This window comes from Meriones unguiculatus, chromosome 19 (assembly GCF_030254825.1).
Source record: "Meriones unguiculatus strain TT.TT164.6M chromosome 19, Bangor_MerUng_6.1, whole genome shotgun sequence".
In the NCBI taxonomy this organism is placed as follows: Eukaryota; Metazoa; Chordata; class Mammalia; order Rodentia; family Muridae; genus Meriones; species Meriones unguiculatus.
In genome coordinates, this window is record NC_083366.1 from 36640856 (window position 1) to 36785034 (window position 144179).

The 144179-nt window shown below is 40.7% G+C and overlaps 2 protein-coding genes, 1 long non-coding RNA gene and 1 pseudogene across 4 annotated transcripts; 3 read left to right on the forward strand and 1 right to left on the reverse strand.

The window, feature by feature from the left end:
* The first annotated feature begins 14702 nt into the window (after nucleotides 1-14702).
* LOC110553994 (uncharacterized) lies at nucleotides 14703-45336 on the forward strand. Its single transcript, XM_060372515.1, has 10 exons — nucleotides 14703-15463; nucleotides 17900-18191; nucleotides 18296-18603; nucleotides 24629-24641; nucleotides 26493-26735; nucleotides 31144-31470; nucleotides 34649-34672; nucleotides 41935-41988; nucleotides 43232-43276; nucleotides 44770-45336. The coding sequence occupies exons 2-10, from the start codon at nucleotides 18149-18151 to the stop codon at nucleotides 44913-44915; spliced, it is 1203 nt and encodes a 400-aa protein (XP_060228498.1). The 5' UTR covers nucleotides 14703-15463; nucleotides 17900-18148; the 3' UTR covers nucleotides 44916-45336.
* A 7208-nt stretch (nucleotides 45337-52544) lies between these two features.
* On the reverse strand, nucleotides 52545-88995 carry Stard3nl (STARD3 N-terminal like). Of its 2 annotated transcripts, XM_060372964.1 has the most exons (10): nucleotides 88841-88955; nucleotides 73713-73972; nucleotides 71712-71994; nucleotides 68712-68789; nucleotides 68094-68171; nucleotides 65956-66009; nucleotides 65730-65847; nucleotides 62737-62832; nucleotides 53909-53982; nucleotides 52545-53015 (listed from the first exon to the last, which is right to left on the reverse strand). In XM_060372964.1, the coding sequence occupies exons 3-9, from the start codon at nucleotides 71934-71936 to the stop codon at nucleotides 53924-53926; spliced, it is 708 nt and encodes a 235-aa protein (XP_060228947.1). In that variant the 5' UTR covers nucleotides 71937-71994; nucleotides 73713-73972; nucleotides 88841-88955; the 3' UTR covers nucleotides 52545-53015; nucleotides 53909-53923. The 2 variants fall into 2 exon arrangements, with proteins under 2 accessions (XP_060228947.1, XP_021501989.1); XM_021646314.2 differs by lacking the exon at nucleotides 73713-73972 and having other exon boundaries at nucleotides 88841-88995.
* LOC132649310 (uncharacterized) lies at nucleotides 57813-62017 on the forward strand. The gene is made up of 3 exons (XR_009587742.1): nucleotides 57813-57989; nucleotides 60185-60434; nucleotides 61855-62017. It is a non-coding gene; the product is annotated as an uncharacterized LOC132649310 (long non-coding RNA).
* LOC132649309 (cofilin-1-like) lies at nucleotides 88995-96709 on the forward strand (annotated as a pseudogene).
* The last annotated feature ends 47470 nt before the right edge of the window (nucleotides 96710-144179 follow it).

The following is a 144179-nucleotide window of genomic DNA, read 5'->3' on the forward strand; positions in this document are numbered from 1 at the left end:
AAGCGGCAAAGAGCTGGTGCTGCTCCTGGAGAGGACTGGAACTGGGCTGCTCGCCCCAACACAGGGCAGCTTAAGACTGCCTGGAACTTCAGCTCCAGGGGATCCTGAGCCTCTTCTGCCCTCTGCAGGCTCCTGCAAGCACAAGTGCATGTGCCCACCCAGGGAAACAAAAATGTACACCTGACTGAAAAATAAGATGCTTCATTTAAAAAGAAGAAATGAAAATAAAATGAGTAAGAGTGAGGCTTCTTGTGCAGGAGTTCTGCCTCTGTCTTCAGTGTCCCGGCTCTGTGATCCCTTAGCAAAATGTAGTGTAGGATGTTCTCTAAGGACAACTGCCCACATCACACCTGTTAGGAAAGCAGTAAAAGTCAAAACATAATGACTCCTGGTGGGGATTAGATGAAAAGAAGAATTCTGCGCTCTTGGTAGTCATACAGATTGGTGTGGTCTTCATAGAAAGCATAATGGAGAGTACTCATACAGTCAGGAGGAAAACTGCCAAAAGACAGAGCTGTCACATTCCCAAGTGGAAAAATCAAACAACATTAAATCACTTTTGCTTTTGCAAAGGCATTCCTGCACTTGATGTTCACTGAACATTTACCCCACTGGTGTGAAAAATCTTATAATTCTGTTTTTGGGTGAATGAAAAAAGGTAGCGCAGCATACACACACCGTGACTACACCCCAGAAGAAAATGACTCTCCGCTTTCAGCAGACATGATTTTTCAAGAGCTCCTCAGCAAGGAGTGTGGCTCATCTGCTCTTGGGAATAATATCACCCTTTGCAACACAGCTAGAATTCTCATTCAACAGATCATCAGTGTGGCGTCTTTCTTCTTATAATCTTAGTGTAGAGGTGGAGTTAGGTGATTCCCTGACTCTCCCTAGCCATCTCACCTGGATAATTGAACACGTTCTAGGACTTGTCTCAATAGCAAGATGGAGACTCTAAAGGCTAGTAGTCAAGATTGTTCTCTGACTTCCAGTGGTAACATGCACACACACATGCACAAACATGTGGATCTAGCCACACACGAACATACACATTAAACAAATAAGCAAACAAGTAAAAATAACAGAAAGGCAGTGTGCATTCCCAACCTCCCTGCACCACTTCGAAAACCCTGCTGGTGTTCTCTGTGCACAATATACATGCAGCACCAGGTAATTCATATAGAGCACAACGACAAACTCTTTGATATGGAAGTTGCATGTCAGTGCCTTTTCAATCGCAGAGTCAACATTTATCTGTGACCTCATTACAAAGTCAATAAAATAAGAAAAAATAACTCATGAAAAATAAATATTGATACCTCTGAAGGAAAGTAATCCTCAGGTTCTCTCTCTCTCTCTCTCTCTCTCTCCTTTGTACTTAAAATTTGTACAGAACACATGTTCCAGACTGTGTTTTACTGCGTCTCTCCTTCACGGTTACATCTCTCAACTCAAAAACACCTTTGTATGAGGATGGTCCCAGATTATTTCCTTCCCTTCACTGCTTACTTGGAGAGGAAGCCTCCTGTTGTGTGTCTCTACTTGGGGAAATCCTACAACAAGCTTGGCCGGTGGCTTCTGCTACTGACCTGCATGGTTCCCTGGAGGCACCATGACATCTTGGGTCAGAAGTCACCATCTTGGTCTCATTGTGTGTAGGGCATTGTCCCTAACACTTATCTTGGGCTTGATTATTGACTGTCATAGACACCCAGCGTGTGTGTGTGTGTGAATTGTGTGAGTGTCTTTTTATGTGTATGTGTTGCTGGGCAGGGTGTTCCTGATTTTATTATCATCAGATAGGGGAGGAAACAGATGCCAGGAATGTTCAAAAGACACAGACATTGCAGACAGGTAGAATCACTCTCAGGGCTGTCCATTAAGAGATGTTAAAGACAGATCTACTTTTAAACTTCGTCTGTGGGACTTACATTCATGGAGTCCCATAATGTAGCGGGTGAAGACTTTGTCCTTGTTCTTACTTGACTAAGTTTTTCAAAAATTACACCTTATGTAGTTATCTTTCACGGGCATCAGAATAAATACAAATACATCCATTTCCACTAGTTTACTCGTTCCTTCTCTTTTTCATCTACTTCATGAACAAATAAAGGAAAAGTAGCCATACTCTTGCTGGATAGGGCGCCACTATCCAGCAATTGGACGCTGCTTCCTCTGACTTACAAAGAAAGAGGGGCCATAGAGATCGGCTGAGACTGCAGAGGAGGTGGAGTTAGTAGGAAGACTGGCTTACCACAGCATTCACCTAGGAAAAACTGCCAGACAACTCCTGCACTCAAAACATGGGATTCTGGGTAGGGAGCAGCTGAAAATGGGAAGTCCAGGAAGAGAGGCAGCACTATAGAGTGCCGGGGTTCTGGAAACTTGACTTCACGCTCACAAAGAGGGCAGAACAAGAAAAGAATTCTAAGCCCGGAAGTGGGCAGATGAGGAGGTCCGTCACAGTTGATGAGCCAGTTAGTAGAAGACCAAGGTTGGAGTCATGGCTTACAGACAGGAGGCAGTGGAAACGCCTAGGGCAGGATCTCCAGGAGCTGAAGTGTGAAGTAGTGGAAGGGAGAATAAGCTGCTACTATATCCCTGCAGGGGGCAAGGTGGACAGCAGTGACAGGCCTTGGATTTGTTGGAGGAGAACTCCCACTGCGGTGTGCACATTTACCTAAGGCCCTGTGTTAAGCAAACTTGCAGTGGTCTGTGGGCAGCTGCTTATGTCCACAGGGAGAGCGAGGGAGGACTCAGGATCTCTCCTCGTTTCCCTCAAAGATAATTAAAGCCAGACAGTAAATGGCTGTTCAGGGTCAGGGACGTCATAACCATGGACAACACTTTAGGGGATATTTTGAAGAGCAGTTTATGAAAACACCCTATTTATACGGATCAAATGTTCTGGGTTACAAAGAAAAACATACAAAAACTAGTGATCTAGAAATCATGGCTAGCTTTGAAGGGACATCTCTGGGATGTCTGAGAAATAGTTTAGGTATTTGGGAAAAGACACAGACCTTAAATATGAACAAAGATGGAGTACCTGGACTCATAATGTAAATACGGCCGAGGCAAGCCCATGTATCAAGTACAAGGGGAGTCAGTGGCTGATGAATTATGGTTTCCAGCAGGGTGAAGGCTAGCTGTATGTGTGCCAACTGATGTTCAGCATAGCTCTGAGTCTCCCCAGAAAGCTCACTGCATTCTTGAGCAGTCATTCTGTAACAGGTAGTGAGAGAAGAAAGCAAACATAGATATCATGGCTTCAAGTCATGCCCCTAGGGACATGTTCCTAAGGGACAAGTGGTCTATCTGCATGCTTCCCAAAGATCCGTGTCCTCTGCATTGTGCATGGTAGAGTTTTAGGCTACAAGGCTAAGCAGTAGTCTGCTCTTAGAGGTTTTGGAGGGAGAGGGAAGGCCCCATGCAATGTTGTTGATGACTAAGTCACTGCATGCTTGATTTCAGGTTGCCTAGGGCAGCAGAGGTAAGGAGAATGGTTTGTCCTTTTCATTAAGCAGTGTCCATCTAACAGGACAAGCCTCCTGCAGCCCTTAGTTGACGAGGGCTCTTGACAAACTTCTCTTGGAAAAGTGAGGATTACAAACACAGTGGCACTCACGCAATGGTCTCTGCCATTTCTCTTAGAGCAGATGTGAGGGTGTAGAGAAAAAGAGATGTTGCAGAGGAGCTAAGCTGAGTATCCCTACCCCAAACTCAATGACCCCATATCCTTATCTTCTCATGAAGAAAACAAGGATTCTGTGGTTAGTGTAGTGGCTGTTGTGTCCTCTGTGATTTAGCCTTGGTATCTGGCATTTTGTAAATGTACAGAACATTTTAGAATATATACTAGACCATATGTAAGACGAAGCTATTTATCTATCTACTAGTCTTCTGTTTTGTTCTGTTTTTCTGTTGCTGTGACAAAATATCATGACCAAAAGCATATGAGGGGGAAAGAGTTGATTAGGTTACTACTTCCTCACAGCCCATCACCTGAAGAAACCAGAGCAGGAACCCGCGGCAGGAAGCTGGAGGTAGAAACTAAAGCAGTGGCTCTGGAGGAATGCTGCTTGTTGGTTTCCTCCCCATAGTTCACCCAGCCTTCTTCCTTAGAGTCCCTGGACCACCAGCCCACCAGCTCTGGACCACCACTGCCCATGGTGAACTGTGCCCTCCCACATCAACCATTAGACAAGAAAACTCTCCACAAACTTGACTGTAGGCCAATCTCATGGAGACATTTTTCTCAACTGAGAGTCTCTCTTCTCAAATAACTCTAGCTTGTGTTATGTTAACATAAAACCTACCAATACCTGTCTATTTGCAATAAACATGATTTTTGATCTTCCATTTTTCTTTACACACACACACAGACACAGAGAGAGAGACAGAGAGAGAGGTTTGTTTACTGAGAACCTACCATCGTATCTCTGCTACTGATGCTATTACAGCTTGTGGAACGAACATTTGCATATGAAGAAACTCTAATAACAGATCATTTTATATTTAATTTTAGTTTCAATTATCAATCATGATCCTATTTGAACAGTATCACCTTTGTTACGGCCATGTCCACCTTTCATCTTGTTAGGGACTAACATTATTTAAGGTTGATAGAAGGGATCGGTTAGGGCTAGGTGTTGCTGCAGCCTTGCCAGTTGGCTGTGTTCTGCACTGCTTCCTGTGTGGTTGCCTGGAGCAGACAGAGCATGGGCTAAGGAGGTGTCCTAGCTAGGAGGTGCACAATGGCCCCAGTACCCCTTGAGGTTCACTGAGGTCTCAGCATCCAGAGTTACTAGCAGCAGAGAAGGACTTCAGTTAACTGTGACCTTCATTTAAATTCAATCATCTTCCGTCACTGACCCAGAAGAAATCTAGAACAAAGGGCAAGAGACAAAAGAGGCAGAGGTTACTATATATGCTTGTAAAGAGGCCCAAAAGATATTTCTACAAATATGCCCAATATAAAGGCTTGAAATAGAAAATCCTAACTTAGTTGATGAAACAAAATCAAGCAGTCAGTTTGAATACTTAAGCAAATAATAGTTAGAATATCACTCTGCTGCTCAAAGGCAATAAACTTGCATATTTCTTTGATTTCATGATGATGTAAATCTCCTCAGAATGCAGCTCCAATTAAAATGTTCTTAAGTTAAATGTACTCCAACTCAATACCTGAGACCAAATGAAAGTACTCTCCTAAAGGGTAGCTCTTTGTGGGAGACAGAACTATCTACTTAATTGTTCTAGCCCAAGCTGGAAACATGTGGGTTAGCCTCAGTGCCTTAATTTTTCTACCAATTGCCCCAAAGTCCGGGTCTTTTTTTTTCCCTATTATGTATCTTAGAATCTATTTACTCCATCCCTCCTATAGAAGGTATTACTGTTGGCACACTATCTCTTGCTCATGTTAATGCAGGCCTCTGAAGGTCCATTACTACCTCTACTTCATGCCTTCGTAAGCCTCGACACACTGTCTTCTACCTGATACACTGTCTTCTAGGCTGGGCCTCGCCTTTATGCATTCTGCTTCAGGTGACAAATCCTGCTGTCCCAATCACATAAACAGCCATTTAGACGCTGAGATAAAAAATATTCACGTTGTGATCCTACAATCTGGTTACACGATTGGTTTAGGTTTGGACGATGAACCTAACTTAATCATACTAGAACAAGACTCTCTGCAGTTAGAGCAAGTTAACTAAGGATATAGCCCTGCAGAAAATTCCACAGGAACTTCAGAAAGACCGGGAGTTGCCCTGGTTGTTTGCCTTCTCCAAAGACTTGATATTCAGCCCTTTCTTCAGTTCTGGGAGTCATGCCACTATTTTCCTACTGGACAAGATCCTAGGCAGAACTCTGCATAACTGACTATACATACAACTAAATATTTTGATGCTTTTGCTTGTTCAGTTAAAAGAAGAGGAAATGTGTGGAGTCGGAGAAATCCATTACCCCTCAGAGTCTGCATTTTGATTCTGTCAATGTCTGAATATAGTTATATAATAGATATTTTTGGTGCTTTATAGCTTTTTTAGGCCGAGACACATAAAAGAAACAAGACTGCAGATAGGAATGGGGTTTTCCAGTGACAATAAATGGTGACATCTGTCACCGATGGCTTTGTTGCTGTGCTAATGAATTCCTTCATGTTGATACTTCATGGATGGTCACCTTACCTCCACTCATTGTCAGTCCCTACCTATGGAACACAGGTCATGCCATGGTCTTTTTTTCTGTTTGGTGAAACTCAGTCTGACCACATAATGAGTAACTGATAATCTTGTATTTCCCTGGACTGAGAAGATTTGTTAAGGTATTGAGGTAACAATTTCATGGTAATTGAACTGCCCCTTTAAAGAATCAAATTTTTGGTTGTGAGCCTCAAATTTATTTTACATTTTAAAATCCTCTTTTACCCTAATATTTTAAAATTGATGACCATGCACTTTGTATAGTTTTATGGCACCACAAATTCAGCATAACAATTTATTGGCTCTGTTTCTCTTGGTATGATTTATTTGGCCCAAAGTATTAGAAATATGAAAAGGGATTAAAGAGGGATTGAGAAGAATATAAATTGTTACCCTCTTCTATTGTTTTGAATATAAAATCAGGTCTTTCTGTGATGGGCTCTGCTGTTCTTTAAGTCCTCTTTTTTGGAAAACAGGAGTGTCGGGAAAACGTTGCTATCAGTTTTCTGCATATTTAGCTAGTTTGAAGAAAAAGGAACTGATTTATATTCTGAACTACTTTTCCAAATGTGAATATTCAGCTTCTGCTTCCCAGAGAAGCAGACTGTGAGTCTCCTCGTCATTGGCTGTGTTGTTCTAGGAGAGTTAACTGCACACAGCAGCGGTGCTGCAGGTTTGGGTGGAAACAGTTTCTACGCAGCTTCTATCATGCATCTGTGCTGTTCTGAGAAGTATGTTCACCTCTGCAGTGCCACGGGAGGCTGGCTGAGAGGCTGGGGTGCAACCAAGGAAGGTTACGCATAGTAAGAAATAATGAACTCTCATTAAGATTTGTTCTTGGGATAGGACATCAGAACTAGCTAGGGATGACTCTGACAATTTCCTTTCTCAGTAATAGAACTGCATGTACTCCAAGCCCACAGCAAGGATTAAGCAAGACCTCATCTTACCAGTTTCAACTGAGATGAATGCTTGCTCTCTGGACTGCAGGACAGAGCCAATAGATGAAGAGAGTCCTCTTAGGAGGCGTCCTGCTCACTATAGAAGTTGGCTCTGATTACAGACAAGATTATCACAGTATCTAATTCAAATGTGCCATGACGTCAGACTGTTAAAGCTATACTCAAATGTTCCATTAATACTTATGCTTTCCCTGGGACTGGACAAATGAGGCCAAGTGCTGCCCACTCCGCACTCAGCTTGTGCAACAAAGGTTGGAGATTTGTTGGAGATATTTTCTCTCTGTATTCATATTTCTGAGCATTCATTTTCTGATTCTAACCTATCACCCGATACTATGTTAATATCTTCAACTAAGCCTTTCTCAAAGGACTCTGATGGTGTTTTCCTCCCGGGGTGGAATACTATTCGGTAGATGGCGTTTAGCACAGCTGGACTTGAGACTTACGTTTCTGTGACCTCCTGTAGCATGTCATTCTTGCCCACATCTTCATTTTCCTAAGCTGCTTGGCTCAGGACACAACCTTGCTTCTATTTTATCCAATGAGAAAGTGAAGCAAAAAGCTGCTTGTGCACTTAAATCAAACACTGGAGGAGAGATTCTTGACCGAATGTCAAAATGATCTTTGGGTTACCTCCCTCCTTCCCTGTTCCTTCCTTGTTTCCAGTGTCTTCACAGTTCTGGCAACAAGATTCTGGTCCCCGCAGCTGAGCACTTGGGAGCATCAATCACAGCACAACAAGCCCAGCCTCCATCAGCCCAGAAGCTGCTTCAGGAGCTGGCGGTTTTTTCTCTTATAGCCGTGGTTTTTCGAAAGTGAGCAGAGCAGACTGTGGTTTAACAGCTCCTATGTTGTCTTTTAGCATCTTAGCCACACTTTGTACTGCCCCAAACAGAGGAGGTTTGACTTTAACCATTTTCCAGGAAGCAAACAAATAGACGGTGCAGGTAAACTAAAGAAGCTTGAGAAAGTAAAACCACTTTCAGCCACAGCAGATTCGCACCCAGCACTCTCCCTACACTGCTCAGGGCTGCCCCGATGGACTCCAGCAAGAGGGTGCTAAGAGGTTTGACACCGCAAGAGACATGTCCAGTGATATCAGCCCCACAAGGCTCTTGCTGATGGTCAGTTTCCAGTGGTGGCATCTGTTTCCTAGGGCAGCCATAGCCATGGCTCAACTGGGCCTGCAGAGGTCTAGTCAGTTCAGAAACATTGGGGACTAGATCTAAATAAAATTTCATCTTCCTAAGCCTGGCTGTTCTTGTGGCTTTTCTGTGGGAAACCCTCGGTTTCACAGAAGCTGGAGTTACTTGTTCAAAACCCCACTCCTTTTCATTTTAAGTTAAAAAATTTGAGCTCTAACTTAAGGGCATGTATGTGAGTCTAATAGCGAAAGGAGATTTTTTTAATTTCTATTTTTTATTATTATCATTTATTACTATTTATTCAATTTGTATCCCACTGTGGCCCCCTCCCTCTTCCCCTCCCAAGCCCATCCTCCCTACCTCTTCTCCACCTATGCCCCTCCCCTAGTCCACTGATCAGGAAGGTCTTGCTCCCCTTCTATTTGACCCTATCCTATCAGCTCTCATCAGGACTGGTTGCATTGTCTTCCTCTGTGACATGGCAAGGATGCACAACCACCACCCCCTTTCCAGAGGTAAGTGATCAGAGAGCCTGTCACTAAGTTCATGCGATAGAAAGCCCCTGCTCCCTTACTAGGGACCCCACTTGGATACTGAGTCTGTGGGCTTATAGGTCCTCTCCATGTGTTGTCTTTGGTTGGGTATTACTCTCTGCAGGGACCGCAGGGCCCAGTTTTGTTTTGTTGGCCCTATTGGAGCTCCTGTCTCCTCCAGGCCTTTCTATCTTCCCCTTCTTTCATAAGATTCCCTGTACTCTTCCCAAAGTTTGGGTATGGTCTCAGCCTGTGCTTCAATATCTCAATAAATAGAGTCTTTCAGAAGCTATCTAAGGTAGGTGCCTGTCCTGTTCCCTGTCTTCTCCTGCTTCCAATGTCTATCACTTTTGTCCTTTTGAGTAAAGATTGAGAATCTTCCCTAGGGTCTTCCTGGTTGTTTAGCTTCTTTAGGAATATAGATTTTAATATGTTTATCCTATACTATAAGGCTAATATCCACTTATAAGTGAGTATACACCATGTGTGTCTTTCTGCTTCTGCATTATCTGACTCAAGATGATCTATTCTAGTTCTAGTTCCCACCATTTGCCTGCAAATTTAATGATTTCCTTGTTTTTAATAGCTGAGGAATATTCCATTGTGTAAATGTACCACAATTTCTGTATCCACCATTGAGGGACATCTAGGTTGCTTCCAGCTTCTGGTTATTATGAATAGAGCTCCTATGAACATGGTTGAACAAATCCTTGTTGTGTACTTGAGCATCATTTGGATACATGCCTAGGAGTAGGATAACTGTATCTTGAGGTAGCACTATTGTCTGAGAAAATGCCAGATTGATTTCCAAAGTGGTTGTACAAGTTTACATTCTCACTAGCAATGGAGGAGGGTTCCCCTTTCTCCACATCCTCTCCAGCATGTGATGTCACTGAGTTTTTTATTGTAGCCATTCTGATGTGTATAAAGTGAACTCTCAAGTTGTTTTGATTTGCATCTCACTTTGCATCTCACGTGACATTGAGGGCAGCCTGGGCATCTTAGTGAGACACTAGTTCAGAGGGGATGGGGAGAAGGAGAGGAAGACAGAAATTGAAAGGCAGAGAGAGACACAGAGACAGAGAGAGACACAGAGACAGGCCAGGATCAGTCAAAACAGAAGTTTTTAAAGTATTGCTGATACTGTTAGTACTACTCAAAGAGGTAACATAACATGGGTCTAGCCATAGTTTAGGTAAATTTTCATCTATAGTTTTATTTAAGGTGTTTCATGTCTTTTCCCTGGAATTCTCCTCATTCTTCTATCCTTAATTTGTAGATAGATCCTTTCACCATGTCCCAAAGGACTCACATGTTGCATTCATGTGTTTCTCAATATATATTATGTTCCTTGACAAAATTATCCAACTTCTCTTCCTTGTCTTCAAGCCCTGATATCCTACTGTCCACATGATTATTCTGTTGATGAGACATTGCACTTAGCTTTGTATTTGACTTAGCCAAATTGTTTACTTCAAGCATTATTCTAGCTTGAATGTTCTTCCTTATCTCTATCACATATTCTGAATTGTCTTTATTGTTTTATTTGTTGGTTCTCTCTTGGAATTTATCCAGGAGTTAATTCTTATTCTCTTTGGATTCATCTACGAGTTAATACCTTTGAAAATATTTATTTTTCTTAGAAAAATATTTGTAATTTTACAATTTATTCTTCTGGAGTTTTATCTAAATTACTCTCACTAGGGACTGCATGTTTGGTAATTTTGGAGGAGACCATACTCTTGGCTTTTCTTGTTGCTGATAATTTAGGATTGAACTTGCACCCCTGAAAGAGATTTGCTGGTTCAGTTTTTGGTGTGAGTCTCTGGCCTCCCTTCACTGAGTGCGTGTTTGGATCCTTGGCTTAGTTGGTTTTATACCAGCTGGATGATGTTTGAAGTTCAGGCCTCCATACTGACTTATGGGGGGGAACACGGCACTGATGCCAGCACAGTTGGGAGGGGTACGATCTCTGATCTCACTAGTAGGTGTTCTGATTGAGCTGGCATGGAAGGAAGGGGGTGCTGCAGCTGTCAGGGATGTTGTCTCTAGGACAGAGGAAGCATACAGGGTCTTGTGGCAGTGGGGTTGGGGGTAACAGAGGTTTGTGGTGTGGTCTCCTATCAGACAAGTCAGCAGGGATTCTGGAGGGTCCTGTACATGACATTGGAGTTTGGGATGCCAGAGTTAGCTAAGGTATGTGCAGTTTATTCTTGTATCTTTCCCTATTTCTCAATATTTACTAAATGAATCTTTGTTACATATACATTCTCTGTATGGCTTTGGTTAAATTACATATCTTTGATTCATTTTCCTAATTTGCAATGGATGATATGATAATATTAACCTTAATGAACTATTATAAGGTATCACCAGATAATACACATAAAGTGCTTGTCATGTCTGTACTCATCTATCATTCAGTAATTGAGGTATTGGACTGATGTATCGCTGGGGGAGCACATGCACTTCTGCTTGCAGGAGCCTGCAGAGGGCAGAAGAGGCTCAGGATCCCCTGGAGCTGAAGTTCCAGGCAGTCTTAAGCTGCCCTGTATTGGGGCGAGCAACCCAGTTCCAGTCCTCTCCAGGAGCAGCACCAGCTCTTTGCCACTTTCATGTCACTCACTTTAAAGAAGAGAAAGTCATTCCGAGTGCAGTGTCCCCCTCACAGGAGCAGAGGGAGAAGGAAGCAGAGCCAGAACACCCACTGGAACAGGTGCTTGTGTGCCCACATACAGGACTTGTGTGCCCTCCACATATGGGACTTGTCATGTCCAACTCAGCTGGCATCTGTGGAACACCTGTGCCTGTCCCCCACAAGGCCAGGCCTTCAACACAGGCTCAGTTCATCTAGTGTTTGGAAATAATGTAGCTCCACAGGACAGCTACAATTCTCATTTAACAGACAAGCAACTTCCTGCTCTACACCTGAGATTCCTTATCAAACAAACAAACCGAACAAACAAAAGCTCAGCCACATAGGCATGGTTGTCCAGGTTTTAGCCCATACTTCTTAGAGTATTGAAGGTGGAGGAGGTATCCGGAGCATGGAATACAAAACCAGACTACCCAGGCCTCAGAATGAGACAGTGTCAGAACCCAGATAAAGGAAAGTGAGTGAAAAGTCAAACAGGGCTCTGACTGATGAGGTCTGGAACTTGTCCTCTTAAGGAATATGCAGAGCTTCCGTCAGAGTCTATTGAGCACACAGCAGTTAGCAACTCTGAAAATGAAACACAAGTGCCCTCACTATAGAGATACTTTGAGGAAGAGAAGAAGACCCTGAATGTGGTCACGCATAGGGATTTACCTGTGGTTAAAAAGGATAATGAATAATTCAATGTAGAGTGTAAGGCTGGTGTTAAACTCCCCATCTGTGGTTATTTGTCCACAGGGGCTTGTAGAAGGCAGCACTCTGGGAAAAATAAGAGAGCAATGCATCACTCTGCATTTTAAACATAAATTTTAAATGCTTCATTTTCTATTTTTTTTAATTTTTTATTTAACTTTTATTAATTACACTTTATTCATTTTGTATTCCCCCATAAGACCCTCCCTTCACCCCTCCCAGTCCCGCCCTTCCCTCCCCCCTTTCTGCATGCATGCCCCTCCCCAAGTCCTCTGATAGGGGAGGTCCTCCTCTCCTTCTTTCTGATCTTAGTCTATCAGTTCTCATCAGAAGTGGCTGCAATGCTAAACAGAGAACTCTCTGTAGAGGAATATCGAATGGCAGAGAAGCACTTAAAGAAATGCTCAACCACTTTAGCCATTAGGGAAATGCAAATCAAAACAATCTTGAGATTTCACCTTACACCCATCAGAATGGCCAAGATGAAAAACTCAAGTGACAACACATGCTGGAGAGGCTGTGGAGAAAGGGGAACCCTTCTCTACTGCTGGTGGGGAAGTAAACTGGTACAACCACTCAGGAAATCAATCTGGCGCTTTCTCAGACACCTAGGAATAGCGCTTCTTCAAGATCCAGCCATACCACTCCTAGGTATATATCCAAAAGAGGCTCAAGTACACAAAAAAGGACATTTGTTCATTTTCTATTATTGATTATAAAAGCAATGTTAGGACTTGATGACATCACTGAAGATTCCTGATTTGTGACAATGTCATGTCATAGCCTGGTGTCATTCAATGATGTCAGCCTCTTTATGCTGCTATCAATTCAACTGCAGACAAAGTACACATGCTGAATTCAAAGCTTAAAATATTGCTCAATAATATATAAGGTAAAGAAATAGTGATTGTTTTTCTCTTGGTCTTCATTCATTAAGTTTTCACATCTGTGATTTAAAAGTCTATGCTGCTTCTCACAGTGAGTCAACCAGTGGTAGGGAACAAGAAGCCATATGTGCAGATACTACTAACACGTGTTCAGTGTGCCCGTGTGTGTGCAAAATAACAAAAGATCTCATTCCTTCTTTTTCACCACCTCCATTTTCACAAGGAAAAAAATAAAAACACTTGATTTTAAGAAGTTTTCAAAAATATGTGATTTCACTTTAATTTCCACTTGTCTTCATTTGTAATGGAGAAGAACACAGCACCCACTTCATTGGGCCACCGACAGCATTAAAGCAAGTTTTTTAATAGTGCTTGTCAAATGTCTGAGCAAACTCCATGGGCTCTGAAACACTGATGCTAACCTTGAAGCTATCAGTGAATGTTAATCATGGCTGTCTTAAGCTGTCTCTACCTTATGGACATTCCTGACTCTGAGCACCATGAGAAGATGACACTTTGAATGGATTATCTTGGTCTTTACCTGTCAAGAATTTCAATTTCTTTTTTGTTTGTTTGTTTTTGTTTTGAAGTTCCCATATTAGAAATGAAATGTAAGTATTCAAGTCACAATCTACTGTGTGGTTTTGCAGTTGGTAAAAAGTTGGTAGAAACAATTAATATCATTTGCTTGTGCACAGAGAGTCAGCCAAATATGATATCTAAGGTTTCTTTCTTCTATTGCAAAACATCAGTCAGCCTTTGTATATGGGTCCTAAATCAATAGCCAATCACAAAAAATCCACACAGAATATAGCAAATGTTTTATTTTAGAGTCTCAAAGAAGCATAACTACAATAGAGGGAAGGACTGACGGGGTCCATTCTCCCCACTCTGTACCCAGATGAGGAAATGCAGACAAAGGCTGCCTCTCCAGACCTTTAACCCACATACACATCTGCCCCACTGCTGTGGGACAGGAAGCCCCAGAGCTGCTGAGAACTGGAACAAACCATGACCAACCCCTTGTGGATCCACTGACCCTGCATTTTCTTTCCTGAGACACTAGACCAGCCCCACCTCCCAGCTGGCAACCTGAGACTCCAGCTCACAGACCACTTCCTCCTCCTGGTGAAGCAGCCTGACCTTTGGGATGCTGCTCCTGAGAGGATTCGCCTTCTCCTGCCTCTGGGTTTGTAAGTAGACATGTTCTTCTGCAGGAGGCTTGGAGGTCATCCTCATTTCCACTTCTTTAAATGAGGTTCTGTTTGTTCATGAGACTTTTTCTCTTTGCTTGCAGTTGGACTCGGGCAGCTGGAACAAACTGAAATGTCAGTCACTGGACTAACAGATAAGAGTGCGCAAATACCCTGTAAAGTTTCTCTTCCAGATTTTGGCAATGCATATATACATTGGTACCGTCAGAAAACCAACCAAGAGCTTGAGTATCTACTATATGTCAAGAACAATTACCATCAACTCTCTTTGGAAGGAAAAAAAAAGAAAATTGAGGCCGGTAAAGACTTTGTAACTTCTACTTCAACCTTGAAAGTAAATTTCTTGAAGAAGGAGGATGAAGCCACCTACTACTGTGCAGCCTGGATATTAGCACAACATTAGAGCTTCTAGAGCAGCCTGCATAAAAACCACCCCCACCTGTGACCCCACCGCCATCCTTCTTGGCAACCTCAGACACCTGCTGCTCAGCTGAGGGGCTACCTAAGCCTCCTTTCCCCATAGGGATTTTGGGGTTTCCAGGCATCATCTTGGGTTTTATTCCCCCAGTGAGGTCCTAGGTCCTGTGGATTGCCTACTGAAGGCAGGAGAGCCCCACACTATTTCCTATGTAGTTGGGTATCTGAAAGCTATTCAAATACAGAATGGGGAGTGCTCAGCATGATCAGGTGTTTATTAATTCTATGCACAGATCTTTTTTTTCTTTCTTTACACAATATATATTACTTTTTAAATTTTATTTATTTTTTATATTAATTACAATTTATTCCCTTTCTATCCCCGATGTAGTACCATCCCTCATTCCCTCCCAATCTCTCCCTCATCTCCTCCCATACCTCCTCCCCAGGACACTGATAGAGGAAGTCCTTCTCCCTTCCATCTGACCCTAGCCTATTAGGTCTCATCAGGACTGGCTGCATTGTCTTCCTCTGTGACCTGGTTAGGCTGCTCCCCCCTCAGGTGGAGGTGATCAAAGAGCCAGCCACTGAGTTCATGTCAGAGACAGCCCCTGTTCCACTTACTAGGAACAACACTTGGATAATTCTTAGAGGACTGAAGGTGAAAGATGTATCCTGAGCATGGAATACAAGACCAGACTGCCCAGGCATCAGACTGAGACAGTCTCAGGACAGAGATAAGTCAAACAGGTATATGACTGATGAGGTCTGGAACTTGTCCTCTTAGGAATATGCAGAGCTTCCATCAGAGTCTGTCCAGCACGCAGCAGTAAGCAACTCTGAGAATGAAACACAAGTGCACCATAGAGATACTTTGAGGATTTAGTTTGAGGAACAGAAGAAGACCCTGAATGGGGCCATGCATAGGGGTTTGTGGTTTAAAAGGAGAGTGAATAATTCAATGTAGAGTGTAAGGCTGGAGTTAAACTCCCCATCTGTGGTTATTGGTCCACAGGGGGTTGTAGAAGGCAGCACTCTTGGAAAACTAAGAGAGCAATGCATCACTCTGTGTTTTAAACATAAATTTTAAATGGTTCATTTTCTCTTATTGATTATAAAAGCAATGTTAGGACTTGATGACATCACTGAAGATTCCTGATTTGTGACAATGTCATGTCATAGCCTGGTGTCATTCAATGATGTCAGCCTCTTAATGCTCCTAACAATTCAACTGCAGACAAAGTACACATGCTGAATTCAAAGCTTAAAATATTGCTCAGTAATCTATAGGGTAAAGAAATAGTGATGGTTTTTCTCTTGGTCATCATTCATTAAGTTTTCACATCTGTTATTTAAAACTCTATGCTGCTTCTCACAGTGAGTCAACCAATGGAAGGGAACAAGAAGCCATATGTGCAGATACTACTAACACGTAGTAGTTATTCAGTGTGCCTGTGTGTGTGCAAAATAACAAAAGATCTCATTCCTTCTTTTTTCACCACCTCCATTTTCGCAAAGAAAAAATTAAAAACTCTTGGTTTTAAGAAGTTTTCAGAATTATTAACATGTGTTACAAAAATCTATATGTATTTTTGATAAACACATAGTAGTTGTGTATAGTAAAATTCATAGGGTAAAGTGGGACATATATTTTATTTTATTTTGAGACAGTCTTTTTGAACCTAGCTGACCTGGAAGTTGATATTTATCCAAGAATGCCATGACCAATTCTCAAGTTCTGGGATTACATGCTTGCTACCACTTACTTACATGGTGCTGGGGATCAAACCCAGAGCTAAGCAAGCAAATCACCACCTGAGCTACAGCTGAGCCAGAAGTCAGATGCTTTAGCTGATTCAGGAAAGTGGAGTAGCTGTCTGCAGTCATTCTACTCTGCTTCACAATGGTGAACATTTGCCCCTGCTAACTGTACCCTGTTCCTTCATCCACACTATCCCCACCCCTCTCTCCTCAGTACTCTAGGCTTGATCAATTGATATTTTATTCTCTACAACTCTGACACCAAGTTTCTACTGTCCACAAAGAAGTGGGATATGAGTGCCCTCTTATAGCAGCAGTGAAGATGAGTGACTTACATGTCTGTCTTCACCTCAGTTATTTCCTGCAACACAATGATTTTTCTATCTTATTGCTACACATGATATTATTTGTTCCTTTTTGATCGTTGAATAATATTCCATTGCATGCATATGTGTGTGCATGTACACACACACACACACACACACACAACTCAGATTTTCTTTATCTACTCATCCATGATGAGAAAATAAAGTTAACAAATATCTTGGCTCATATCAATAGTATTGCCAAAACCATGAAGAATCAAATACCACTTTGACAAGATGGTTTCCATTCCTGGGGGAACATGCACTGTGTGGAGAAGGGAGTGAAATTCTATTTCTAGTCATAAATATGTAGAGGAAATTTTGAAGAAAATATGTAGAATAGCTGGTGTCTTCATGGCTTTTTCCGCTTACTAATAAGAGGTTTTTGCTTATCTGAATCCTCATACCTAAGAATTCTGTGTTAGCTGATGTGTCATTTCACTTCCCTTTCCCAATGTTTCCATTTGTAATGGAGAAAAACACAGCACCCCTTCATAGGGCTGCAGACAGCATTAAATCAAGTCTTCTAATAAAGCTTTTCAAGTATCTGAACAATCTCCAAGGCTCTGAAACACTGATGTTAACCTTAAAGCTATCAGTGAATGTTAATCATGGCTGTCTTAAGCTGTCTCTACCTTATATACACTCGTGACTCCAAGCTCCACGAGAAGATGATGCTTTGAATGGATTACCTTGGTCATTACCTCTCAACAATTTCAATTTTCTTTGGTTGGTTTGTTTGTTATGACGTTCTTGTATTAGAAAGGAAATGTGTGCATTCAAGTCACAATCTACTGTGTGTTTTTGAGGTTGGTAAAAAGTTGGTAAAAGCAATTAGTATCATTTGCTTGTTCACAGAGAGTCAGCCAAATGTGACATCTAAGGTTTCTTTTTTCTATGGCAAAACGTCACAGCCAGCGTTTGTATCTGTGTCCTAAATCAATAACCAATCACAAAAACACACAGAATATAGCAAATTTTTTATTTTAGAGTCTCAAAGAAACATAACTACAATAGAATGAAGGACTGACGGGGTCCATTCTCCCCACTCTGTACCCAGATGAGGAAATGCAGACAAAGGCTGCCTCTCCAGACCTTTAACCCACATACACATCTGCCCCACTGCTGTGGGACAGGAAGCCCCAGAGCTGCTGAGAACTGGAACAAACCATGACCAACCCCTTGTGGATCCACTGACCCTGCATTTTCTTTCCTGAGACACCAGACCAGCCCCACCTCCCAGCTGGCAACCTGAGACTCCAGCTCACAGACCACTTCCTCCTCCTGGTGAAGCAGCCTGACCTTTGGGATGCTGCTCCTGAGGGGATTCGCCTTCTCCTGCCTCTGGGTTTGTAAGTAGACATGCTCTTCTGCAGGAGGCTTGGAGGTCATCCTCATTTCCACTTCTTCAAATGAGGTTCTGTTTGTTCATGAGACTTTTTCTCTTTGCTTGCAGTTGGACTCAGGCAGCTGGAACAAACTGAAATGTCAGTCACTGGACTAACAGATAAGAGTGGGCAAATACCCTGTAAAGTTTCTCTTCCAGATTTTGGCAATGCATATATACATTGGTACCGTCAGAAAACCAACCAAGAGCTTGAGTATCTACTGTATTTCAAGACAAGTTACCATCAACTCTTCTTGGATGGGAAGAACAAGAAAATTGAGGCTGGTAAAGACTTTCTAACTTCTACTTCAACCTTGAAAGTAAATTTCTTGAAGAAGGAGGATGAAGCCACCTACTACTGTGCAGCCTGGATATTAGCACAACATTAGAGCTTCTAGAGCAGCCTGCATAAAAACCACCCCAAGCTGTGACCCCACCTTCATCCTTCTTGGCAACCTCAGACACCTTCTACTCAGCTGAGGGACCACCGTAGCCTCTTTTTCCCACAGGTTTTTGAGGTTTCCAGGCATCATCTTGGGTTTTATTCCCCCAGTGAGGTATTAGGTCCTGTGGATTACCTACTGAAGGCAGGAGAGCCCCACACTATTTCCTTTGTAGTTAGGGTGTCTGAGAGCTATTCAAATTCAGAATGGGGAGTGCTCAGCACGATTAGGTCTTTTAATTCTCTGCACAAAGATAAATGTGAGGAGAAATGTGCATCTCACAGAGATATATCCTGCTACAGTTTCACAGTTCCCTCATAAACACTGAAGTTTTTAGGGGTTGCAATATCTGTCTTTAGTTACAATTTATAGTTTATAGTGAAGAAAGCTAGTGAACATCACAGCTGTAAGTAAGTGATCAGCTCGCTGGGGGATCTGACCAAAGTACAGCTCCTGGGAGGTGGGTCAATGTGCCAGAGCTTGGTCTACACGCTGGGCTCATGGCTGGGACAAAGCAAACCCTGCTCCTGTACATCAATGATCTTTAAAAAAACATAATATACCTAGAGCAAGAGCATCAGTAGATGCAGTGGATCACAGAGCAAAAGAAAAGAACAAAACAAAAGGACATGCTATAGTTGGTGGACTGAGGACAAGGAGATTTGAGATGAAGTGAATGAGAGAGTGGAGTAGAATGTGCATTGACAATGTGTTATATCAGAACAAAACAACGTCCTACAGACTGGAAATGGATCATCACCAACCCCATATCTGACAGAGGGCTAATATCCAGAATATATAAAAAATTCAAGAAGTCAAAAAAACAACAAATCAAGTAATCCAATTAAAAAATGGGGTACAGAGAAAAAGAGAATATTTTCTGTAGAGGAATATAGAATGGCAGAGAAACACTTAAAGAAATGCCCAACATCCTTAGTCATCAGGGAAATGCAAATCAAAACAACCCTGATGTTTCATCTTACACCCATCAAAATGGCTAAGATCAAAAACTCAAGTGACAACACATTCTGGAGAGGATGTGGAGAAAGGGGAACCCTCCTCCATTGCAGGTGGGAATGTAAACTTGTACAACCACTTTGGATATCAATAGGGTGCTTTCTCAGACAATTAGGAATAGTGCTTCCTCAAGATCCAGCTATACCACTCCTACGCATATACCCAAAACATGCTCAAGTACATAACAAGGACATTTGCTCAACCATGTTCATAGCAGTGTTATTTCAGAATAGCCAGAACCTGTAAACAACACAGATACAGAAATTGTGGTACATTTACACAAGGGAATACTATTCAGCAATTAAAAACAAGGAAATCATGAAATTCGCAGGCAAATGGTAGGATCTAGAAAAGATCATTCGGAGAGAGGTACCCAGAAGCAGAAAGACACTCATGTTGTTTAGACATATAATATAGCATAAACATACTAAAATCTGTACAGCTTAAGAAGCTAAGCAAGAAGGAAGACCCTGAGTAAAATGATCAATCCACACTCAGAAAGGCAAACAGGACAGACATTGGAAGAAGGAGAAAGCAGGGAACAAGACAGGAGACTACCACAGAGGGCCTCTGAAAGACTCTACCCAGCAGTGTATCAAAGCAGATGCTGAGGCTCATAACCAAACTTTGGGCAGAGTGCAGGGAATCTTATGAAAGAAGGGGGAGATATAAAAACCTGGAGGGGACATGAGGAAAGCAACAGAACCAAAATATTTATGCACATGGGTCTTTTCTGAGACTGATACTCCAACCAAGGACCATTCATGGAGATAACCTAGAACCTCTGTTCAGATGTAGCCCATGGCAGCTCAGTCTACAAGTGAGTTTCCTAGGAACAGGGACTGTCTCTGACATGACCTCAGGTGCTGGTTCTTTGATCAACTCCCCCTAAGGGGGGAGGAGCCTAACCAGAAAATGCAGCCAGTCCTGAGGAGATCTGATAAGCTAGGGTCAGATTGAAGGAGAGGAGGACCTCCCTTAGTGGACTTGAAGAGGGGCATGGAAGGAGAGGAGGAAGAGAGGGTGGAATTTGGAGGGAATGTGGGAGGGGGCTACAGCTGGGGTACAGTTGAATAAACTGCAATTAATATAAAAAATAAAAAATAAAATTAAAAATAGAAATCCTCAAACAATAAAATAACAAAAGAGGAAGAAATATCCCTATAGCTCATAAAGCAACAATATAAGAAAAAAGTTTGGACAATATGTTTATTCTGAGTTTAGTAGTGGGGTGATTGAGTAGGTTCAAAATGCTAAAGGTAAAAGAGTACAAATTTCTTTCCCACGTTCTTCAAATCTACTTTCTGTGGAAATCTACTTTGCCAGAAAGAGCATTCTGCCTAGAACTTCCATAATGGTGAAAAACTCAAATGTTGTCGTCTTGAAGGCAAAGTATCTTGAACTATCTTTAACCACTTAACAATGTTTAATTGTTCTTGTATTTAACAAGCATCTTTCTAACTAGCAGACAAATCTCTTTGGAATATGTTAACAGACCACTGGCTTCCACCAGCCCAAAGGCTGAGCATGCGATGAGATATTATCTAATGCCTCTGCTACAGATTTCCCCACTTTGCTATAATACACCTACTTGATATTTTCATTAAAGTATTTGAATAGTACCTTGATTCATGGTTTCTATTTATTTCATTATTACTAAACCTTATCAAATTCTTCCCTTGTTGGAGCAATAGCATTTGTAATAAACTCAATCCATGTTCCTGGGAAATGACCACTTATAGTTCCATCTGAAATCCAACTCTCTTATTCTCAATAAAGTGAAAACTATGTTTTGCAATGAGCCTCTAAGTAATTAATGGGGAAAAAAGTTCTGACTTCAGAAAGTATATTTAGGTGGATGTTGTGCTAATCACATTTGGGAGGCCGAAGTAAGAAAAATGTGACACTGAGGGCAGCCTGGGCATCTTAGTGAGACACTAGTTCACAGGGGGTGGGGAGAAGAGAGGAGGACAGAAATTGAAAGGCAGAGAGACAGACAGAGAGAGACACAGAGACAGAGAGAGACACACAGAGAGGCCAGGATCAGTCAAAACAGAAGTTTTTAAAATATTGCTGATACTGTTAGTATTTATCACAGAGGTAACATAACATGGGTCTAGCCATAGTTTAGGTAAATTTTCATCTATGGTTTTATTTAAGGTGTTTCATGTCCTTTCCCTGGAATTCTCCTCATTCTGTTATCCTTAATTTGTAGATTGATCCTTTCACCATGTCCCAAAGGACTCACATGTTGCATTCTTGTGCTTCTTAAAATTTATCATTTTCCGTGACAAAATTATCCAATTTCTCTACCTTGTCTTCAAGCACTGATATCCTACTGTCCACATGATTATTCTGTTGATGAGACATTGCACTTAGCTTTGTATTTGACTTAGCCAAATTGTTTACTTCAAGCATTATTCTAGCTTAAATTTTCTTCCTTATCTCTATCACATATTCTGAGTTGTCTTTATTATTTTATTTGTTGGTTCTCTCTTGGAATTTATCCAGGAGTTAATTCTTATTCTCTTTGGACTCATTTAGGAGTTAATTCCTGTTCTCTGTGAAAATATTTATTTTTCTTAGAAAAATATCTATAATTTTACAATTTATTCTTCTGGAGTTTTGTCTAAATTACGCTCACTAGGGACTGCATGTTTGGTAATTTTGGAGGAGACCATACTCTTGGCTTTTCTTGTTGCTGATGATTTAGGATTGAACTTGCACCCCTGAAGGTGATTTGCTGCTTCAGTTTTTGGTGTGAGTCTCTGGCCTCCCTTCACTGAGTACGTGTTTGGATCCTTGGTTTAGTTGGTTTTATACCAGCTGGATGATGTTTGAAGTTCAGGCCTGGAGACCCTCCATACTGTCTTATGAGGGGGAACATGGCACTGATGCCAGCACAGTTGGGAGGGGTACGAACTCTGATCTCACTAGTAGGTGTTCTGCTTGAGCTGGCATGGAAGGAAGGGGGTGCTGCAGTTGTCAGGGGTGTTGTCTCTAAGACTGAGGAAGCATACAGGGTCTTGTGGCAGTGGGGTTGGGGGTAGCAGAGTTTGGTGGTATGGTCTCCTATCAGACAAGTCAGCAGGGATTGTGGAGGGTCCTGTACATAACACTGGAGTTTGGGATGCCAGAGTTAGCTAAGGTATGTGCAATTTACTTTTATATTTCCCTATTTCTCAATACTTACTAAATGAATCCTTGTTACATATACATTCTCTGTATGGCTTTGGTTAAATTACATAACTTTGATTCATTTTCCTAATTTGCAATGGATGATGTAATAATATTAACCTTAATGAACTATTGCAAGGTATCACCAGATAATACACATAAAGAGCTTGTAAGGCCTGTAATCATCCTATCATTCAGTAATTGCGGTATTGGACTGATGATCTGGATGTCAGCACATATTAGTGTATGTAATTATTTAGAAAACTAAATATAGGAGGCTGTCTAAAACACACAGGTTTGTTTTTAATGTGTATTAGCATGGTACAAGGATGTGTCATCTTTAATTTGGCGAGTTAATGGCAACACTTAACAACAAAACTAAGTCTAAAGCAGGTTTCCTTGGCTGGGGGGTTAGAAGTCTAACCTGGGATGGTTATAAGTTCTATCTGTGGCTTCTCTCCAAATACTCCAGTGAAGTGTAGAGTAAGCAGCAGTGCTAAGAGAGAAGTCTGCCCAAGAGAAATTTAAAATGTAGATTTCAGGGACTGTATATTTTCTATCTATCTCTTAACTGTCCTTTAGCTGACTAACCAGTAGCTATCATTTATATACTTACATATTTATCTGTCATGTATTATCTACTATTTACTTATCATCAATCTTATCTATCAATCATCTATCTACTACTCATAATCTATCATCCATTATCTATTAGCTAGCATTTACCTATAAGTATTTATTATCTAGTATATATTTAGTACTGTTTCAGTTGCCTCCGTTCTTTCTCTTCTTTCTCTTTATCACTACCTCTCCCCTTTCTTTATTCCCTTCCTCCTTTCTAGCTCTGTCACTCCCTTAAATTCAAGCACACAATAACTTTACTTTTTAAACAACTTTTTATGTTATGCCTTCAAAGAGAAACATTAGTTTTTCAAAAAATTAAAAATTGATTAATAAAATAATTTCTATAGCACACCTTGATAAATATGAGATTTCCCTTTTGCTCCTCTGCAGGTTTTTAGATGAAAGTGAATAATTATGAGCAGGATAAGAGCAGAAGGTATTCATTCACAGCAGTGAGTGAACCGCACCCATTTGCTTATTAGCATCATGGGAATAAAGCATAAGACTCTGGGGAAATGCTGCATCTAAGGGCATTTGTTATTTATAAGGCTCTCAAATTCTCTTTTATGATTGCAGAATTCTCATCTCAGTCTATACTGTGTATAACAATGAAACCCATCCTGTATGATTACTATAATCACATACTGTTAGAGATCTCTTATGTAATATGGAAAATATAAACATCAGTTTCTTAAGATGATTTCAAGGAGAGTTGTCTTTGAAACACATAATAGGCGAGAGGAGGTGGGGGGACACTTGCCACTATAAAGGGGAAGATGACTCTGTTATAACATAGGTGTGATAATGAAGCCTCTGCTATTTAGTAGTTCCTTTGCACCAGGGACATGATCAAGTGACCCTGTGACATAGCTCTGAACCATGATTTACCCTCTTTTTCTGACCCTTCTTCACAGAGCTAGAGCCTTACCTTAATCTACTGCTGTGAGGTCCTATTTGCTGTCTCTGGTGTCCATTGCCACTAGCACTGCCAAATGCCAGTCCCCTGAGTTTTTCCTTCTATCACTAGGTTGAGTTTGTAAGCTGATTTTGCTCTCTTCTTCCCTTCCAAAATTTGTATATTTGGAGACAACTGGGAATAATAATGATTTGAAATTTTCTATTTCCTCTCCTTGTTTTTCAGATGGCGACTCCAAGTGAGGGTATCTGAGGATCAGCTGTCCTTTACCAAAAATCATACAAGGTGGCACACATAAAGTGCAAGCTCTCTGGGTCTCCCACTCAGAACACAGTTGTGCACTGGTGCCAGCTGAAAGCAGGGTAGGCCCTTGAAACAAATTCTCTATGGTTTAGTCAAGACTGACAAGCCAGACAAACCCCACTCCCTCTTGGAAAGAGGTGAGAATAATGGTACCTTTAGCCCATTAATCAACAGTGTTATCACATCAGATGAAGCTATGTACTATTGTGCCTGCTGGGATCTCAGTGTCTCAGCATCTGAAGGAACACGTAAGAAAACCTTACTATCCCTGTTCTTCAGTTGCACTCATAGTTCTGAAACCATCAAGGACTCAGTGCTCTCTCAACAGTAGGTTCACAGGTCATTGGACTGTGTGGGTCCTTAGGACTCACTTAGCTCAAAGCTGTCACTGCAAATGGGGAAGCTGGAGCCCAGATAGACACAAAGGTGGCTGCACCTCAGTGCCTCTTCCTGCCTCTTTTATGATCAGTGCTGAGCCAAGCTTCTTTTAGAAAATATTTTGAATAGTTTTAATTCTCAATGTGGCACATGTCAGAACCATCTGGAAAGAGAGTATGAATGAAGAATGGCATTGGATTGTGATGTCACTTGTAAAATTACACTGATGTCAGTGGGTGAAAGTGTATGACTTTTCTCTCTTGCATGTGTCGATAGTATAAGTATAAAATTCTATAATGCTAACACACACACACACACACATATATATATATATACATATATATATGAATCAATTTATATTGCTTAAGAAAACAGCCTGCTTGTCATTCTCATAGAAGTCTCCAACCAGTTAGGAACCAGAAATCATTAAAAACAGCAACATTTCTGCAAATGAACGATGTGAACTCAATGCACAAACTATTGTTTTGTCTCAAAATGCTACTTGGGGGCTGAAGTGGTGGCTTAGCAATCGAGAGCATTCTGTTTTCACAGAATTACCTGATTTGGTTCTCAGCATGCACACAACTACTGGTTAACTCCAGTTGATTGGATTTTTGTCCTTTTTTTGGCTTCTGTGGGTACTGAGCATGCACATGCTATAGTATCAGCATGCAGCTGAAATATTCACATTTGTAGAACTAAATTTTAGCATTTACATTTAAAACCATATTCAGTACATAATTTTCTTCTGCAGTCTTTTCTTGTCATCTGATTGGTGGTTGTGAGTGGGCTGTTGATGGTCAGTTTTTCTGATTACCAGCAGTCCTCGATCCTCAGTGTAATTCAGGCCTGGACTTTTGGGTGTAGAAAGGACATGGCAGTGAACCAGATCTGGTGGGTCTTCACCTGGGCTCCAGGGCATTTCTGGCCATTCCTTTCCTCCTGTTGAGTTGAGTGTGTGGAGTTCCCTTAACCACCCTCAAGAGACTTGTTCCCCTGGATTTTCACAACACTGGAATTTAGTTCTCACATTGTAGTTAAATAAGGAATTTATAATTCCATGGGAGATAGAATTTTATAATTTTATTTTCTTAGGTGAGAGAAAATAGGAAGTTTAGTTTTCCAGCCTTAAACTTTGTCTGTTGGGTACATTTCAATTGCCATTGCTAAGAAGCTTTGTCCCTTAAAAGACCTTCAAATTTCTGAAAGAGTGGCTTTGGTATTTCTGAGAACAAGCATATTTGTTGAATTATCTTAGCAAGGTCAACAAATTAAACATCTGGGAATTAAAAAAAAAGAGAGACTAATTCTCAGAATCTGTTTCCTGTTAACTTAGAAAAGTAGTTGGTTTGAGGCTTTTTTTTTCTTTCTTTCTTTTTCCTTCCCACTGTCTGTTGATACTTTCCAGTCATTGCTACCTTAGAAAAGAGAAGAGTTTGTGAAATCAGTTTAGAAGGAAACTTACAAACTCTAGGTCGACACAAAACTTTCCAATGGAATCCAAGTCAGCTTTCTAAGAGAGTCCCTAAATGGTTCAGCACAACGAAACTCAAGAGGGCTCATGTTTTTGTAGAAGCTCTAAGCAGTGTGAAAAAGTCATCATGGATCATGGTATTTGGAAGTGGGACAAAGCTCAGAGTAATTCCCTCAGGTAAGAAAGCTGTTGAATTGTTATCTTACAAGTGTATAATCGGTGAGATTTTTTTTTATTATTTTTAGAAAGAAAAAAATTATGATCAACTATGCCTGAAAACAACTTCACAGTTATGAGTTACTTAATAAAGCAATTTCTTCCTTTCTTGTCAGTCAACAAACTGAAATCCTGCATTTAAAATGCACAGACGAGGTAACAGCTAAAATTCTATGAAGACTAAGTGTTTGATAATGCTGTTCACTGATGTCATTATTACATCAGGTTACTTATTGTAGACGGTCTTTTAAGTTGGACTCCTTAACGGGGAATTTTATTAATTTCTACTCTATATAGTTGGGAAATTCCATTATGTTCCTTTCTTCAGAAAACTGCAAAATTTCTAGTCATGGTTATGACTACATGCCTAAGTACAGTGAAAGCTAATGCTAATATTCTTACAGTAGAGTCTAAGGATGTCGACTCATCCTTCCCATTTACCTGACAGCTTCACATAGTGTGAGAACAGACAGAATTCATGACACTGAGACACTTGAGTGCTGTCTGAAGAAGGCCCAATTTAATGGAAAGTGCCTGTTCCAAAAGACATTTGAATCCCAAGACCATGAAGAGACTCTTCATGGCTCTGCATCTGCATTTGATCATCCAAGCTCTTAGCTGGCAAGCAGTTCCTGCCAGAATGGGAGTGAGGGTAGAAAAGACACAGACTCCACACTAAAGGGATTCTTGTCCTGAGGGTTCATGTCCTAGATGTTGTGATTAGGCCCCACAAGACCTTGGACTGTGGATTTCAGAAAGATGGGAGCCTCTGGCTTCCAGGAATCCTTTTCTTCTTAATTTGTGTAGTAGCTATTGCTTTTAAAATCCAAAGTAGCATGAGCACTTCACATGCAAAACATATAAGAACTGAAATGCTTGTAGGTGCAAGTATTTTGGATGAGTGATACTTGAAACGTGGGCCGGGAAAAATTAGAGGGTATCACTACATATTATCCTATTAAAGAGAAAAATAATATGAAAACATTTTGAAGGCTAGGCCTTATGCTAAGGCGTTTGTGTGCCTGCAGCCATTATTCTACACTCCTTACAGCTGCATAACTTACAGCTGCCAGGACTCTCCTGATGAGGCAGCTATAGAAATAACCACAGGTCAGCAAATGCATAGTGTGGAATGAAAATCCGGTGCTCCGGAATCTGTCAGAGAATCTTCAAGTCAAAAAAAAGATTCTCTCAACAAGGAATAGCTTACAAGGGCATCATTAATTGTTCATAGTCTTGGGTTGGGAATGGCAGCTCAGAGGTAGAATTATTGCCTACCATGCCAGAGGAGCCACTGCTAAGGAACCCATGAATGTGCTCATGTGCTCTGTGAGATAACTCATCTTTCTTCAGTTGGAGTTGGATCCTAGTAAGAAGTCATGCTATGAGCCATCTAGATGCCAATCATTTCACTCATCTGAATCACCAAATGCCCATTAGTATTATTTAATATAGATTAATTGCACATTCAAATACATGAGTACTGTTACTGGTCCATCTTAACTCTATTTGCATTGCGTTCTTTTCCATAATTTATTTTGGAGAACTTCATTAGCACTATGTTTACCCCAGTTCTGTTCCTCTCTTTCCCCCCACTAACACTCTAATATGCCCTCCAAACTCCCTCTTAAGTTTTGGCTTCATTCTTTAATGAGAATTATATTATAGAACGTATATTATATTTTATATTGATATATTTACAATATAATTTATTATTTTCTATTATATACATATATTAGAATTAATGATCACACACCTATATAATGAATTTCATTTACAGTGTGCTTAGTCCCTTTAATGTTGTCAGTGTTTGTGTAGATGCTTAGGCTGACCACTCATTGTTGGCTAACCCAGCAGAGGCTCATGCCTTTAGAATTCTGATTCTCTCTCTCTCTCAGCAGGCATTAATTGCCTGTAATTTTTCATCTAGGAGAGGAACCTTGTCAGATTTCTCCTATCCAAACTAGCATGTCAACTGGTGGAATTGTTTTCCAGTTTCATTTTGGCAGCCATATTCTTGAGAATCCATAGGTGTCATATGAAAAGGACACTCTCAGCAGATATCCTGGTCCTCTGTCTTCTGCCATATTTCTGCCCCCCTTTTCTGGCATATATCCTGAATCTTAGGTGCAGGAGTTCTGTAGTAATAGGTATGGACATCGAGTGGTCAATTTTTGCCTGCAATTTGACCAGCTGAAGTTTCTGTAATGGTTTCCATCTGCCAAAAGGACACACTAGGCTCTGTGCTCAAGGATAGGCATTTGAAATGCAGTTAGGAATTATTCTGGTTTGGGGAAGTGGTTTTTCTCTAGGGTTTAGTAATAGGCTCTCCTATAGGATAGACAACCTCACCAGCCAAGAGAAGCAGGCTAGGTTTACAGTGTTAGGCAAAGTTTTCTCCATTTGAGAAAGCCTTAAATCCAATTAGATGGCTACTGTTTATCCCCAAGGTATACTTGGCATTACTGCCCTGTAAGGATATCTTGTCATCTGGTCATTGTGGTTTATAGGTCATTCATTGTTTTTCTGCCTTGGCAGTTTGCATATCTTCTTCTGCTACTATGAGAGCTAATTCTCAGGAAGGAGGCTTCAAGGTCAGTTCCATCTCAATTCTTTCAAATCCTATATCTAGAGTCCTGTATCTAAAGTCTCTTCAGCAATAGGATCATACTTGCAATTTCTTGGAGGCAAGCAAGAGCAACGTTAACAACCTGTATTGTTTTGGAGGTATCTTGGACTCCCCTGATCAAAATCTAAAATGAATTTTCTCATGGTTAGCCCAGGGAGTTTTGTGAGATAGTCTATAGATAAGGAGAAACCCTGTCTGCCTAAATAATCTTCCCCCCCTACCTCCCCCTCACGCCCTCTGTGTGTGTGTGTTATTTTAAATAAGTATTCCCTAAGGCTTCTCAAATCTCTGTAGTGTTATCTATCCTTTCCCCCTCCCTCTCTTTGTCTTGCTGTCCACTTTCCTTTGCCAGTTAAAGTAACCTTAACAGCAAGTGCTCTTAGCTGCTGAGTGATCTCTCCAGCCCCTGTTTTTCTGTTATTTGTACATTCTGGATATTGAATCTCTGTCAGATATGTAGCTTGCAAAGATTCTCTCCCACTTCTTCATCTCTTAATTGATTATCCCTTCTTGTTCAGAAGCTTTTTTAGTTTTATAAGTTCCTTTAATGAATGTCACTTCCAAAGTTAGCATTAACTGAGTCTGTATAAATCTGATATATTCTCTAGGTTGTGCTTTGGCTCACCTTTTCACATGAAGCATGCACAAAGTTTACATGCACAGTCACTCCTGTATCATAAGGGATACTTTGGTAAAGAAAGCCTCAGTCTATATTCTCTCATTTTAGACCTGCCTAAATTCAGCCTTTGGCATCCCAGTCATAAAGCCAGGACTGAGAAACGTATCTCCCATCCTCCCAAACAATCAGTCCACAGGATAGAAAGAGAAAAAGATATAACACACAAATATCAATGGATTCGTTTAAATGGCACTTTCCAAAATCTACTTAAGAAAATTAAAATAATATCCACAAGGAGTCAGCCAGCTAAGAAACAATAAAGATCAAAACATAAACAAAAAGAAACAGTTGTGGTTATATAGCAAAAGACATTAAAAGAGAATGCAAATCATTTGGAAGGGAAGGTTTAAAAACAAGGTTTAACCCCCAAGCTGAGAGTAGGTTAGATGTTGGAATGAGGTGTTGTGGAATTATAGAGAATCAGCATGGACTGCAGAATTGGGCAGAGATCCCTGGACATAGCCAAGGGATCAATTCAGTGGGGACTAGTGTACTTGGAAGGAGATGGCCACTGAAACAGGCAACCCACCTGTGACATTTCTTCTGAGAGATAATATCAAATTATCAGATTTGAGAATCTGCTACGTAGAGGGTGAAATAATTACAGATGCATGGGGAAATGATCTATCCTTTAGACAGTGTAAGAGACAAAGGGTGGGGACACTAGGCAATAGAGAACATAGATTAACATCCTAAGAGACATCATAGAGTCATTCCCTGTACTCCTTCATCCATTTTGAACATGTGCTCCACCCTGAGAAAGCACAGGAGATGTAATAAAGAATCCATGCTGGCCTGTGGCACAGCAAAGGCCAGATTTCAAGTAAGCTCCTCCAGTTAACATGTCTCCTGAAAGTCATGCAAAACGCCCTCTTAATTGAGAGTATCTTTAAAGAGAGGACGATAATAAGTTTTGTGACTTATGGTGGCTGGGAGTCTACAGTGGGTGCTAACTCAGTCATGGTTTGTTTTCTTAACACTGTACACCAGATCATGTCTGGTTTATTGAGCCTCTAGTTCTCTCTAATAATTATCTTCTTATATTTTACATTTTCCTACAGGCAAACTCTTGGGTTCAGACATTTCTCCCAAGCCTACCATCTTTCTTCCTTCTGTTGCTGAAACAAATCATGATAAGGCCGGGACATACCTCTGTCTCCTTGAGAAATTCTTCCCTGACGTTATAAGGGTATATTGGAAGAAAAAGAATGGTGATCAGATTCTGAAATCTCAAGAGGGAAACACCATGAAGACCGGCGACACATACATGAAGTTAAGCTGGCTGACTGTGCCTGAAGACTCAATGGATAAAGAGCATAGATGTATTGTCCAACACGAAAGCAATAAGAGAGGTCATCAAGAGGTTCTGTTTCCTCCCATAAAAAAAGGTACGTGTAAGTTAATGTAAATACAACTTAGCAGAAAATGTATGTAAACGATTGTTATAGTTTGTATTTATAAAAGTAAAATATCAATCTTCCTTCCATCTTATTACATATGTTGTAAACACAGAACCATGCTGTTTGTCCCAGAGAATGTTACAGGTGAGGGAGAACTAGCAGAATATTTGTGTTTATTTTACTCAGTTTTAGTTATGCTATGTAAAATAACAGATCATATCATCTTTTCAAGAATTTTATCGCATGAACTGAAATAAAAACATTCCTGAAAGCCTCTAGCAACTCAGTGTATGAAATCCTGAAATGCTGTTTCCCCTTTTGCTTACCTCACTTGATCCAGACAGAACAATACACACCTTTCAGAAATGTTCTGCAGTGTAAAATAAACAAAAGTACCCAATTCAATTTCAATACACTAAATTTTGTCTACCATATGTTTTTAACTGACAGAATGGAGCCTACACAAAAGATTTACATTCACTGCCACCTCCAACAACAGCAATAAAATAGAACTATTTGTCACTGAAGATATGTGGCAGTCTGAGGCTTTCTGGCTTTTGTTTGAAGTATAATTGGTATACAGCAATCATAATTCAAGTTTGGATGAGGCTAACATATGCAACGCCTTTCTGTTTTCTGTGGTGAATGGCTTTCTTGCCATTGGTAAATGCAACCCCTGAGGTAGACATTTGCTGTGTCACCTGTATGCCAGACCCAAGTGAGATGTCATAAGAATTTACAAAGAGTTGATGTCCCAATGGCTGCAGTGAAGATCCTGTGTTCATTTAGAATCATACTTAACTCAGGGATCATGTCCTAGATGCTTTCACACAGCGAGGCAGAGGACTGAGTGGGCAAAGACTGGGAGAGTGACAGTAGCCAGCTCATGGTGTGGGTATGTTGCCATCCTGAACTGAAAGCATTGGTAACACCCCCAAGTTACAGAGAAAAAGAATTTTTTTTATTTTCTCCCATGTGGTTTAGAAGCCTTTTTTGTCTTGTGGAGAAACATACAAATGACAGAAAATGGGGAAACTTTTGACATCTGCCCATCAGAGGTCCTTAGTAAGTCTTGGTCCTCTAGAATGCTTTGTTTCAGCAGCAGCCAGCAATGTCTGCAAAGTTGCCTGCCTTTACCTAAGGTCGTCATAGAGAGAAAAATGAATTAACAACAATGAAGGAAGTTGCTTGCCACAGCATAGCAAACCATGACAAGACAGCCCCTTATTCTAACTCCAGCTTAGAGATAGAGGCAAGTGAATATACAAAGCAGGAAGCTAACATAGCCATTTTATTAGTGTAATTGTGGTATGACTTTTCTAGTGGTCAGGGGAGAAATAAAAGAAGAACAAAACGCTTGACGATGGAGCTGTTTAGAGAAGACTTCTAGCTATTAAATTTACTTACAATGAATGCTAAAACAAGGGTTTGCCCTATGCGTCTCATCGTAGGAACATGATCAAGGGCATTTCTTGTAAAGCATTCAACAAAGAACTTCTGACAGGGTCTCTGGGAATACTTTTTCAATTAAATTTTTATTTTTTTATATTAATTACAGATTATTCATTTTGTGTCCCAACTGCAGCCCCCTCCTCCATTCCCTCCCAATCCTACCCTCCTTCCCTCATCTCCTCTGTCCTTTCAAAGTCCACTGACAGGGGAGGTCTTCCTCCATTTCCATCTGACCCTAGCTTATCAGGTCTCATCAGGACTGGCTGCATTGTCTGCTGTGGCCTGGCAGGGCTTTTTGGTTTGTGTCTTTGGTCTTGATAAAAGCTTCCAAGTCACACTAATGTGATTATGAAAGGACATGAAGCTGATCTCTAAGACTGCAATTACTGTTGGCTGAGGGAGTTTAGAAACACATCGATTATATTATTATTAACTCTGTTCTTTGAATCTCCATCAGTTCATGCTGATGGTGATTTTCATTTATCTTTTAGATAATAAACTCACTGAAAGAACAAACCATATACTTTTAGAGCCATTAAGACAGATATTCAGAGGACTTTGCAGCCAGTCTTGAAAATACCTGACAAAAGGGAGTCATATGAAAGGGGAGGAGGTCCTCCCCTATTAGTGGACTTGGAAAGGGGCAGGGAGGAGATGAGGGAGGGAGGGTGGGATTGGGGAGGGAATGAGGGATACAGCTGGGATACAGAATTAACAAAATGTAACTAATGAGAAAAATAAAATTATGGAAAAAAAAGACAGATATTGAAGATAGTTAGAAACTAAACATGATCATATTTTTATTTTCATTAAGCATACAAACACACACTCATATATATGTGGGTATTATATATATATATACATATATATATATATATATATTCCTTTTTCATGCACACAAAACTTGTTCTTCAATAAAATTTTGTAGTGGAAAGATACCCATATCTATGAGAACATAGTTATCAGAAGAATAAGCGCAAAGAAGAGATGTGTACTTTTCTAATGTCATTTAAAGCAATTAAGTACCAAATTACTTTTTCTTTAAAAAGCTCATAGTTTCCTCATTTCTATCTGAAATTTCACACAGAAAACTAGAAATATAACTTGGGTTATCTGTCTATCCCAAGAAATAACTACACTGAGATCTTCGGATATTATAGGAAGAATTGAGAATTTTAGCAGGTTTTTTTTTTTTTTTCCTTAAGACAAGGTCTTACTTTGCAGCTGTGGCTAGCCTAAAATGCATTGTATAAACCAGGAATGCTTTCATAATGTGACCCAGCAAGTCAATCATGTGCAGGCCAATGGGTCAACTGTTATTCTCTTTAATTTTTCATTTCTCATGCATTTATACAAAGCTTTTCATAGCAGAAGATTTTGTAGGACCTATGAGTCCACAGGAAAATGGATCTGGCAGTAGAGGGTTAAGCATTTACAATGATGTTATGATTACGGTGGAATCTTTGTGAATTTCAACATGGTCACATGTAGAAACATCATATATGAATGTTACCTACTAAATTATATACAGTACAACTTTTGTTTCTTCCTGAGGTTACAAGGCTCACATTGTAATGTCTGTCTTTCTGTTGACATTAAATGTATGTACACATGTGTACAAATAGATATGTAAATATGTTCATACAGATTCATATACAAACACAGTAAAATAAGAGCTGACTGATATTTGCTTTCCTTTCCCTTGTCAACACAGAAGCTGCTTTGAAAACTGAAAATGGTAAGTTTCAGATTGCATTTTCTTCCTTCTAGTCCTTCTAGTCACCTTAACTTTTGAATCCATCTTGCTTTCGGTAGAAAAAGCAGAATGACTGAATTTTGCAAAACAGACTGAGTGCTATGTGACATTTAAAGCAATCAATCATTTCCTTGGCATCATAAAAAAAATGACAAATTAACAAATGAGAGAGTTCAGTGAGAAGCTCCGAATGACTACAAAGAAAAACTTCATCCATCCATCCATATATCCATCCACCCAAACACCCACCACGTATCCATCCACCTACCCATCCATCTATCACTTAATGACTAGAAAGTGTTATACCGAGTTATTCTAGTATGGCCTTTAAAAACTGGTAACTAAAAGTTAAAACCTAGCTTTGGTTCAGAGAACTACACACTTGACAAACATAAATTCTACAAAGGCTTGTCTTGTCTGTCCCCAAAAAGTGACTATAGAAGAATGCTCAAGAATATAGAAAAAACAATATATTCTTAATAGGATAAAAGTTTACATACTTTCAGTTAGTAGGATAATAGCATAAGGCTGGAGAGCAAATGGTTACTCATCTGAAAAGAGGTGAAGCACCTCATGTCAAAAGAATTTGAGTTCTATAGCACTAGCATCTTCACAGGATTCAGAACCCCCTGGTTTTCATTTGTGTGTAAAACAATGAGATTCATGACGACATTTTCATGCATTTGTACCTTCCTTCACTTTGTTCCTATTTGCCCATGGTTTCCATCACTAACCCTTCCTCTTCACTCTTGCTGGAATCCACACTTCCTCTTCACTACTTACATATTCATAACCTCTGCCATTCAGAGAAATCATGCACATCTGTCTTAGCAAGTCTGCTTTATTGTTTTACATGGTGATCTCCAGGTCCATTCATTAACCCTTAGATGACAACTTCTTCTCTTTGAAAAACCTTTTTCTTAATATTTCTAATTGAAATAGAATTACATGACTTCCCACCTGCCTTTCTTCAGTCCAGCCCCTCTCATTTTCACTCCTTCAATATCTTCCAGTGCTGCCAGACTCCAATATAGATAGCTTTTTGGGGGGTTATATTTGTTAATACAATATATATGTATGCAGAAATTTATACAAGTAGAACCTACTGAGTCTGTTTTTGTTGTTTGTGTGTGTATGGTTTCAAAGCTGGCTACTCTACATTAGAAAACCAGAAATGGAGTTCATCCCGGGTAGAGGCTAATTCTCCTTCGCTCAGAGGGCACAGTTGTCTGTAGTGCTTTGAGTGGACTCCACCAAGATCTTCCCCTTCCACTGTAACATGTCACTTGACATTGCCCTTGTTCTCGTCTTGTTTATGCAGATGTTTGCAGGGCAGACTGTTTCACAGCAGACTTCCTGGTTTTCTAGCTCTTAAAATTTGTCTTCTCCCCCTTTCAGGATGTTCCCTAGTCACATGCAGTAACTGTGACGTTGTTGATTTAGGGTTGGCCCTCAGGATCTGTTGATCTCTGCATTGTGTCCAGTTGTTATTTCTTGGTTTGGTTTTTATTTGCTGTTAAAAAAAAGGCTTCTTCAGTGAGGGGTGGTAGTAGTTGTTTTGTTCTAAGGTGCATAACTTCACTAGCTCAGGAACCTAGCTAGTTTTCAGTACCAGGCAGGATTTCCTCCTATAGAATTGGCTTTAACTCCAATTGGAAATGTAATGATGAAATTTGCATGTAAATTTGGATGGACTTAGAAAAGATTATATTGAGTGAGGTAATCCAAACCCAGAAAAATAAACTCTACATTTTTTTTCTCTCACATGTATTTCCTAGCTCCAAATTCTCAGATGTGAGTATACAACATGGCATAATCAGAGAAAATTAAAACTTATAAAGGGACCATAGATACAGAGGACTTGGGTGTGGAATAGCAGAGTGTGTGTGATATGAAGTGAGAAGTAAGGGGAAAGGGGCTTCAACTGGGGAGGAAGCAGAGAGATCAATACGGATTTTTTATATTCATTCAAAATTATTCATAATATTTTAAATGTATGTGCACACATATACACACATAAGTGCACATTCACTAAAGAGAGTTGAGCCAGTTGGATGACAGCGCATTTCCTAACAACTATAGAATAACAAAAAATGCCAGCACCAGATATACGACTCTCTCAAGAATACAGAGGTGACTGTAGTCCTCAGTTGCGTCTACAGGGTTGACTGTGGGACCCTATTGCTGGAGACACCACACACTGAAGATACCTGACTGCAACCACTGACTCTGACCTGAAAGCCTCCTTCCTGTGGTTTAGCTCTCATGGAAACACTATGCAAGTTGCCAAGGGAAGGAAGCCACTACCCAGCTACAATGCCATGAACAAACATAACCGGCAACATGGCAAAATATGCAGAAAGGTGAAAGAAATGGGTAATTCCTTCTTTCTGACTGAACAAAACACGATAACCTTTGTTGATGGGTATCTAGGCTAGTTCTTCATCTTGGCTATTGTGAATAGCGTTACAACACTGATTTTCAAACCTCTTTCTGGCAAGCTGACTTACCCTCCTTTGAATATACCCAAGAGCGGTACAGCTGGGTCATATGGTAGTTTAATAATATCTTATTTTTGTGGAGCTATCACAGTTCCCACCAATAATTTATAAAAACCTATTTATTTTCTCTTTAGGCAGTAATTATTACTTCTCACATCCTCTCAATTTTTTGTCATTAGTTTTCTTAGTGAGTGTCATCCTGTTTGGGATGAGATGGAATCTCAATGCAATTTTAATTTACATTTCCCTGAATACTGATTTTTATAAGTTTATTGGCCACCAGAATTTCATTATTTGAGAACTGTCTATTCAACACATTTGCCCATTTTCTTGATTGATTAGATTAGAAGGGGGAGGGTTTCATTTTCAATAATTTATATATTCTGAACTTAATCCAGTCAGATATAGATATATGTATTGTTTCTATCCATAAAAACAATATGGTTAGTTGTTTCTCCTAGCTTTCTCTTACATTTTTAATAATTTCCTTGCTCTGTGGAAGATTATTAATTTATGCAATCCTATTTATCAATTATCTTTTTGAGACAGGGTTTCTCTGCATGTTGCCCTGGCTGACCTTGAACTCACAGAGATCCACCTGCCCCTGCCTCCCAAGTGCTAGTATAAAGGCATGAGCCACCATGACCAGTGGCTTCTACTTATCAATTCATTAGACTATTACTGAGCTGTTGAAGACCTATGTGCAAAGCCATGCCTAACTATATCTTGAACTATTTTCTCTCTTCTCCACCAGAAGTTTCACTATATAAATAGGAGACAAAGAAGTCAGGTTATGCCTATTTGCAGATAATATGATCCAACATTTTAAAGGTCTTAATTACAAATACTTTTGCTTCACAAAAGCAACACACAAAAGACTTTTCTGTATATGGATAATGAGCTTCCTAGTAAAGGAAACAGTAAATAGACCACTCACACTATAGTAAAAAGTAAAAGACAAATACAGGATTAAACCTATTCTAGAGGGTAAAAAAATCAAGGAGTAAATAGTAAATAAATAGTAGTCAAAAGATTGATAGGCCTCTTATGGTCATAGTTAGGACAAATTAATTTTAAGAAATGGATATATTATGCAAAGCAGCTATAGTTTCAAAGAAATCCCAATCAAATTCTAATACCATTATTCATAGAATCATAAAAACCTTAAAATTTATATACAAGGAGCAAAGATCTCAAATAACCACAAATATTTTTAACGGAGAAAAAAATACCAAATGTCATAATATCTGCTTTCAAGTTATAATACAAATCTACAGCAACAAAACCAACAAGATACACAGAACAGCTTAGATACACAAAAGACATTAGACCAAATAGAATAGATAGAGGACCCAGAAACTAAATTTTGTCTCCTCTTGGTCAATGCCTTCTCTGCCTCTGCTGAATGACTGTGTGATGCCTCTGCCTGAATCTACTTATGTGCTGAACTTCAGCTATTGCTTTGTTTATGGTGACTCAACCCTGATGGTATGACATTGTTAGTGTGTTGTAGAATCTGATTTGGAAGTATTTTATTGCAAGTTTTTGTCTATGCTCATCAGGAAAATTTACCCTGTAGATTTCCTCACTTGGATTTTGAATAAGGGTGTTATTTGCTTTATAGAAAGAGTATATAATGTTCCTTCTCTTTTTGCTTTGTGGAATATTGTGAGAAGCACAACTGTTAGTTCATATTTAAATATTTGGTAGAGTTCAACCCTGATTCCATTTACTGCTGGGCTTTTCTCTGTTAGGAAACTACTAATGCTTCAGTCTCATTTCTTGTTAGGGATTTATGTCCTTTTGACTTGGTTTAATAGGTCTTATACCTTTCACACTCTCTGTACTTATATTATAATCTTCATGTCTTTGAGAATGCAGGTTTCAGAGATCCTTTGGACTTCTTTAGTATCTTTTATAAGGCTGCCTTTTCCATCTCATTTTATTAATTTGTGTCATTGTCCACCCACCACCATCGCTTTGGCTAGTTTAGCTAAGAGTTTGCCAATATTATTCACCTTTTCAAAGAACCAACTCTTTTCATTATTTCTTTACTTGCTTCTTTTAATCTCCATTTTATTTCTTTCTGCCCTGATTTTTATTATTTCTGTAATCTACTGCTTTGAGTAGTCACTTGTTTCTATTTTAAAGATGTTAAGGTGAATTCTTGAATTATTTATTGGAGACCTCTATTTTTTTTTTCAGATAAACACCGATATCTATAAACTCTCCTCTCAAAAGTGCATTTGTAACATCCCAAAGTTTCTAATAAGTTTCTCTTTCATTTTCACCTAGATATAAAAATGGTTTATATTTCTTTCCTGGCTTCTTTAATGACCCACTAATCATTCAGGATCATTCTGTTGTACATTTTGATACATTTATGCTCTTATTATAGTTTCTTTTGTTACTTATACCTAGATTTGTTTCACCATTGTTTTGATAAGATAAAAGATATAATTTCTTTTATTATTTGTTAACACTAGCTTTATGACCTAAAATATTACCTGTTGGAAGCAAAGTTCCATCTGCTTTTAAGAAAAAATGTGTATTCTCAATGAGTTAAATATAACATTCTCTAGATGTCAGGTAAATTCACTTGAAGTATGGTACAGTTTAATTTTGAGGTTGATTTTGTAATGTCTGGATGTCTGTCCTTTGATAAGAGTGCGGTACTGTAAGTAAAACACAATTAATATATTTATCCATCCCTATTCACTTCCATCACTGTCTCTTTCACTCAATATTCAATCCACATGCTTTTATAATTATAGAATCTTGATATAGTGCCCCCTTTAGTGAGGTTCCAACCTTCTTTATCTCTCCTATGAATTTTGGATTGATGTCTACTTATCAACTGCAACCATAGCTACTTCTAATTGCTTGGGGCTTCTACTTGCCTATCAAATTATTTGCGTTCTTTCATTCTGTACATTTCTTTATCAGTTATAGGTTTCTTGCAGACAACACTTGTTTGATCCTGGTTTACATTTTGTTTAATTTAACAATCTGGTTGGCATATTTTCATGGGAGAATTAAGATCATTTACATTTTAGATTTTTACTGAACGGCTTTGCTCATTTCTATGATTTGTGCTGGTTGTATTTCTGCTATAATAATACTTTCTTCTTTTCATTCGCTCTCATTTTTTTATTAGAAATTTTCTGTGTTGCTGAGCTGCCTGTATATGGTTCTCCTTTGTTCATATACTTCCCTCATGAAATTTCCTCTTTGCTGTTCTCTCTGGTTGATACTGTCTTTCTTCCTCTTCGATATCGAGTTTCAAGCTCCTTCTTCAATGCTGGCTCGGTGGCCACAAAGTGCTTCATTTTGTGCACTGCACAAAAGAACGGTTTTTTTTTTTTTTTCAGATACCATTTCCTGGATACAACTGCACAGATCATGAGCAGAATTTTCAGTTCTGAAATTTGTTGCTCAGATATTTCTTTGCTTTAAGGATTCCTTTTGAGAGCTCTAAAATCCAGACATGTATGCTGCTGTGATTTGATATTTTTCTTTTTCAGTTCTTCATGGGTTTTTTTCTAGCATAGTTTTCATATCTTGGCTTTAATGTGCCACACAAAGGTTCTTCTCTGGTTGTGTGTATTTGGGATTCTCATTACCTGTTGTGTTTGGATGCCTATATCTTTCCCTGGTTTTGAAATGCTCTATTATAGTTTTTTTTTAATACATTTTTTAGATCGATAGTTAGTTTCCTCCATTTTAACTTAGCTATTTCTTCTACCCCATGACTTCTCAGGGTTAATCTCTTGATCATTTACAAGAAGTGATGAATTTGAGATCATGTTTTTCTTTGTTGATCTCTAAATGTAATATTTTCTCAAACATGTATTCTATTCCAAATACTTTTTATTTTTATTGAAATATAAATATTCCACAAGTCTGATGCTATTTACAAAGTATTGCACACATATCCTACGTGTTAAATCCACACTACCCTTTAAATATTGGCTCTCTCATTCACTGCCGTGAATTATATAAGCTATTTACAATTATTAATTTGTAGTTAGAATACCTAGAATTCAGCTCGCATTAGTGTTGCAGGAGAATTGAACACGATGATGCCTGAGATGCATTTAGCTGGTGCCTGGTGTAGCAGTGAGCACAGGACAGGCAGCAGCTCTTGCTAATACTGACCTGCATGTCCACCAGCCCCTCACCTCCAGCAGCCAAGCATATGAACATGAAATTTGGGGAATCGAGTGATTGAGAAAGCTGTGGCTGCTTAGATAAAAACTCATCTAAATCAGACTCCCTCAGAGGCATCTGATTCTGTTGTTGACCCTAAACCCTAAGGTCAGACACATTCACTGTGGGTGGAACATGACACATCAGTGCAGAAGACTGAAAATTGGCCAGTTTGAAGGTTTTTCCATTGACTATATCTTTGGTGAAGCTTTATGGCAAATTTTGGGCATGGAGGTATAGACTCAGAAGAAAAGCAGACAAGCTGGCATATTGTATTTCAGGTGTGGTAAAAAAATATGTATATTTTACAAACTTTGCTATCTTTGTGTGCAAAAATATAAGGCAAATGTTTTCTACTGAATTTCAGAGTAACGTCAATCATTCTGGGAATTGTGAGCCTCATATTTTAATACTGCTTCTCCAGTCTCTGTCAACACTCATATGTATTAATTCACACACACACACACACACACACACACACACACATTCAAACAATAAACATGAATAACTAACTAGTACTTTAATTTCTTTTAGATGTGACAACTATTAAAGTTAATCCCAGAGAAAGTGCTTCGAAATGGGAAAATGGTAAGATTTAATATTTGCTTGCTTTTGCCTCATGAGAAAGTGTTTTTCTCCTTTCTATCACTTCATGTTCTGAATGTTCTCCGGTTAAGGTTAATAAAACTATTGTTAAATGTAGCAAACGAGACTTATTATTTAGCAAAAATAAATCTTTTCCTCCATGACACTATAGATTAAAAACAATTTCCCTCTGAAACTTTGTTTATGAAACAGAAGCTTTCTCCCCTATCTTTCCAGCATCAGAAAGATTTGTACTGTACTGCTCAGTCCTTGTCTATAAAAACAAAAAAGTAATTTTCTAAGAAAAATTAACAATTAAGATGTGCAAGGTAAGTGTTGTGAGCCAAGCCTATAATTTTAGCACTTGGGAGGTAGAGGCAGAAGGATCAAAAGTTCAAGACTACCCTGGAATAGATGAGAGTGTCTGTGTTAAAATCTGTTCATGTGTTTGGGGGGGAGGGGGGTCTGAGAGAGAGTGTGTGTGTGTAAGTTTACATGTGTACATGCAAGTATATATGAAGGCTAGAAGAAAACCTTGGGTGTCATCGGAGACAGGATCTCTCTATGTAGCCTTGGCCATCCCGGACTTGTTTTGTAGACCAGGTTGGCCTTGAACTCAAAAAGATCCAGCTGGCTCTGCCTGAGTTCTGGGATTACAGGTGTGTGCCTTAGCGCCCAGCTTCTATACACTGTCTTTAAGACAGGTCTTTCATTAGCCTGGAACTCAGCAAGCTAAACTGCCAGGACTAATGGAGACCCTCATAATTTGATTGCCAGAACGTACTCAGGTCTGCCTTTTTATGTATGTTCTGAGGTTGAAACTCAGATTCTTATGTTTTCAAGACAAGCACTTTTACCAATGGGTGTATTTCCCCAACCAAAGACCCTGTCTTTAAAAAAAAAATCAGATAAGATTTTTGAATATGTTTTTTAAACCTAATTCTTTTCTCTCATATGGAGCCATTCAGAATTTAGGTCATTTAAGTGAATTAAATACAACGGATGTGAATCATTTAATAGGTTGCCTGGTAAAGCAATCATCATTCTACAAGTATGAGCTTTCATTATTAGTTCTATCTGATGACCTCTCTCTCTTTCTCTCTCTTGTTTTCTCTCTCTCTCTCTCTCTCTCATGCATGTACACAGGCACACAAACACACACACACACACACACACACACACACACACAGAACATGTCAAATAATGGCCATGGTAACTAACTAGAACTTTCTCTCCTTTCTTCTAGGAAACAATAGTGCTGATATGGAAGCTTGCAAGGAAGAAATAAAGGGTACATCTTATCATCTGTTTACTTTTTCCTTATTATAGAGAACACGATCTCAATCACTTTAACTCTGAACTTCTCTGATTTAAAGAAAAAGCTATAATGGCTAGAACTGCAGTATTGATGGAGTAACACTGTCACTTAACCCATCATTTCCTAGTCATATCAACAATTGATATTCATACAGTATAACTTTGATCACGAACTATAGATTTTTTAGTAGGTTTTTTTTAAATATATATTTGTTGTTTGTTTGTTTTTAGCTACTAACCATATTTTCAAGCACCTACGGGATCGAACTTAGACAAAAGGCCCTTGAGCTGGGTTCTGCGTGTGTATTTTGTATAGTTCTATTGTTATTCCTCTCATACACTTTAATAGTTTCTTCCATTTTTCAGATGTGGCCAGTGAGCTAATATTAAGTCCTCTGTACATGTCACAAATTCAGATATAGGGATAACTCAGATCATCAAATGGCAATTTACATATTAGCTCATATATTCCATTTCCTCAATGCCAAGAGCTCAGAATCTGAGTAAACACATGAGGGATGGACCTGACGACGAAGGACAGAGTTAAAGCATTTCATTCCTTCAGTCCTCTTATCTCAAGGCCAGGAAGAACCATGGCCTTGACTCACTAAGTAGATACTGTAGCTCTCCAATTCCATCATTGTATTCATTGGTGACAGCACATATTTCTTACAAAACTTCAATTACCCATTAGAGCCTTGAGATGGACAGGTGAGTGTCTTGAGAAATCTGGATAGACAAGTTCCTTCAGGCTTTTCTGCTGTGCCCTCTTCTATAATCTGTGCTCCCTGATATGCTCTCATTGGGTTTTCAAGGACAGTGCTCCTAACAGAGCAATGCAGGCTTCATCTACAATGCCCCAGATTTTCTGTGTTGAATTTGTGCTTATATTTTTATTTCTGAGATGACATTATACTTAGAGATATATAAAGAAAGTAGATTTCAATTTCCTTAATGTCACATCTTCGGACAAAGACTTAGGCTGAGGCTCACTCAATACATATTTGGCAAAGTATTTCTCTGTGCACTCTGTTTATTTTCAAACTGAAGCGAAAAATATTTCTCTACCAAAAAGTATTAACTTATTACAAAAGGTGAGAGTTTCATGTGCAAAGATGCCAGAATATTGTTTAGAACTTGATTTGTACATGATGGACATTATTTCGACACGTTGGAAGTGAAGAATTCCAAAGTCATCCCCCACTTCACCTTCAAATGATCTAGCTATCCCAAGTGCAGCTTCTCTTCTCAGCAGTAGGAAGATCACAAACCAACTAACCAAGGGCTGTTGTTAATCTGACTTCCAAGATGAGTCCTCTTGCTAGTTCTGGAAAGAGTATTTAGTGTTGACTTGTTACTCCAGTCCGTGCAAGTCAATACACATACACACACACACACACACACAAAATCACTTATGTGTGCCATTCTGTCAAAAGAGCAAATGAAACTAATTACTGGTTTTCTTAGATGTGCTGCAGCTTCAGCTCACAAACACCTCTGCGTTCTACAACTACCTCATCCTGTTCTTCAAGAGTCTGGTCCACTTGGCCTTCGTTGTATTCTGTCTGTTGAGAAGAAGAACAGCTGTGCCTTGCAGTGGTCCGAGTTCATAACAGATGATGAAACGGGAGGGTACCATTGTCTTCATCCTTTGCTGTGCCTCAGTATCTGCTGAGGGTCTGGCTAATGTTGCTTGTAGCTTCGACCTCCTAAAAATCACATATGTGTAACTTTATATCATGTTTTTAAAGCAGGGAGGAAAAGGATCCACTTCACTCTACAACAAATAGTAGCCCCAGGAAGCACCCAGCCATCCTAATCCTTCATCTCTAAGTCTGTCTAAGAGCACAGAGCATGACAGGCCCAATGTAAACAAACTGCAGCTTCTAGTTGCCCCACTTCATGCCTTAGAACCAGATAATGCCCCCAAAGCCTCTACCACATGCACTGAAGAACCTTATTTGAAGTTGAATTCTGTGCTTTGTTTTGCCAAATAAAAATTAAAAAAAAAAAATAGGCCTATTCTTTGTGTTATCTGTGCTTTTATTTGTGACAAGTGATTGAAGGTTTAAGCAAGATGACAGAACTATATTCCTAAGTCTGCCCCTTAGATAATGGTTGGGACAATTTTCTGGAGCAGTGGGTCCTAAGAGCTACAGTTAAATGCAAAAGCTGATGTAACTGTTTCCCTTGGGGGAACTAGGCCTGGACCACTTGTTTTAAGTCATTCTTATGGAAGCAGAATGAGGTCTAATAGGATGTGTGCTGTGTGATCAACTCTGTGCCTGTTTCACAGTATCGTGCTTCCCAGTCCTCACACTGTTCACAAGAGAGCTGTCCACACCCCAAAGAGGAAAGCCAATAGAGGAGATAAAAACAGGGACTGTTGACCTGAGGACCTGGGTTTCAACCCTGGACCCAGAATTTAGTATCTGTGTGAGATCCAATACTGAACTCTCCACAGCAGGTTTCTCCTGTGAAAGAAAGTTAGAATGAGGTATCTCTTGGAGCTGTGCTTGTTAGATGGGTTAAATGAAGCTGTGTGCAGCCCAGTCCTCGAGAGCTTTGGGATATGTTCTGGACTCTACTTTACATCATGAAATTTGCAGGCAAATGGATGAAACTAGGAAATATCATCCTGAGTGGGGTAACCCAAATCCACAAAGACATGCATGGCAAGTGCTCACGTCTAAGTGGATATTAGCCATAAAGTACAGAATAACCAATGTACAATCCACAGACCAAAGAAGATAAGTATCAAGGAGAAACCAAAGGAGGATGCTTGAATCTCACTCAGAGGGGAAATAGACATCTGGAATAGATGGAGGGAGGAAACTGGGTGGGACAGGAGCAGAGGAGGGTAACGGGGGTGGGGATCAGGTGTGGGGAGTGCAGGGGTTGAAGAGAGGGCTAGAAGAGAGAACAGAAATCCGTGTGGGGCATCTCTGGGAAGGGGAAGGCTCATGGGAGTCTAGGGGGGTGACCTTAGCTGAATAGCTGAGACTCCTAATGGTAGGAGATAAGAAGCCTGATGCAGCTACCTCCTGTAGCCAGGTGGGGCTTCCAATGGAGGGAGGGGGACTCCAACCCACCCATAATACCTTTGATGAAAAATTGGTCCTTCCTAAAAGAAGTGTAGAGATAAAGACAGAGCAGAGAGATTGAGGGAATGGCCAACCATTACTGGCCCAACTTGAGACCCACCCCATGGAAGAGAGCAAATGTCTGACACTATTAATGATACTCTGAAATACTTAGAGACAGGAGCCTAGTATAACTGTCTTCTGAGAGGCTTCATCCAGCAGCTGATGAAAACAGATACAGAGACCCATAGCCAAAAAATAGGTGGAGCTTGGGGAGCTTTGTGGAAGAGCAGGAGGACTGAGGGAGCTGGAGGCATCAAGGATATCACAAGAAAACCTACAGAGTAAACTAACCTAGGACCTAAGTGTCCTTCACATATGTAGCTGATGTACAGCTAGGTTTTCATGTGGGTTCCCTTACAATTGAAGTGAAGTCTGTCTCTGACTCTATTGCCTGCTGTTGGATACCTTTCCCATAGCTGGGCTGCCTTATCTGGCCCCAGTGAGAGAGGTAGCCCTTTGTCCCATTGCCATTTGATGTGCCAGGGAAAGTTGGTACCCTCTCTGAGGAGAAGAGGAGGGAAAGTGGGGAGAAGGGGATGTGAAGGTGGAACTGGGCAGAGAGAAGGAAAGTGTCTGAGCTCAGGCAGTAAAATTATCAAATAAATAAATTAATAATAATAATAATAATAATAATAATAATAAAACCAGAAAAAAATAAAAAGAACTGAATACCCCCCACTCACACATCACACAAAAGCACCAAAAGTCAGTTCAGGGGACAAACTTATCTTCTACTATGTACCAGGCAAACTAAGATTCTCTGTTGGGAGCTGCTGGTCTACCAGCAGCTTTGATATTTAGATCTCAGTGGAAAGACTGCTTTTACCATGGCCTTCCCTGGAGTCAGTGAAGAATTTCCAAGTCTATCTCCTTTTGTTTGAGACAGCAGGTGGGATACCTTGTCAAAATCACACCTTTGTTTCACTTCCTTGTGAATTTAATTCATTGTACTGAAGTGCTTTTGCTCTGGCTTAAAAGAGTCTGGAATAAAGCAAGGCATCTAGTCACCACTAGAGCCTCTTGGAAAGATCCCATGGGTTGTGTGTTAGTTTATTAATTTCAATCCTCACTCCTGACTCAAGAACTGTTCGACTCTGCTGGTGGGCTCCGGCAATTCTCTAAGTCTCCTTTGATGTGAGCACAATTCTATCCTATAGATTAGAAAATTTACATGCACTGTTTTTCAATTAACAGTCATAATTTAAAATGAGGTTTCTCTGAATTCAGCATATCTGTTTTATAGACATTAATAATTTATTCAGTCAGTATCAGAAAGATAAAACAAACGGCTTGAATAGTCTGGAGAATTTCCTAAGGACTTGCATGTCTAGATTTTCCTTACATATATCGAAGGTCAACCTGTTGCTCACCGATTTCCTGGTCTTTCTTCTTTGGGAAAGACGTCGCCCTACTCCGGAATCACAGCTGTGTCTCCCTCTGCCATCAGTGGAAGCTCTGCCTTCTCCTGGGAGTACCTATCTGCATCTGCTCTTTCTGGGAGAGCACTAGTGAAGTGGGCTACAGGTCCCGCAGGGCCATTATGAATGCTTTCGGGATGTGAACTGCATTCTGACCCCTAGCTCTTCCACACTCCATGAGCTCTGAGGTCCTCAGACTCAGCATATGGGAGACTGAGATGAAGTTGGGTACATTTCTGAGGATGAAGACTGTTATGCATCCGTCCTCATCCAAAGCTTGTTCACCAAAACTGCTACATATAGGGAAGCTGTGTGCTTTGGTGTGAGGACCCTGGACAGGAATCACACTTCAAAGCCATTTAAGAGTCTGAGATAGTTGGTCTGTCTCTAACTAGTTACATTAATCCTTCCCTGCCCACAGTGATATATAACATATATCGGTAATTACAGAAACCCATGTGATGGCTGGAGCAATGTCTGTACTATAAAAATTTCAAATCAGTGTAAACATATCTTTCCCTCAAATAGTTTCAGTTTTGGGGAACATTCATTATTTTCTCCCAGCTATGTGAAATACACATTACATTATATGTATGGTTTAATCTCATGCTGAAATTTAACCATCTCTTGGAGATATATTCCAGTTTCTATGCACCTGCAAATTCGTTTGCAGAAAGCCTCATGAAGAACACTAATTGTGGCATGCGTTGCCTTATTTTATGTCTTATTTGTACACAAGGAGACAAGCACACGTGACGTTCTACTGATTGGGCAAGTCAGACAGAAATGAGTAAGAAACCTCCCCATAGCTAGTAGCTAACAAGAACTAGAGCAAGGATTTGAACCCAGGCTGCCTGTCCTCAGCAGCCCAGCTCTTGCCTTCTACATTATGTGGTTATAGAGCAGGAACAAGCTATTCTTCAGGAAAATCCTCCTCGCAGGCTGAGAACTGCTTGAGAGAATGATTTGTCTACCCTTTCTCTCCAGGTTTTATGCTGTTGTTACAATTCCAGAGCTGGAGGCCAACCTGTCACTGACTTTAGCATTGACTTCCTGTCCACCAATAAGGCTGTGTGCTGACTAGCACAAGTTAGGATGAAATAAACATGAACAGAAGTCTGTACCCAAATGCACTCAGTAGGAAATGAAGATTTGTACCACCCCACAGGCAGAAAGTTCTGTCTCAACAGTAGCCTTTCTTCAAAAGTCCTTGACTACACTTAGCCAGTGTCATACCATGGCAGTCCTCTGAGAAAGCACTGAGTGTGCCCCAACCACCTCACACCTGGGAGAACTTAGTTGGTAAGTTTTCAGGTTTTCCTATAACCCCATGGTGTATGGGCAAGCAGAGAGTTCTTCAAATACTTCTCAACAATACATACAGCTATTTTAGAAACTCCAGTTATAAAACAATTATAAAAAAAATAAGAAAACTTCTAGGCAACACACCTTAGAACGTTTTCTAGTACTTATGTTCACCACTTTGTATTTGTAATTTTTTTTGCAATGAAATAAATTCTGCAAAAAGAAAAATTGGCATTGATGAATGCTCAGGTCAATGCCTAGCATCCTTATGAGAGTCTAGGAATGGTGACATATCCCTGAAGAGGCTGGGATATACATATTCTTGGTGCTCACTGGCTGGCCTACTTGGTGAGTCCAGGCTCCTGAGAGTCCCAATCTTAAGCAAGGAGGTGGACAGTGCCTGAGAGCCAACATTATGGGGGATGCCTCTATGTGGACATGCACACTGGCAAGTATGTGCAATCACAGACGGAAGTGTCTTATCCATGTTCTCTAGTGATACTGAGAAGATATGCCAAATGACCCTTCCCAGAGAGCCCAGATCTGAAAACCAGGTGAGTGTGACCATCCTGAAGATCACCAAGCTTCAGGGCTATGCCAACCTTCCAAGTATAAAACGGGACCTCACAGCACCAATTTATTTTTTTCTGAAGACAAGCGTCTCATCTGTTTGAGGTCTGTTTATATATCTGCTTACATGTGTCACGTCCTTTCCCCATTTTCTACTGCGCAGTAATGCCAGCAAGCATGGCACCTGCCAGCCATGACTGCATTTCTGTAAGCAGAGATATTAAACGAAATGTTCTGCACGTGGCAACCGGACGATACCTCAGACTGTGTCTCACATATTTCCTGGTGGACACTTAACCGAGTTAGAATTGCATCTGAAGTAAAATGATATCTAACTCCAACACTGGAGAGGTTCTTTGCCATCAGTCTGGGTCTGAAAGCAGGTTCTTGGGAAATCAAGCAGAGCTGCACCTTTGGAACAAGAACGAGACTCTGAGATTAGACTTCACTTAGGTTAACTCCTTGATGGTCCTGAGTTGATCAGACCTTTGCAGTCCACGTTCCTGGCCCCCTTTACAGACTTGGAACTGTTTCTGCAGTGGGGAGTGCAGCAGCAGCTTTCTTTGTGAGGCCGGGGCTAGCCGGTACACAGATGGCGTCTGCTGTGGTCTCAAACTTCTCAGCACCCTCCTCCCAGAGTCCACCTGGACCCCTTCCCAGGTCTCAGCAGTGCAGAGAGAGTGCTATTTGTGGCTGAAGAGGGACACCAGAGGTTGGTGGTGTGCAGGCTGATGCTGCTATGGCTCACGGCATTATTTTCTCAGGCGTCTTTTGTTGACGTGTTTGGTCAATGTGGTTACTTCCTGGAAAATGTTCAAAGCCAAACCCACCTCTACAGATTGTGGCAACATAAAGGGCAACGAGGGTGTTAGAAGAGAAAATAAGAACAGTTAAACCACAGCCAGATCTGCGAAGTTTCAAAGGCCACGGCTAATGGGGGAAAAATTCTAGTTTTGTGTGGAGGATGTGGTTGTCAAACTGAAGAGCCAAGCTGAGAGGAGCGGGACTCCCTGGGGTCCTCAGCTGCTTCAGTTGGAACCTGATGCCCAGAACTGGGTTTCACTGGGTTGATCACTGGGTTTCTGATCAACCCCCTTACATGCTCTAAGGAACACAGAAGGTTCTCTGCAGCTCCAAAGTCACCCTAGCCTCTTGTTGCAGGGTCTGAAATACTGCACTCACAGATGCCGACACTTCTGACATTTTTTTCTCTCAGAATGCAGAGTGTGTGAGGTGTGCCTCCTGATTCCCATGGACAAAGATGTGAGCCACAGGAATGTGCTTTATGAGCAAAGAAGGGAGTGGCAGGAGTGGTGGTGGCAGTGGAGGGGGCAGGTTTATGTCAGAGGAATGACAGGAAGGCTAACTGTAGGGTATCAGTATGCAGCAATGAGAGGTCAGGAACAGGCTGGGTGCAGGGAGACGCCCGGATCCCAAGGCTCACTTGTCCTGTCCTAGAGGAGGCATGACTGAGGCAGTCTCTAGGGTCTCAGTGTCTGACCTCTTTCAGAGTCTCACACATATGCCGGGAGCCAAAGCTATTTGCTGAAGCCAAAGTCAAATAGTAAGCCAAAGCTATTTAGTGGAGACAAAGCTATTTACTGAAGCCAAAGCCAAATAGTGAGCAAAGGTCATTTAGTGGAGACCTAAAGCTATTTAGTGAAAGAGTTATCTAGGACCCTAAGTCATGGATGATAGATTTGTGAGGACATCTGTCTGTAAGTTTTAGAGCATCTGTGAGATAGCTTAAGAAAACATCCTTACGGCATCTTGCAGGTACAATATTTAACCCATGAAAGCACTCTTGCTAACTCCTGCAGCAGTAATTTATCCTTCCCCCTTTTCCTGCCTTCTCCCTATAGAAGTTGGGTTAAATTCCAATAAATGAGGCCTTGATCAGATGAGCAGATAAGGGACATGTCTGCTGTGGCACTGGTTGGGCCAGCAGCCCATCTGCCCATCTGAACAGACTTGGCTTCCTTCCTCGCGTCTCTTGTTCTACCCCATTCTTTTCACACACACACACGCACTTTAGGAACCCTATGAACTCCTGCAGGTCGGGACATACATACAGTGTCCACTTGTGTCTGATCAGTCCTTTGCAGGGCTGCAGTGAAGAAGCAAGGACTGGCCACATCCAGTGGCCCAGGCCAGCACTCTGCAGTGTTCTGTCTCAGCCACTGACACCTGGCTAGGCTTGGAGTACATGCTGCTCCACTGCTGACACAGGAAACTGTCATCAGGGTTCTTCCATCAAGTTCCTGAGGTCCTGCACTGAGAACAGCCTTGGGGAGCTCCCTCTACTCTCCTTTCCCATGGGCAGCCCTTCTTGGCTTCACTGCAGCCTCCCTGCCAGGATCCTTGTGGCACTGCCGAGGTGGGCACGCTCTCAGACTGTGCAGATGCAGGACTGGATCTGCGCAGAACCTGTGTCCACCCAAGCCTGTAGCACCATTGTTGGGGGCGGTTAACCTTCCTAGCATGACAGAGCCAATGATGGAGATTCGGTCCGCCCTTCTGGGAAGCCGAAAGTGAATTGGGGGAAGTGACCAGCAGAACAGTTGATGATGTAAATTAGTTCCTATTAATCCAAACGACGAAAACATCCAAGAAAAGTAGCAGCAAAGGCATCCGCATCCTTGGCAGGTTGGTTTGTGTGTAGAATATCAGAGCCCTATTTCAGAACAAGGTATTCCAGGAGAATCAGTCCAAACACAGGACAATAGTTTCTAGGCCACCATACCACACTCTCTCCCTTTTGTAAACGCACCACTGCTGGACAAATATAGAGAAAACACAACAGTCCTTTTGATATGTTGGATTTATTATTTTAAAATTGTATAAAGAGCACATGTGCATGAGTTTAAAAACACAAGTGAAATGTAAGGAGTTAAAAAAGAAATACAAAAGAAATCTGAGACATGAAACAAAAAAAATAACATTCTGTGAATTGAAATAAAAAGGAGTCTCACTTACTACGAAACTGTTATTTCAATATATTAAGCAGTCTTTTGATTCGGATGCAGCACGAGACCGAGTTATTCATTATCAGGTCAGATGGAGACTCACAGAATAGAGGAAGGACCAGAGCATGATGCAACTGCCACAGGCAGGGATGATGGGAGTGGAGGCGGAGCAATGTCCATGAGGTATCACCATAAATAAATTCCTTAGCTCATCAACAGCCAGCAGTGAGCAGATCCACCATTAAGCTCCAGGAGAAGCCCATCTCCACCTGTCGTCCTTAGATGACTTGCAATGAGGGTTCTTCACACTTAGAGAAAGAGTGAAGACAAAGAGTGAGCAGTGGTCGGAGGCCACGTGCTGTGCTGCCTGCCAGTTTCCCAACTCCTCACTGAAGGTGACAGAGACACAGAGGTCAAGGGCAGGACAACAAGCATTTGTCAGGGATTCACAAAAGACTTGGTTATTTCAGCTGACAGTTTCGCCTCTTGTGTGTCCAGTGGCTGTTGTGTGCGGACTGTAAGGGACACGGGGCTGTGTAAGGGACATGTCTGCTGTGGCACTGGTTGGGCCAGCAGCCAGTCTGCCTGTCCTTGCTTTGTGGGCCATGATCTGCCGCATCTCCCCTGGTGGCTATGGTCACCAAGCACTGCTGCCCTGCACATGCTACTCACTGTCCCTGCCTGGAGAGTGTTAAAATGACTCCCTTGTCATCTGAGGTCACTTACCAATGTCCTCCATGCTGCAGCTCACAGCTTTTCTATCAGAAGTGCTAACACCCTTGAGATGCTTCCCTATGGGGACCTGCAGAAGTCCCTGGGGTACAACTGCTTGGATCTGAGCTCATGCAGTGCCACACTTCATCCAGAAGTGTGACAGGGAGATAAGGGCCATCCCATACCTCATAGGATCACTGATGTCAAGACATCATTACGAGGCTCTTTGAAATTAAGCCAATGCCCGGCATCGACATTCTGGCTAAGTTAAGGCTTACTTTCTTAGAAATGTGGGTCTCTGTTCCTTCAAGCTATGCATTTACAACCCATACACAATGCGAATGCTTCAACCTGAATCGTTGTTACACACAACAAGCAGGACAAATCTGCTCTGGGTGCACGCTCTGAGACACTTCCTTTGAGTCTGCCCAAGGAAATGCACACATGTCAACAATTTGTTGGTATAATTTCATTTACAAACACTTACTTCATAGAGCAGAACTCATAGTTCTAAAAGTGGTTTCTCACTGTCCTGTTTTTCCTCAGCTTCTTCTTCAGATCCTGAGGTAGAAAAGAAAAGGAGGATCTCATTGTGTTAACATTATTCGCTTCTTTACTACAATGAAGATATAAAATTGTTTGTAAAAGAAATGTTCAGCAGGGAGCAGCGGCACACACCTGTACTCCCAGCACTCAGGGGGCAGAGACAAGTGAATCTCTGTGAGTTTATGGCTAGCCTGGATTACAAAGAGAATCCAGATCAGCCAAGGCTACACTGAAAAAAAAATCCTATCTCAAAAAACAAACAAACAAAAAAACAAACAAACAAAAAAAACAGAACAACAAAATCAAATACAATAAACATGATCCATCCTCAAGAAATCAAGATTAATAATACACTGTCATTTTAAAGGTTGACCTTAGTTTCTGTAGGGGTAAACTTCAAACACCACCTATACCTTGGACTAAGCTGAAATGGACTCACTTATATAATAATCAAAGTATTCATGTACCAAAGATCATCTCTCTGGTTTTTTTGTTTGTTTGTTTGTTTTTTACTTGTGTTTGTGGTTTTTAAATTTTATATTATAAGTACAGCTGCTTTGTCTGCTTATATGTCTGTGCAGCACAAGAAAGCCTGAACAGGGTATTGGATCTCTAGACCTGGAATTACAGACAGTTGTGAGCTGTTTTGTGGGTGCTGGGATTGAATCCAGGTCATCTGGAATGGCTGCCAGTGTTCTTGGCTCCTGAAGCTCCCCTCCAGCCCAACTGTGTATGTATATGTAAGTATAAATAATACTTAATCTAGGTGATTTTAGAAACCACAACACATGTTGCACTGGGCACAGTGATGGCTCCTAATGCTGAAAGAAGGTGCCGCCAGATGGTTACATGCCCTAGGGACCACTGTCCAGCTCTTCAGGACAGAGAGTTTTCAGATTTAGGTTTCTCTACAATTGAGCAAGCTGTTGAACTCTAAAATTCCTTCCTTTGGATCTATCCTAAATAAGAAGTAATATTTATCATTAAGACTTTTTTCTCTAGAGATCAGAAATGAAACCAGAGCTACCTATTTGAGTTATATTGTCTGAGTTACATTTCTATGAAATAACTTGCAATCACTTAGAATAAATTTATATCTACTATATAACAATGTGGAAGTTATTGAAAAAGCAAATTCATAACAAATAGTTAAAGTTTGTACATTATAAGCTTGCATATGACAAAATTAAAAAGCCAAATGCATATATACAAACGAGAAATAATAGAAAATAACCAAAAAACACTTACATATCTTTGAATATTTCAAAGTGTGCACAGCAAAATGATGGTAACTAGTTTTTAACTTATAACTTCACAAACAGAACCCTGCTTTTACTGTAGGCAGAATAAGCACAGTGGTGTGAAACTGCACACACAGTTAGAAGAAAACACTGTGAGCTGTGAATGCTGCTATTGCTCCCTAGTTTGACAGGTCAGCTCTGCATATTTTATGTAAGTATGTAGCATTCTCACAACCAGGGAAAGACATTAGAAGGAGAGTGCGAAGACCATGGCATAGATAAGGAGGTGGCCACCCTTGTGTGCTGCAGAAACTGGGAGATGATGTGCTCATTTGTCTTCAGAGAATTCTACTCGATAAGGCAGAGAACAAGCATGGTACAAGGGAAGGAGTGGAGGAGAATCCTAAGGTTGCATCCCAATTTCACGTGAATTTGGGGTGGACAGGTAAAGGTAGAGGGTCAGGCTTCCTATCCAGCCCACTGAACTGCCTGCTGTAGTCAGTGGAGACTCTGGTGCACTAACTACCTCCTTTCAATGACAGGATCTCAGAAGCAAGTCCAGATTGAGCATATGTGCTCCCGGGTTCACTCTGCACCCGCCTGGCCAACGGCACGAATGAGGGTTTGTGTCTTGGCGTCTTCTACATCAAGCTCCATTCTGCCATGTGGCAGAGGAGAAAGGCCTTAGTTGGGAGCTTGGACGTGGTTTCTGTCTAGTCACTGGATACCACTAAGCATGGGAGAGTCAGGAGACTTCTGTGAGATTCTGTCCACTGGGCATGACATTTCACACACATAAACTCACAGCAGCTGTTGTTCTCGGAACAAGATCAAGCGAGTTAAAAATTCCAGAGAGTGCATGAAGAAGGGGGTGGGAGGGTGGAATAGGGAGGGGAGGAGTGAGGGGCTTATGGGGAGACACAAAATGAATAAAGTGTGATTAATTAAAAATAATAAAATAAATTAAAAAAAAATCCCAGCGAGGAAGGTAGAGGGGTGACCAAGGGCCACACTCCAGCTGAGGAACTTTGGGCAGCTGATGGCTGCTGGAGTACTGGGAGTCACTTTTTTAGGATGTTGGCCACTGGTAGGCTGCCAGTGCCCTGATGGATTACCCCAAGCTCCTAAAGCCATGCACTTAGGAGCAGCATTAATTGTATTCAGAGGATTAAAGATAAAAGAGGACATGAAGTTGGAGGCAGATTTTCTGAGGTGCTCAAAGGGACCTAGAGAGAGGGAGTGCAGATACATCTTATACATAGATGAGGTCATCAAAGAAAAAGTGAAATTTCCTTAAAACTTAGCAAAGTATAAAAATCAAGTTTTGAAAAAAAAAAGAAAAGAAAGGTGGGGGACATACAAAAGGGAAGTGTCATTGTTCCACAGAGAGTGTCATTTCATGGCTAATTCACTAAGTTTAACTAATTTACAGCACACCCTTTTGAGAGAAAAAAATTTCCAAATTCAGAACTGTTTCATTATACATTCAAGAAAATGCAGCAGCAATTATAGGAAGCATTATTTTAAAAATACAGCATGCTAATGATCATTTTGAGAAAGAGCAACAAAAAGAAGAGTCAAAACAAACCATCTATGTGCTTCTCTAAATACTCTATTTAATCAGGCAAACGTCAAAAACAGCAATAATACATTCAAAGGATACATGCAATGAACCTAAGAAAGTGAAGCATGAGGAAAAAAAAAAAAAAAAAAACAACAGCCAGAGATTGTCAAGACGGAGTATGTTGAAATTGAACAGAGATTTAAAGAACGAGTCCTGACACAGGAAAGCTGGAGTCAGGGAGCGGCTGGAGAAGGGATGCGGTCAGGGAAATCAAGCAGAGGGGGCAGCAGCTTCACTAGGACTGACAGTCAGTATCCGGTCTGCAGGGCAGGAAAAACCACAGGACCCTGAGCGGAGATAGACGGTGGCCAGGTAATAGCGAGCAAACCGGCATGTGCACCGGGGAAGCTGAAGATCAGGAAGACATTTGAACAAATACTGCCCACACTTCCAAACACACTGCGTTTGTTGGGAGCCATTACCCATGTACTTAGTTGCTGAAGAAAGTGAATAGGGATCCTCTCAAAGGGCCACCTCACCCACCGGTTGGTAACCAGGGAACAACACAGCAGGTCCGAATGCCTGAGTACCAGCAAAGCGAGGTCTAGAATAAACTACTGCTTTAAAGGCCTGTGTCAGACTGTAAGAAAGGCTTCAAGTCAACCAAGTAAAACTAGGTGACTTCTTTAAAAAGGAAAGGGAGAATATGCTAAGCCCAATCCAAAAGGAGCTGAAAAAGCAACTGGCTTGCCACACTCACAGCAAATGACTATTAACAAATATATCAAGTGGGTTCAGTACGAAGTCACTGTTTTGTTAATTGTTTCCAAGACAAATGGACAGATAGCCAACATCAAGAGGATGTGCATGTAGTCCTTTATTTCTTTATATGTGAAAAGTAATTAAAATATACTATAACCCTAAAAATGCAAGACCAATGAAACAAAACCACACTAATCTTAACGGAAATGTCGAGATGGAAACCACAGGCAAATCTCTTCATGACCCCGAGTGAAGGTAGAGAGAGCTTAGATAGGTCCACACATACACTAGCATCAGGAAAGCAAACCCATAAGCGAGGCATAAGTGACATTAGCACACGAACGCACGAGAGGACCTCAGGAGAGGTACCATGTGGCCGTGGACCTGAAGACTGGTGGCCCGAGGACAAATGCTGCAGCCTTGGTCAGAGAAGCTTGCTTTTGCTACCAACAGAGGTAAAGGCAGACCCTCACGGCTGCTCAGGGTGCTGGGAAACAGTGCGTGCTGAGTGCTCAGTCCTAGCACTACCTCACCTCCAAGGCTCAGGGATCATCATGGGGAAAGGGCCGAGACTGCAGGACCCAGGACAGGGCCGAGCGGTGTGCACCACGATCTGAGGGATATGGTACAGAGGTTGCAATAATGACCTCACAGCACCTGCCTGCAGAGACTGGGAAGATGGACAGTCAGTCATGAGTGGGGCTGCGGTGGCTCACCAGGCCCTGCTTTTCCCCGGTGACCTACTGAATGTTGGCGGCTACCGGGGAACGGGTAGTCACTGTCTCCAGTAGCATGGCCACTGTTGAGTTCTCCATGCTCCAGCGACAGCGTCATACCTGTGCTCATGAGGACTCTGGTTAAACCCACTTAGCAACAAACCCAAACAAGAAGACATGCGGATGGGAGGGGAATTTTAACAGAGGAGAGGGGGTTCATAGCGGTGAGGGGGGAAGGGGGAGGGGGTTGAGTATGATCAGAATGTGTTACATAAATGCATGGGGTTATTATAGAATTGAATAGAAAATATGAAAAAAATATGAAATGAAAAGATTAAGTAATGTGAAACAGGAATGTGAAAGAGAGGCCAGCACTCAGGGACAGCAGACACCGCTTTAGTTTTGTTAGACTACCAAAAGCAAAAGTCTGCAAAGAACACCTAGTGTCAGTGTTGGCAGGGTTTCCAAAAAATAAAGCTAATGTTCACTGCTTGAAGGACATAAGAGGTTGAGGACTGCAGAGTGCAGCTTATGAAAAGTTCAAGAGGCATTAACCACACGGCACAGTACATCTTTTAAAAATCCACACCCTCAGAAAGGCAATACATGTCCAACCACATCTGTATCTGCTCACAGGCCTGTTATTTATAGTAGCCCGAACTGCTGACTCTGAAGTGCCAGCCACTGACGAAGTGTGCCCTCACACCCTAAACTGATGCCTGCTGAACAGCAGCTCAGTGCAGGAGCCACACTGCATGAGCGTTACTAGGACATGTCCAGGAGACGCAGCATCAAGGTAGGAAGCAGACACACAATTACCTTAGAACACGATGTACAAGCTCGGGCTAAGTACAAGGAACAGTTTACTGATATAATAAAATGGCCTAAAATTGCCACTAGCCCTAACCAAGCAGTAATTCCCCAAATGACCTCTAGGTGGCAGACATCTCAGACAGAACCCTCCATCCATCCTGGAAGGCTTGGTCAGGGGAAGAACTGTTTCATTTAATTAAACAATCACAAAAGATGAATTTGTTTGTAGTATGGAAGGTTATAGATTCTTCCACAGAGCTCAAGACACCCATTAGTTAATAACCCTGCGAGTGAGTTTCTAATGCACTGACTACATCTCTGTGCAAAAGGTGACCATCTAATTGAGAGCCCTTCTGGGAGATAAAGGAAGGAGGCCGGCCGCCATAGGCACAGCAGGGGCATGGGCACTCCTGGAACTTTGGCGCCTTTACTCTGACTTTCACAGAGTAAATATTATATGATGTGAGGTGTTCATCTCTCCAGGCAGCTCCCTACTGCACTGGGATCGAACCCATGGTTTCACACACCCGTCTGACATGTGCTTCTCTTCTGAACTATACATCTTCACTCTCAAACCCGTCTGCATTTCAAACCAGACATGCCATGGGGTAGAGTGTTGCCCCAACTAAGCATCCCGCTTGGGTCATTTCTGCTCACTCTGCACCGTCACTGCGGTCACCCACCGGGGTCTGAGCCTTCTCTCTGTGCACGGAACGCACAAGCAAGCAGGCCATTGCTAGACTGATCAGTGAGCTTTGTGAACACAGGATAGTGATGGTTCCGGCAACACATCCACTAACACATGCTCATTTCTCAATTCCCATTCGAAATCTCAAGCTGTTCCTTCCTAAGAGAAGAAGGTAACATTTTTCGTTACACTTCCTTCCACTTCCTTCTCTACTTTAATCTAGCCTTCACACAGACAGACATCTATCACCTCTCAGGTAGTTGTTCAGGCGCCAGGGAATGAGGCAAGCAAGGCAGCCCCAGTCTTCTGACACCACCGTCTCAGGCAGCCAGCCCTGCCCACTCTCGGCATTATGAGACTGTGCTGGAGGATTGCTTGTCAGTTTTAAGCACGTCACCTTCGGTAATGATTTTACTCTTCTCCTCTTCTCCAGGTTGAACATTCTGATAACATAAATGTAACACTAGAAAGCAAGCGCTTTGAGCATCCACCTCTGTTCACCACTACTGAGATGCTTCTTGTGCCATGAACAAGAAGGAAAACTATGGAATTGTTCCTGTTCTCTCTGGCTTCCTAACACAGTGGCAAGTCCACAAAGGGCCACTAGGTGGTGCCACACATCACAGACGGAAGGCCTTTCTTGGTCCTGGAAAGCTTGATGGAGAAGAACCACTCACTTCATGGTTAGTAGCCTGCCAATCTGAGTTCCTTGTTATAGCGACACACTGCATTAGCCTGCGGAAACAAAGCTAAAAGAGCTACTTTTGAATTGGATTATAAATTTCATGTTCAAAACAAGTCCTATGACAAAAAAAAAACAAAAACAAAAACAAACAAACCTGAATCTAATACTCATAATGAAGCAGTAAAGAGTTTCACTTTAAATTCTTTCTATGGCTTTCAGAATGATACTAGAATCCACCTGTGACTTTCCCATTTCACATTGTTTTAGATCCCACATCAACACATAGTGGAAGTAAGCTGAAGTTCCTCCAGGGTAGTAACTCCACACAGGCCTGCAGCATCCATTATTCTGACAGCCCTTTCCAGCCGTTAACAGTTTAAAATGTTCCCTCTAGCTAATGTCTAGACTACAACAACGTCACCTCTAATTCAAGTTACATCCCGGGGTAGAAACAGACCAAAGGATTGCTAGAGACAGTATAGATGGTACAGGATGGCTGAGGAACACAACCGAGAGCCCAACACCCTCGCCGAGACAGCAGGCGGGCAAGCAGGTGGGGGAGGCTGGACAGAGGCTCCTGGAGCTTTAGCTAGGGGTACAACGTTCAGAACAGAAGACTGTGATGCAAATGGCTTGCGGGCCTTGGAGCCCAGCTTTTCTGAAAGGTAAGGACAGAAAAGAAGACAGGGTGAGAGGTGGGGCAGTGAGGGAGGAGGCCAAGAGAGGTAGTTTGGGCCAGGTCACTGAAGGCTTTGGGCAGAGCTGGCCTGGCCACTCTGGAACTTTCACAGACATGGCAGCCCCACTTTCTGTGATGCCGGTGTACTTCTGTTCTCTGCCTGACTTGCTCCTCTCTACACTGGCACAGTAAGCTCACCTCACAGAGTGGTGGTAAGATGTAAATGAGCCCTGGTGACCCGTACCTGATTAGTTCCTGTAAAGTTCTAGCAATTTAAAATATTTTTATATTGTATTATATGGACATAAATGTAAATAAAATTAAGTATTTTGGACATTTTTTCCCTCACCCACTATAATTTGGCTGTTTTGAAGTGTTCCCATGCAATGGCATGAAGGTCCACATTCTATGGAACCATTAACACATTCATCTACACAGCGTCCTCCAACCTGGGCAACCACTGTTTTGCCGACTCTTGGGATTTGAACTCTCTGGCACCTTAATCAACAGAATCATGCAAGTGTTAGCTTTTTGCATCTGCCTTATCATATTTCACATATTCTGCCCGAAGCTCACAGACATGGCACAGGACAGAATTTATTTCCTTTTAAATTATATTCCCCTGGGTGCGTATATCACATTTTATGTGTCCACCTGTTGAAAGCTACTGTACACAATGCTGCTATGGTTACAGGGACTGACCATATTTCTTGACTTTGTTTTTCTTTCTCTTGGGCAGGCAGCCAGAGAAGCAACTGCTGAGTGATATCGTGTGGAATTTGGGTGGGAAACACCAAGCTGTTTTCTACAGGGGCTCCATGATTTTGCCTCTCAACTCTTGTGCACAGGGTTTGACCTGCTCCATGCCCTCACCATGTGCAGGGATTTTTAAAAATAATACATACAAGGTATGGGGATACCTTAACATGTTTTTTGTTTGTATTTTTCCCAAAGATTATTGGTGTTGGCATGCTTTCGCACAGAACTGGCTTTCTGCTTATCTTTCTTGGGAAAATGTTTCCTCTAGACCTTTGTGCATTTTTGGTCAGGGTCTGTTGCTACCTCTATAGTTTCGTGTACTGTTATTTTTAAGAGTCCTCTGGGAGCTGGTTAGTGAGAAGCAAAGCTAGCAACTGTGCAAAGGCAGTGGCAGACAGTAAACCAAGAAACAGTATCTCTGTTTGGACTTGAAACAGATGATGCAGGCAGAGAGGACAGGTTAATCAACAACCAATGCATGATGAGGCATCAGCTGTGAGACGGGGAAGCAGCCCTGAGACACTTTCTGTTGGGAGCACGTGGACAGAGATGCCTCTCTCAGCCGTGGGTAATCCTAGAGGAAGGCTGGCTTAGGAATGGAGGGGACAGGATGAAGTTTGCCTTTTTTCTGCCTTTTTTTCTGGGACATGTACCATAAGTTCCAGTATCCGTGCCATTCCATGACTTCTGTATTCAGATCTGTCTCACTACTGTTCTCCTGGGAGACTCTTCCTACTTGGTTTTACATCACAGCATGCTCAGGGTCTGCTACACAGACTGGGAAATAGACAGGGCAGGAGAGGGAACAAATAGAGGGGGTTTCAAAATGGACCAAAACCAAAAATGGTAAGTGACTGTTTACCTGCTTCAGACTCAGGAGGGGAGTAAAACTGACCATCAGAAAGTCCTGCAGGGATGAGAGCAGCCCTCTCTGATGCATCCTGAACTAGCAGGAGTCCTGGGAGAGAAGAAACACAGACGCTAAGAGTGACATCATGTTCCTGGTAGCTTCCTGGCAAGATTAACTGTTATGAAAATGGTGTTTCAATATACTAGATAAACTATTATACAAACAAGGTACTTTGAAAATCTTTCATCCACTAAATAAATATTTCATTGTTGAAACTACACACCAACGCTGTGTAAATAAAAACAGAAAACAAATAGTTTGAATAATCATTTTTAATTACTCCTGGGCTCAGTGTTCAGAATTTCAATCCCTTGAGGATTCTCACTTCTCTACAAACCTCAAACCAAACATCTACAAACATCAAAAAGAAGCATGAACTGCAATCAGAAGTGAGCCAACATGGACAAACGGTCTATCATCTAGCCTTGGTCAGGGAAACAGCAGATGTCAAATGTGATGCCCTCATGGCCTTTTACCAATATACAGAAAGTAATGTAGAAAACAAAGTGTCATTTCTTTATTTTACTTCTTAAGTGTTTTTAAGATTACGTGTGAACATGTACATGCATGTGCTCCAGTGTCGCTGTGTATCTGCATCTGTATTGGAGTATGTACATGCGGGTGCAGGTGCTCACAGAAGCCAGAAGAGGGCATCTGATCACTGGGAGCAGGAGATAGCGGCGTTTATGCAGCACCCTACTTGGGTGCTGGGAACCAAACTCAGGTCCTCTTCAGAGCAGGATACACTCTGAACAGTGGAGCTGTCTCTCTGGCCCTGATGTTTATTTTATTTAATTTTTCCCAAAGAAAAACAAGGAATTAAATAGCAAAAAACAAATGACAGAATCTCATACAAGGAGGAAGACCATCTGTCCTTGAGACATTTTTGCTAAAACCAGTGTCAGTGTTAGTTAGCAACCGCGGTAGCAAGCGCCCGTCCACACAGCAGACGCCAGGTAGGTTTGCTATGTGTCAGGACAACGAAGGCAAATGGTGCTTTAAATTTCATGAAACGTGGGTTCACTTTTTAGCATAAACGTTAATTTATTGCAGTGAACTTACAAGTAGGTGAGCACAGCCACTCACCAAGCACGTGCCCGGTCCTGACCTCTAGTCCTTCCTACAAACTTCTACACTGTTAGAATAGCCACTCTGAAGCCACAGAGCCTCACTCGGGGCTCTACACCTTCACCATCATATGTGCTTCTCCACCACACAAAAACAAGAAGAGACAGTTAAAACCAGAGAAACAATTAGCGTTATATCCTCTCTCATAAGTCATGTGACCTTTACCTGCACTGCCCTTTCTCAGCACCTAATATTACCTTTCCTGTTCTCCTTCCTACATGTTATACTGAACCCACGGGTGTACTTATTTATATGTAAACATTACATATAATGTATACATTATAGACCAGGATCTACGTGTGGTAGAATGTAGGCAAGGGGAATATGTGTTTTTTTTCCCCCTGATACTGGGTGAGTTTGCTTAATGCTCACTTCTTTTTTAAGTGTTTTTTTTTTTAATGTTTATGAATTTGTGTATGTGTGCCTATGTGGGGTGAGCATGCACTAGTGTATAGTCAGAAGACAATTTGTGAGATTTGGTGTGGGTTTTGGGGACAGGATTTAGGTCATCAGGTTTGGTAGCAGCACCCTTACTCACTGAGCTCCCCCTCCAGCCTTTCCCTTCCACTGTATTAGATAGTGTGAATTTGGTTTAATCACATAACCATTCAAACTTCAGTCATGTGAACACCTCATGTTTTCAACAATGTCTAGTTTGGAGTTTATATGTAATAAAAAGTGGTCTCCCTACACTAACTTGACACACCCCTTCTCAGCATGAATGAAGGACACAGAATGGCAAAGGCATCTTGGATTACTGTTTAGTGTACTCTGTAAGTTCACTCTTGAATTAGAATTCTTTTTTTTTTTTTTAAGTTGGCCTCTCTGTTACAGAAATTTTTCAAATCAAACTTCATGGAAAATGATTCTTGATTCTGATGCTTTTGGAGCTATAATTATGCTTAATTTTTTATAAAACACAAGATCTTTTTTCTTGTTAGGGCAAATTGAGGCAAATGCTGGAAAAGGGTCCAACGGGGGTATGTCTGAAGCAGTATACCGTTCTACACTGAGTTATGATCGCTTTCCCTGCCAGAAGGGCAGATAACACTGTGCCTCCATTACAGGTTTCTTACAGATAAGAACCCCAGGCCAGTCACCAACCGCACAGCTCTTAAATGGACCCTTTGTCCTTTCTCCTTAACACCCTAGCACACTGGATACCATGCGGTTATGTCATAGCTTTGTCAGATCTGAGAAGAAAATGGTGACAGATGTCACTCAGCCACTCAAGAGCAGCCAGTGGAAGGCTGAGTAGGCAGAACACTGTTCAGAGTTCTCCTCTGAACTCCAGATGAACCATCATGGTCCCAGTGCCAGGCATGTGACTGTTCTATCTGTGACCATCCAAAGCCTGCTGTATACACAGCAATATGGCACTCTGCAGAGCCAATGACTGCTTTAAAATTACTTCTTCTGCTCCCTCAGAATTGGTTCAACATTCTCTGCCCCTGCAAGGCACAGTTCTGTTCTCTATAAATGCTTACCGACCTGAGCGTCATTCTAGGGAGAAAAGATCAAGGCACCCAGGGAGAAGGAAGCCGTGGCTTCTTTTTGATACCTTATGAATGTCTGTTCAACCAATGGCCATACCTTCTCGGGGAAGCCTGGTCTGGCAGCCAGAGAGAAAAGCTACTCTGAGCCACTATGCTCTCACATCTCCATCCACTCTCCTGTCAGCTCTGACACAGCTACTGAAGAAGATGTGACTGGCTGCCTCATTTGGTCCCTGAAGCTTCTTTCGCAGGAAGAAGCCACATGGGTTCCTGCAGTGTAATACGTGCAAGCCTGGGAGGCCGGCAGTGACAGAAACTTACTGTTTTCTTCTTCTGCCTCTTGAGGTAACACTTTGAAATCCAGGAACCACGTCTCAATCCAGGCAAGGATGAATGAAATGATGGGCAACACATAGCCAAATGCCCCTTGAGAGAAGAGCTAGAGAACGGGAGGTGTTGAGGGAAAGCAGTCACCATCAGTTCACTCGGGAAGGAGGGCTTCATCATGGCAGTCAGTAATGGCACAGGGAAGGAGAACCACACCTACCTTTGAGAGGATCACTTTTGCTAATAAAAAGGCACTGGTCACTGCTGTCGTCAACTGCAAGACACATAATATAACACTCACCGTTTCATTTCACACTGCAAGTCCTCCCCGCTCAGTAGGAGAGCTGAGCCAAGAGCAGACGGTCCCTGAGCAAACTGTGCCCAGCCAGGAGACTTCCCGCATTGTTTGTGCTCTCCCGCATACCCATTCTGGGCAAAACTGGTTCTCTGGGGCATACAGTCAGGGTATATATGACAGTCCTCGTCTTGAAGTGAAAAAGGCTAATGCATTGGGAAACTTCTGTCCAGAACAGGATGCAAGTCTCCTACATGTACAAAAGGACAGGTGACATGCACAGATGGGGCTCTCCCTAGGGTGGGAAGCTAGAGCAAGCCTTTCACGTTAGGCATTGCTACCCCTGCTCCAGCTGAGATGTCAGCATGGTGAGGCCTAACGAGAGTGAACGGCACAGGTGACTGAAGTGACTAGCAGGACACGTGAGTACTTGTTTCTAAGTATTAAGCAGATACACATGCCAAACTAATTTGCTGAGAGAAAACATTTTACTATCAGACAATAATTTAGAGATTGACACCAATTGCTCTTAGGTGACTTTGCTGATATCCCTTTCCTGCAAATAATTAAAAAAAAAAACTCAGAAACAAAAAACTGAACTTGATACATCGGGCCTTTCCTTTCTTAGAATGAAATGAAACCAAGCTGATTCTATTTGAAAATGAAAGCAGGTGCTTTAGTGGAACTCATCTGTGTGAATCTCTCTTTCACAACAAATACCAAGATGGCTAGTTTTGCAAACATCAGTCTACATGGAGACTCTGGAATAGAATGTCCCAGATGCAGAATGTTATGGTGTAACGTTCAAAGCTACCATGTCTGCAACAGAGGCAGGAATCAGGCTTGCTGCGATGTCAGCTACATCCTTGAATTACAACTCCAGAAGACAGAAGGTGTGGCCTGCACCCTGTGATGTTGAAGGCAACATGGGCACAGCCAGCCCTGGCTGACTCTCTCCTGGCCAGCGCTGTTCTCATGTGCATCAGCGCAGGCAAAGGCTGCTACTGCCGGATTCAACTTATGCCTGAGCTCTATCTAATATAACGAGCCCAACAGCTCTGCCTCTGTCCTCTGTCTACCTCACAAGGCTTGTGGGAAGGAATGAACAATATTCTGGACATGACAAAGAGGATGCAGGCAGCCAACTGACTCTAATGTTCAGTTTCTTAATATTTACCAAAAATGAACAGAATGTGCTCAGCCTCTGTGCTAGATGCAAGGAGAAAGACTGGGGGTGGGAAGAGGGGCTGGGGGAGGGGTCCACTCATCTGGAAAAACCAGAGGAACAAAAAAAAGAGCATGACAATGGCTTTTCCCTCTTTGACACCTAATTAACATGACTTCAGACATGTTGGGGTTTATAATCATTTAGCAGATGAGCCTCTGAGCATGTCTGTGAGGTTGTCTCCAGAGAGCTTCACAGGAAGGCAAAGACCCTCCCCAAGTTGGCAGCAGCATCCCATGGGTTGGGGTCTATGGCTGAGTCTAGAGAAGGTGGGGTGAGCAGCAGCAGCCTCTCTCTGCCTCCTGACTGGATGCCAGGCCTCACACTCCAGGTCCGCCGTCCCCACTACAATGGACTGTCCTCAAACTGTGAGCCAATCAACTCTTCCCATCTCAAGTTGCTAATATCACTTCAATGAGAAAAGTAACTAATACAGACTGTCAGGTAGGGGTCAAGGGCGGGAGGAATTTATCACCAAAATAACAAGACCAGATCATTACGTGACTAAATAATCACTAAGTAAGGCATTTCTGGAAATCTCAGCTGGAAGCACTGCCCTCCACTCTTATCTGAAAGATGAGAAGGAGGAAAAGAAAGGGCTTAGCCAGGGCTTCCTCCTGGGCCTTGAGACTCCTTGCTACAGACCATGGCAGTTGCTGAGTTAAGTGTCTTCAATGCAGTAAGACCCATGGTAAGCTACGCCTACTAAAGTGAGGGAAGAAGGGCACTTAGGAACATCTGGTGACACTGAGCTCCCTAGAATCCTGTCTCCTCTCAGCACAGCCGCTGGGAGCACCCTGGCCACCAGTCCGGTGGTGACCCACTGTCGCACACTCACCGCTATTGCCCACCAATGACGCAATCTGCACACAGCATATCCAAGTATCAGCACTTTGAATCGAAAGACTGCCAAAAGCTGGGAAGGGGTAGGGGGTGGTAAGAAGAGAAAAGTTACGTAAAATCTGTGAAAAAAAACCGAAAGCAGCTTCAATTTACTACCACTTTTCTGACTCAGCTGTGGACAGCCCAGAGCGGCTCAGATCCCAGACAGCTGCGTGTGGAGCTGCACCCTAGGCCTTCCAGCCGGCGTTTCAAATCGAGTCCCCATTATCAATATAAACAGGAAGAAAGAAAAAGGCAGGGCAGCTCTTCCTCCCAGGGACCAGGACCTGTCAGTGTGCTCTACCTCAGTAAGGAGAGGATGATAGTGGGTGGGGCTCCTTGTCTCCTTCCCTCCCTCCCTCCTCCTTCATTCCTCTTCTACTTCTTTTAATTTTTGAACCATCAGTTTCTCAGTGAGACAAAGATCACTGAGTGAGCAGGTAATTCAGGGAAAAGAAACCAGGTCACTGCTCGAAGGAAGGAAAACTGGCATTGCATGTAAGGCCTGTTTCAAGGGACCTTGGCTCTTGGTTTCCATTTCATTACATCTGAATTAAGATATAAAGCTACTTACAAATATGTCAAAGTAAGAGGAGTAGTAGTCATAATGAATCACTTCCTTCTTCAGGGTGTTCTCGATGCCCCCATTCACCTAGGAGAAGAGGAAAATCAGGAGAGCAGTGAGTGAGAATGAAGACAATGAGGTTTCTCTATCCTGCCCTGCACCTCCTCGGAACACACAAATGCTGAAATATGGAATTAAAAAAAAAAAAAAAAAGACTCCATCAGTTTGACCTGTCTTCACAGATTTCTTGGAAGGGCCAGGAACCCTTACCTTGTAGCAATCATACCTAAGGTCAGCTATCATGACATAGGACATGTGTGCCAATGTTTTCTGTGGCTAGTTTTAATATTCTCTTGACATTTAAGTTTGACACTCATAAAAATTTAAATGTACTATTTGGTTTAAAAAAAAATAGGAACAGATTTGACCTACAATCTACAGCAAAGGGCGATAAAATCCAACAGGATAAACTATTTGTTCTTTCATACTAACAAAATGAATTTTAAATGATCAAATTCAGAATTCTAGTGATTAAACTAGGCAGAGAAATATTTTCTTTTACATCAAGTAGGGTCCATATTTGAGGCCATTTATGAAGCCCAGGCAGGCTCCATATATCCCTGAGCTGTGGCTCAGTCTGGTCAATTCAAATTTCTGATTACAAATGCAGTCCTAACAGACCTACAGACAGTCTGAAAAAGTAAGAACAGTTAACTAGGCAATTGGGTAAGAGGGGAAATTCATGAAAAAGGGTTTCACAATCTTGCACAGCTTTCAATTTCTGAGTAGAAATGGTCACAAAGAAAGGAAGCTCTTAGCTATTTCATGGACTTGTGTTCGCTACAGGAATGGAGGCAGGGCATGAACTGTACTCTGAGCTCTTGAGGAGTTTAAGGTTCTGAGTGGTGAGTATGATCAGCTACAGACCTACTCGGCTACTGGTCTGTACAAGTGAAGTGCAGAAGAGAGGGCATATGTGAGTAGCCACCTAACCTCGTGCTGTGTCTGCAGACTCCAGAAAGCTGTTGCCCAGACTGCTAGAAGAAAGGTTACTTCCGGTGGCCTAGGCAAAGAAGGTTCTCTACCATAGACACCTCTTCCTGCTTCTGTTTCCTGGGTGCACACTGGCCACAGGGAAATGCTTTTCTTTGCTACCTTGTGCACTGTACCTTGACTCTCCATTGTCTATAAGCAGAGTTCTTATAGTTTAGGTCTGCAACCCAGACTTGTACTTTAAATCCTTATTTGGCAATCTTTGGTTCAGGGGTTCTCAAACAGACTAACTACAATTTAAACAAAAATCTCTTCCCAATCCTTTTTATAGATCAAACTGAACATTCTGTATTCACACATCTGATATCTGAACTGCTTTACAAACCTGAGTACACACTTGACTGCAAGTGGGAACTTCCACACTTGACCTCATGTGGAAGAGCTCAGTTCAACTTCACATCCACTACAGAGTGTGAACTGGCCATCAGACTACGTGAATAAAGTATAAATAAATAAATGCGTCACTAATTTGGGTTCCATCCCCAAGATATCTTGCTATGTAAACATTCTAACGTCCTTAAAATCTGAAGCACTTCCAAGCCCAAACACCTCGGGGAGGAGACAGTATGTATGCCTATGTTGCTGTGGGCTCCATCATGAGAGCAGCCCTGATTTTCAGCAAGTCTGCCACCGCCTGAATGTTTCCCTCAGGTGAGTTCTTTCTTCCCAGTCAGGCAGTTGGAGTGGCACTCCTTCACCACCTTCTGTCTGACTTTGTGTCCTTGCTGCCAACCTGCTTCCAGCTAAATCACCACTGCCACAAAGATCTTTATCCATCCACAAAGCACCTGCTGGGAGCCTACTGAGTGCTGGGCATTGTTCCAAATACAGGAAATACTTCAGTAAGTAAAACAGTGTCTGCCTTCAGGTGCTTGCCACTGTGTAAAAAGACGACAACAACAAAGAATCACAAGACACCATACAAGACAGAGTGATGGAAGAATGGTGACAGGTAAACTGACTCCAGCAGGACGGATCCCACAATCTACAAGGGGCTACCGGAAATTAATAAGTTGATGCAGGAGGAACAGAACTATAGAGGCCTTAAGACAGAGAGGAGCCTGTTCTAGTCTGAAAACAAGAGGTCAGATAGCTGAGGAATGAGACGAACCACTGACAAATAAGGGAAACAGTGTTTGCATAAAGGAGTCTTCGGAAAGGCTCAGGTTAGGTAGTGGGGAATATAAGCAAGCGGGCCCAAGGCTTTGAGAAATTGGGGCTAATCGAATGCATTGTTATAATGAATTTCACCTGCTTATTTTTATTAATATACAACTAGAGAATTTAAAATAATATGTTAAAAGTTTACACTATATTTCTATTTGGTAGTAGAATATTATTGGGCAACGTGATTGCAAAGTTCTCCAAATTATTCTAGAATTGGTTCAAGAAATATGAAGAAATAATCTCTTTTGAAAAATTCTTAAACAAGGGAATTAAAAAGCAGACATAATAAAACAAGCATATTTCAGGAACATTTTACACATATATTTTAATGATAAGAATTATCTTATGTATATGGATGGGTGTTTGGCCTACATGTATGTCTATGTATCATGTGTGTGCCTGGTGCTCTCAGAGGCCAGAAGAGGGCATCAGATCCCCTGGAACTGAAGTTACAGATGGTTGTGAGCCATCATGTTGGTGCTTAGACTAGAATGTGGGTCCTCTGAAAGAGCAGCCAGAAATCCTAACCATCTCTCCATCCCCTACATGTTTTGTTTTTTTTTTTTCTTAAGAAAGAGCTGGTAAACTTTTATCTAAAAAAAATTCAGGAAAATAACTATTTTTGCTGTGTCTTGGGAAGCTTTATAAAGACAGTAGTTTTTTCAACAGACTGTATACTTTCAACTCTCTATTATTAAGCTAAGCACCAGGAATTCAAATTTTAAAATCCCAGAGGAAGTGAACTTTTTGACTTCTGGAAGCAAGACGTTGTGAGCAACATGAACTTACATTTAACTCTATTATCCACAGCAATGTTACAAATAAGAGGTCAAAGGTGACAAAGAGACAGAAAGTCCTCCTGACATCAGAAATGCCCTTCTTTTCCCTTCCTTCATAGGACTCAATCCTGGCCATGAGCTGCGCAGGGTTGATGGAATGGATGTCTCGCAGTGATGCATGTGAACTCTGGCTCCCGGTCAGAGTGTTCTCCATGGCTTCTGGCAGGGGGTTCATCCTGGAGGAGGACGGACGGAGTCTCCATCCAACTCCACCATCCCTGGGGAGAAGCAGCCTGCAGAGAGCAAAAGAGAAAACCCATGTTAAACCTATGCTGAAGTCACAGGACCATGTGCTGCTCTCACAACTGGGAGATCTGGTCTCATTGATCCACGGTGTTTTGACATAAGACATTTATGTTTTGACAGAAGCATGGAGGTGGTAAAATAGAATAAAATTTAAAAAACAAAACAAAACAAAACACTTCAACTCAATATCATGAAATGGCTGCTTGGAAGAATGTCAATGAAGAAAAAAACAAAGTCATGGTAGGAAAAGGTGAAGATTGGATATTTGGATATTAATGCCAAAGTATTCCCTGGAACCTGGAGCCAGCTCCCTTGCCACATCAGCACGTAAATCTCATGGTGTTATTACTCATGGGCTAGGAAGCATACACCACACATCTTCTAGGGAATGAAGAAGAACACAAAAGCTAACCCAAAACAGCTCCTACTGAGGAACTGTATTTCACCAAATAGGCATCATTAAATTTAGTATCTCACCATCATCTCTTCATGAACAAGCATTTTTTTTTTCTGGGCATCTTCTTAGGAAGGTAGTATTTATACCCCCCAAAAAGTTAAGCACTATACAAATACCAGATTGATAATTACAGAATGGCTCCATATAGGGGTTCCCCAAGACCTGGAACACTTCATTATAGAATAAGCCTGAGGAGGAATAAATGAGTAGATTCCTCAAGCATGGGGTAAGGTCACAGAACAGAAATGAAGGTGGCTGCATTGTGAGCATTTCAGTTTTCCATCTGGAGGTCTCCCTGGGAGGAGGACTGTGTTTCTAGTTCCACTGACAGTCATGTTTTATTCCGGCCAGAAATGTGGACAGAAAGTTGGTGGCACTTGTGTCCAAATTTGTACACTCACCTTTCTAACTGTCACATGACTGGCAGTGTCCAGAACAGGATCATTTTAGGATGAATAAAACATATTGCTAAGATTCCCCAAAAGCCATGTGGTCTCACTCGGTCTTACTCATGTCCCAGTACCCTCTCGGGGTGCACTTGACTCTGCTCACTGCTTCTCCACACTCAGACCTTCCACACTTTATATCACTTGGTGGGGTATAAATATTATTTTTAAAGCAATTTAATAATATGAGCTGTTATTTTAAAATATACCTCTTGCTACAGTGACTCTACTTTTAGCGATTTAAAGGAAATTAACCAAACCAGGAATTGAATGCAGTAGCTAATCCACCACACTGGAGGTGAGTTAGTGGGTGCCTTGGCTGAAGAGAAGGGCCTAGTTCCTGGAGTTTCAGAGCAGGAGTGTGTTTAAGGAACGTGGTAAAGTTCTATCTTTTGACCCAAGGAGCAATAACACAGCTGTGTTCACTAGCAGTACCAGTGGAGTGTTAAATGTTAAAAAAAATTAAAATGCTTTACATGCATTTACATGTATACACATGTGTAGCCTTTTCATAAAATTTGCATTAGAAAAAATATATCATAAAATTTCTATAATTCAACTGGACAATAACGTGTTACTTAATAAAAGGAACAATTATATGAATTGTGACATGGAATAGCCATGTGAGGATGATTTAAATGATCCTTATCAAGCCTTTATAATGAGTAGGAATAATGCTTAGGTTATAATAACTGTATTAAAACTCTAATGCAAAGTGGAGCACATTCATGTGTATATAAATGACTATAAAGCTCATTCCTTAGATCATATTCATGAAATACATCATTCTAGCAAAGATTACCTATGAGGGATGGCAGTTTTTTTCTCCTTTTACTTTTTCTTCAGTTGTCATGTGTTCTTTGTACATGGTATGTTTAAAACAGGAGGGACTGAGTCCATATGTCATGCTGTTAGTACCCTGTACAGAACTGTCCAAGAATCTACACAGCTCTCTTTTATTTTCCTCCAAACTGGGTGACACTAGCTTACAGTGCTTGGGTTATTCGTCTCCTCAGAGTCAGCAAACCAGCAGGACATTCTGTAGGAATCAACTTCAGTGTGCTGTGAAAAAAGCAATGCTTTAAATTTTGAAAATATTTGCACAACATTTCTTTATCAATTGGGTCAACAGCACCCTAGCTATTGCTACAATTACATTGGGTAGATAAACTAGGCAAAACTTAAGACAACCTGTATTTATTCTGAGGCTCACAGGTCTTCAGATTCACAGCTAAGCAATGCTACCTCATGCACCTGGATTTCAAATGACTTTAGGGCTAGGTCTGCCCAGCCCATCATGCTCCCTAGACCCAGGAATACACCTTGTCATGAACGATGGCAAGAGCACGAAAGACAAGCTAGACCATATCGACACATATAAAGACTCTGTATTAATTATTTTTGTTCACATCAGCCAAAGCATGTTTCTGGATGTTTTACTAGAACTCTGCCATGCCATTTGTATCATCTTGGATGTTTTTCTACTGGAACAGCAGAAATGAACATCTGCAGAAGAAAATGTATGATCTACAAAGTTGAAAATATTTGCTTTACTGCCTTCTTTGTTCCAGGAAGTGCTGACAGTTCCTTCTCAAGAAAGATCTGGATGAGACATGAAATGGAAATGACAGTGTCAGTATCTGCAAACCATGAGTAATGACGAATGTCAGTTTCTAATGCATATTCTGATACAAGGGCCTATAAAAACATGTGCATATGAGTATTTTCCCGGGTTACCCTGCTGCTATATACGTTAAGCACAGGTGATCCTATCCGAGGGGGGCGCTACTCAAGCGGTGCTTGCAGACAGAACACGCCACCCTGCACAGTGCTTTCTCTACCCACGTAACTGGACCTATGGCAAAATGATCCTACTTATCAGGCAGCTTCCTCATGAGAGAGAGTACAAAAGGATCCTTTCTGCTTCCAGGTCATTACACTACATCTGTCCCCATGCTGGGTACAAGGTGGAGGCAAACTTCTACCCCATACACAAAAGTGCCAACGCCCGGACACTAAACAGCCATCACTACTGCAAGTAGTAGAAGACGAAGATCAATAATGCGTGGAGATGCAATAATAAGATCCAGCATTTTGTATGCTAATTGAAAAAACAAAGGACTTCTATCTGTTATTTTATGGAAATGTCACAGATCGTCTTCCTATGAGGACAGATGGGGAGTTCATCCTGCTTACTAGTGGCAGACAGTTTATTAAGCCAGCATAACCATTATTAACATTATAAATATTTGTCTTATACCCACAGATAAGTGCAGCCCTCACCCTTCATCAAGGAAGTGTCTCTTTGCAACAGATGGAGAGCACTACAGAAAACCACAAGCAATCAAAATGCAGAGTTGTGGAGCCCAGTCCCCAGGGACATCTATAAACACTCTTACACCTAAAGCTCAGGCATCAATGCCAAAGGCAGAAAGACTGTAAGAGCCAGAGGACCAGGGGAATTGCTGCAAGAGTGTCTCCTGTGAATGTCAGAAGCTACGTTCAGAAAGTCTCATCAACATGACTGACTGCCGTGAGGTGACACGGATAATAACAATGAATTCGCTAACATTAGATAACATGGATGAGGAAAGACCAAGAGACTTCAACCCTACACAAAGAACTACAGGAAAGTAAGGAATACTGGGAGCAGGAGAAATAATCTTCCCCAGGGAATAGTAAACTAATTGGTTATCCCATACAAAATAGTCACCCTTGAAAACAAACATATAAGTAATATTATATATCTAGTAAAACACAAGCACCAGCTTGTGTTTGTGTATTTAGAAATATGAGTGCTTATGTGTGTGTTTATGTATTTAGAATTTTATGTATGTATATGCAAATATAAATATATAACAGCAAGTAATAAAAAAGAGATCATAAATTTGAAAAAGAGCAAGGAGTATATTGGAGGATTTATAGGAAGAAAGGGAACGGTATATGATGTAGTTCTGTTAATCTAAAAAAATAAAAATATATATATATATAGTTTTTTAAGTTTAAAAAGGAAGAGATGCAAAGATAAGAATGCCCCAGCCAATCTTGAAAAAGAACAAAACTAGACAGCTAAGTATCTTAAAGGCTATCCATTAGCTTCAGTAATAATAATAATAATAATAATAATAATAATAATAATAAAGCAGCACACCACTAGATTAAGGATAAATGAATCGATCATGGGATATAGTTGGGCCTCAAGTAGATCCACACGTATGTGGGCATTTGGCTTTTGATGAAGATATCAAAGCAAGCAAAATGGAGAAATAAAGCATGTTTTCAGAAAAGTATGATAAAACAACCATATAAAAATTGGAGAAAAAAAGAATTTCAACCTCTAACTTACATCATGTAAAAAACTAAGTTAAGATTATGGATCCAAGCATAAATAATAAGAATATAAAGCATGAGACTAACAATAGGAGCTGGAAGAAGGGGATAGGAGAGGAAGATCAGCAATATATGCAAATGTATACAAAAATTGAGTATTTTTATACTAACTGAAATAACAAAGGATTTCTATCTATGTATCTATTAGAACATGTGGAGAATAGTTCACAATCTTTTTATAGATGGAGGTTTCTTAGAAAAGACAAGAAACAAAATATCATAACTATTAAAAAATTGTGCAAGTTGTCTTAAAGGAACACCTACTGTCCAATTTGAAACAGTGTGGACATTGATTTAAGTCTGACTAATGATAGCCTGGTTAGAGTTCATGCCAGAAAACAATTACATCTTAATAGATTATGGTTACATTGTAAAAACAGGGAAGAGTAGGCAGGCAGGAGGTCAGGAGAAAGAAAGTTAGAAAGGTCAGTTTACAATTCTCAGTGCAGGGATTATGCAATAAACAATAGTTGCTGCTAACAAGTATTTTAAATTTATTAGAACTAGTCTCGAAGTATCACCTCTTGAATAAGTTAAGCTCTGTTGGGGACAACATACTTTTATAGAGGAGAGTCTTGGCAGTCAGCACCTGGACCAATGCTGGAACAAGCTCACATGATAGCATTTATTGTGTTGCAATAAACACGTAACAACAGTTACAGCATATTCCTGATTATAAATGTTTAACCTGAATATAGTTATAAGGAAGTAATCAAGTTCAGACAACTTTCCCAGATGCTTCAGGAAAGGCAGTGACTAAACAGTCAACAAGACAGTAAGTGTAGCAGTGTGGATACTCTTCAAAATGAAAATGACATAAAGTGCAAACAAAAAGTAATGAAAAGCCCTGGCATGCATTTAAGAAAAAAAGGGTCAGTGAGATGGATCAACCAGTCAAACAACATGAAAACCAAGTACAACAGCCCAAGCTCAGTCACTGGAGCCCACGTAAAGGTATAAAAGGAATACAAACTCCACAGAATCGTCTTCTAACCTCCACATGCACACCACCACGTGGTAAACCCACATACAGGCAGGCACCCAGCAGGCACCCACACACAGTTTTTTTAAAAAAGTTATTTTTTAAGAACAACAACAACAACAAAGGCTACAGAAGACAATTGAAGAATTGATTAGCTTTTTGAACTTATTACATGGAATGCCCTCATGTGGGTGGAATGCTACAGCCACACCTCATCACAGCTCCAGTGAAAGCCTCTCCCAAGATGGGGTCTGGGAACAAGACTGTTCTTTTACTTCTTTCTTATGTTTTTCAGAAGCTACATTCAGTCCAGGATAAATGAAGAGCAGGGTCTCCATAGGAACCATTCTCTATTTCTACTGTCACTCTCCTACAAAGGCACCTTCTGGTACTCAAATGGATTTTGCTTCTGAGGCTCTAATATTACACTCAAAATACTTAATCTCCACAGAGCCCCTAAAACTCTTTTGTCTCAGTCTCTCAGAGTAATAGGTTACCTTTTTCTGGGCTGTTGTCTGGTGGAGACTCACAAAATCCCAATTATAGGCCATTGCCAGTGCTATTGGTTACTCTCCAGAATTTGACAGTTAGACTATTACTCATGACACCACAAAACAAGGAAAAATTTAGTGGGTACGCAAATAGAAGCTCCATCCCTATTGGCTAGCCTTCATAATGCAGGAAGACAATGTGCATGATCCTGGAGGAGAAATGTAATTATCAGTCTCCCCCAGCTGTGAACCCTGCAAGCCATAATAGTGCCCTGCTTAGCAAAATACCCTCATTAGTGCAATAGTGGTATACATGTTATGGAAGTAACCAACCTTTTTTTGGGGGAGGGGATATAACTTTAATTGGATATAAGAGGTCAAAGAGGTCAAGAATCTGTGGCTAGATAAGCACTGTTAACAAGATCAAGAACCTGTGACTAAACAGGTCATGAGCCCTAGCAGAGACCCTGTTAATATTTTGCTAAAAGGGCATAGTACTAAAATGCCTCCTGATGACTCAATGCTATGCCCACAGATCAGTGCATCACTCAGCCCTCATCAGAGCCTTCTTCTTACATCTGATGATAATGCCGAGAAGGCTCAGAATTGGTCAATTTGCAGAGAATAAGAGAGCTGAGTGTTCAGTCCGATCTTAGTTTGCTTTCTTAGATTTATTTTTTAAGTATGTGTGTGGTTCTATGTATGAGCATGTGAGCATGTGCGCTTGAGTACAGGTGTATGCTGAGGCCACACATATCTGATCCCCTCCCTGAGCTGGTGTTACAAGTGGGGTTATAAGATATTCCATTAGACTCTGCTTGGAGCTGAACTCCATTCCTTTGGAAGGGCAGCACAAATTCTTAACCACTGAGCCACCTCTCCAGCCTCTTAATTTGCTTTCTACTGTTGTGATAAACACCACAGCCAAAAGCAACTTTGGGAAAGAAAGCTTGTTTCATTTTATAATTCCCAGGTCACAATCTACCACTGAGGAAGGGCAGCACAGGAGCTCAAACATGAATCTGAAGACAGCATCTGCAGCAGAAACCATGGAGGAATACTACTTATTACTGACTTAGTCTCTAAATTTATACTCCACTCTCTTTCTTATACCTCCCCAACTACCTGCCTCAGGTTGGCACCACCCACAGAGGGCTAGGCCTTCCCACATCAATCGTTACCCAAGAATATGTTCCACAGACCTGGCTACAGGGCAATCTGGTGTAGACTTTCTCAAATAAGGTTCCTTCTTTCCAGGGGACCCTATCTTGTGTCAACATACAAAAACTAACCGGCAAAAGCCCTAAATGTGATGTCTCTGTCTCACCTCTCCCCACAAGGCTATAGGATCATTATGGAAGAAAGAGCAGAAAGATTTCAAGAGCCATGTGACATCAAGGAAAGTGTTTCCAGACCCCCCCTCCCCAAAAAAAAGGCAGACGCAAATATAAACTCACAGTGATTGTGATGGCATGCAAAAGTCCTGCACATGTTTAATTCAGATAAAAATCCCAGCTTAAAGGAGGAGAATCATGTCTCAGATGGTGAAACCGTTAAGAGGCAGGGCCTGGTGGTGTATCTGTCTTACTGGAAAAAGACATTACTACACTTCTCTGGGACTGGCTGGTTCTGAAAAAAAGCACAGGATTGCAAAAGAGAAGGCATGGGCCCTAAGTCTTCTCTTTACCATGTGCTCTCCTCTGCACGGAGCTTTTTCCTGTCCATTCCTCTGCTATACTGAGACAGTCAAGGACCCTTACCAGAGGCTCAGGTAAGGAGCAATCTGACCATGAATTTCTATCCTCCAAAGCAATGAGCTAAATAACCTGTCTGTTTTTAACACTGAGGTGGACGTTACTTAATATAAAATTATAAAATTTAAGGTTATAAGTCAGAGGCTTTGAACACATTCTGAATATTGTATAATTTTCACCTCTATATAGTTCAAAAATATTTTCATCACTGCCAATGGAAATTTCATAGCAATTACACAGTAACTCCTTATTCCCCTCCCGCCCCCGCAGTGACAACACTGATTTGTCTGGAATAGTCCACATGAGTGAATGTGCTGTACTCTGTGTGGTGCTTCTTATCACAATGTGTTCAAGATGCATCTGTTTTATAGCATGTACAGGTCATACAAGTGGATCAGCAAAAGTTGGCATGCTGTTGTCTTGTTTTCTGTTGTTGTGATAAGTACCATTACCGTAAGTAACTTGGGGAGGAGAAAAGGGTTCATTAGGTTTATACTTCAGGCCACGCTCTATTACTGAGTGAAGTCAGAACAGGAACTCCAGCAGCAGCAGCAAGAAGCACTGGATAGTTAAGCTCACTGGCTTACTCCCAGGCTTGCATTCTGCTCACACACACACACACACACACACACACACACATACACACACAATTTATTCACTTTATACTGCAATTGTAGCCCCCTCCCTCATCTCCTCCCAGTCCTACCCTCCCTCCCTCTCCCTCTTTCCCCTTATCCTCCTCCCCTAGTCCACAGAAAGAGGGAGGTCTTCCTCCCCTACCATCTGACCCTAGCCTATCAAATCTCATCAGGACTGCCTGGATCCTCATTCTCTGTGGCCTGGCAAGGTCTTCCCACCAGGGCCATGTGATCAAAGAGCAGGCAACCTAGCCCATGTCAGAGATAAACCCTACTCCCCTTACTAGGGTATCCACATGGAGACTGAGCTGCCCATCAGCTACAGATGAGCAGAAATACAATTTAGAAATGGGGCACAGAGCTAAACAGAAAATTCTCGAGAGGAGTATCAAATGGTAGAGAAACACTTAAAATAAATGCTCACCATCCTTAGTAATCAAGGAAATGCAAATCAAAATGACTCTTGAGATTTCACCTTACACCCATCAGAATGGCTAAGTCCAAAAACTCAAGTGACAACACATGCTGGAGAGGAAGTGGAGAAAGGGGAACCCTCCTTCATTGCTGGTGGGAGTGCAAACTTGTACAACCACCTTGGAAATCAATCTGGCACTTTCTCAGAAAATTGGGAATAGTGCTACCCCAAGACCCAGCTATACCACTCCTGGGCATATACCCAAAAGATGCTGCACCAAATAAGAAGGACATTTCCTCAACTATATTCATAATGGCTTTATTCATAATAGCCAGCACCTGGAAACAACCTAGATGTCCCTCAAGTGAAGAATGGATAAAGAAATTGTGGTACATTTACACAATGGGATACTACTGAGTTATTAAAAACAAGGAAATCTGCTGCCTTTCTTAAAGAAGCCCAGGCCCACCTTCCAGGGAGGGTTCTTCCCAGTGGGCTGGGTCCTCTTACAGCAACGAGCAATCAAAACATTTTTTACCCACAGACAAGACTGGCAATCCCCCAATTGAGTCTCTCTTAGATTAACTCCAGACTGTGTCAAGGAGACAGATGAAACTAACAAGGAGACCTATTTACAAAATCAATTTATTTATAAAGTTATCCTGTATCAGTCGATTTGTTTTAATAGACTACTTCTTCTAGGTATAATATGTACAAGTACCTTCAAAACAACTCCTGTTATACTAAGTATTCAGTCTTGAAAACCTATACATATAAGTAACCTCATACGAAATGAACAGGTTGTACTTACAGATATTTAGGACTACACATACAAAAGCATATGTGTATATATAACAATGAAAACAGAGGCCATGAATGTTAAAGAGAGCTAAAGGGGGTTTATAGAAGGGCCTGGGAAGGGGGGGGGTCGAAAGAGAGGGGAAATGATATAATTATAAGCTCAGAAGAGCAAGTATTTTTTTTAATGGACATAAGGAAGTCCTCAGTTTTTTCATATATATTTCATATTTTGTTCAGAGGTCTTTTGTGAGTGAAGCACAATATCAAAAGCTCCTATGGAACAAGGAGGTATCCTTAACAGTTTTTCCTACACAGCAAGTGGTAGGGCCAGGAGGAACACAAGCTGAAGGTTGTCCTCGGCTACACAAGGGCCTCAAGTCATCTTGGGTTATAAGCAGCCCTGCCGAAAACAAAACAACAAGAAAAAAACAAAAAGCAAAAGAAAAAGAAAACAGAAGAACCTCCTAGAGAACCATCTAAAGCTTAGAGAAATGGTAGACATGCCAGAGATTCTATTTGCTTGTTAGATTTATAAACTACAAATACCAATGTATAAACATCAAGAGGACCATGCACGGCAGTACTGCCTTTACACCCAGCACTCAGGAGGCAGAGGAAGAGGAACTTTATGAGTTCAAGGCCAGCTAATTCTACATATCGAACTCCAGAAAGGCCAGGACTACATAAAGAGACCGTCTCAGGAAATGAGGGGAAAAAACAAACAAACAAACAAACAAACAAAAACAGAGTACAGACCCTGGGTACTTGCTAACTAAATTTCTTAAATTACGTTCAGAATTTCAGTATGACATATTAATGTACCAAGAATATTCTGTTTTTTCTGAGCTAGGGTCTCACGAACTCCTGGTATAGTAGAGGGTAACCCTGTAGACCCTGACTTTCCTGTATGTACAACTATGCTTAGCCCCAAATAAAGAATATTAATTTCAGTTTCCATTCTTGATAATGAAGTTAATAAAAAATCCTAACCTTCCCATATAGCTTACACTGGTCATCTTTCTGAGATGCAAAAGCACAGCACAAAAGGGCTATACATATACAAAGGAACTACTCAACCTAAACAAATGGACATATATATTATGTAAAATATTGTGTTCATTGCTGAAAGTAAAATCGAAAAGACACTGTCCCTATACTCTTAAGTTATACAAGTAATTTGAAAGCAAATAAAATCAACATGAAAAAGGAGGCTGAGTATCAGTTTGTGACCAGAAATGTCATTAAAAAAAAAAAAAAAAAAGGATTGCCTTAAAAGAATTATACGACTTTGAGTGACCTGAAAAACTGTTATGATCAATGAGGAGGAAGACAAAGGCACTTAAAATGGACTGAGCACAAGCATGTCCACCAACAGTGAGGCAGCTTCTGCCTGGAGATCCCAGGGGAGGGAACTGAGGGAAACACCTGGCAGGCTGGAACACAGGTCACAGAGGGCTGTGAAAAGCCAGCATGGAGTGAGTCCTCCTTTCCCACAAGGCTGGGCTGAGGAGACCAGCATTCTAAGCACGGGGCAAACAGCAAAGGCCAGCAAGAGTTCAGCGCTTCGGAGATGTTGGCAGAGAACTTCCTCCTTCAGACAAAGGTAAACAGTGGCTCTCGACAATGTGAAGTATGGCTGTGCTTCGGTCTCCAGGAAGGAGGCACTCAATTCCAGAGTGCCTGTGTCCTCACACCGTGCGCAGTTTTTATTTAAGCGCTGTGGCAAGGCTAGGTCATGAAAGAGAGTTATGGTTGATGCCTGTCTCAGTTAAAAGCTGGCAGTCCTCACAGTCCACAAGCAGCCAGCTCTGTGCAAAGCACGTCAGAAAGCCAGCTTTAATCCCACATGCCTTTGGCTTAAAAGACTAGACAACGGTCGAGGAACAGAAGGCCTATAAGCACCCTCATGGCCGCCTGCGTTCTCCCTGCGCATGAACCTAACACCCCTCACCCAGCAGACACTCATCTCCTGAGGTCAGCAAAGCACTGCCATACACCTCACAAAGGGTCCGAAACCGACAAGTGGGCCCTATGCTTATCTGCTGGCTTACACACTTCCTGAACCGGGAATAATTAATTGGCAGTGTGCAGAGGTGAAATTTTTCACTAATGAAATCTCCAGGTTTCTAGTTTCTCAAAAAAAAAAAGCAACTGGCAGTATTTTCCACCTCAGCAGTTTGCCACCCAGTCAGTGTGCTCACTCTTGGCACTAGCTGGCATTCCCTTTTCCTTATTACTTATTATACTCTAAATTATCTTTACATTACTGACAGTGGTTAGTCAGAAAGGCTGTGATTAATTAAGGGCGCTGGCTGGTTTTACATCCCAGTATTGCCACTTCGGCCGAGTTACTTATCCTTTTTAGATGTTTTTATAGATGTTTTTCAAGATAAGGATAATAGCAACCTAACTTGGAGAGAGGTTTGGAGAATAAAGACTCCCACTGGGACAGGGAGTTAGGGAGGTGAATGTGCTCACAGCCCTGGGGCATTTGCCACAGTTGTCTATCTTGGGGTAGAGGCCAGTGATGGTCTTGCACATCAACATATCACTAGCAAAGGCTAGCCCCATAACAAAGACTTTTCAAATTCCATTTGTCAGTGGGGCTGAGGATGGGAAGGCCTAGCACAGGCCATCAGAACAGCTCTGGACACACAAAACGTCTTCTGTGCTAATTACCAGCAACAATGCCAAAGCAAATCCTGGCTTGGTGCCCTCAACTCTGCTGGCAAAACTTCTAACACCTCAAGAGCTGCTGTTACCGTTGATGAATTTACAACACCACAGGAATAGAAGAATGGCTCTGGAAGCTGAAGAGTGGCTCGGCATCAAGAACACATGTTCTGACGGGCGTGGCTAACAACCACTTCAGCTCCAGCTCCTGGGGAACTGATGCATTCTTGGACCCTGCAGGTGCCTGCACTTACAGGTGCATACAGCCACACCCCAGCACACACACAAACACACAGAATTAAAAATTGAAATAAGTTTGAAAAGAGAATCGTTACTGAAATCACTTGATCCTGCATTATTGAATCAACAAACAGGAAGGGATTAATTCCAAGAATTATGAACTCTATATTTTGAAAACAATGATGAGAGTGTACTATAATAAGCAATAATATACACGATTTGAAAAGTCTATCATTCTGAGAGTTACAAGATACAATAAATCTATTAACTGCTTCTTCAACTTAAAAAATTCCAAGACAAATGATGCATTTAATAAAGTGAAGATTAACTAGTCACAAAACACTGAGGGTGTGGGGGAGCTGTGAGAAACTAGAAAAACAGAAGAGGCGCACTTCAGACTCAGAGTACAAAACCAACCCTAGCCCAGCTCCTGACCAGAAGAACCCTTTACACTTAAACAGCCAGAGTCAAAGACCCTGGGTGAGAACTGAGGCTTTGACCTCCACTCACAAGACAAGAAGGACTTTCCACATCTAGGTCTGTTCATAAAGAAAGAAAGGCCTAAGCTGTGACACTATGTCACAGAAGAGATTGTCAGGAGAACCCCTAAGTGTTGACCAGGCCCAAGTAAGCAGCCAAGAGTCCCAGGCCAGGCTCACTGGACATCAGCTTTTCCATCTCCAATATTAACAATATTAACGCCTGTAGCTATTTCATATGACTTTTTCAGTAACAATGTGTGCTCAACCTTTTTAAGCTTCTCAAAAGAGACCTGCTGCACACTCTAGAATTCAGACCCAAGCTAAAACAGGAAGACAGTTCTGTGGAATCAGGGCGGAGAAAAGCTTTCCGGCACTTCTCACAAAGATGGTAATTCAAGTGCAAACAAAGCTAGAGGGCTCTAGACTCTGCTAAAACCACTCCATGTACAAGGCAGTCTTTTAGACATGAGCCAACTCAGATTTGAGGTTGTATCTATGATAAGGTACATGAAAGGGAATGAAAGGGAATGAAGGTAAAAAGGCAAAACAAGTAGCAGAGAAGATATCCCAAAAAGTGCTGTGAAAAGAGAAAGTGTCCATCAGTGAGAGAAGAGGAATGTTTTACTGACAAAGTCCAACACTGGAGTGGACTCTGGCACAGTCAGAGCCTTGGGCTGTTGTCACGCAGAACACAAGCAGTGGCAGGCACTAAGGCGGTCAGGATCCCTGTTTAAAGCACAGGACTGGCCATGATGAGACAGTCTGGATGCCTGCACTGTGAGGTCTGATGTTCACAGCCTAATCTCCACAAACGTGGCCATGAGCTGCAGGAGCATCCTTACAGATGGTAAGACTTGGTCTAAACATACAGTTTCGACATTTGGGGCTAAAGTGAGTAAAAGCACTTTTGCATAAATGTAAAGATCCTCTGACACTTAAGAATTCTATTAACATTATTCTGAAGGCATTAAACTCAATTTCTGTTATGACAGCAGCTCAAAGTGGCAGCCAGAAAGCAAATTAACCTACTGATTTTAAGTTTCATAACTTTACTGTTGTTGATCTAATGCAGTTCTTCAAATAAGAGAACCTTACAACCAATGGTTCTTTTTAAAATTTAGGACTACCTACACTATTTCTCAACCATATAATAAACTGGTTTCTCAACCATATAAACTTTATAAACAGGCTTCTGCCTTCTTAAAGTAGCATTAGAAAAATGACATCACTGAGCTCACTCAAGAACTTCCTCAACCGTGGAAAAGCTCTACTTGCTACCAGAAACAATGAAGCAGCAAGTTTCATGCCACATTACCTCATAGCTAAGATAATAAGAACAGGCTAGGAAAACATTAACAACTTTTTAAAAATTTCTTTCACACACTTCTGAAATTAAAACTTGATTTTTTTTTCCCCCTGAGGTACTGGCTGGGGACTGAACCCAGGGACACTCAGGTATTCTTTTCCTGAGCTACAATCCTACTTCCTCTTCATTTTTTTTTTTTAAGTCAGGAGTCAGAGTCTTGCTACGTTGCCCAGGCTGCCCTACAACTTGAGCAGAGCTTTGCATATAGTTGGCATTATAAGCATGTACCACTGAAATGGGAGTCACTTATACTATGTTGGAAGTCAAAGTGACAGCCTTCTAACAAAAAGGAAGGGCACATGCAAAGTGCTGACATATACTTCTTCAGAAATGGGGGTAAAAAAAAAAAATCAAAGGATTATTTTTAGTTCAAGGAAACGCACTGCTTCATCTTTGAAACTGTCTCCTATGAGTTTAGGAACAATGAGTTCGGTTTCTCGAGACTAACGCGCCGTACTTTGATGTACACAGACACTGTTTGCTATGAGACTTTCTAGAAGGGAAACAGAACAAAAATACCAGCATGAAAATTTGGAGGTGAGCACTTGGCATTCCTGGCTGTTTTATGTGTTGAAATTTGGTTCCAGAACCCCTTCTCTGCTGAAAGGGTCTATCTCATGAGTTATAAAATGCAACATCAGAAACCAATAACCTGTAGATCCTGCTATTCACTGCAGAGAGAAGAGGTAGAGCATTGGTGCAGCAGAGTAAAGCCAATGACCTCCACCGATTTAGCTGAGGTGAGTTACTGTACATTTCCTTCACTGATGAAAAGTTTAGCATTTGCAATTATATCTGAAAAAAGAATGCATGTGACGTCCCTAAGAAAACTGCAGGAACTAAATAAAGACAGGAATCCTGAGTCAGAAATGCAAGTTCCAATGGGAAAGGCTAATCTACTTACCACTGTACATTCTTAGCACTTGTTAGGACAGAGCAGGACTGCCTGCCAGTGCTTTCCAAAAGGAAAGCAGGTAAAGACTGTATTGGAATTGACTCACGCCTAGGAGAATGGAGATAAAAGCTAGAGCTGAAGATAAGCAGATGGTCTGTCTTACATAAAGCAACGAGAAGGAAAAATAACCTGGATACAGCGCTAGGGAACAGAGAGCCATTCCTCCTTAAGAGGACCCGGCTCCCCAAGGAGAAAAATATAAAATGATTCCATAACCAAAATAAACAGAAAGCTGCTGAGAGTGTATGAGTGCCTCTAAATGAAGAGGGCCTCTAAGTCCAAACTTCCACACCAGCACACCTGCTCCTTCTTCAGGACTACCTCCAACCAACGCCACTCCCCTCCCTCACTGCCCCACCAATACAGCCAAGTGGAATCCCCTCCCACTGAGCTTGCTCTTCCTTTCCAGCCTTGCAGTGTAACTGGAAACATCCTGCTCTTCCCCTGACTCTATCCGAACATTCAGGTTTCATCCAAAGCATCCTCTCTTCAGGGACATTTTCCCAGATTCCACATTCCACAGCCACACCAATGTGTCTTACTGCTCGATGTTCCAGCATTCATTCCTATCTAATATCATGCTCTTATTTGTGCATACATTCTATATTCAGCAAAATCCAAGGACTCTAAGGGCAGGAATCTTAGCCAGTGTTCAGCACTCAGTTTCCAGCACCTAAAACACCATGTGGCATACACAGACTTTCATCATATAAACTGTCTAATGATGAAGTCCAAACGATAATCATCATCCTGAGAAAAAGTCTTCGTAGCAGTTTTCATTTGTTTAATGCATTTGATAATGCAATCTTTAAAGATCGACGTTTGAGACAGGAAGATTTCAAGGAAAAATGTATTCTTCCTAACAATACAGAATGTTACATATGTACTTATCAGACGTAGAGGGGGTCACAGTATACAATGTCCCTTCATGGGCATGATTATGTAGCACTTCACTTATCCATAAATACAGCCAGAATGCTATAAATTGTTCTGTTTCATCAAATCCTGCTCTAGAAGTGGATGATGGGCAGGTGAAGCATAGATGGGAATTATGGTTTGGACCCTTAAACAAAGACATCACACAGCACATGCTGGAGTAACTCTAGTGCGCTAAGTCAGACCTGTTACTAACCTTAACCAAACCAGCACTAGGTCAAGTGATGGCTGTCAGTGATTCCATCTGTGAATCTAGACCAATGTCTTTAAAACTACCGTATTAATACTATGAATAGTATTCATACGTAGAACACTATGAAAAGTTCCATGATGTCCAACCATGTTCCAACCAGTAGAGGAAGAGAAAGAACGGTACTTAGATTTAAAAACAAAAAAACAAAAACAAAAATAAAAAAACTACAGGCAGGATGAGTGGGCAAAGCTAAACGCTGAAACCATGGCTAGAACATTCGTGACTCATGCTTTAAATTTCGTTTTGTTTTGTTATATCAGGGCTTTTCTTGAAGAAAGCACAAGGCTGGTAACCAACAGTACCTGCCAGCTTACACCCGCATGTCACCAGGGTCTTGATGAGGGTGCATAGCAAGGGGCCGAGGTTGGACCACCCGCCTCCTGGTGAGGATGGGAGTGGGCCCGGGGCCGACATCCCTCCCGCGCTCCTCCACGTTCCGCGGCTGCACCCACAGGCCACGCAGCCCCGGCTAGGTCTGGGGAGCCCGGCGAGCCCCGGAACCTCAGCCTTTTGGCTTCGCGACCTGCCCAGCAGGGAGCAGGAAAACAGCCTACCTCCTCCGCGGCGCGGGCCGCCCGCTGGCCTGCAGACCCGGCTCCGCGGTCCCCGCCGGCTGGGCTGGGGCGGGGATGCAGGGCGGGACCGCCAGTGACGTCAACACGCTGGTTACGCAAAGACGCTTCTGCTGGCCGGGACCAAGAACAGTGGCAGAGGAGACGGCGGGCTGGTTTGAGGAGCTGTCGGTCTTGTGACGACCAGTAGGCGGCTCAGGAAGGAGGCAGTGGGCGGACCTGGGCCAGGTCGCGCCTCCACAGCCGGTTAAGAGATCTTAACAGCAAGGCTGTACAGGATTTCAGCTTCTTCTCGGATTCTGCAGAAGAATCTTCCTTTAGCCTCCTTTTGGGGGATCAGGCTGGAGCAGGTGAAAGGTAATCCTGAGGGTGGATTTCAGGCCCTGGCATCTTGGTTTGAGCTGTCCACTAAGAACTTGTCTATCTCAACTCGCCCAGACTTACATAGGAAGCCTTTTTTCTGCTCTCCCACTTCGCAATGCTTTTTGCCTTACTGATAGTTAAGGCTAACTATATTTGCATGATTGTTATACACAGAACTGAGCACTAAGTGATGCTTATGTTTTTTTCCAATAGATGCTACGGTTACGTCCTTCAAAAATGTGAAGGAACAAAGGAAGATAAAATGCCCTTGTCCATTCGGAAGATGCTCAGCTTTTTGGAGGAAAATAATATTGCTAATCCTATCTAGGTCCTTCTGCCCCCTCCCCCCCCCAACCCACCCCCAACTCTTCCACAAAACTCCCCAAGCTCCGCCTAATTGGCTTTGGGTCTCAGCATCTGTTTTGATCCACCGCTGGGTGGAGCTTCTCAGAGAATAGTTATGCTAGGCTCCTGTCTGCATTCGTAGCAGAGTATCATTAATAGTGTCAGGGTTGGCTCTCCCCTATAGGGTGGGTCTCAGGTTGGGTTCGTCATTGGTTGCCCATTCCCTCAGTCTCTGCTCCATCTTTGTCCCTGTACATCTTGGTAGGCAGGGTAAATTTGGGGTCGTAGGTTTTCAAAGTCATTGAATTGCTTTAGTAATGTTTAAATTACAAAAGTAAATGTATATAGTGCAATATTTTGAACATTGCAAGTTGGGTAAAACCTGTTTTTAAAACGTCAATTAACAGCTCAGTCTTTGTGATGGGTCCTTCCTGTGCATTGACATGTGAAAATATTTGTTAACACTTAAGTTCAAATCTTCATCTATCATTGCTTTTTCAATGCTGCATGAGAGTCCTCAGGAACAATAGTTATAATTTGCCATTTCTGTGCCCTCAGATATAGTTTATTTCTTTAATTGCTAATAGAAATGCTTCCTTAAATATGTATGAATGCATTTTTCTACTTCTGTCCAAGCACTGCTTATGGTGCAGAGGACAACAAAACAGAATGGATCTCAGGATATATACATCTTCAGTCCTGGTAGTAGATGTTTCTGATAAGAGCCCCTGGTCTTGCAACAATGTTCCTTTCCTCCCATAGAATGTAAGTAATCCTGTCCAGCATCCCTTTGAAAAGAAATAATACACAAGTTTTTTTTTTCTTTTCATATTAATGAGCATGAAAAAAATAAAGGATTGGGTGTGTGTATATGCACAAGGTGCAGGGATCTTGAGTACAATGATCTGAGCGGCAAGGTGAAGCGACTGTGCAATTACTGTAATGCACGAAGCCTTCTTCTTGGTGATTACAGCACTAAGCACTGTTCTGACACTACCGCTGTGACTAGTTTCCCTGTTTTCAGGCTTTTGTAGTCATACAAAAGTCCACTAAAGGACCAAAAACAGGATTACTGAGCTTAGGCAAAGTTTACATATTCTTCATGTGTGTTACAAAGCAAGTGGCTTGCCCTGCACATGTTTTCACCAAGAAGGGCACCACACGCTCAAAGCACCAGGTCCGCTGACTCTGGACCAAAAGCTCTGAGATGATAAGCTGAGGTTGCCCTTCCCTCTTATGACATCATGATCTCAAACACTTATGACAGTTGTTTAAAGCCAAATAACCCAAGTGGCAACTAAGGAAAAAGTCTCTCCCGCAGTTTGTGCTGAGGAAACTGGGCACACGCATGCATGCACAGTGATGTTGAACCTGTATTTCTTTTCACATACAACAATTAACTCACAGTGACAAAATGGCCCTAAGAGAAAAGCCAAACCCATAAAACTCATAGAAACAAATATAGAAATAAGTATTTTTGAACCAGGAGATGGTGAAAGTGAGCTTCTAGGTCACTGGATCAAGGTGGAGTTGGGGATTGTGAGTGTCCAGCACCATAGCTCCCCAAGGTAAGACCACCTCGAGCTGAGAAAGGCTGTCTCATTCACACAGTGCACATCATTTTCATCTAGGGAGAGTGCATAGATCAGAGGGGGAGAACTCAGGCAAAATCCTACAAAATATCATCATTTGAAGAATAGACAGAAGCACAAGACATCAACAAGAAGCCTAGAGAACATGAATTTAAATCAAAAAAGAATATGTAGAATAGCCACAGATGAGAGGAGAGGAGAGGAGAGTGCGCTGAGAGATGGAGTTATGCAGACTTTAATGCAGAACAAGGTAGGTAAGAGCAGGATGGAAGAGGATGGACACCAGAAGAAGAAGAAAACAGGAAACAACCTAGGAACCTGCCACAGAGGGCCTCTGAAAGGCTCTGCCCTGCAGACTATCAAAGCAGATGCTGAGACTTTATGGCCAACTGTTGGGCAGAGTGCATGGAATCTTATGTAAGAAGTGGGAAATAGTAAGAGCTGGAGAGGACAGGAACTCCACAAGGAGAGCAACAGAACCAGAAAATTTGAACACAGGGGTCTTTCCAGAGACTCATAATCCAAGGACTATTCATGGAGATAACCTAGAACCCCTGCACAGATGTAGCACATGACAGTTCAGTGTCCAAGTGGGTTACATAGTAATGGGAAGAGGGACTGCCTCTGACATAATCTGATTGGCCTGTTCTTTGATCACCTCCCCCTGAGGGGGGAGCAGCCTTACCAGGCTACAGAAGAGGACAATGCAGCTACTCCTGATGTGATCTGATGGACTTAAGATCAGAAGGAAGGAGAAGAGGACCTCCCCTATCAGTGGACTTGGGGAGGGGCATTCGTGAAGAAAGGGGAGATAGGATGGGGTCGGGAGGGGAGGAGGGAGAGGCTTATGGGGGAATACAAAATGAATAAAGTGTAATTAATAATAATAATAAAAGCAGGATGGAAGAGAATACAGGGTAGGGACAAGGACATAGTCAAGGAATATTTTCTTAAAGAGACCAATATTGAAGTCCATAGTAATGACTATAATCTGTGATTTGACACATAAGAAAACAAGTAGAAAATGAAGAAAGACAAGCATTATGAGAAAAGCAGTGAGAAGAGTGAAGTTTGTGAAGCCTTGAGGGCAGCCTTGACTGAATGGTACATTGGCCACACAGTAGAGAAATCAGATCAGTTCTGAGAGGGCTGGCAGTGGACCACTTGATGAAGGTAGGAAGAAACAAATGTTTTGCCCAACACTGTCTGTGCCTTTCTTTTTCTATTAATTTGTGATTAAAACATGTTTAGGAGTTTGCCTAGAAGAGCAACCCTCTAATCATTTTGTAATAGACAAAGTACAGATACATATTACAATTTAGTTTCCACAAATTGATGTTGTTATAAAAATAATGTTTAAACATGAGAATTGCTAGTTTCAGCTTAAAAAAGAAAAAAACAAACAAACATACGAACAAACAAACAAAAAAAACCCACCAGCTCTGTCTGGAAAAAGAAAAAAAAAAAAAAGACAATGGAAGGACATTGGGAGGTGGAGAATCCATACTATCCAGACCATAGATTCCAAATAAAATTGAGACATTTGGGTCTTCTCTGGGTGGACTTTGAATGCTACTTTATTCTTAATAGCGAATGGAATGAAATTTGCTGGAGAGCTCATTGAAAAGTCTGATTCAGATGGAGCAAATTATCTCTAAAAAGTTGAAAAGACAAAGAAAATATAATTTATGAACCCATAGCTAATGTTAGAACTTGGTAGAAATTTGCCAATGTAAATAATCAGTGAATTTGGTCGTTTCCATCTTTTTCCCTCCAAACATGAGGGATCCAGTTGCATTTTGGTGCAACTATTTAGCTCAATGTGGTCTCTCATGTAACTCAGGACCACAACTCCAATGAGAACTCTCTCCTGCCCCACCGAGTGAGTCAAGACAGCCAGGAAGGAGGCCCCCTTCTGCCACCATGACTCACCATGCATGAGCCTGGGCTGGTGACCTCGGTAGGGAGCCACTGCATCTCCCTTACATGTGGACCCACTGCTAGCCAAGGTTGGTTAGACCACCAATTCCACATGTCAAATTAGGCCTTTGCCTTGCAAAGTACCAAGGAGTCACACAGAGGTCACGGGTCTGTTCTTCCCAGCTATACTTACAAAGTTTTCACACAATGTTTATGTTGGCAGGAAGAATCTCCTGAAGGATCTCTTGGTAATGTGTGAGGAAGGGCCAAAATAATGGTGGCATATCCAGAAAAGTAATGCTTACTATTATCATGAATTGTTTTCAAAGAAAGTTATCCTCATTGCTTTTTTTTTTTTCTCTCATTGAGAATTTTTAGTTTTATTGTAAGCATCTGTAGTTTGTTCTTGCTGTGGTGACAGAATTTGCGTAAACTGATGGTGAGTAATTTTTAATTTTTGACAGCCCTATGTTGGTGCAAAAATTTCTCCATAAAATTATGTTTTCCATAATGTTCCTTGGAAAGCAGATAAATTGTACACACAAACAACAGTAAATCCTCAGAACTTCTTGTTGCTGAACCCATTTTTCATAAGGGGGACCTGACAGAGTTACTGAGGTTTTGGTGTGTGTGTGTGTGTGTGTGTGTGTGTGTGTGTGTGTGTGTAAAAACAAAATTAGTCGGTATGGAAGCTTAGGGGAGTCTTGGATTCTGGCAGCAGCTGCCACGGTTTATTTCTTCTGTAGCTCCCCTTGTCTCCCTTTTGCTTCTGGAAACATGGCCTCTGGTATGGCTGTCTCTGATGGTGTCATCAAGGTGTTCAAGGACATGAGCATAGGCAAGTCCTCAACACCAGAAGTGAAGAAATTCTAGAAGGCAGTGAATGTTCTTCTGCCTGAGTAAAGGCAAGAAGAGCCTCATTCTGGGAGAAGGGCAAGCAGATCCTGGCAGATATGGGGCCGACTGAGGACCACCCCTTTGGCAAGATGCAGCCATATAAAGACTGCCACTATGCTGTCTAAGATGCAACCTACAAGACCAAGGAGAGCAAGAAGGAGGACCTGGTGTTCATCTTCTGGGCCTGTCAAAGTGCACCCCATAAGAGCATAATGATCTATGTCAGCTCCAAGGATACCATCAAGAAAAAGCTAACAGGGATCAAGCACGAATTGCAAGCAAACTGATACCAGGAGGTCAAGGACTGCTGAACCCTGGCTAAAAAACTAGATGGCAGTGCTCTGTCCCTGGAGGGCAAACCTTTGTGAGCTGCCTCCATCCTCCTGCCTGGAGCATCTAGCAGCCCCAGACCTTCTTGTGGGGGTTGCAGGCTGCCCTTTTCCTGCCAGTTCTGGCCTTCCTAAACTGCTTTTCATCTTCTGATTCCTCTTGGGTGAAAGCAGACCAAGTCCCTCTCCAGGCACCAGTTTGGGGAGAGCCTGTGATTTTTTTAAAAAGACACCCCTACTTCTCATCCCTCTCCATCCCAGGCTGCCAACTTCTAACCACAATAGTGACTCTGTGCTTGTCCATTTAGTTCTGTATGAAAATGAAATGTGAAAATGACACCCCCTCATCCCCACCCTCACTGAGCCAGCTGGTTGCCCTCCCCTTTGCCTTGATCTTGGTCACTCATTGGAAGCAGGGCCAGTAAGGAACCTTCAATTTAAAACAAAACAAAGTAAAAGCAATAGAAAGACTAATTAATGAAAGAAAAATGTAGAGGCTTATGGGAGAGGAGATTAGGTTTGTATCCCTTCCTCCCTTACCTTCCAGATGTCATCATTCCACCCCTGCGACCACCCTTGTCATAGAGGCAAAGGAAAGGAAAGGAAGGAAGGAAGGAAGGAAGGAAGGAAGGAAGGAAGGACAGATTCTATTATATCTGGCTCACAGTTGTTGTCAGTGTTGGAGTCATTTCAACCACACTGAGGTGCTTTTGTTCGTTGCTGAGTTGTAGGAGTTTTTTTTTTGGTGCATTTTGGCACTAGATCCTAATATGGTGTACGATTTGCAAATGTTTTCTTCTTTTCAGGGTATTTATTTACCCTGTTTATCTTTCCTTTTGATGAGCCATTTTTGAATAGTCCCCTCCTTTTTTGCTTTTATTTCCTATGAAATAGGAAACCTAATTTTTTCTCAGATCTACACTGTTCTGTTGGTCCAAATACCTCTCTTTCTGCAGTATCAGTTTTGATTATTCTGGCTTTGCAGTATTTCAGTCAGGTCTTTTAATTCTGCTTGCTTGCTTCCCTTCCTTCCTTCCTTCTTTCCTTCCTTCCTTCCTTCCTTTCTTTTCTTTCTTTCTTTTTTCACATAGTGTTAGCTGTTTATGGTCTCTTGATACTTCATGTAAATTTTAGGATTCCTTTAGCTAGTCCTGAAAAAAGTCTTATTAACATTGTATAAGGATTATTTTGAATCTGATAATTTTATAAAGGACAGGCGCTGCAGTAATACTGTCCTCCAATGCAAGCTCATGCCATGTGCTTTCATTTACTTGTCCTTAAATTTTCTAGTACCATATTGTACTTTGAAGTTTACAAGTCTTTCTTTTCTTTCATTAACTTTATTCTTAATTATTTTATTTTTATTAAATCTACTTTGTGTGTACACACACTCATAATTGTGGAGGTTAGGGGGTGACTTATAGGAGTTGATTTTCTCATTCTAGCATGTGGAACTCTGGAACTAAAGTCAGATTATGAGCCTTAGAATCAAGGTCCTTTACCTTTTGAGCCATCTTGTCGACTCCTATTTGTTATTATTTTTGTTTTGTGATGCTGAGAATGGAGAACACCTTACACATTCTAGGCAAGTACTCATCAGTAGGCTATATCCCCAGCACTATTTTATTATTTTTGATGCAATACATGGTAATTATTTTAATAGTTTAAAAATAAAATTTCTTTTGTGAGTGTATAAAAATGCAACTAATTTTGTTTGCTGACTAAATGTTTGGCTTTAGCATCATGGTAATTTCTGGTCTCCTGGGCTGACTTTGGAAGTCCTCCCTCTCCTTCAGTGTGTATGTTGGAAATCTGTAGAAGCATCAGTGCTAATTCTCTTTCAAAAGTACTGTAAGATTCTGTAGGAAATCCATCTGTCATAGACTTGTGTGGAGATATTTTTGATTCCTGTTTACGAATTTTTAGGAGCTTTCAGTTGTCTATTTTTAGTCTTTGTAGGTTGTATGATTTGAGAAGTTTATCCAAATTCTAGGTTATCCAATTTGTTGTATAATTATTTGGTCTCTTAGAATATTTTTTAATTTAATGTGTATGGGAGGGAGTTGTCTTCATGTATGTCTGTGCATCACTTGTGTTCAGTTCAGTGCCTGAAGAATGAAGGTCAGAAGAGGGTGTGGGTGATCAGCAACTTGAGTTACAGATGGTTGTGAGCTACCATGTGGGTGTTGGGAGCAGAACCTGGGTCCCCTGCAAGAGAAAAACAAAACAAAACAAACAAAAAAATACTTTAAACTGCTGAGCCATCTCTGCCATACCACTTGTAGTATCACCTCTTTCATCTGATTTTAGTTTAGTACTTTGCTGTTTGTTTGTTTGTTTGTTTTTTCATATTTTAGCCAAAAGTTTGTTTATATTGTTAATCTTTTTTAAAAAAGATTTTGTTGGCTTCTATATGGTTTTCTACTACAAAATTAAATTATTTATTCTCTAAAGTTCATTGCTTTTTTTTTCCTCTGCAAGTTTTGATTTAGGTTATTCTCTTTTTCTATGTTAAGGTTTAAAGTTAAGAGTGCTGGCTTCAGATATACTTTTTAATAACAGTGTTTATGCCTGTACATTTGCTTTATCCCTGTTTTCATTGCAACTATTAAGTTTTGGTATATTGTATTTTCATTTTCTGTAGTTATTTTCTAAGTTCCCTTAGATCCCTTCTTTGACCTGGCTTTTATAAAACTTGTTTAATTTCAATGTTTTCATGAAGCATCCAGCTCTGCTATTGTTTTCACCACTGTGATTTGTCTTAAGGTTTCTATTGTTGTGCTAAAACACCATGATCAAAAGCACCTCGGGAGAAAAGAGTTTCTTTCAGTTAGCAGATTATAGTTCATCATCAACGAAAGCCAGGGCAAGAACTCAAGGCAGGAACCTGGACATAGGAACTGAAGCAGAGGCCATTGAGGAATGCTGTTTCCTGGCTTGATCAACCTGCTTTCTAACATACCCTAGCACAACCTGCTCAGGGGTGACACCACCAGAGTGGACTGCCCATCGCACATCAATCACTAATTAGGGAAATGAAGCATAGGCTTGCCCACAGGCCAATCCAGTGTGGGCATATTCTCAATTGATATTCCTTCTTGCCTAATGACTATCTTATGTCATGTTGACATAAAACTAGCCAACACATAGTTGTAATGGATAGTATGACTCAAATATTTTAATTTGCTTAGGCCTGTTTTATGGCCTGGCATAGGTTTATGCTGGAGGGTGTTCACTCTGCCGTTGAGGCTAATGTATGTTGCTTTGGTGGCGGGCTGTACTTCCTGTGTATGTCTATGTGCAGTTGATGTGTAAGCGTAGCTCAAGTTGTCATTCTCTATTCGTGTCTCACTGCCTTATTAACTACTAGAAGCGGATTTCAGAACTCTGCTATAACTGTGCTGTCATCTACTTGTGAGGAAAAATATCCTTACTGTTACACAAAGAAACCTTGGCACGAAAGTAACCAGCAAGAAAATGTCTTTTTGTCAAAAGGATGCAGGGTGACCCAAACTGAGCTAGCAAGCAGCACAGAGGGCCAAGGTGGTCCCTGCCTTTCATCCCCAGGCAGGATCTTGACAGTTCCTCCCTGGCCTTTCAGTCTACTACTGATTGGCTAATTTTGGAAGTTGTACAAAAGAAATGAAGGAGGTGGGGGGAGGTGGCAAGCTGCTGGGATCATCAAGTTTCAGGAATTTACTAGGATCTTTGAGTAGAAAATGTTTTACCAGGTAAGAGAGATAAAAAGATTTGCATAAGAGTTTTACTAGGTTGACCTGTGGCAGGCTAGGCACCTTGATGGAGGAGGATGAAACATTTCTCACAGGCTTCTGCTGTCAGATGCTGTCTCATTAGGACTGAGTTTCTTTCGTGGTACAGCAACATGGTCATCGCTTCAATCTTTTGTTACACCCATCCCCATTCTATTGGCTTTGTGTTCCTCCATTTTTGTTCACACTTTCGTTGCATTTGAATATATTAACTGTTCCTGCTCTGCCTTGTGAGAATTCCTCAGTGCTCTTTTCCATTTTGTTAATTTATGCTATCCCCATTACCTTCATTATTGACCTGATTTTACATTTCTGAAGTGTTTAGTTCTATTTTAAAATCTTTATTTCCTGCTTCACAGGATTCTTTTTTCTTGTTGTTTCTTCACAGGATTTTTCATGTCTTATGATTTTTTTTTTCTGTAAATGCTATAAGTTTTCTGCTTTTTAAACCTACCAATTCAAGAACTTATGTCATAACATTTCTGGCTATTCATTTTGTTGGCTACTGTTAGTTACTCGCATGTTTTGGAACTTAACTTCTGAGGCTCATCTGTCTGTCTGTCTGCCTACCTCTCTGTCACACATTCCCTCATCTCACCATCTTGGATTTTAGGTTGTCTTCATTGGGACCTCATGGCATTTTAATGCAGACCAGATTTATATAATACCCAAAGCTGATACAGTCAAAGCTGGTTTCCACTCCTGCTTATGGGACTATTCCTGTAGGCACCCCATTTCCTTTTGCCCATAGATTCCTCAAAGCTCTACCTATTTGCTGCTTTGGTGAGTCATAGTTTGTTAGGCATTCCTGTCCACGCCATCCCCACACACACTGTGAATTCTTCATGGCCAACACAATCTGCTGGCATAAAGTCATGAATCTGAGTGTGCTATACCTTGTGCTTGGGGGTCTCTTGATCTCAGTTACTTGAACCTGGATTTCAGTCCCAGAGCTCATCAGGACCGTGGACCACGTTGCATTTTCTTCCAATCTCTGCTTCAGAAAGTGATTGTCTCATTTCCAAGCTGTATCTTATCTTCTGTATGGGAGTGTTAAAATTTCTGTACTTTCCTTCCTTCACTAATTTCCAATCTATAGGGTCTTTTCTGTAGTCTTAGGTGCTATCTCTAATGCTTTACATATTAAGAAATATAGGATGCTTACGGTGGAGGTCATGAGAACGAATTCTGTTTGTACAATTATAAGGTGTGCATAATCTTTACCAATATCAAAACCAAGGAAAACAGTATTACTGTATCCCTGAATCCACTGTGAGCCTCTTCTCTTCAGTTACTCCCTTTCTTCCCTCTGTAAGGTCAACCAATGTACAACACTCTAGTCTTACTCTTTCCCTACTGTTTTATTTTTGCTTTCATTGGTATACATTAACAAAATGTTAGTGTTATATGGTTTTGGATGTAGTGCAATGTAAATTGCTGTTTTTCCCTTTATGATTTGCTTTTTTTACTCAGCATAATCTTTAAGATTCATTTTTACTGATGAAAGTAAACCTTGTTCCATTGATTTTTCAATCTTGCATAGCTTTCTCTTGTATGACTATACAACAACTTTACATTTTCAGTGAACATTCAGGATTTATTATTATAAGTTTTGGTGCTAGAAAGACTGAAGAATTTGTCTTTTATATATTTATGCATAGTAAAAATATGTAGACGCTTCTAAAAGCTTATAATAATAAATTAAAGGGAGATATTTAGGAAGGCTTACTTTCCTTGATGATTATTTGTAAAACACATGAATATATTGCAATAACCATTTTATGGCTAAGGACTCAGTCTCCCTCACATTTTGATGGAGAAGTTTTACATATTTTTCCTTCCTGTGGCTGACAGCAGTTTCAATTTCTTTTTGTTTGAGTGTGTGTGTGTGTGAGAGAGAAAAAGAGTGTGTGTTTGCTGTGTGTGTGTGTGTGTGTGCGCGCTCGTGCCTGAGGAGGCTAAAGAGAGGATCAGATTCCTTGTAGCAGCAACAGTATACCTGACCTACAGGAGGTTGTGACCCTCCCAGTGTGAGTGCCTGGAACTCACGTCCTCTAGAGAACAACCAACACTACCAATCTCAGAGCCATGTCTCCAGCCCCAACAGCAGTTTCTTATTTTTAGATTTGCATCTCACTGACAGCTAAAGGCACCTGTTTTTCTACCTCTTTTATGAAATTTGTACTCATATTTCTATTGAGCAGGGTTTTCTGCACGCTTCTTATCTATGTTCATTTGTGGTTGATACACTATCGGGCAAACGTCTGTGGTTATATTTTGTAATTTTCTTAAAATTTGTTAGTCATCTTTGTCTTATGGCCGTTGCTTTCTCACTGTGACTCATCTTACTGTAGTGAATACATTCATTCTCTATTTTATGTCTACACTTTTGTTTGTTGCTGAATAAAGTTCTTCCTTACTCCTGTATATAAAGTTATCTTTTTCTATCTGTTTCTAAAAGGTTTTATAGGTCTTTTTCATTTGTTTTGGTTTAACTCAGACTTAGATCAACTCAGAAATAAGGCATAAGACAGACACTTATTTTCCTATAGAAAACCAATGAGCCTTGATCTCCTGATGAGCATTGGTATCTTTGCCATTCATGGAGTTTCCTCATGTTCGTGTGTCTGCTTTATACTGTCTAATCTGTTCTATTGGTCTTCTCCAAAGTTTATTGCCTTGATATGATAATTTTACTCACTATCTGGAAAAGTAGAAGGATCTTTGGCTTCCTTCCTTCAGGAGCAATTTGTTGGCTGTCCATCTGCCTTTGTATAATAGACTCATTCAGCTCACCAAACTGCATTCATAAAACAAGTCCTTTGTGTTTTGTATAGAATTACAGTGGCCTTGTAGATCATTTTGGCAGAACAGGCATAGTTGTGATAATAAGCTGCTCATTTGTTCCACAATAAGAAAAATGTTCTCACTACTGAGTTACAAACATTCTGTACATATTCAGAGCAGCAATTCTTCACTAAGTTCAGGCTTTATCAATAATGTTTTCTGATATTTCCATTTCATTTCTTATGACTGACTTTTAAAGAAGCAATGTTTTAATTTTATTATGCATATATCATCTATTTTTCTGTTAGTGTTTGTAGATTTTGTGTTCCTGTTTAAGAAACCTTTACCTAACCTTAGGTCATGAAAATTTACTCTTACTTTCCCAGGAAATAGTGTATTGAGGTATTTTTACTTACATACAGAAATTTAAATATCCATCATTATTTATTGAAAAGCTTTTTTTTCCTCCATAATGAATTATGCATCTATCTTCATCAAAAATCAGTTGGCTATCTCTGTTTATGGGTCTAGTTTTGGAAATGCCTCCTCTGCTCCTTTCATCAGTGTGTCTTATTTTTTTTTTAATAAATAACTACACCTCCATATCCGTGGCTCTTTAATATAATGTTGAAGGCAGGAATTACAGCTGGAATAGCATATTCTAAATGTGTCTTCCGTTTTCAACATTTTTTGCTGTTCCCTTGGCATTTCCATGTTTCCATATGAATGCATAATCCATCTGTCAAAAGGCAAGCCCACTAGGTATGAGCTTAGAAGTGTACTAGAATACACAGTTTAATGTAGGAGGACCAGTGTCGTGACACTGATTCTCCTGTTCTGGGGATCCATCCAAGTTACTGCACACGACAGTAGCTTATTCCTACACACTCCGGAACCATCTGCCACTACATGAATGTCTTCTGATTTATCTGGCCATTTGCCATGGATGGATATCTGGTTTGGATCCAAGTGCTCTTATGGATAAAGCTGCTCTAAAGAATGAGGCAGAGGTTTTGTGTGCACATAAACCTTCATTTCTTGGAGATGAATGCTCTGGGATTCAGTTGCTTGGTTAAAGGGTAGTTGCATGGTTAATTTTTGAAACAAATTGACAAGCTCACCAACAAAGTATGAACAGTCCAGTTTCTCAGCATCCTCACCACGGTCTGAAGTGACCCAGGCTTCACTGTGTATCTTATGCCATTATTTTTATTTTATACATTCTAACCTGTATGTAACGGAAGTTTTGGTTTCTTGTTTTAATCCCACGTGTGGGATATTAGTTGGATTTCAGTTTGTCCACAGCTGTTAATTGTCACGTATGGAGTATGGCCTTTGCCAGCTGGTAACAGCCTGCTGCGTGAGGCACAAAGAGGGGGAAGGTCTAGGACTCTGAGGATTTAAATTTGAGAGCTGAGAAAATGAAGGTGTGGCATGTGGTGCTCATGTGTGGTGAATAACAGTTTGAAGACAGCAGGGAGGGGTGGTGTGGCAGGTTGGTTATTGTGATGCACACCATCACTAAAATCAACCAGGAGAGGAAAGGTTCATTTCAGCGTAAAGGGTACAGCCTGTTATCCAGGTTAGCCAAGGCAGATTGCCAAGGCACGCACGCAAAGGCAGGAAGCAGAGCACAAGGAGCCACACAGGAATGCTCCTTTGGCTTGATCAAATGCAAATATGTGTGTGTGTGTGTGTGTGTGTGTGTGTGTATGTATACACACACATACAAGCTTTTGCTGTGTAGCCTTCGTTCCTTGGAACTTGCTGTGTAGACCAAGCTAGCTTCAAACGCACAGACTCTGCCTCCCAACTTCTGGGATTAAAGACTTATGCCAACCCATCCAGCTTCAGCCCTCATTCTTTTATAGCCCAGGCCTATAAGAGCAGAGACGGTGCTACCCACAGTGGACTGGGCCTTTCTATATCTGTTAGCAATCAAGAAAATGCCCACAGGCTGAGGAAAGGGCTCACTGGTTAAGAGCACTTGCTGCTCCTTCAGAGGACCTGGGTTTGTTTCAGATTCCCCAGATGGTGTCTCTCATCTGTAACCCCAACTCCAAGATATGCTATGCCTGAGGGCACCAGGCCTGCATACGGTGCACATATATATAAGCATGCAAACATACAGGCAAAACATTCATGCACTAAATCTAAACTAAATCTTTTTTTAAAAAAAAGTTTTTTACATTCTCATGAACCAATTTCATGAAGGTTATTCCTCAGCTGAAGTTCCCTCTTCTTCAATATCTCAAGTTAACAGCAAAGATAATCTATTACATTTCTTCTGTGTGTTTTGGCTAAATCTAAGAACATCCTAAGGACCATCTATGACTCTCTTCCACTAAAAGTTTTAAAGTTTTCTATTTATATTTAAGTTTGTAATGTATTTGAAATTACTTTTAACAAGGTATGAAAGTTAAGTGGTTTGTTGTTGGTGATTTTTTTGTTTTTGCTTTTTGTTTTGTTTTGTCTATGGTTATTTAATTATACCAGCACCATTTATGCCAATATAGCAATAGGTTAGCACAGGGCAGTGAGACAAAATTATTAATTATTGCACAGAACATGTCACTGAATGGAGGAGAGAGGTAATTTGATTTTGCCAAAGAAAATGTGAGTCCTCACAGAAAATGAAACAGGATGTAAAAGAAGGATGAAGTGGAAGATTTTTTTGTTTGTTTGTTTTTGTTTTGAAGACTCAGTTTTCTCATGTCATGTTTTGCTGTAAGCTGGGAAAGTGATGTTTTGCTGTAGGCTGGCTTGTGAGAGGGTGCGTGATTTTTTTTTGTTCTGACCTCTCTCGTATGAGGTCCGTGATTTTGGCCAGCTGAGAACATCCGTGGGTGGACTCTGAGGAGAGGAGATATATAGAGGCCCACTCACAGTGAGGCATCGCTCTTTGGATCAACATTGCTGCTCTGATCTTTGTGCTTCAACACTTGATACAAGGATCCCACTTAGGGCTGAGCACTCCAACGCCTGTCCTCTCTGTTGTCCCATTGTGGGTCTCTGTGTTGATCACTAGTCGCTTCAGAAAGAAGCTTCTCTGTTGAGGGTTCAGCAAGGCACAGATCTTCCAGCATAGCAATGTCATTAGGGATGGTTTTATTGCTGTGTTCATTTAGACAGGAGGAGTGGATGCGCATATGAATTACAGAGGTTATGCCAGCACACGAAAGACCTCTACAAGTTTAAACCAGAGGAAATCCCAGAGTGGAGAAGGAAAGTGAGCACAAGTCTTTCTTCCTTGTAAGATAAACTAATCTTTTGCCAAAAGCTCATTGTTCTTTGTCCCTGTTTCAGTGTTCCTTTGGGGGTTGGGGGTAGGGGTGAGGAATGGAGGTACTCTTGATGCTCCAGTGAGAAACAGTGAGGGAAGGAATTGCTAGATTAACCCAGAAATACAACCCCGCCACAGAAAGCTGTGTGGCCAAATGACCTTCACTGTAATTAACTTTTTAGCCCTGCAGGCTTCTACCCACTGCTAACTCTGAGAAAACAGTGATTGAATTGGGTCATGTTATAACTTAGAAAAAATGTAATTTTCGCGGTTAGCTTGCATATATACACTTTCTCCAAGTCAGCAAAACAGACAGTTTATCTGATGCCCCCTTTCTTATACTTGCCTGATCATAAGAACGCCCCCGAGGTAACAGATGAAGCATAGACTGTTGCCCTGACTCTCCTGGACCCATCTCTTCAGGAGAGGGCTTCTGAACACCTACCAGCTTTTAACAGTGCCTTAAAGGAGCTTCATAATCAAGGGATCTTGTAAACACTGGAGTAATTCAGAGTAAGCTACATTTGCAACCCCTACATGAATTAAGACATTGGTATTGGTGTGGGTGCTCATCGGATATCTTTAGCCCCCGATTCAAAATTCAGGGGCTGGAGAAATGGCTCAATGGTTAAGAGCACCATCTGCTCTTCCAAAGGTCCTGAGTTCAATTCCCAGCAACCACATGGTGGCTCATAACTATCTATTATAAGTGCTGGTGCCCTCTACTGGTGTGTAGGCATACATGCAGGAAAAGTACTATGTAAACAATAAATAAACAAATCTTTTTTAAAAATCAAAGTCTGATTCAAAATTATGAGTTTCTCCCAAGCCCCAGTATCTGTTGTATACACCTACTCACTGAATCTGTATCCCTAATTAAAGCAGACTGGCTGTTGCTTGTAAGTTACTGTGTATGAAAAGAATATGAGGTGTATACAAAAGAAAAACCTATAAAGAGAGAAAATACACTTTTCTTAGAGAGGTTGTTATGAATCTTATGCAAGTACACCAAATAACTGTTGCAGAGAGGAACAGGAGAACCTGTTTTACACACATCTGTAGTTGTGTGTAAAACCTTGGGAATGCTAAGTGACTTTTACCATATATACCATATACATTTTGTCTAGGACTCAAATCAAGACATTTTTTTAGGACAGCAAACTTAGACACCATGTGGAGATGAAAAATGTTGTAAATCTGTGTTGTATTTCAAAAAAAAAAAATTCTCCAAGAAAGAAATAATCTTACAAATGTTTGTTTTAGTGTCTTGAAAACTAGCCCTGTAGGCATTAGATCAAAATTCTACATAGAGAATGTGGAACATACAGTGTTCTCTATAGTAAGTACTAGGTGAAATTTAGCAGTGTGCATGCCTTTAATTCCAGCCCTTCTTAGGCTGTGGCGGGAGAAGTGCAAGCTTGCGTCTAACCCAGGCTGCATAGGGAGATCCTGTTTTAACAAGCAACAGAAGGAACACAGAAAAATACATAATACTGTAACAGCATCCCTCCAGGAGATGAAACAGTGACACTTTTGAATAGAAATATTGGGCATAGGAAGATGAGGGAAATCACAATTCTGTACATCAAGGGTCTGAGCAGACTACAATAATATCATCACCTTCCATAGTCAACTCCACTCACTGCCAAGTTCTCCTTTAATGTGCCTGCTTACAGTTTCTTCTCTCCACATACACTGGTGCAAGCAATCCCCATACATCATATCACCAAACAAAGAACCTGACCCTATGAAATGAGAAAGTTAAGTTTCAGCAACACAAGTCTAGTTTTAGGGGTATTATTCTTATATAAATGATCCAAACAGCAGAAAACATGCCATAAGTCCCATATTGCCATTTAAAATTTTCTAAACTGTTTTCACCTGGACACATGACTCAGTGCTTACAGGTATGTATGACCCTTCCAGGGGTCCATTTTGGGCTCCCAGCACTTACCTCATGTGGAGTATAACTGCTTTTAACTCCAGCCCCAGAGCATCTGATGCTGTCCTCTGGCCTCTGTGACTAGTGAACTCATGTATTCATACACACACACACACACACACACACACACACAGACACACACAAATTAAAAATGATGAAAATAGATCTTTAACTAAGCTAGTGAGCGTGTGGTAACATATGACTTTAATCCCAGTACTTAGAAGGTAGAAGCAAGTGGATCTCTGTTAGATTGAGGTCATTCTAGTCAACAATGCAAGCTTCAACACAGCCAAGGGTATATAGTGAGACCATGTTTCAAATAAAATAAAACATTTTTAAGTTGAAAATGAATGAATGAATAAATAAATAAATAAATGGAGCTATAGACATAGCTCAGTGATTGAACATTTGACTAACAAATGTTTGAGACCATGAATTAAAATCCAAGTTAGCCTTCCACCTTCCCGATGGTGAGTGCTCTCTGTCACGAACAATTCCACATTTGGCTAAGGCTGAGGATCTGGCTTGCTTCCATGTATGTGGACCTATCTGCATTGCACACGTGGCACGCCTGGGTTGGCTACCCAGAGGCTATTTAAGCTGTGGGCTGGCTTTCCCCAGGGTCAGATGATTGTTCAAGGTTCCTGAATAAACTGCATTGAAAAAAAAAAATTAACAAAATGACAACAATAAAATATACAGGAAGAAAAACAAATGAGGCAAACTTTGTAGTAAAGCTGAAACACTGCTAAGAATTCCTTCCAAATGGAGAAATAATAAAAAGTACTGAATGTTTTCAGTATTTCTACTGCAGTGTTGGCACTCAAACCTTGAGCATGCCTTGAACATGCGAGGCAAGATATGTGGTAAGCTTTGTGGGGCATGTAGAGTTTACGCTTTGTTTCATTTTGTTTTAAAGCAAATGAACAAAGCCTTAGCTCCAGCGCTGTAGGAAAATGTAGTACAAGATTCACTTAGGGTATGGGTTTTATTTTGATGAATTTATCAGAGATTGTTTTTCTTGCCCTTGTTTGAATACGGAAAGTGGAGAATCCATGCCACAGTCTTCAAATTTTATACATGCACATATTACTTATAGAGAGTTGTGTTGCTGTAATTCTTGCTAGGGAGACATGAACAAATGTCTATTTTCTCTAGTGTACCATTGACAATCCAGAGACACAATGCCACCCATATCTAGGTTGCTGATACAGTGAGCCTAATTGGAGCTGCTCGAAAGACTCTGGGAAACTTAGAACTCACTGCAGTGCCAAAGAGGAGAGCCTTTAAACACTGCCCTCAGGCAGGCCTGTGAGCCATTAGTGTGTTATCTCATGGACCCTTCCTCACTTCTTCAAGAGAACTCTAATGGACCCAATTTTTTGATGCTCTTCTGCAGATAACCACATCTGCGCAGACTTCAGGACAGCACAGTCATGCCATTCACAGATGACAAGTTCCAGAACACCATGGGAGTTGGGGGGCGGCAATTGGAGAAGGGCTTTCAAGCACCATAATACTTAGACATGAATTAATTCTACCTATTCTTGAAGAGAAGATAGACAGTCTAAGATTCAGAAGTACATGAAAGAAAAAGGCTTCAATTTTAGAAGTTAGAATTGAGATAAGAACATATCTTGGAAAAATAAAGAAAATAAATTAGAAAGAATAGCATGAATAATATTATGTAGAGCCAGGGAGATGGAAATTAAAAATTGTGTTAAAATTAGGGTGAGGGGATGTCCAGCAGAGAAATTTCAATGTTATCTTAAGCTTGACCTTCAGAAGTTCAAACACCAGATCAGGTGACCTGTCCACTATCATTTTCATCCTCATTAATCTGAATTTCAGGATTTAAAGATAGCTCTTGAAGAATGCATTTCAAGTGAAGGTGTCTGATCCTATCTTGAAGGGAAGAGGAAAGGCAAAGAGCAGGTGTGGAGCCATCAGGTATGTGAGATGGTGCAAGGCCTCGGGAAGGGCAATAAATACCACGTTTAGAAGAAAGAAAGACATGCATTTGTGGGAACTTTTTGGATGGTGAAGAGTCCAGAACCAAAAAAGTATCCCACAACAAACTACCAAATGCCTCAAACACAGTCCAAGCAGTGGGTGAGATTGTAAAGACCTGTGAGGATGTAGACAGCGCAGAATGGGTTTGGGCTGTGAGCTTGGTGGAAGGGAACAGAGTTCAGATATAGAAAGGTCACCCATGGCCGGAATGAAGCATTTACTGCTCACACACAAAAGTGGCAGTGGGAAAGACCAGTGGCTTCCCAAAGTGGACAAGCCCGGATTTGGTTTCCTCGTTCGTAGGGTCATAGTATGTCAATGTAATAGCAGGGCTCTGTCCCTGGAGGAGCAGGGGACAAAAAGCACATCACTTCTTCTATGCAAAGATCAGACGACATCCAGAATGAGCACGGTGGGACAGAAGCAAATAGAGGCTCTGGTGGCAGACAGATCAATGCCAAGGTCAGCGTGGGTAAAGAGGCTTCTGCAGGGTGGGGAGAGGCACAGGCTGGGAGGGAAGCAATGAAGGATGTCTCTGCAATAAAAAACAAGGCCAAAAGGAAATTGATCCTCTGAGAACTGGAAGGTTAGGAGGTCATGGCGAGGATGTAGGGCTTTGCAATCCAATTTGTTAGAACCTACATACATTCTGGAGGCCTAAATTAATAGGACTGCCTTTTCAGCTTAGGGAGGGAGGGCAAAGAACCAAAGAATGGTTTCTATTACACTCAATTGTATCTTCACCCCCGTCCCGTATCAGTACCGGGCAGAATGGAGAGAGAGGCTACTGACTCAACAGTTTCTCTAATTCCCATCCAACTTTCCTTAGCATTTAAAGAAAATATGGTTAAAAGTAACTATTAATTAGGTCCTAGAAAGTGCTGACTCTTACGGAATGATGGGAAAAGCCAGCATGTATGCTTCCCTCAATCATCACCCAAGCAGATTGGGATTGTGAGCTACCACCAGCAGGGCTATTTTCAAGGTGTTTTTATTCCGCAGGAGTTTCAGTTTCACACTTATTTCAATACTTTTTAATAAAAGACTATGTGATGGAATCATCTGATACTAGGTGTAATGTTTAAAGATGCGTCAAAGAGAGGATGACTTAGCCTGGAGGTTTTGAAACACAATGGAAAAACGGAACTCTTGGGCTGTTCTCATTAACTACTGTGGATAACCACGGCTTTGCCCAATCTGCAAAGTATGCAAATGGAAGCGTCATAGAAATAGTTTTTGGAAAATGGAAAAAGTAGATTTATGATTTTTTTCTCCCAGTGTATTTTATTAGCATTATTTTGATTTTCCTCTGTATCCTTAAATATTATCACCCACAAGTCATACAGAACCAGAGCACACTGTGGGCTTATTGCTTTGTGGTTAAATATCTGTTATCTCTGAAGGCTTTCTTAAGTTCTTTCACACATGTACCCCAAGTATATGGCCTCACAATCCTGCCAGAGTGGAAGCTGCCTCTGCCTACAGTGCCCTTGATTGCTTCATATCACTCGAACCCTCCTAGGGGACCAATGTCCTGACCTTAGGGAAGAGAATGGAGGGCTCTTAAATAAGATCCATTACCACCCAAAGCAACTTTTTATTTTGGCCTAAGCTGGTGAGGTTCAGCAAATACCATCATGAACTCACCATGTCCTTTGCATTGCTGGTTTAAAATGTTTTTGTGCTCCATGTTTTTAAAAGTCTGTCCTGGTTCTTATTTTTTTCTAGTCCTTCAACAGAGTTCAGCTGAATTGAGCCTTCTGATAGAATGAGATATTCTCCAAATTATTGTTTCCAAATGCTGCTGCTCAGCCAAGGGTGAAGACACTTAGGAAAAGATGCTTTTTGACCAGTCAAATGTAAATGTTTAATGATTTAGAAGGGAGAGTAACTTGCTTTGATTTATCCCACAACCTTCCCACTGCAATGACTACCCCAAGCGATGAAGGAAGAGAAGTTCTAGCCAACTAAATGTTTTCAACAAAGGAACATAAAAAGAAAGAAAGAAAGAAAGAAAGAAAGAAAGAAAGAAAGAAAGAAAGAAAGAAAGAAAGAAAAAGGCAAGTTGCATGTTTCTCTCTGTAACTTAAATTGTGTGAAAACAGAGGTTAGAAGTACAAAATTGGCCTTGATGAATCCAAACCAACAAAGGGTTTGGAGACAAAGTCTGATCAACAAGCTGGTGACAGAATTTTTAGAAACTTTGTCTACACACTTTAGTTGCACATATATTGAATTCTTTTAGCACCTTTCTAATTCCAAAAATATAGCCCTGCTCGGTATTTTAACCTGTGGTGCTAAAGCATCCTTGTTTGCATGTCCTTCTCCAGACCTCAAACTCAACGAGATATGCCATTATAAATTGACCCCTAAGCAATGGTCTGCAGAATATGCATTTAATTGGTGCTCCTCTCTGTCAGGTGTTTTTGTACAGCCCGTGAGAAGTTCACTCCGTGAGACAAGGCTACTGGATACAGTGAGCAATAAAGCAGACATGGGTTCTTTTTCCCTCTTCCCTAAAGAAAAAATGTCTCCTCCAACTAATTAAAAATGATAGGGAGGCTTCATGTTTGCCTGTGGTTTGTTCTGCTTTGTTGCATTTTGTAATAAACACTCTGGTTGAAAGACTGAATTCTGATGAAGTGACATAATGCTGCATGTCACTCCACAGCCACAGAAAAGAGGTCTCCATTTTCATCTGAAGCACCCTGGGGCTTGGGATCCCATCATAACCTGTGAGAATTGAAATATAACAGCACATTCTGACATGCGGATTGCCTACAAACCACAAAGGACAGCCACAATGTCAACAATGTCCCTTCCTTACTTCTGACCAAGCATTCTGAAGCTATACCCAGGAACTGTGATGCAAAGTGTCCTGATTGTGGAGGTGAATGACTTGGAAAAATGATGTCCGTTTAGTTCTAATGCAGCAATTCTCTAGGTAAAGGAAGGGTTTGCAAGTATTATGGATATAGGCTGTTTTTGCAACAAGGTCTGTGTTGGCATGGGAGAATGTTATCCAGTCTTGGACAAAAATGGGTCAGGATCATTGGGGCAAAAACTGGAGAAGTTGATGAAAGCGGGTGGGACAGAAGAAAGGCAATATTGCGCACATACATGGTTGAAAATGCACACCTCCCAATCTCAGTGTTCTGCCCAGTTCACGAACCCCAAATAAACAGACTCTGCTGTAAATACATGAGGTTCTTTTTATTGTAAATTACAAGCTGCAGCTTGGGCCCACACAACCCCATGGCCAAAGCGGTGGGAGCTGAGTGCCCTGTGCCCAGGTTAGTTAGGTGATTTAAAGATTCTGGTCCATCCCAGCATGCCCAAGGCAGGGGCAATTCCTGCCTGGCAAGCATCTATTGGTTAAAATGCTACATTTTTTTTCATGATTTCCTTGGTTTTTTTTTAATTTTATTTTTTTCTTATCAGTTACATTTTATTAACTCTGTATCCCAGCCGTATCCTGCTCCCTCATTCCCTCCCAATCCCACCCTCCCTCCCTCAACTCCACCGTGCCCCTTTCCAAGTCCACTGATGGGGGGACCTCCTCCCCATTCATCCGATCCTGTTTTATCAGGTATCTTCAGAACTGGCTGCAAAGCCCTCCTCTGTGGCCTAACAGGACTGCTCCTCCCTTGTGGGGTGGGGAGGTCAAAGAGCCAGTCATTGAGTTCCTGTTAGAAATAGTCCTTGTTCCCCTCACTATGGGAAACCAATTGGTTACTGAACTACCACGAGCTACATCTGAGCAGAGGTTCTAGGTTATATCCATACATGGTCCTTGGTTGAATGTCAGTCTCAGAAAAGACCCTGTGCCCAGATATATTTGGTCCTTGTGGAGCTCCTATCCTTTCCCCATCATACTAACTCCCCTTCTTTCCTATGATTCCTTGTACTCTGCCGAAGTTTTCGTCATGAGTCTTTGTATCTGCTTTGAAAACACTGCTAGTTAGAGTCTTTCAGATGCTCTCAGTAGACTCCTGTCATACGTCCAATGCACATCCCATCTGTCTTTCTAAACGAGGATTGATCATCTTACTCCATGTCCACTCTCTTGATTATATTTTTTATGTGTATAGATTTCATTATGTTTATCATATCTTATAGGTTATATAAGTGAGTATATACCGTGTTTGTCTTTCTCCTTCTGGGATATTTCACTCAGAATGATCTTTTCTAGATCCCACCATTTGCCTGCAAATTTCATGATTTCCTCTTTTTGATTGCTGAGTAGTATTCCATTGTGTAAAAATACCACAATTTCTGTACCCATTCCTCCGTCGATGGACACCTGGGTTGTTTCCAGGTTCTGGCTATTACAAATAAGGCTGCTATAAACATGGCTGAGCAAGTATCCCTTTTGTGTACTTGAGCAAAGTTTGGGTATATACCTAGCAGTGGTATAGCTGGGTCTTGAGGAAGCACTATTCCTAATTGTCTGAGAAAGTGCCAGATAGATTTCCAGAGTGGTTGTACCAGTTTACATTCCCACCAGCAGTGGAGGAGGGTTCCCCTTTCTCCACAACCTCTCTAGCATGTGTTATCACTTGAGTTTTTCATCTTAGCTATTCTGATGGGTGTAAGGTGAAATCTCAGGGTTGTTTTGATTTGCATTTCCCTGATGGCTAATGAGGGAAACTAAAGTCCAAGTGGATCAAAGACCTCAACATAAAACCAGATACTCTAAATCTGTTAGAAGAAAAAGTGGGAAACAGCCTAGAACTCATTGGCACAGGAGACAACTTCCTGAACAGAACACCAACAGCACAGGCTCTAAGAGCAACTATCAATAAATGGGACCTCATGAAACTGAAAAGCTTCTGTAAAGCAAAGGACACCATCTTCAAAACAAAACGACTGCCTACAGATTGGGAAAGAATCTTCACTAACCCTTTATCTGACAGAGGACTAATATCCAGTATATACAAAGAACTAAAGAAGCTGAAAAGCAGCAAACCAAGGAATCCAATTAAAAAATGGGGAACAGAGCTAAACAGAGAATTCTCAACAGAGGAATATCGAACGGCAGAGAAACACTTAAAGAAATGCTCAAAATGCTACATTTTGAATCGATTGGCTATTGGAAGGTTCCCAGACCATAATGACCAGGTGTCCCTCCCTAGGGAGATGGGCCAGTTTCCTAGCAACTGTTATCTCTAGTGGGTGGGGAAAGAATGCACTAAGGCCATCCTTCCCCTCAGGGCATTACTGGACTTCTCCACCCACCTACTTCAGGTCTTAATAATAGCTGCTAATTTATCTTTTGGTCTCTCATTTAGCAACTCTAGAGAGCATATGCAGATCATATAAAAATGGCTTTTAGGTAAATTTAGTATCTTAATTATAAAACTAAATTGGCATAGAGGAACCAAGCCTGTAACTAATGACAGTGTTATTATAGATAGTCACATGAAAAACAAAGTTCTTGTCTGTCTGATGTTGGTGTTTTTGGGTCAGTCACCTAAGCACTCCCATGCAGTGGTACATTCTGAAGAAAGTCTGTGCAGTAGGAAGTAACTATATTCCCCAGATGACTTTGACTAGTGACATTCTGTGGAAGAACCTGTAAAAAGAAGAGCTTCCACCCAGAGTCAGCAAGGTTTCCAGATCTTTCTTTTGAATGGTGGAGGTTAGTATCTGGGGGATTTTGGAGATTTCAGAGGTAGGAATGTCCAAGTAAAGAAAAAAAAATGGGGTGTGTGTAATCCAAACTTAACATTCCAGGACCTGGAGGGAGCTTCATAATGGAGACAATGAAGAAATGTTCATCTTTTGGTATAATGTTCTTGTGGAATGTATACAATTTACCCTTGTTCATTCAAATGCTGATTTCACTACTCCACTATCTGGTTTCAATATGGACATTGCATTGTGGTGTTTATTCTAAGCATCACCTGTCTCTAGTTTGTGTAAACATGCCACCATTTGTTCCCTGTATTATCAATAAGAAAATAGGGTGGGACATCCTTGTCCACAGGGGAGGAGAAAGAAGTGAGTGGGAGGAGAGTCGAGAGGAGAGATGGGGAGGAGAGGACTTGGAACCCCAGGGGGAGGAGGGGGGGAGATGAACTGGACCTAAGCTATGACTAAAAGCAAGTATAATGTGGGAAATCTGAATGGGAGGAAACTATGTGGGCTTGGAGGTTTAGGATGGAGTAATTATTGCCCAGCATTGTGCTCTAAGTTAATTAAATAAATCCTAGTCTCTGTGTGGTGATTTGGGTATACAGCTGGTTTAGGAATAACCACTGTCTAACTAAAAGATAAACCAATAATAAATATTAATAATCAACAGCATTCCTTCTTTTTTTCAGGGGCCACTCATCACTCAACAGGGAAAATCACTATCAGTTTGAGGGCTCAAATATGTTCAGTATCAGTTACAAGCTCCATCCCAACTTATCACCCAATAACCTTTCTGTAAGAAGGACTTAAAGTACATGCTAAAAACCTGAGCTTTTTCTCAGATCCACATGGGTTTAAACCCATATTTGTGCCCACTATCCATAACTTTAGAGATATTATTCAACCTTATTTTCTTACCTGCAAAACCAATGGATACATGCACACATGACAAACAAAAGCCATGAAGAAATTGGAAAACCTAATGTGCTTAATCTACACAAAGATCCAATCCCAGCGCTTGTCAGCATACTAAAATTTGCTGGATGCTGCAGTTTTTACCTTAAAAAAATATTACTTGTTAGATATGTTGATAGATCCCATCTCCTACAGTTTTATCATCAGATATATTTCTAAAGTGTATTTCAATACTAAATTATATTTTCTGTCGTGGAAAAAACAGACATAGCCACAGAAAACACACACAAAAAATAAACTTTGAGCAGAGCCATAGTATAAAGATCATAAAGAAAACAACCCCCAGACACCAGACTGGAACATGTGTGAAAGGAGATGAAAATAAGCAGTGGTTGGCATGGAGCAATGCCAGAGAGGCTCGGGTGGTTTGGTTCTTATTAGGAGAAACTATGTCATAAGGTCTTCAGTATTTCAAGAGAAGCAAAAGACACAGTTTAAAAAGTATTACTGCTGTGTGTGTGTGTATGTATGCATGAGGTGTGTAGGAAAGAGGGGTGGGGTGTGCCTGCTACCATAGTTGTGAAGCCGAGATAGCACCTTTGTGGAATCCATTCTTTATTCTTTCCTTCTACCTTTAGGTGGGTCCTAAAAATGGAATGTACACCCTTAGGCTTCCATGGAAGATGTCTTCACTTGCAGAGCTACCCCTCAAAGAGACACAATCTTAAGGGTCTTGGGATATATTTCACTTGAAGACTACTTGACAGTAGAGAATACACACATGCATGAAACACACATAATTTCATAAAATATGGAAGTGTCTAATTTTAAATGATTTTTTTTTTAAACCACAGTGAGTTGATGAAAATATATTCATGGTCCAGGATCTAGGCAGTTGATATCTTTAGTAGGGTAAATACCCTCTTTCAAAGTTAAACAAAAAATACCACCCCTCCAATGCTTGGGAACATCAAAGAAGAGGAAGGTAAGACGCATGTAGAATCGGGGAGACAGTATGAAAGGCTACAAAAAGCCACTATCTAGATTCACGCAACTATTCCAGTTATTAACTCACAATAACTGTCACCTCTGGAGGAGGAGCTTATATGGGGTCCTAACCCCTTAACTCTAAACTAAAGCTTGTTGGTAGGTTCTAGGAGCAGAGGATTCTTTAGTTGCATATCTACTGCTAAGCCCACAGAGCTCTGAAAGATAACTCCATACAGAGTTATGGTCACAGAGCTGTGAATTAGTTTCTTCTGGTCACAAAGCAAGCCAAAGAGCCATCAATATGAGAGAGTGATTTGTGGAGGAGGGGTGTGAGTGAGGTGGGCAAGAATTGTGTACGTGTGTGAAATTGTGTAAAAAAAAAAAAAACCAACAGATTTAATTAATAATAAATAAGACTAAAAACTTTTGGTGAGTGCCACCTAGTGGTAAATAGATAATTCAAAGACAAAATTCTCTTTTCTAATGTTCAATCATGCTAAATATGAAATGGTGATATCCTGACTGGCTTTTAAATAATTAGTCAGACGTGGAATTTGCTCACTTTGGAAGCTGTTGGTGTTGGTGGGTTTCACCGGACAATCTATTGAAGAACGAGAGCCACTGCAGGATGAATTCAGGCTCCTCAACAGCAGAGGGATCTGCCTCTGAAGTACTGAACCCGACAGCTTCCTCAAAGCTCTTTTTATTGAGACAGAAAAGGCACCTTTATCAAGTCAACTTTCACATACCAAAACTTATCTGACTTAGGGGCTATCTTGAAAGACCCATCACCTCAGCAATTCTCAATCATGGAAGACTTCCACGTTTGCCAGGCCTGTCTCTGAACTAAGACATACAAAGGCTCTGAGAGACCTTCAGAGGAATAGTCCCCTAAAACCTCAGACAACAATCGGTGACAAAGCTTAGGTGCCATCTCTCTGGCTTCCTGCCAGATCCAAAGGTTCTGCTAAAGTTCAGCAACAGGAAGTCATGTGAAATGGTATCATACTTATGCTGGTTAGTTTCATTGTTGCCTTAACAAACCAGGAAAAAGGAAAACTCAATTTTCTCCATCAGATTGGCCAGCATGCATGTCTTCAGAACATTTTCTTGATTGAAAATTGACATAGGAAGACTGAGTCTACTGTGGGCAGTGCCAACTCCAGGCCAGTGGGCCCAGGCTTAATAAGAAAGGTAGCTGAACAAGATCAGGGAGCAAGCCATGCTAGCTACTTGGGTTCCTGTCTCCGGGTCTCTGCATTGAGCTCCTGCCTTTGCTTTCCTGAATGAAGGAGTGTATCTTGTAAGCCAAATAAATCCTTCCTTCCCCAAATTGGTCCCCAAAATGTTTTATCACAGCAGCCAAGAAGCAAATTAGGACAATACTATCTTAATAAAAATCACTATAACAAAGCCTAACATTTTTATGCTCTATTGAATTTATTAAATCTGTTACCATTGCTAGGGATTCTGTTCTCTTAAATCCTGGGTTTCTCACTCTTGGATATGCTATTTGGCTATTTGGCACATCCTGACTTTTGCCTTGTTTTGGAATGGTATAATATGATGAGATGGGGAAGGAACAAAATGATGGTGTTAATGATGGCCAAGAGTGTGAGACTCTGACACCGTGTCTTTGGTAAATCATCAGAGGTCAAAGGTCAGGCATGCTCAGGTTCTCCCATCTTGTGTGTGGTTGCTTTCTTATTACGGTAGCAGAGTTGTAACATGGGATCTTTCCACGTTTAAATTAATCACTATCTTCTCAAAGGAAAACTGCACTCCTTGTAATTGAATTTTTTCATGGTATGAATACCATGTTTCTCATCTCTTGTTATGATCTTATGGCATTCCCGTGTGTGTGTGTGTGTGTGTGTGTGTGTGTGTGTGTGTGCTCTCAACATAATATTTCTGAATTTTATTTAACTGAAGCTTTATTTTTGGTCTTGTTTTGTTTTGAAACAGAATCGCTCTGTGTAACCCTGGCTGGCTATCCTGGAACTCTTTTTGTAGATCAAGCTGGCCTTGAACTCAGAGTTTCACCTGCTTCTGCTTCCCAAGTGTTGGGATTAAAGATGTGTGTCACCACCCAGATGAAGCTTTATTTATTTATTTCTATTTAGTTGTTAAATGCAGTTACTTTGCTGTGTTTACATTTATTTTTGACATCTTAGTTTGTGATTTTGTGTTTAACCTACATCTTTCTTTTATTGTGTTAAAATGATAATTGTTACAAAGACAAAACTGTTGAGAATAGTGTACATTTATTAACATAAGTTTAGAAGTAAGACTATATAAAAATTAAAGGAAGACAAATCTGTAATGGTAATGATGTGCTTAGCTCACCTCTGCACACAACTCTCGGGAAAGCCTTAGTAAGTGTGTGTCTCTGAACCTATGACTAAGAATGATGGCTAAACGACACACGTGTAACACTGAAACTGGTAAGATCACATTTTCCAAGTCCGATAGAACCTCTACCAAATTTAGCAGTGTACTTGACCATGAATTACAAATACTTTTACTCACTTAAAGACTGTCCCCTGCTATAAGACAAGCAATTCAGAAATCAGTGACAAAAGTTTGGTGGAGAACCCTCAGATAGTTACATATTTAATAACATACTTCTAAATAATTATTGCATAAATGGATGGTGATTGAATTGGATAATATTTGAAGCTAAATTATTAAAATAATGCATTAATTTTTTGGAAGTTTATAAAGATGGTTAGAGGGAATGTACAGTTTATGTTGTTAGAACAAAGAGTGAAACCAACTACATGACTATCATTTTAAAGACTGTAGTAAATGAAAAACTCACCTCACTTAAGTTAATTAATATGTAACTGAAAAACAGAGGAAAGAAACAGGACACGGGATTTTTTTGAAGACTTATATAATTGGTAAGGTTTAACAAGATAAAGTATTTTTTTAAAAAACCTGTAAAACAAACAGGCTATTGTTAAGTTTCTTATTTTAAATGACACCAGCATCCTGCACCTGAAGTCCTGGGTGCAGTCCTGTGGCACCGCTGGGCATTGGTAGAACCTTTAGGGCTTGGAGCTGTGTGAGGCAAAGTTAGACTTTTGGAGATATTGAAGCCATGACCCTTCCTCCCTGACCCCCACCATTGCCTCGGTGCCATGATATACTGTTACCATAGGTCCAAAGCAATTGCAGCCAACTGACCATGGACTGAAATCTCTAAAACCTTCAGCCCAAATGAACAATTTTTCCCTTTAAATTGTTTTATTTCATCATAGCAAAATAAAGCTGACTCATAGATTCCAACACAAAACAACTGCTGCATCTACATACCTGTTATTTAAGAAACATTTCAATATTTTAGTGCAACTTTACAAATAATGGAATGTTCTTCAAGAATGTTTTCTTATTTTTGCATGTATTTCTAAAGGTTTAGCTTGCCGATTCTGAGAAAATAAGCCAGGATAAGCTGGGCATAGTGGCACATGCCTTTAATCCCAGCACCAGAAAAGCAGAGGCAAGTACAAATCTGTGAATTCTAGGCCAGCATGATTTACATAGTGAGTTCCAGGAACTGGTGGTACATAAGGAAACCCTGTCTCAAAGAAAGAAAGAAAGGAAGAAAGAAAGAAAGAAAGAAAGAAGGAAGGAAGGAAGGAAGGAAGGGAGGGAAAAGAAAGAAAAGAAAAAAGAGAAAAGAAAGAAAGATAAGAAAGAAAGAAAAGAAAAGAAATTAGAGGAAACAATAATAACCTGAATTGTAGTAAGTATTCTATGCCATTGCTGTGGAATAACTTCTACTCATTTAGGTCTTCCTCAAATATTTTTATTTTTATAAACAGTAGTTTATTGTTTTCCATGTGAAAATATTATTCACTATTCTGGATATTCACCTTTAGTACATTAAATTATATATTTTCAAAAACCATCCCTGCTACCTGCTATTTATTTCTGTTATATGGAAACAAGACATTGAAAATGAATATATGACATACCTCATTTGATATTAAGAAAAATATTTTATTGACAAGAATGAAAGAGTGAGGAGCTGGCTTGTAGAGAAAGCCAATTTAGCAAACTTACACACAACATAAAACACAGCTAATAATGAATTAATATAATAAAAACAAATAAAACAGAAAGATATTTAAACAAAGGAATATTCAGGGTTTGCAGTCTTGTACGTGGCATGGCCAATGGTCATTTGATTACTTGAATATGTAGAAGGATTATTGTAAAATATGAATTAATAAAACAACAGTTTTCTTTAACCCTGCCAGCTTCCAAAATAATTGACATAGAGAGACTATGATTTATTTTACAAGCTTAAAGCACTGGAGCTGGGCAGATATCAACCTTCTAAGCTATTTAGCTATCTCTCAGCTACACCACCCAAGTTATTTGGCAATGAATCATCCTTTCTGGGCTCGATTTGCTCCATCAGGTCAGTCTTCTTTCTCTAACTTCTCTCCCTTTTCCATCTTCTGCTCCTTCCACTCTTGTCCTGTCTTGTCTTGTCTCAACCCCAAGCCCAGTGATCTAAGTCTCACCTACCTGTCTTCTGCCAAATCACAGGCCTCGGCATTTTTATTAGCCAATCAACTTTAAATTAGGTAGAGCAAGATTTACAAAAAAAGACAGTGAACATGAGAATGTGCTCCTCTGGACAACACCCCAATCTTGGGAAGCAGTAATTATCATTAGCATCCATAGCACCAGACCAACCCGCAACAGATTATAACATTATCCACAAAAGTAGAAGAAGGAAATTTGTGGTTCTAATGGAGAGAAATATCTGAACTGAACTGAGATCACCGAGTTTAAGAATTTTGTGGAGTCACTGGGTGAATTGGTGAATCATCTGTAATGTATTAATTTAATGCAGGTGTGAAGTTAGGACTGAATGGTAGGTAAAGGCTTAAATTTGGATAGAGTACTTAATGAATGAATAGGAAGAGAATAATCAAAGGTAAAATTCCTCATGTGCCAATATACAAAAATGGGCAGATAAACCTGAGCAAGAGATGAGGTGTTTGCATTTTAACACTGCAAAGCAAATTATAAAAGACAGAAACTTCTATTTTTTTTAACTGTAGAATTCAAATATGCTATGATATATGTGCCATGACACCTAACCTTGGTACTAGGCATGTGTGCCAGTTGTACATAATCTTAAGAGTGAATAAGTAAGATAATTATCAAGCACTAGGTGGTCGAGTCCCCGATTCATTCTATCCATTTCCCCTGGTATAATATTCTTATCTACACAATCTTGGTAGAAGGGCAGATGGACTGAGAATCTGGTGAGGTTGCAATAAGGTTCTGTGGGTCCAGCCAGCCTTTGTTGAATGATCTGAAATTTGTGGTGAATCTGTGATGCCTCTACTTTTGCTCAATTGAGTAGTTAAGCACAGACTTTGTTACAGAGCCTGCATTGTAAGCCAGATCCTGTGACTATGTTTATGATTAGCTCTCCATGTCAAAATTATGAATACTTCAAGGTATCATGACATTTTCAGTGCAAGATAAGCTGCATAACAATAAAAAAAAAATCAGTTCTAAGGAGCCGACAATATCCCTATTCTAGAAAAAAGCTTGTTAGGCGTAAACCTAACACTTTTGGTTTTCTATCATTCCAAACTAATATTTTATTCTTATGTCCGTGCTCATTTTAGCCTCACTGGGGTCACCCAGAGTTTAAATTTATTCCTAACCTCAAATCCCGTAGGAGTAAAGTGAATGTGTTTTCAAAGTTTTCTTTAGCTTTCTTTCAGAACCAGATGTTGGACAGCAGCCATGTCAGTAGAAACGTTTCCTTGAAGAGGCAGGTTGGAGCGAAGAGAAGGATATCAGGAGAATACATCAATCAAAAATATTTTCTTAGAGTTTCTATAGCTGGGCTAAATGATGACCAAAAGCAACTTGGGAAGAAAAGAACTTATTTTTTTTTAATGTATAAAGTCTAATATATCTTTATTTTTAATTTTTTTATTAATTACACTTTATTTACTTTGGATGCCCCCTCTAGTTCCCTCCCTCCTCCCTTTCCAATCCCTCCCTTCCTCCCCCTTCTCCACACATGCCCCTCCCCAAGTCCACTGGTAGGGGAGGTCTTCTTTTCCTTCCTTCTGATCCTAGTCTGTTAGGTCTCATCAGGAGTGGCTGCATTGTCTTCCTCTGTGGCCTGGTAAGGCTGCTCCCCCCTCAGGGGGAGGTGATCAAAGAGCAGGCCAATCAGTTCATGTCAGAGGCAGTTCCTCTTCCCATTACAGTGGAACCCACTTGGAGACTGAACTGTCATGGGCTACATCCGTGCAGGGGTTCTAGGTTATCTCCATGCATGCTACTTGGTTGGAGTATGAGTCTCAGGAAAGACCCCTGTGCTCAGATTTTTTGGTTCTGTTGCTCTCCTTTTGGAGCTTCTGTCCTCTCCAGATATTACTATCTCCCACTTCTTTCATAAGATTTCCTGCATTCTGCCCAAAGGTTGGCCATAAGTCTCAGCATCTGCTTTGATAGTCCTAAGTGAGCTATCCCAGAAGCAGAAAGACTCACTCTCACATGAGTGAGTATATACTCACTCATATAGACATATAATATAGGATAAACCTACTAAAATCTGTACACCTAAAGAAACTAATCAAGAAGGAGGATTCTGGCTAAAATGCTCAATCCCCATCCAGAAAGGCAAAGAGGATGGACATCAGAAGAAGAAGAAAACAGGAAACAAAGTTAGGAGCCTGCCACAGAGGGCTCTGCCCTGCAGACTATTAAAGCAGATGCTGGCCAACCTTTGGACAGAATGCAGGGAATCTTATGAAAGAAGTGGGAAATATTAAGATCTGGAGAGGAAATAACTTATTTATCTTATGTTTCCACATCAGAGTTCTTCATCAAAAGAAGTCATGGCAGGAATTCAAGGCAGATACCTGGAGGCAGGAACTAAAGAAGAATCCATGGAACAGCATTGCTCTACTGGCATGTTCATCCTGGCTTGCTCAGCTTGCTTTCCATTCCCACCCAGGACCACCTGCTCAGTGAAGGCACTTCCTCCAATGGGCCCTCCCACTGTGGGAGGCTGCACTCTCCCACATCAATCATTAATCAAGAAAATGTCCTACAGACTTGCCTATGGGCAATCTTGTTGGTTCTCTTTCCTGTGGGTGAGGACAGGGGGTCCAGGCCAAGAGGGTGAGAGGCATGGAGTCATCACACAGATGAGGGTGGGGCAGAAGGGGTCGGGTGAATGCAAACAGAGGGCAAGCAGATGCAGACTCAACAGAAGCTGACCCAGGCCATGAGCCCTCAGGGCCCTTCGGCCCTTCTCTGGGGCTACCCATACAATCTGATGGGGGCATTTTCTCATGTGAGGTTCTTTTTCCAGTATAACTCTAGATTTGTTTCAAGTGGACAGTAACAACCACACATCATGTTAGTGTGGTACAATGATAATATATAAACACATGGAACAAGACATAGAATTCAGAAATAAACCTGCATGTCTATGGCTAACTTATTTTCAACAAAACTGTGACAGTCATTCAGTGGACCAAAAGTGTTATTTTACCAATTGATGCTGGGGCAAATAAATGTTAAAAAAATGTGAGGAGATTGGATCCTTTCCTTATATAAATTTAATTTTCACTCAAAATAGATCTAGGGTATAATGTAAGAGTTAACACTGAACAACTCTTAAAATTCAAGAATAAGTCTTCTTAATCTTGAAATGGGCAATGGATGCCCTTGAAAATAAAGCAAAATCTAATTAATTAATTATTTTATCTATCTATCTATCTATCTATCTATCTATTTATTTAATGTGTACCTGACTCTAATGTATGTGGCCATGGAGGCCAGAGAAGTTGCTTGATCTTTTGGCACTAACTAAGTGGGTGCTTGAATTTTTATGAATGACACAAAACATAATAAAGAAAAAGTAGAGTAATTGAAATTCATCAAAATCAAGGACTTTTTTAAAAAAGAAAATCATCATCAAAGTGAAAAGAGTGGAAGAAAGTATTTACCAGGCTTCTGTCTGGGAAGACCTAGTGTCCAGAACAGCCATAAAGAATTCTGTACCTTAATAAGAACACACAGACGATTGTCTCTGCCTGTTCAAGTGACTTGAACAATGATTTCAGTATTTTTCATGTGTGTGTATACATTATGTGTGTATGTAAATGTGCACTAACGTGTATGAGTGCACATGTGTGTAGCTATATGTGCTTGTGGATGCCCATAGTTGACACTTCCTTGGTCCTGTCCACTTTATTTATTGAGACTGGATCTCTCAATTGAACCCGGAACTCAGCAATTGACTAGTCTATCTAGCCAACTTGTTCTGAGTGCTGGAACTACAGGCAACTGTCACAACAGCCTGGCTACTCATGTGGGTTCTGGGAACCCAGTGTTCAACTCTCACCCATCTCCTGAGGAATTTACAAGTGACGCAAATGTAATTTTCCTGGTTCTGCCATCTGTTTTGTTCACAATCAACAGCCCAGCAAATTCCGTGTCTGATAAACATCTGTTTCTTATAGATGGTGCCTTTCATCTCAGACTCTTAACGGTAAATATTGAATCCATTTATGTGGGTGGAGCCTGCATGACTCAGTCACTCCTTCAAGGATTCCAATTCCCTCTCTCCTTCTCTCTCTCTTCTCTCATTATTTATTCTTTGAGAACTTCATGCAATGTATTTTAACCATATTCCTCCTTTCCTCCACTCCTCACAGATATACTTCCATCTTCCCTATCCACCCAAGTTTGTTTCCTTTATTTTCCTTAAAACCATCAAGTACAATTTGTGTTGCCCATGTACTCTATGTCCAGAGGCCTTCACTGAATGGTGAGCAACTCACCAGTGTCAGCATCTGTCAATTACCAAAAGAGCTTTAGCTAGGGGTAGGGCTTTCTGCCTCCCCTCTTCATGCTGGCATTTTTGTCTGGATTAAGTTTACATAGGTCTTAGGTATGCTGTCTCAATTGTTGTGAGTTCATATGAACAATTGCTCTGCTATGTCCAGAAAACATTTTCCTGTGTGAAAGACTCTCTACTCCCTCTGGTTCTTACAGTATTTCTGTCCCCTCTTTACAATGATCCTTGTGCCTGGGGAGGGGAGGGACCTATATACAGGGTGCTATAGATTTCCTGTTCAGGGCTGAACATTCTTCAGTTTCTTTTCCATTGCATGTGGACCAGTTGTAAGACTTCGATATTTAATACTATTTAATACATACCGTGTATGCATCAGGTTCCTAAACAACCTTTGGGTCACAGCACAACCTAATAAAGAAGAATGTAAAGTACTTGAGTGGATGCTTCTCTAAAGAAGATTTGCAGCATAAATGACAAGGTGTTCAGTGTTACTCATGCAAATCAAAATGCCATAAAATTCCATTCCCTGTCCACTAAGATGGTTATAATCAGGGGAAAGAAGAAACAAAAAGTGTTGATGAGGATGTGGGGATGAAAAGGGTGCAAGAGCAGCATCAGCCCCTTGCAAGGCCAAGGAGGACAAGTAAAGTTGTGAACTTCTTGTCAGGAAATAATGATGAGTTGCAGTGTAGATAGTACTAGACTCCTGTCCCTTGCTAGAGTCTTGTGTATTGCCAATTATCAGCATTTATATTTACATTTTATAAACATAAAATCAAGTAGATTGAAAAACAGCACTTTGAAATGCTGGGTAACACATTTAATTTTTATTGTCCAGTCTCCTGCTATTTGAATGTTATAATATTTGCTATGGTCTGATTCAGCTGGGCCTCATCAGAATCATTATGGCTTCGACACCAATGTAACACTGTTGAAAATGGTAGAGTTTTTAAGAGGAATAACATCTTTTTAATGAGACCCATAGGTGAATTATGAAGTAAGTCTGCCCCTGTCTTCTTTCTTGCTTGTGTATGCCTCCTATTAGCTTCTCCGTTCATCTTATTTTCATGTATGAGGCATCTTAATGTCCTTCTGAAGTCCATTGAATACTGGCCCTGTGCCACTGATTTCTGTGTTTTAAAAAAGTTATGACAAAAGTCACTTTTATATAGAGTATTCATCCTCAAGAATTTATTCTATCAAGAGAAAATGAACTAGACAGTAGACCAGTAGTTACACCCAAAATACTGCTCATAGGGCCTAAATAATGCTTTTGGCAGAGAGAAATTAAGTGAATAGAATATAGAATCAAAAGATTGGGACTAAAACTGTTTTAAGAATCCAGGTAAGAGCCAGAGGCAATTTCTGTCAGGCTTTTTCCAACCCACTTCATTAACACAAGCTAACATCTCTGCTAAAGTAAGGCTACTAGATCCTTTCCTTCTACTCTGTACACATTTTCTCTTATAACTAAAAACACACAACCCCAGGACAACTGGAGATTTTACTATTTAATGAGTTAAATGAGATTATAGTATAAACTGTTCTGGTTTATATCTTAATCTCATCTAACTCATTATAAGTATATAATCATAATAGGAAACTTAGCTGTAACCTGATGCAGTGTTAGTCTGCACACTGCCTCAGAGAACCTCAAAGACAAAGATGCTCAAAAGAGAAATAGTAGCATGGTATAGCATGTGTAAGGTACAAGCTGCACAGGAGCACACAATCTTGTTTTTTCACTTAAGCAGTGTGTATATGGCTTGTCTGTCCTGCTGCACTGATATTCATTATTAATCATGGGATTATAAAGAGAAAAGCCAAAGAGGAGCAAAGGGGTTCAGAAGATGTTAAGTTCCACAGACGACAAGCTACACAGTGCTCTTGAAAATGGCAGGGCACCACGACCCTGTTCTAAGGGCATCACTGGGTCTTCCTTCACGGGTTCATTAGGAAAACCCATATACGTGTGGAAATAGCTGACTCAAAGCCAAAACATCTCACACCCACAGATGCATGCATATTTTGCATTCAAAATCTTTTAAAGCACTGTTAGTGAGAGATAGAAGATTCTAAAGAATTAAACTACCCATGGAAGAAAAGGGAGGCAGGGGGAGAAGGAATCTAGCCATAATTTGTAGTTCCACTTATGTCTTTTGTGCCTACTGCTGCTTTTGAAATTTAAGAGTGGAGGTGCTTCTACACGCACTCATTTCTCCTCAAGATGACGAGGACAAAGGTACTACAACAGACACAGCCTCCTAAATGTGATGAAAGAAGGCACTGGTGAGAAAGGGATGATTTCTGGAACCAGATAGTGAGTGCCATGTGATGGGGCTGGTGTCTAGGTTTAATCTCTTTCTTCTGATTCTGCTATGCTGATGGCATCAAGTGGGTGAAAGAAGATTGGGCAGTCGATGTTGTTCAGGTCTCATATGTTTTCTTCTAAGTGAGTCTTGGCTATCAGCAAAAAGAAGGTATTCTCGCAATATCTATTCTTTTCTCTAAAATTTGATCCTGATGACTGTTGGAGACTTTGTAACCAGAGATGATTCCTCTAAGTAACAGAAAAGTCTTAGAACCAATGAAAGGGATTCTAAACATCGACCACCTCATAAAGGACACAAAGACTGCTAATTTGGAGGCAGAACGATTGTCTACTTCCTTTAAGGAAAATTTTGTACAAAGAGGTAACATCTAAGCAGATCACTGAAACTCCAAGTCAACGGCATGTTTCAGAGTGATCAAATTTAATATGGTTTGAGGTTTTGCAGTAAAATCTCATCTGATGCTAAGCAAAATATGAAAGTCCCTTTCCAGAGTCTTGGAAAGAATGTGAGCTCACAATGCTGAAAAAAATAGGTTAAACCAAACCAAAGGAAACAGACACTAGGATGGAGACTCTGCCAACACAGGATGGACTGGCACAGATAGTCACATACATTATCATTTTCCAAAACATCCTCTCTTGTGGAAGCCAATGCTCCTACTTGGCCTGCCAAAACCATGTGATCAGCCATTAATAACAAGCTATGAATGTCCTCTTAACCCTTTAATCTCAGAAAAAATACTGTTTTTAAGATCAACCAGCATGTTTCCTTATGGAAGTCGGTTGAAGACTTGAAGTTGCCCATAAGAAGTCTCAAGGAGCGGCTTGCACTAGACATTATAGAATCAGATTATGGAAGGACCTAACACTCTCATGGTTTATGTTCAGGCATTCAAGGAAGCAGTTAGAATTTTGATTTGCCTTGGGAAGCTCAAATGTACTTCCAGGAAGAGAAATGAGGCAAGATGTCAATATTCTCACAGTAAAAGATGACAGCTAAAAAACCATTCTCTGCAAACACGTGATATAAACAAATGAAAATGCCCAGATGCTGAAATGTTCTCCTCTCTTCAGGCAAGCACTGCATCTATCTCTGTCATAATTCAATTTTATAAATAGCTCCATTTTGCAGAGTTTTTATACTTAAAGCAAAGCCAGAGTGGCTAAATACTATTTTATTTAGTACAAAGACACCATGAGATTAAGCATTCGTTTCCCCCTAAAGCCCATGTTATTCCTAGGGAGGATACAGCCAAACGTTACTTGGGTATCAAAATATATCTTCCCTGGAAGATTTTGATTTAGGGTAATTGTCATATAAATTTAGCCATCTTAGCCATTCTCAAGCACATGGATGGATGTTTAAACACATCTTATTTTAGGGCAAACAACATCACTATCCATCTCCAGCACCAGTTCCACCTTGCAAATTGGAACGCTATCTCCCAGGAACAGCCACTGGTCATTCTCACCTCTTTAACAATGTGTCCCGCCGCTCTATCCTGCTTTCACCTCTACACACGTCACATAAGTGGCATCAGAAAGTATGTTCTTCCTATAATCCCAGCACTAAGGGATGCAGAGGCAGGTGGAAGTCTGTGAATTCAAGGCCAGCCTGGGCTACAAAGCCAGTCCAGGACAGCCAAGGCTACACAGAGAAACCCTGTCTGGAAAAACCAAAAACCGAACAAAACCAAACCAAAGCCAAACAAACCAAAACCCCAAAGCAACAACAAAAGAGTGTTTTTGTGTGTGTGTGTGACTACTTGATCCAGAAATTAAAACAAACAAACAAACAAAACCTTTAAAAGAGACCAAGAGAGGATAAAATAGGTGTAATGTGTGTATGTGTGTGTACACATTCCTGTACAGACACATGAAAGCAAAAAGTACAGAGAGCAATGGAGAAGGGGGGGAATTAAGATAGAGAGAATGAACTATGACACACTTTGTTTAAAAATGCCATTAGAAATGTCTAAAATTTTGTATGCTAGTTTTAAGAATAAAATTATATTTAAAATGTCTCCAAAGTTCATCTTTACTATAGCAACTGTCAAAATTTCCTTTCTTTGAAAAGATGAAATACACACACACACGGAACTTTGATAATTCAGTGATCTATTAATGGATACTTATGTTGCTCCCACATTTCAGCTATGGGAATAATGCTGCTACCATCACTGGTGAACACGGATATCTTAAAGGCCATATGTTCACTTGTTTTGGAATTGGCATGGTAGAATCCTTCTGTTTTTAAGTTTTTGAAGAATTATCACACTCTTCTCCTTAGTTGCTGCAACAAAGCACAGGGGTCCTATGCACACATCCTCTCTGGAGTACAAGGTTCAATTTTCTATGCACCTTCTCCATCTTTTGTTCTTGTTCTTGTTCTCTTTCTTTTTTTTTCTTTTTTTCTTGATAATGACTTTTGATGCAAAGATATTTTATTCTAAAGTAGAATGTGATTTTTCCCCTCTTTTATCACCAATGTATTTTAGTACCATATCTAGGAAATACAATGTTGTAAAGGTTTTATACTTTTGTTTATGAATTGAAAAATTGCAGCTTTCAAGTTTAGGCCTTTGATTTATCTTCAGTTCATTGTTTTTTATATCATGTTAGAGGATAGATGGTCAGCTTTATTATGTTGTGTGTGGGTGTCCAGTTTTCTCTGAATCCTTTTTGAAAAACCTGCCCATTGTCCATGGAATGGTCTTGGAGCCTCCACAAAACCGCTCTCCCCTCCCGCAATGTTTGAGAGCTTCCCTCACTGCCCTTGGGTATGCTCCTGGTCTGTGACTGCCTTCACTCAGGAACACACAGTTTGGTTGCTGGAGCATTAACTAGGGATGTTCCAGCTTCATTTTCTTCTTTTCAAGGTTGTTTTATCTATTAGTGGTGTTGTAAGATTCTGTCTGAATTATATATATATATATATATATATATATATATATATATATATATTTTTTTTTTTTTTTTTTTAAATTTCTACACAATGCCACCACTGAGACTTTGATAGCAATGGTGCTGGTTCTTTATATGGAATTTAATAGTATTCATTATCTCAGAACTTTTGATGAATTTGATATCTTTCCTTTCTTTAAATTCTTTTAGCAATGTTTTCATGTTCTTAGCTTACTAAATCCATTAGTATTTTATGGTTTTCACACTGTTTTGGTTGAAGCAGTTTTTTTTTTTTAATTTCTATATGGATTGTTGTTGTTAGTGTATTGTTGTGGGCTACTATAAAATACATCCCATAGACTCATGTGTTTAAGTATTTGGTCCCTAGATGGCAGTGAGTTTGAGAAGGTTGTGGAATTGTTAGGAGGACAGTGGCTGGAGGAAGTGGCTGGCCTTGAGCCTGTATATCCTGGCCTTACTTCCTGTTCACTCTCTGCTTCCAGAGTGGGGACACGGCGTTTCCTGCCAGCTTCGTATTGCTGTTGACCTGCCTTCCCTTGTCAATGGACTATAAACCTGTGGAACTGTAAACTAAAGCAAAACCTTTCTTAGAGGCTTTTTGCCGTGGTATTTAGTATTTTTAATGTGTTTTTTTTTTATTAATTTGTGTTTGTGTGAACATGTGTGAGGCAGATGTATGTCACACACATACATATAAGGAGGTTGTAGAACAACCTAAAAGACCGCACCACTCCTTTCTATCAATAGGCCTAGGGATTAAACTCAGATCATCAGGCAGACTGGCAAGTAGCGCTGCCTGCTGAGCCCTCTGACGAGCCTATGGTTGATTTCTAACTTCATATAGTTGTAAACAGAGGGCATGTTTTGCAAGCTGTTATTTACAATCCATTGTGTTTGAATTTGTGTTCTACATTTGGTCTATCTAGAGAATTTTCCATAGGTAAATGAAAAAAAAACATTTTATTTTTATTAGGTAGACTAGCTCTTATGTGTATGTATGTGTGTGTATGTGTGTGTGTAGGTACACACATGTGCAGTTGATTTAGTTGGTTTATTTTCTTTGTTTCCTTGCATATCTTCTGTCTGTACATTTTATCCAATATGGAGTAAAGGTTATTAAGATATCCAACTATTGTAGAAATATGTTTTTTCAAGTCTGTGAGTTTTTGTCTCATATATTGTTATGGTGTGCTATTATGTGCCTTTTTGTTTAATTGAAACTCATATCAATACACAATGTTCTTTATCTCCTAGAAACACTTTATTCAAAGCTTATTTTGTCTCCAATGTGTACTTTTGTCATCCTTGTCAAATATTAACTTGTTGTAGTTACCTGTACTTATGTTTAGGTCTGCTACTTTCTTCTATTGATCTGCATGTCTATATTTGGATCAATGACATGCTGTTTTTATTGCTATGGCTCTGTAATATTTCTTGAAATCTAATAGGGTATTCACCCCAGCATTGCTCTTTTGCTCAGGATTGCTTTGGCTCCGTGGGATCTGCTGTGAATCCATGTGGATTTTTTTTCCTATTTCTGTGAAGAAAGCCATGGGGATTTTGATTGTGAGGACACTGAATATGTAAATTTCTCTTGCTAGGATGGTCTTTTTCACCATTTTAATTCTACCAATCTGTGAAGAGCTGTGATCTTTTCATTTTCTAGTGTCTTCCTCCAGCTCTTTCTTTAGAGATATAAAGCTTTCATCAAAGAGGTCTTTCTCCTCTCTGGGTTGGTTTATTTCTAAATATTTTTAGGGTATTCTGGATGAGAGTGTTTCTAAAATCTCTTTATCAGTCTTTGTCATTGATATACAGAAAGGTAACTAATCTTTTAAGGGTCTAGCTTGATACTTTGCTGAAAATGTTGATCATTTCTAAAAGTTGTCTGGAATAATTTTTGGCATCATTTTGTGTCATATATCACCTAAAAACTGGGATAAATTGACTTTTGCTTTCTTAATTAGCATCCTTTCAATTTTTTGTTTCTTGTCTTATTTCTCTAGTTAGTGCTCTAACCTTATATTGAAAATGAGTGAGGATAGAGGAAATCCCTATTTTATTCCTGATTTTAATGTGTTTACTTTGAGGTTTTTCTCCACTTCAGATGATGTTGGCAATGCATTTGTCATATATAGCCTTTATTATGTGGAACACGTTATCTCTTGCTCTACATTATTTAGAATTTTTTAATCAGTGTACATTGGACTTTGTCACAGGCCTATTCTGAATATATTAGAATAATAATGTGATTTTTGTCTTAAAGTATATTGAGGAAACTTACTACATGTATTGACTTACAACTGTTTAATCATCCCCATATCCCTGTGACAAAGCCAAGTTGATCATGGCGGAGAGAAGTGCCCATACTTCTGTATGTCACTCCTAATCTATGCTCTGTAAGAAAACCCAACAAACTCATTGGTTCCCCAGATTGAACTTTGGTAGAATGATACCTTTGTGTTTTGCTGGAACCTTGGGACAAGAGGTAGATAATGCTTTACGTTAAACCCTAAGAAGGAATTTTAGCAACACATGTTCAACAGAACCTTAAAATATAATAAATAATTTAATAACACATAATAAAATCAATAAAATAGTGGACATCTGTTTTAATTAAAATCGTTTCATTGTTTTACTCGTGACAATAGCTGGGTTTTCTAAAGATTATTATGTTTCTGGTTTTCTTGCATTCAAAGTTTGCTCAGATTTCTTATGTTTAAAAGCTCTTGGACCTTAATTACATCTCATCATCTGCTGTTAGTCTTAGATGAATTTTCATTTTTATTATGTCAAACAAGGATGTAATGATCAAACATAGCAATATACAAAATTTAAATTTAAAATTTAAGTTTAAACTAGGTAGAACTTATTTTGGTACTTCTATGGTAATTTCTCACAAAACCTAGTATTTAATGTATGCATACGTTTGTTTATCTTGACAGGTAAGATCAATTACATTGATGCCTTCATGCTTTCATTTCAAAATTGTCCTTGGTTTATAAAGTTATTTGAAAGTTATTCACTTCACATTGGCTTTGTATAACACTTATTTCAAAAGAAGTAAGTATGAAAGAAGAGGAGATTTTCTAAGACGCGAAGCTAAAGCAATGAGTAGGATGGCAAGCCAGAATTTTCTAAAATCAAAGCAGAACATCAAACTGACTATTGAGATTTGAAGAGTAATTATTTTGGAGGTTGGTGGTAAGACACTAATACAATCAAGGAATCACAGTGAGAGTGAGGTAGGTGGGAGAGCAGAAAGCATATTATGAAGTAAATCAGAAAGAAAAATGAAATTCCAGTAGTCAGGTTGTATAACTTGCGTAATGAATATAATGTAACCTAAGGATAGATTAAATCCATTCCTTTGGATCCTAATACTAGAGTAATGCTGAGAAATTGTTAGGCATTGTATGCCATTTTCAGAAACTGTAAATTCCATTTATCAGTTTTCAATAATAAATCTGCATGAGGATTAAGTATGCACCCATAGTTTCTGTTTTTGTTTTGTTTTGGTTTGGTTTTTCCTTTTTCTATAGTCTCTCGGATTCAAGTCAACACGGGGAAGAGATGATCTTCAGTTTGAATGTCAGGCTCTTATATAATGCAATAATGAAGTGTTACATTGTTTAGACAGACATCAAAATACATGGCTACAAAGGTTATCTGGAAAGTGCAGGGAAGGGCCAATGTGCTGTTACTGGGAAAGGGAAATTGCTGTCTGGGCTCATGAGCTGGCATGCATGCTGGGTGGCTTTGGTGGTTTTATCTTTTGTTGAATGAGCCAGAGGAAAGGATAAAATGGGGACTGTAGTCTCTACCACTGTGAGCAAGATGAGAACAGCAACCAGGTCGGTGTTTGGCTTGTGTGTTGCCCCTTCGCACACTAAATTACTACTCAGGCTGTCTAAATTCTTAATCGTTAAAAATACGAATGACCTAATTTCCCATGTCTTGAGACTTACTATTAACACAAAAAGAATAGCCCTTATAATGTCCAAATTGTGATATTTAAACTGTTGTGATAGAATGGCATAGAAAGTAAAGGCCTTTTGTAATTTCTTCTCTTTTACACATTCATAGGATGTTCATAGAAAAATAGTACTAGATTAGCTACATTTTCTTTTCTTTTCTTTCTTTTTCTTTTTTTGCTTTCAACTAGAGGATCTGTCATGAAGGACTGATACCATTTCAAATAATGAAAATAATCTGGAACCATGACTTTGAACTTTGATGCAGGTAGCACTGGAGCTCAGAAGCAGGTAATAAAGCCTGCCTTTTCTCTTTGCAATTTTTTCTCGTTTCTTTCTGAAGAGCTAAAGGAGACATGCTAAAGATAAACTGTGTTCGGAAAAGACACAGGAATGAAACCCAAAACTTCGGGAATACAAGAAAACAGATCATTTTCTTCAGGAAGAGAAACATTTCCCCAAATGTCCTGGAGGAAAACAGTGGAATTGGAGGCACATTATTCACTTCCACAGACTCAACATTTACTGTCACAGTCTTGGGCTGTACATGGGGGGGGGGAGATGCCCATGCATAGCTATAGCAGTGTGTGTGTGTGTGTGTGTGTGTGTGTGTGTGTGAGAACATGTGTGAGAAGGCTGGGAACAAGCTAGGGTGTTATTCTTAGGCACAAATCCACATTTTGGGCATTTTTTTTTCTTTTCAATTTTTATTTTCTGACCTGAGACCCATTAAGTAAGCCAGCACGCTCTAGGGATCCGCGTGACTCCAGCTCGGTTGCGCAAGGCTACCATCGCCTGCAATTGTTTGTTTGCTTTTGCTCTACATTGGTTCTGGTGGATCTAACTTTACAGGAGCAGTAAATTGAACACGGAGCCATCTCCCCAGGCCCAAAACACACAGATTTAAACAGAATACTCAGACAAGTATTGATAAACCCTTTTCAAGATGCTACCTCCTCAATCTCACACATTTTTCAATTTTATTATAAAGGTGGTAAGCCTAAATATCACCAAAATATTTAATCATGCTTATACTGTATTCTATTCTGTGAGCGTTGTTGATTTAATCAGACCTTTAGAATGTTTCATACATATATTTGACATGTAATCACGGTGTATTATTTTTCTCACTGTGATTTGAAGTTTAAAAATTCCCAAGATCGTAGAAAAATGGATTAAGTTCTATAATGAATATTCTTTTTTTTTAATTTTTTATTTTTTTATCAGTTACATTTTATTAACTCTGTATCCCAGCCATGTCCCGATCCCTCATTCCCTCCCAGTCCCTCCCTCCCTCCCTCCCTCATCTCCACCGTGCCCCTTTCCAAGTCCACTGATGGGGGGGACCTCCTCCCCATTCATCTGATCCTGTTTTATCAGGTATCTTCAGGACTGGCTGCAAAGCCCTCCTCTGTGGCCTAACAGGACTGCTCCTCCCTTCGGGGGTAGGGAGGCCAAAGAGCCAGTCATTGAGTTCCTGTTAGAAATAGTCCCTGTTCCCCTCACTTTGGGAAACCAATTGGTTACTGAGCTACCACAGGCTACATCTGAGTGGAGGTTCTAGGTTATATCCATACATGGTCCTTGGTTGAATGTCAGTCTCAGAAAAGACCCTGTGCCCAGATATATTTGGTCCTTGTGGAGCTCCTATCCTTTCCCCATCAGACTAACTCCCCTTCTTTCTTATGATTCCCTGTACTCTGCCAAAGGTTTGGTCATGAGTCTTTGCTTTGAAAACACTGCTAGTTAGAGTCTTTCAGATGTGCTCAGTAGACTCCTGTCATACGTTCAATGCACATCCCATCTGTCTTTCTAAACGAGGATTGATCTTCTTGCCCCATGTCCGCTCAATTGATCATCTTTTTTAGGTGTATAGATTTCATTATGTTTATCATATCTTATAGGTCTATATAAGTGAGTATATCCCATGTTTGTCTTTCTCCTTCTGGGATATTTCACTCAGAATGATCTTTTCTAGATCCCACCATTTGCCTGCAAAGAATATTCTTATAAATACAATTAGATTCTTATTTTATTATAGTTACTGTATCACATATCCATTTGTCTAGTTCTTGGTCATCAGTCTGTTTTTATTGTTTTTAAATATGAGAGATACACTTCCCTCAACCATTAAATATTTAGTATTCTTATATATAATTTACACACATGAGATGCACACTTTAAAAAACAAAAGTTTTGTATGTTTCTGTGTCTCTATAAGGGCACATGCACACATATGCAGGTGTTCCTGGAGGCCAAAAGAGGGCGACAGTTCCTCTGAATCTTGTGTTACAGGTAGTTGTAAGCCACCAGATGTAGATGCTTAGAACTCAGCTTGTATCCTCTACAGGAACAGAAAATTAAACACTGAGCCATCTCCAGAGGCCCAAAACACATAGATGTAAACAGAATATTCAGATAAGTATTGACAAACCCTTATCAAGATAGATAACAAGATAGATAGCATCACAACCATCTAGAAACTTCAGGTGCTCTGACCTTCCCTGCTCCATGTGGTCACATGATCATTGTTCTAATCTCCTCCCCTTCATATATGAATGCTGCCTATTCTAGAACTGCATATAAATGGATCAATTCAATATTCAATTTTCTGTGTATATCCTCTTTTCACTAAGAATAATTTTTATATGTATCCATATGGGTTGTGCATATACACGGCTTATTCATTTTTTTTTTTATTGCTGAGTACAACTCCATTTTCAAAGCCTATAGTTTGCTGTTGGATTATCTTGTTATAGACTCCTAGGCTGGAAAATGTTCAATGTGTAACAGGTAGGATATTTGTAGGCAAGAAGAATAACACCACAGTATTGGATATATGGACATTGGCATGGTTTCTTATTTGTAAAGAACATACACACTTTACACTTCTGAGTGTTTCTTACAAAAGCAGGGGATAGTCACCAATATCATCATAAGTCTTATAGATATATTTTAGTGATGCTTTTTGGAGGGGGATATTATGTGTATGTTCTATGATTCACTTGAAATAAATATAATTTCTTCCTTTCTATTACTACATGCATATGAGTGTGCTGAAGAGTGCTAAGACTGAAACAACAACAGCAACGAGATCCAAACTTAAGCTGTAGCCTGACTTCCCTGAATTCAATGGGAAGAACAAAAATGTAAGTACTTGGCTGGACAAGCCACCGCAGACTTCTCCCCCTCAGCAACCCATAAGGCCATTAAAGTGCTGTCTGCGGAGAGACATCTTGCAAGAACTATTCTGCAGACCAAGGTTCAGACTGGAGTCTTGTGCATGGATTTAAAAAACCACCTCATAAAAATCTCCCACGGTTAGTTTTCTTTTCTTTCTTTTTTTTTTTCAGAAAGATCGTTGGTTCCTAAGGAGAAGAGAGTGAAGAAAAAGCAAAACATTTTACTGAAGCCAATTGTGAACACAGCTTTTGTGTGAAGGGATTTAAAAAAAGCCAACTCAGTGCTTTGCCGTCTATCATCACCAAAGCCACATGAGGCTCACAGAGTAGGCTCTAATTTCACAGTTAACATGGGAATAGTCAAGTAATGTGACCAGGCAAAAAATCACAGAAGGTGACAACTTACTACTCAAAAACACAAACTCTTGTGCCTTTACTTGTAAACCTTAACTCTCTCCATGGTCTCTGCTGAAGACCTTCACATGTGTCATGTTAAAACACTAAATGGTTTTCTATTAAAGTCCAGGGCAAAAGGAGTCAACTGCAGTGGAAAACTGCCTCAGTGATCTTCAGGAGGATTTTGCTAAGCAAAGTTTACCTGAAAAGCCCTCAGAGCTTTTCACAGTGCTGGAAAGTGGACAGTGGACTGAGGAACCCAGAACTGCTCTCCTTTCATTCTTTCCTAAGCAAAGGGAAGTGATTCCTGGTTGGGCAGGAGCACAATTCAGCCTTTTCCACTTTTTACTTAAGTCAAGCCTTTAGAAGAGGCTTAGACAAGGCCACATGAGGGCTAGAGGACAGCACCAAGGGCTTCATGAGAACCACAGGCCTCAGTCTACCTTTGAATCCTTTGTTAAGTGAGGTATATTGCAATGAGGGCTTTGGTCAGCTAACTTTGAGGGCCCCAAACTGTTTCTGTTCTGCCATGGGAAGACTAGGGATGTTGGAGGCTCCAGACGGTCCCCTTCAAAACGGACCGTGGAAATGGCAGCTGGCAGAGTAAATAGAGTCCTGGATATAGAGTGAAGCCGTAGTTTGATTTCACCTGCTTAAGTCTTCTTAGCTCTCCAACGTTATATGTCCATTTCTGATACAGGTGGAAAATGTACAAAGCACAATTCCTGATTATATTAGAACATTTGCTATGATTCCACGTTTAACATCCCCGCTTACATCAGTTGACTCAGATGTTCATTATGTGTTAATTTGCTTATTAACTTCTGCTACCCACTGTTGAGTATGAGAAGGCAAAAGCCTAGACTCTACAGTCCAGGAATTTCTGTCAGAATCCTCCCTCTCCCACTATTTAGTGGGGAGACTGGCACACTGACTTTTTCTCTGCCTGTTTTTCATCATCCTGATGAAGATGAGAAAAGCGTACTTCTTGGGCTTATTGAGAGTGCTTAGCATGTTGACTTTGTAAAGCACGCGGGGCAGCTCTTTCTGAAGCTGTAGAGCATCCTGTTGACTTTACAGTGGGTGCTATTGTACCTGATACCTGCTTATAAGGAAGCAAAGTTAATCACAAGATGATGTTCTGAAAGAGGTATTGGTCCAAAGGAAGCATTAGACATTTGCATCTGAACTAGAATGTGTTCCCTGGCTTGTTTCATAAAGTTGGAGAGTCAACCAGGAAGGACCAAGTTTCACTCTTCTCCTTCCAAAGACATAATATGAAGAATCCATCTGTCCAGGTTGTAGGTTGATGGGCTGACCTCTGAGGGAGTATGATCAAGCATGGCTCCCAACCTCCTAATGCATTGCTTCAACTTTAAAAACCACCTGAAGGGGTGTGGGTGTGGGTGGGCAGGGAATGAGGGGAATTCTAAGCAAAGCGCTGTCAGCAGTTCATGCTGAGCTCCAGGGCAAGCCCCTCCTACCCAGCACAGCTGTTGTGATAATCCTGTCTTCTCAGAAACAGCATTCTCTCCAGCCTTTCCCATTACACCTCCCTGTTCCTCTTCCAGATTTATTTCTCTTGGGGGAGACATTAAGAATAATAAAAGAATTGCACAACACCCCCTCTTCTGCTGTCTCTAAAATTATGTTGATTTACTGACCACAAAACACCAGCAAGTCAAAAAAGAAGAGTCTGCCAGAAGTCAGCTCTGGGAAGGAGAACAAACACTAAGACCAGTTGAAGAAAGCAGGCTGAAGTCAAGAGGGCAAGTCATAGTTGGACAGTCTCTAGTGCAGCCATTTCTCAGCATTCGCTGAGGACGAACACCTGAAAGTACAAAATGGAATAAACAAAGTTTAAAAAGTGGCAGCAGAGAAAATACTTCTAGAGTAAACTTGAGAGACATGTTATGCATTGAGAGAGAGACAGACAGAGAGAAAGAGAGAGATTAGGCTGCATTCAGTTTTCGTGTGAGGCTACTTCAAGATACCAAATAGTTGCTTTGACAGAAGCAAGCACAGATAATGTGCATGTGTGCAGACACATGTGTACAAACAACTTTTGAGAAAAAGTCATAAATTCTGAGAAATCATTAAAACCCTCCTAGTATTTCAAGGGATGGAAACATCCTCAGTTGTGTTTACTTCCCCTAAATTTGGTTACTGATTATGGTCTAACAGTCTGTGTGAAGATACCCATGACAGTACCCTCAGAGTGAGTCATGTGGCAAACAAGGGCTCTGGTACATGGGTTGGAAAGTGACTCCACGTGGTTGAACTCAGGTTCTTGGCTCTGGTGGGGAACTCGGGGCTCATTCTCCAAAAGGCAGAGATGTTGCCTTCCAAACCGGTGCATCTCTCTTTGTCAAAGTCCCAACCTTGAATGAGTGAGTACTCAAATATCTTGGATTTATTTTTGGAAAAAAAAGTAATAAAAACTTTCTATTCTATAAAGAAGCCTGCTGGCAGGAGGGTTGGCTCAGCAGTTAAAAGCATTTGTTGCTCTTGCAGTTGACTAGGTTTGGTTGCCAGCACTCCTATCGTGGCTCATAGCCATCTAATTCTCCAATTCCATGAGATCTGACCTTCACTGACCTCCACAAGCACTAGGCATGAGTGTGGTACACATACATAAATGCAGGCAAAGCATTCATACACATAAAATAAAAGAATAAATCTAAAAAGGGGAAGAAAGAGGAAGAGAATGAGGAGGAGGAGGAGGAGGAGGAGGAGGAGGAGGAGGAGGAGGAGGAGGAGGAGGAGAAGAAACAGTTTAAAACTGTCTTGAAAAGCAGGACATTCCAACAGGGAAAAATTGGATCAACCTGAGATAGACTTTGGCTCAGCTCAAGATGAATAGTGACCACTCCAGTTTTCACACCTTAGCCTCTGGGGCTCCACATACCTTAAAAATGTGTCCCACCATTATTCTAGGACCAGCTTCATCTGAGAAGATGGTGATCTGATTTATCACTCAATCCCCTCCTGGATGAGGACTGACCCCAGTTCTGTCCCTACCTCTTTAATGCTCAAAGTCTGTACTGACAATGTTCTTTGAAATTTACTCATCTCTTTGCCCTTTATCAGGCCATTTAGCTGGTACTCAGGCTAAACTTCCTTTTTGTTTTCCAGCCTTCAAAGAACCCCAGGAATAGCAGGTCATATAGTTCCTTTGATCCTTTTCATGCCATGTCCCTTGGACATTGAACTCTGGAGACATGAGAAAGCTAATACTCCACTAAAAATTAAGGTATAGCAACCACAAAATTATTTTCCTTGCTACTTCATAACTGTAATTTTGCTACTGTTATGAATCGTAATGTAAATTTATGATGGTCTTGGGGGACTGTTATGAAAGTGTCATTTGACCCCCAAAGAAGTTGTGACCCACAGATTGAGAACCACTGGATTAGAGAGCTTAAAGCATGTGTTTGCCTTGCCTTGTTTCCAGTCCCAGTGTAAAGGAATTAGAACTTGGGACTTTTATAGACTCAGTATTTATAGACTCTGACAACTAAAGAAATAAGGATGAGGACAGAGAAGAAATGAAGATTTGAAAAGTATCTTTTCTTGCCTAGAAGTCAAAAGATTAGAATTAGAAGTCAACAAATAAAAGCCTGACATTTTTGTTAAAGGTAGGTGTGCAGAGTAGAGGAAAAGAAGCCACAATTTGATAATCAGCTACCGGCTTTCAAGCCATCAACTCTTTTTCCCTTCATTGTTCTGTTGATCCCCTGAGAGACATCCATAATTCCTTCCACGTGGGCAGTTTGTATCCTACAGTTAATTCTTCAAGTCCCTGTGGGATGCAAGTGTAGCTGATATAGTTAGGAGGCCCTGATATAGGCGTATCCCTTTAGTATCCTGTTAGAGACAGACCAGTCAAAAGTCTTCACCCCCTCAGGCCTTTAAGATGGCTTCAAACTTGGTTTCATGATGGAATCCTTCACTTTTAGAGAATATATTTAAACAACCCAGCTTCTGTAGGTGATTCTGGTTTGTTCAGTGTGTCAGAGTGAGTTTCTTTTCCAGGTGTGGTGGTTCTAATGGTCTTGAGTTTGGCTGGAGCCCTAAAGCCTGTATTTCCCTTTTTGTCAATTCCAAGAACCATTTAGATACGCAGCGGTAACTAGTTGCTAAATCATTTTGGAAGCATCTAGAAGATTTTGTTTGGGATTGAATACTCAGTTTATGGGAAACTCTTCTCTCCTGGGAGTCAGTGAAAACATAGTTTCCTAAGAGAAGTGGGATAATTCCTTAGGTCATTTTCTGTTTTGTTGTTGACTCAATCTAAGCAAGGTATAACTCACCCTATGTTGTGACAACCGCTGATTTGAATGACCAGGGATTCACTTACTTAGTTAACAGAAGCCACACTCAAGTGATAGCACCAGCTTATGTAACGGTGCCTCTGCATGCCCATTATAAAATAGCCAATTAGAATATGTTACTAAAGTTAACAACAGTAGTGGGCCAGCATTGCTCAAAGTTCTCATGTAGAAAGGAATGAGGGGAATTAAGCATTTGTTTTACCGTAAAACAGTCAAGCATTCCGTCCTTTGCTCTATGCACACACCCAAAGGCGCACAATAAAATATTTTGGTTTTGATTTTGTTTGTTTTGTTTGTATTACTTAAAAAAGCTTATGTGGTGTTGTATGGGAGAATAAAAAGGATTTCAAAATCTATATACTTTTCTCCGTGAATAATCTCTGTGATCTGGTTTAGAATTTATTCATATATGAGTGTTATTTAAAGAAAATGTTGTTCATCAAAACTAAACCTTGCGCAATTTCTTGCCCACTCTGCCCTTCTGCCTTCTCCAAAAGAAACTGAAAAGGCTGGACTCAGAATCCCGTCATCAGCACTTCTTAGCTGTGTGACACTTGGCAAGCCATTTCACCGCTGTGAGTTTTAGTTTTCTTCATCCTTCAGTGGAAATAACAGGGTTCTTTTGAGAATAAATCAGACAACACATGTAGCAAGTGTTTATCTAGTCATTTATCTATTCCGAGACTCCCATAAAAATATTTTAAAATGCTTTGGGGTTTTTTGGCCTATAAAAATGTTATCTTTAAAACATTTATAGGCAAACCATTGACATTATACTACACGTATAAATAGAAGTTGCATATACTCACTTAGAGACACTGTATCCCAAATAAGAGGTTCAGGCCGCATGATCTCGCTGCTTCTCTCAAAGCCTTTGCTATGAGAACTCCTGCCTCTCCCCATGAAATCAAGGCGTCCCCTCCAGATCCGGAACGACAAAGCCTGTTCCAACAGTTCGGTTGGAAATGTTCTCTTTTGATAATTCCTGAAGCAATTTGAATGTACTGGGCACATTTCAGAAGATTATTCTGGTGCATGGCATTTTATGCTGCTCACGTATCCCCCGCTCCAAGATTACAAGCACCCCCCTGGTCAGAAGTTCCCTCTGATTATATTCAGCGCAATGCTTTAGACAACACATTGAAGGAATCTGTGATTCATTCATATAATAAATGGTCATCTGTTTGTTGTGAGTGTGTATAAACTTGCACTTTTTTGGTGATCATTTCAGGGATTATTTTTATTAAATATGTACAACTTTCTGCGTCACAGACATATCAGACTTGGATACATTGGTACCCCTGCTCCCTGCATGCCATCACTAGCTTGCTTCTCAATTTTTATCTGCTACTTTTAGAGACTGAGTGAGTTTTCTTGCACTCTTTGATTTTGTTCCTGCCCTTCTAACATAACTTGTACACAGGAGTCCCTTCTAGGGCCCCTGAGTTAGCCTCTGAACTGTTGGGCTCAGACTGCTCAGGGATTCAGGATCGGGCTTTCCAAGTCAGCCGGTGACTTGACCTAATTCTTCTTCTTCTTCTTTTTTTTTTTTTTTTTTAAATTATACTTTATTTACTTTGTATCTCCCCATCTGGTTCCCTCCCTCCTCTCCTCCCAAGCCCTCCCTTCCTCCCTCTTCTCCACACACCCCTCCCCAAGTCCACTGGTAGGGGAGGGTTTTTTTTATTTTTTCTTCCTTCTGATCCTAGTCTCATCAGGAGTGGCTGCATTGTCATCTTCTGTGGCCTGGTAAGGCTGCTCCCCTGTCAGGGGGAGGTGATCAAAGAGCAGGCCAATCAGTTCATGTCAGAGACAGTCTCTCTTCCCATTACTATGGAACCCACTTGGACACTGAACTGCCATGGACTACATCTGTGCACGGGCAGGTAAATGGTGAGATCTGGAAAGGATCATCCTGAGTGAGCTACCTCAGAAGCAGAAAGACACACACGGTATATACTCACTCATATAGACATATAGTATAGGATAAACCTACTAAAATCTGTACACCTAAAGAAACTAATCAAGAGGGAAGACTCTGGCTAAAATGCTCAATCCCCACTCTGAAAGACCTAATTCTTTATGTTTGTTTGACTCAGGATGAAGCTTGAATTTAATTTTCAGTTTGGAGTAAAACCTTCTTTCTTTGTTTTTTGCCTCCTCTCATTAATTTATTTATTTATTCCCTTTACATCCTGATCTTAGGCCCTTCCCTCCTCTCCTCCTGGTCCCACTCCTACCCTCTTCCTAGATCTCCCACCCCTTCTTCTCAGAAAAGGGTACCCACTCTGTACCATCCTGTCATAGCACATCAAGACGCATTAGGACTAAGGCCAGTGAAGCCTTCCATTAAGGCCTTCCACTGAGACTAGTCAAGGCAGCCCAGCTAGTGGAAAGCGATCCAAAAGCAGAGTTCAAGTCAGAGACAGCTCTGGCACCAATTTCTATGGGACTCAGAGCAAGGCCACAATGCCCATTAGCTACATATGTGTAGGAGACCAGGTCCAATCCATGCATGCTGTTTGGTGTGTG

Bases quoted from the DNA above. Each gene is read 5' to 3' on its own strand.
- LOC110553994 (XM_060372515.1), top strand. From the start codon at position 18,149: ATGCTGCTCCTGAGGGGATTCGCCTTCTCCTGCCTCTGGGTTT. The intron at 26,736-31,143 runs GTAAGAAAGCTG...ATTTTCCTACAG, and splicing joins GCTCAGAGTAATTCCCTCAG to GCAAACTCTTGGGTTCAGAC. The intron at 43,277-44,769 runs GTACATCTTATC...TGGTTTTCTTAG, and splicing joins TTGCAAGGAAGAAATAAAGG to ATGTGCTGCAGCTTCAGCTC.
- Stard3nl (XM_021646314.2), bottom strand. From the start codon at position 71,936: ATGAACCCCCTGCCAGAAGCCATGGAGAACACTCTGACCGGGAGCCAG. The intron at 66,010-68,093 runs GTGAGTGTGCGA...TGTGTCTTGCAG, and splicing joins GTCATTGGTGGGCAATAGCG to TTGACGACAGCAGTGACCAG. The intron at 65,848-65,955 runs GTAGGTGTGGTT...CCCGTTCTCTAG, and splicing joins CAAAAGTGATCCTCTCAAAG to CTCTTCTCTCAAGGGGCATT.